At 46.1% G+C, this 144,179-nt stretch overlaps 1 protein-coding gene, 1 long non-coding RNA gene and 3 other non-coding genes across 5 annotated transcripts; 1 reads left to right on the plus strand and 4 right to left on the minus strand.

The window, feature by feature from the left end:
• Window positions 1–24,508: 24,508 nt before the first annotated feature.
• On the plus strand, window positions 24,509–82,168 carry LOC144163611 (uncharacterized). The gene is made up of 8 exons (XR_013320952.1): window positions 24,509–24,624; window positions 39,887–39,916; window positions 50,488–50,520; window positions 50,648–50,692; window positions 71,040–71,066; window positions 72,362–72,391; window positions 79,850–79,879; window positions 82,164–82,168. It is a non-coding gene; the product is annotated as an uncharacterized LOC144163611 (long non-coding RNA).
• A 23,436-nt stretch (window positions 82,169–105,604) lies between these two features.
• Window positions 105,605–107,074, minus strand: LOC144163610 (uncharacterized). The gene has a single exon (XM_077694418.1). The coding sequence runs from the start codon at window positions 107,058–107,060 to the stop codon at window positions 105,846–105,848; it is 1,215 nt and encodes a 404-aa protein (XP_077550544.1). The 5' UTR covers window positions 107,061–107,074; the 3' UTR covers window positions 105,605–105,845.
• Window positions 107,075–116,891: 9,817 nt separating this feature from the next.
• Trnar-ucu (transfer RNA arginine (anticodon UCU)) lies at window positions 116,892–116,963 on the minus strand. The gene has a single exon. It is a non-coding gene; the product is annotated as a tRNA-Arg (tRNA).
• Window positions 116,964–125,819: 8,856 nt separating this feature from the next.
• On the minus strand, window positions 125,820–125,891 carry Trnar-ucu (transfer RNA arginine (anticodon UCU)). Its single transcript has one exon. It is a non-coding gene; the product is annotated as a tRNA-Arg (tRNA).
• Window positions 125,892–128,761: 2,870 nt separating this feature from the next.
• Window positions 128,762–128,833, minus strand: Trnar-ucu (transfer RNA arginine (anticodon UCU)). Its single transcript has one exon. It is a non-coding gene; the product is annotated as a tRNA-Arg (tRNA).
• Window positions 128,834–144,179: the final 15,346 nt, after the last annotated feature.

Here is a 144,179-nt window from a genome sequence, read left to right on the forward strand (position 1 = left end):
TAAGGGTGAAATGTTTACGTGTGCACTGTCTAAACGTTAAAGCAAGATTTTATGCTGGCTGGAATTCGACCTTTTCATGTGACTTTTCAAAAAGTTCTTTCTGCAATAAAAACTTTTCAGAAACAAGCATGCTGTCGTGTCCACGACAAAGGTCAGAAGCAACGAACGTCTGGGTATAACGTACTTTAGGCCGCACGTGCCTTGTTTCAGTTCAGATATTCGAGCTTAGTGTTTTATGCGAATAGAGAGCCTCTTCTCAAATGCCGCATGGAACATTTTCGTTATTCGACATACACAATGTAAAGCAGCGACAGAATTTTAAAAAACAAAAACAAAATAGAAATTAGAAAGCCTTCGAATAACGTGGTGAATGCTCGTTTCTGCAGGACCACCTAGTTTATAATTTTAAGATAAAATGGAAGAACATCTTTGTCGCCTCGAGAATACAGAAAAAAAATTGCAAAAACATATCGCAGAGTAGCAACGGCACCTCAACCGTACAAATGCTGGCTTCTTCTCACACCATTAGAGATATCCACATACATGACGAAAATTGTAGCTACGACGTTTTAGTGCATAAAAAAGCGCTTAGGGTATATAATCTTTTATTTTAAAAATTTTGCGATACTGTGTAACCCTCTTGAGGAGTAATGGTATCACAGTGTTAATGAAAACGTTTCATAAGTCTTAAGTATAGCATATATGGTAATTTAGCAAGTAATATCAAAGCAAATGTTTAATTGAGTCGCCACAGTAATTATCAACCATTACTGTCCTTCGAAATACGGCGTATGAATCAGGGTTTATTGGACGCAAAAGCCTTCTATTGTAGATTCTTTTCGAGGCAGAGAGTTATACACAGGCCTCAAAACATTAAGCTAGTAGTTAACAAACTATATGTACGCTTAGGAGCGTTTCTATAATTTATAAAGGTATACAACGTCACGACATCTGTGTGGTTATTGAGGTGCTGCTTGCTTACAAGTGGTCGCGAGTGCAAACGAACAAGTTATGCAGGTAGGAAAACTAGAAAGTATATTTTTGTAATATACAAATGTTTCGCATTGCTATTCAACCAGTTATAAACCATGGTGTACCAAGAGAAAAAACGACATATGCAACAATAAAGAACCACAAACAACTGCTTGTTTGGGATCTTCTACTTTGTCCATTGTCTGCTTTTTGCTACCAGCAGTATGAATTACAAACTAGCCGGATGCCCAACTTTTTGTCCTAATATTCAAACATTTCAGACCCGTGAGTTTCTATAAAATTGGAGATATGATGCATATTTCCCGGTCACAAGCAGTCCTTCCAAACTGTAAAATGCATGCTGGAGACGAAGGAAACAGCTCTTCGTGCAAGTCAACTGGCCTGGAATTCAGAGGATACGGTGGTTTTAAACTTCGACGGTTGTTGCAGGAACAGCCTAATGTGGTGCTATAAGGCAGCAATGATGAAACTTTGGTAGAATAAAATTTCTAAAACTTCAGTGGTGCCTTTCTGCCATCTTCGTGCGACTTCTTCGTTCTCACACAATATATAAATTTAGCCAAGCAGGGCAGTTGGAAACTTTTTTTTTAATGGAACCACTGATAGTGACTATCCTATTCTTTTTTAGGTGCGTTCCCACCTTTGAGCTAAACCCTGTAAAATCTATTGAAATAGAGTGTGCTCTTGGATTTTATAATCCCCAAGTTTAGCCTATCAGTAAAAGGCGTGTGCCCCGAAATCTACGTTTAGAAATGTTGGCTACGAAACTTTGGCGAGGCAATCATATCAGGTAAAGACGCGTTTCTTAACAGTAACAGGAATGCTATTATTTTTAAAGCCACTTTAAGCGAAACAAGCTGATACACATAATTTGTTTGGTTCTGTATTATGAAGAGCTTATTTGGCTTTAATTTGGTTCCACATTGCACTGAAAATATAACAATAAACCGAGTTTACTTTCCGCTTCAAAATAAGAGCGATATCCAGAAGTAGAGTTTTCGGTAAGATCTTCATTCATATTTATGTGTATATGTACGCTGCTAGGAGCTACAACAGCAGAGGCTTCAACTTAAACTTTTACCGTTTTAAGAAAGGCAGCAAACAGCCAATGAGCTAACACTATGGTAGTATAACTGGAAGCCTAACAAGCCTGTATTTGTAAACAATTCCGTAGTTGTTATAAGGTCAGTTATTTGTACTTGCTGCACTAAGCAGTCCGCAGCACGCAATATTTCGTTTCCCACATTTTCAAGTAGTTAAGGCAAAGCGCGTGATTACTACTGAGGGATCTTTTAAAAAGTCATGTTCTAACAAGTAGTACCCAAAAAAGCTTGATAATGCTTGTTTTACACCTTTTAGTTGGCATAAAGGAGGAAGCCGAATAAGCTAGAAGTTTTCTGAATGTGGCAAGGCCAACGACAGGCAGAGGACCCAAAAATAACAAGTTATTAAGTTTGGTGAGAAGAGTAGAGAAAATAACATTGCCAGATTTACAAAGCAACATATTTCTTTATATGAGCGGTGTATACGCTGCATATACACAGCAGGCTTAGTGGAGGGCACCTTGCCCTAATCAAAATATTAAAAATGCTGTGCACTGGCGTAGATAGATAGGAAGGCTGTATATAGAAATGCTGGTTTCGAGGTTCTCGTTATAAGTTTTTGATGTCAGTAAGTGGTTCCATGTTGTTGTTTAGTGATCTCAATTTACTTGAATCTTCCGTGAATGTCGCTGTCAAAATATTCCTAACATCACTGTTTATCAAGTAAAAGCGTAATTTTGATTGTGCTTTTTTTCCAGAGTGCTTGTGCTGTTATAGTCTTTGTATCCTACAAACCAAGCCTTTAACCTACAAACCAAGTGATTGCTACCGATTTTATTTCACGTATTTTCCTATGTTTACCAGTTGCAAGAGTATATATTCTTCTTTCTGTACACAACTGTTCGTTTATTTCGTAATATGTAAAAAAATGCGTGTAAATGGGATTGTCGAGCGCTTTATGTTAATGCAAAGACTGCTGATTGTTTTTTTTCACCTTTTTTGTTTTCTCCTTTCTTTTGTCGGTGTGTTTATTGCACGCTGTTCACTGCTGGAAAATTGAGCATGTTATATTGTATTTTATGTTGGGGGGCGGGAGCAAGTCAAGCTGATTCGCGACCGGTCTGGAGCGGAGGCGTGCGCGCACACGTTGGTATCAAAACAGCGCGCGCGGCCGCTCTGGCGCGGCCGTGCATGATTGTACAGCTTTTTTTCTTGCCTCCCCCTTCTCCAAGGATGGAATATAAAGGAAATATTATTATTGATATCATCCTTTTTTATCGTTATTCTCTGAATGGGCATTTCTGGCAGAGCGAAAGTCGGGTTATGTTGCAGACGAAACACGTTTTTGAATGCGGGATGCACTGGGGCATTCGCCTTACCATCTATGGAATCCTGCCTGGATCTGTAGGGCAATGATCGGAGGTGAGAGTGCATCGTCGCCTTGTCTGTCCATCATCGCGGTCGACTGTGGGTGGCAGGAACAAGCCTCTTTCCACTACAACGCTTCGTCGTCTGCATAAATGCGTTCTCCCACAAAATGTCAATGTTTGGACAACTCCAAATGAAAGGAGGGCCTTCATTCCGCCTACATCGGCACGAAACTGTAAAATAAGAGGAAAGACCAAGAGCTGCGACATGTCGGTGTTACGGTGGTGGTGCTATTTAATGTATGGCGATGAAAAAAAAGACGAACCCGCTCATCTAGAGCTGCTCACGCCAATGCGGGCACCGACGGCGCAAGCTCATCGGTGCAGCGATGATGGTGATTTATAAAATTTCAAGTCCCTTATCGTAGTGATTCTTTTCTCAGCACATTGCATAAATAGATAAATGTTCAAACAGTTCAAGTTACAAAACCGTTAAAACTTTCGATGCAATTGGGAGATATTCGCAGAACTATCTCAAAAACAAGCACAGTCATAAGACACTTAGGCATTAAAATGGAACCCAAGCCGTCACTACGCACCCTCTCGACCCACCAAAAGTTCATTCCCAAGGTCTATGGGGAGACTCAATACCGAAGGACTCTCAGGCGGTACCTGGACGGCAGGCCATCGCTAACACCGGGAACAAGGCTCAGTGTATATTAGAAAAAACATCCCGCCAGAATACATTTTATTCATAGGAAAAGCAAATGCATATAAAACGCACACTTGCAATGAGAAAAAAAGAAAACGTTAATGCACTTTTACCACGAAGTACAGCCACATTTATGGAAAATAAATAAGTAAGCAACACAGCCTGACCATGGGTAGCCCAAGAGGAAAGACACTTGAATGCCATTTTCAAAAACTCGAAAAACACGTGTAACATGAGTTTTGTTCTTCGCACTGCATGAAACGTTTTGTAGAGCGCAAAATATTGGCCCAAAAGAAGTTTCTACGTAATACCAACAAGTCAGAGAACTTTCCACTGTCACTGTTCGCCTAAGAAGCTAAGGAAACATTTACCTCCAGCCGCACGCAATTTACAAACAATAAGCAATGGTACAATACTTACGCGAATACAATCATAAAATGTTCTCTCTGTTTTATAACACATCCTCGCTAGTGAGGCTGTCTCCAAGCAGTGCGGGGCGGCCGTAGTGATCGATTTTGTGAATGTGGAGAACCCATCTTCCCCTACGAGCTCTGGTTCTGTTGCACTAACTAGCCGCCTAAGCAATGGTCTCGCGAGGATTGTAACTGGTGGTCTCGTGTCGGTTCTAGAATGCAACGCCTTCACGAGATCTGTCGATTTATATGTTGTGAAATACACGATTTAATTGTTGTGTTTCAGTAACACTTCAACTTTTGATTCAGTAATAACCAGGATTAGACAGATGTAATTTGAATTCTAAAAAAGCTTGTCTCACCGCCTCAAGGTACAGTATTTTCGGCTACTTAGTATTCCACGGCTGTACACAACACAATGATTGTATGGGGACCTAGTTGTTAAAAAACAAAATTTGCACGAGATTTTGTTCAGCACAAATGATTGTTGACAAAAAATGGCGAACCGAACTACAGAGTTTTATGCTGCAAATTACTTGCACTGAAAAATGACCCTACTTATGAAGGCACAGAGATCAACATTTATTTATTGAATGCGTGTGAACGACGTTCAAACGTCTTGAAAGCCAGTCCTCTGTAAGTTGGCGAACAGGAAGTCTAAGAGTATAACAACATGTTAGCTGGCTGACAAGACTGGTTTTCAACTCAGTCTGTAAAAAGTACCCTCATTGTATTCGACACGTGCATTGTTGTACACGTTCTTCTGAAGCAGGAACGAAAGCTGGATTCCATTTACTTCGCACTGTGGAAACGAGTTCCCGTTACAAGATCCGTTGATGCGGAGTTAACGCCTTCAACATACACATCGTTCATTGGAATGCGTCGCTACATTACCATTACACTTGATTTTTACTTTTAAAATACAGTGTAGGAAAGTTTCTGGGGCGAAATAAAGTTACCAAATTTGAAATCACATCTAACTTCCTATTATATTGTCACGAAGACAAGGACGACGCAGTTGTCTTGAAGGAGAAACAAGTTTATTGGAGCGAACTTGTGCTCCCCTAACAAATCAAAAGAATACGGAGGCGGCGAAGCAACTGTCAACAAAGTGACTTGCGTCGGCGAGCGTCACAGAATCGAATGCCGCGGCGTCTGCTCTGCAGTCTTTTATCTTTCGGCGCGAGAAGTTGTGGAACCGTCGATTCACATCCAGAGCATTGTAGATCACAGAAGATTATTCTGGGCTAGCGGCGTTAGGGCGAAACACTCTGCTTATCTGAATGAGATAGCCCGTGCGGCATAAAAATAAAGAATAAACATGCGCTTCGCATGGAACACAGATAACAGATCCGGGCGCGGTCGGGCATTAAAAAGAAACAATAAACAAACAAACCCGTATATGGTTCACGCAATTACCCCCCCCCCTCTAAGAGTGCATCGACCCGATGCTAAAATAAAACGAGAGTCCGAACAAATAGCAACAACAAAACAACAACAAAAAAGTTCGTCATCTTGCGAAGTACGGTTTGAGGCGAACCACGTGGACGACTTCGGGTCGCGTGCGTCGTCGTGATGTGCCGGAGTCACCACTGGGGATCACTTCGTAGGTTAATTGGCCAACACGTCGTAGAATCTGGTAGGTTCTGAAATACCGTCGCAGAAGCTTTTCACGGAGTCCGCGTCGTCGAATAGGAGTGCAAACCCACACACCATCCCCTGGTTGGTACTCGGCGTCTCGGCGTCGGAGGTTGTAGTGGCCGGCATCCACCAGCTGCTGGTCCGTTCTACGAACTCGAGCGAACTGGCGGGCCTCCTCCACCCGTTGAAGGTATCCTTGGACGTCGGCGTTAAGGTCGTCGTCTTCTACATACGGAAGCATGGCGTCGAGCATCGTAGTCGGCCGTCTTCCGTAGACAAGCTCGAACGGTGTCATCTGCGTAGTTTCCCTCGTCGCTGTATTGTACGCAAACGTGACATACGGGAGGACTTCGTCCCAAGTCTTATCTTCAACGTCGACGTACATAGACCGCATATCCGCAATCGTCTTGTTCAGACGTTTCGTTCGTCCGTTCGTTTGGGGGTGGTACGCCGTCGTTTTCCGGTGATCCGTGTTGCTGTAGCGTAAGATTCTTTGCATCAGGTCCGGGGTAAAGGCCGTTCCGCGGTCCGTGATTAGGACTTCAGGGGCTCTATGTCGCAGCACAACTTGGTTTATAAAGAACTTGGCGACTTCTTGTGCAGTCCCCCTCGGAAGAGCGGTCGTATCTGCGTAGCGCGTCATGTCGTCTGTCGCTACGACAATCCACTTGTTCTCTGATTGTGACGTAGGGAACGGGCTTAGAAGGTCCATTCCAATCTGTTGAAAGCGCCTCGACGGGACGGCGATCGGTTGCAGAAATCCAGCGGGTCTTGTAAGCGGCGTTTCTCGTCGCTGGCAGTCACGGCAACTCCGAACATAGTGGGTGACGTCAGATGTAAGGCGGGGCCAGAAGTACTTCGCCTTAATTTTTGCAATAGTGCGAGCTGTGCCGAGATGTCCGCAAGACGGTTCGTCGTGGGAGGATTCCAAAATTTCGCCATGAAGGTCTGCGGGGATGACAAGTAGATAATTCGTTCCCGTTCCGGGGCTGAAATTCTCCTTCACGACGCCGGAGTTTTTGAGGGTGAATGCTGGTACGTTCCGCTTGAACACTCTAGGCACGGCGACGTTTCGTCCTTCGAGGTAGTCGATCATTATGCGCAAGTCGGGGCCGGCATGCTGCTGGGCGGCTAGGTCGCTCTCCATAACAACCCTGAAGAACGCGCTGTCTTCATCGGAGTCTTGTGGCGGTGGGTCGACAGGGGCGTGGGACAGGCAGTCGGCGTCGGAGTGTTTCCTGCCGGATTTGTAGACGATTGTAACGTCGAACTCATGCAGGCGCAACCTCCAGCGCCCAAGACGGCCAGAGGGGTCCTTCAAATTGGCGAGCCAACACAGCGCATGGTGGTCTGTCACAACCTTGAACGATCTAGCATACACGTATGGGCGAAATTTTGAAATGGCCCATATGATTGCCAGGAACCCTTTTTCGGAGGCAGAGTAGACCATCTCCTCCTTCGAGAGACCACGGCTTGCATAGGCGATTACCTTTTCGCACCCGCTTTGCTTCTGGACTAGGACGGCACCCAAACCTATGTCGCTGGCGTCCGTGTGCATTTCCGTTTCGGCGTTTTTGTCGAAATGAGCGAGCACGGGCGGGTTTTGTAGGCGTTATTTCAGCTCGCAGAATGCTTTTTCTTGAGCGTTTTCCCAGGCAAAAGGGAGGCTATCTTTTGTCAGGCGCGTGAGTGGCTCTGCGATGTGTGCGAAGCTTGCGATGAAGCGCCAGTAGTATGCACACAGTCCGAGAAATCTTCGCACGCTCTTTTTGTCTTGCGGTCTTGGGAAGTTCGCTATGGCTGATGTTTTCGCTGGGTCAGGCAGGACTCCCGCGGCGTTGACGACGTGTCCCAAAAACTTGAGTTCCTCGTAAGTGAAGCGGCACTTTTCTGGCTTCAGCGTTAACCCTGACGAGCGAATAACCTGGAGTACAGACTCCAACCTTGCAAGGTGTTCATCGAAAGTCCGGGCGAATACCTCGACATCGTAGAGGTAGACGAGGCAGGTGGGCCACTTCAGGCCAGCTAGCAGAGTGTCCACCACTGTTTGAAACGTTGCTGGGGCCGTGCACAGCCCAAACGGCCTCACCTTGAACTCGTACATACCGTCCGGGTTTAGAAATGCCGTATTCTCTCGGTCTCTCTCGTCCACTAAATTTGCCAGTAGCCGGTCTTCAGATCCATCGACGAGAAGTACTCCACGCGGCAGAGGTGGTCGAGGGCGTCGTCGATTCGTGGCAGGGGCTAAACGTCTTTTTTGGTGATTTTGTTCAGTCTCCGGTACTCAACTCAGAAGCTTAAAGTGCCGTCCTTTTTCTTCACGAGTACGACCGGCGCAGCCCACGGACTTTTCGATGGCTGTATTCTGTCGTCGGTGAGCATGTCGTCGACTTGAGTCCGGATGGCTTCCCGCTCGTGGGAAGAGACGCGGTACGGTGACTGTCGAGTAGGTCGCGCACCATCTTCGGTTATTATTCGGTGTTTCGCTAGAGGTGTTTTACGTAGTTTCGAGTTCGACAAAAAACACTCGCTGTAGCGACGCAGCAAAGCCAATAGTTTGTTCCATTGTTCTTGCAGTCGCGCTGGACTCGCGTCGAAGGAATGCGGAAACTTGATGGTATCTTCGGGTGCGCGTTCAAAGTCGGCGACTGCGATCACATCACTTGCTTGTTGCGTTTCTTCGAGGAATGCAATAGCAGCGCCTTTGTTTAAATGCTGGTACTCCTCGGTGAAATTGGTTACCAAAACGTGGGATTTGCGTTGCTTAAACCGCACAATACCTCTTGCAACAGACACACCGCGGTCGAGAAGCAACCTATGGTCACTCTCCACGATAGCGTCGGAATCAGGAGCAGCACCTTCACAGTAGACGGTGATCATCAAGCTTGCGCGGGGTGGCAGGGTGACATGATCATCGGCGATCCTTACAGCTGCACGGTGTTCGGGGTTCGGTTCCGGCGTCATAGAGTGATTGGAGGAAAACGTTATCGACTTTGTCTGCAGATCAAATATTGCGCCGTTGTTTGTCAAAAAGTCCATTCCGAGAATCACGTCGCGGGAGCAGTTGGGAAAAACGACGAACACTGCAGGGTACGTCATGCCGTCTATGGTGACGCGCGATGTGCACGTTCCACTTGGCGTCACGAGGTGGCCTCCTGCTGTGCGTATGTGCGGACCGTCCCATCTGGTCATAACTTTCTTCAGCTTAGACGCAAATGGTCCGCTCATTACGGAGTAGTCGGCTCCCGTGTCTACGATGGCGACTACATCAAAGCCGTCGATGGACACCTTGACGTCGGATGCCGCCTTTCTCGAGTTCCTGGTGCGTCGGGGCGTCGCATCTCGGCTTGTGCGTGTTGACGGTCGGGCACTGTGCGTCGTCGTTGTCGTCGTCTTCTCAGCGGACGTCTCGTTCAGGTCGGGCACGCGCCGCGGCGTATAGCTCTCGTCGTGTTCGGGAGTTTCGTCAGGGTTAGGTCGGCTCGTCGGGATGAGGGCATGTCGTGAATTACTATCTTCGGCGCGTCCTTGTGTGGATGGAGGGATTCCGGTTTTTCGCTGTAGAGCAACTTCACCTCCAGAAGTTTCTTCTTTTAGTTTCCCCCGCGTAGGCTGGGGACCCTTCCACGGACGAAGTCAGTGTTGCTACCCCGGTTCGGCAATTGGTATGGGTAGGGAGACGCCGATCGGTTGAAACGCGCTGGGCCACAGCTGGGTTCAGATAGATACTCGTCGATCTCACGTTGTCGTTGGCCAGGGGGAGGGCGAGGTGCGTCGACAGAGAAACCAGGCAGTCCGAGTCTCTTGTATGGGTAGCGACGGTAGATATGGTCGGCCTCTCCGCAGTGGTAGCACAGAGGACGATTTTCGGGAGTTCGCCATACGTCCGTCTTGCTCGGCGTGTGGTTTCGGGCTACCGGGGGTCTTGCGGGTGACAGTGGGCGTCGGTACGGCGGGGCCTCTTGACGGCGGGTTGGAGCAGGGCGGGGCCGACGAACAGCCGCGGAGTATGTCATAGCTTGTCGCTCTCGGGGTACTTCGGATGGCGTAGATGTTCCCAACGCTTGTTGAACTTATTCTCTAATCACGTCGGTAAGGGTAGCGACTTGGGGCTGTGGTGGCGTAAGGAGAAATTTCCGCAGCTCCTCTCTCACTACTGCGCGGATGGTCTAGCGTAGGCTTTCAGCCCGAATCCGCATGTTGTAGTTGTGGTTCGCATTAGCTGCGCCAACAAAGTTTCGCTCGTACTGCTTAGCACGCATTTCGAGGGTCTTCTCAATTGTAGTGGCTTCGGTCACGAATTCGGCGACAGTTTTGGACGGGTTTCGGACAAGTCCAGCAAACAGTTCCTCCTTTACACCGCGCATTAAGAAGTGTAGCTTCTTTTCTTCCGTCATAACTGGGCCCGCGCGGCGAAATAGTTGCTTCATCTCCTCAACGAAGATCACAACTCCTTCGTTGGGGTGTTGCGTGCGCGTTTCCAACAAGAGGGCGACTCGTTCTTTTCGCACGACGGTACCGAATGTTTGGAGGAATTCGTTCTTAAAGAGAGTGCAGTTGGTTAGGGAGCTTTCATGGTTCTCCAACCACGTTCGGGCCGTATCTTCTAGATCGAAGAAAACATGGCGGAAGGTTTCTTCGTCATCGCAACTGTTAAAAATGTGGACGCGCTCCACCTTCTCCAACCAGTCCTCAGGATCTTCTCCGGAGTTCCGCGGAACGATGGTGGTTCCCGGGGCTGCTGCAGGACGATTGGCGACGCTCGTTCTTGCACCATGGTGTTGGTTGCAGCGTTCCTTCTCATGGGTCCTTCTGGCAGAAGACCGAGCCCGGGTGGCAATCTTTGCAGTCGGAGGCTGGCTCTAGTTGGACTGGGCTGGCGGCTTTCAGAGGTCGTCATAAAGGGTGCGTACCCAGCACCTCCTGCAGATTTCACGAATCCAAGGACGACGCAGCTGTCTTGAAGGAGAAACAAGTTTATTGGAGGGAACTTGTGCTCCCCTAACAACTCAAAAGAATACAGAGGCGGCGAAGCCGCGGTCAACAAAGTGACTTGCGTCGGCGAGCGTCGCAGAATCGAATGCCGCGGCGCCTGCTGTAAAGGCTTTTATCCTTCGGCGCGAGAGTTTCTGGAACCGTCGATTCACATCCAGAACATTGTAGATCACAGAAGATTATTCTGGGCTAGCGGCGTTAGGGCGAAACACTCTGCTTATCTGAATAAGATAGCCCGTGCGGCATAAAAATAAAAAATGGAACACGCGCTTCGCATCGGACACAGATAACAGATCCGGGCGCGGCCGGGCATTAAAAACAAACAATAAATAAGCAAACCCGTACATGGTTCGCGGCAATATTAAGACCACTGGCAGCCGATTATCGGCCGATAAAGTGAATGAAAAAAAACGCTCGTAGGCGAACTTTTTCTGGAATCACAGAACATTATCCAGGCATTTGTAATTGTGGTGCTCGTACAAGAAAAGTTCCAAACGCCTTGCCTCTGTATTAACAGGTGCAAGTCATTTCGAACTTTTCTTGTAGGTTTTCAAATTCGCAGTAAGGATACTGGGCTGCAGACGTGCGAAAAGAAAGTTGCATATACAGTTCCATTGATGAAAGTTCATGAAAGTTCCATGCATATACAATAATAAATTTTTTAATTAAGGAAGGAAGAAGGCAATAAATTTTATTTCAATATTGCCGTAATAGTGCAAAAAATGCAAATGCACACCCTGAGACTTGCAAAGTTTTTTTTTGGAATCCGCCAGAATTGCATCTCGACGTTGGAGTGGGAGAGACCAATCCATTTTTGTCGTCAACCCTTCGTTGGCAATGTGCAAGACCAATTTCACCTATCGTAGCCTTGTTGTCGCAGCGTTCTCTCCTGTAAGTTTATTCTCTCAACTTAGCCATGCATTGCAAAGTTTTTTAAAGTTTGGCCACTCGTTTGTCGTCGTGGAAACGGGGCAAATCTACTCACGGCAGCAGCTACACCCACGCTACACTGCTCGAATCGCCATCCGCACCCGGCCGCACCACTTGTAGAAGCGAGTCTGAAATGATACACTAGCACTGTCTCGATGCGAAGAAAATCGGGCGTGATATATTCTTACAAAGTGCAAATACTATCGTCGCCTCGAATATGGCCAGCATCACAAAACCGTATGTCCGCTGGGTGCGTGAGGATGTTTACAGTGGCGCGTTCGAGCGCCATGTCCCCATCATAGGGCGATAGAAAGTAACAGTTTATATTCCGATGGCAGCTATCGAAGTTGCTTACTGTTCCGCATGAGATATAGCTGTCGCATTGCTTGAGGCGGCAGCAGCAATGTTTCAGGTATTCGAGTCTGGGAACTGGGTGCCTTCTTTTGCACGAGTTAGCGCAAACGCTGGCAACCCAGTTTGTTGACAGATTGAAGAGCACTGTTCGGCTAGCTGAGCTGAGGGATGATTGTGGTTCAGTGCTCCAGTGCGAGGTGTTCTTCCGAGCTGGCGTCCTTTTCAAGTGCTGATGGTGCATCGACGGTTGCTTCTCCTCGACGTTCGCGTTCCGGTCTTAAAGGCGAAGGTTAAGCGTCCTCAAAGTTTTTCTGTTCATGGTTGTACTAAAGATAAAGTAGAGGTGAAATACGACTCAAAGGGGGGACGAAGCACCTGTCTTATTGGAGTCTACCGCCGCCGCAGCGCCAAGGCTGTGCGCCCGGGACGCCGCATGCCCGAGACGCTGCGGCAATCGGCGGGGTTATTATTCGGCCTTTGACGTTGAAGGAGGCACGTTCGAAGGCATGGTGGCCAAATTGCGAAGTTTATAGAAAAGGAAATCAAGTAGCGGCCTCTGGCTTTTTGCACTAGCTCAACAGCCCTAAGTCCTTGGCATCGAAAACAGCCAACTCGTAGCGGTGGAAAATTTATAGGAGCGGTGTTCAATCTGCCCTTCATTGGCAAAACTAAAACGTTACTGTTACAGTACCACCGAACCCTGACCCACAAGGTGGTATTCCTCGGTTCCTCCCTAAGGGAACTAGTTCAAGCAACGCCGTTCTGATAACACCGGTGATTTGGCGATACATCCGGCTGTATGCTTGCATCAAAAGAAACAGCATCTTCATTGCTATAAAAAACTCAACTTTTTTAACGAGGTGTACAACGAAAACTCGCATTCACAGCACAAAATTACAACTAATCTTTAAATGCTTGCAAATAAAAATATTGAAGACTGCCACATTTCTTGCAGGATGCAGACAGACAATTTCTGCTGCGGGTCTATACTAGCTTGTAGTGTTCTCAGTTTTAGTGGAGGAGATAGAGGCGAAAAGCAAAAACGCCGATGTGTACGAGATTTCGGTACACGATAAAGATCCCCAGGTGATCAAAATTAATCCGGAGCCCTCCACTACGGCGCGCCTCATCGCCTGCGTTGCGTCGGCGCGTTAAACCCTACAATCAATCAATCAATCAATCAATCAATCAATCAATCAATCAATCAATCAATCAATCAATCAATCAATCAATCAATCAATCAATCAATCAATCAATCAATCAATCAATCAATCAATCAATCAATCAATCAATCAATCAATCAGTTTTAGTAGAGGAATGCTTTAATCGGCCAGCAACTAAAACAGCATTAATATTTCTTCACCTAGAAGTGAACCTGGGCCTTCGCATTTCAACTAGTGGTGTCCGTTCGGCCCAAAATTGCCAACGTGAGAAGTGTTGGGCGTAGCAACTGTCAATGTGCACCGCCTTGCTGTACGGCTTGCGGTATCGCCAAAGTCGAGCCATCGATTTCGATTAAGATTACACTAGTTTTCAGACTGCTAAAATTGTACCTCAATTTTTGTGCCTTTGTCTGCTAGGGACAAAGAGGGGACTCACGAAAATGATATTTTCCAAAACGACATATTGAGAACTGCTATTACGGACCCTGTCTCTTGTTATGTGTAATATTTTTTCCAGTAATTCTCAGAGGACATCCACAAAAAGAAGAAAGTATACAACTTTTGTAGTATTATCTATAAAATACGCTCACAAACGTTAACACGGCTAGTTTTCAGTCAGAATTCGCTGTCTCATGTGCTGCTCAAGGCCAATGTTTTCAAATCGAGGAAATAAACACAACGAATATATTTTGTCAGGTCAAGCAGTCACTTTTTACCACAAAATATATAACACGCCCACAACACAAATATTGCTTTTTATTTGCTGCCAAACTGTTGAAGTGTTGCGTGTTATCTTAACTCCGCGAAACCTACTAAAACACGGACACAAAAGGCCTTCCAAAGCTATTGTGCTAGATACAATGAATGATTTTACGATACCTGTGTAGTTTGTTCCTGTACCCAGCAGAATTTTGGATAATAAAATTGCACACCAGAGTTGTACTGTTGCCGTACTTCCGAGTGACTAAAATGGGAAACATGTCCCATAAGAGTAAATTTTACCATATTTACTACAAAAATTGGCCGACAAATCAAAAAAAGAAGGCGACATGCAGACAATGCATGCAATAAAATTCCTTCGGCCACCCAACTATGCTTACTTGTCACAATCTGGAAGCCTCCAAATCAATTCACTACTGTTTCTGCAACATCGCATTTGCATCGTTCTTGCAATTTTTTTCTGTGACTGTAGGCGAAAGTTATATCATCCGCCCTGTTTCATGACAAAGTGTACATGCGTTGACTTTATCGGTTTCGTTCCTTCATGTTACGACCTTAATTACCCCTGCGACTGGGCTGACACACGCCACAGCATTCCCGAAGCAGGGTTGTGAGAGACCGGTGTGCACCTCTCATACCTAAGGGCCATCACATTCCGATCATCTCACCATGAGGTGTTCTGCAACTTCTAAGTTTTTAAATCATACTTTTGAAAAATTTGAAAACAGTTTCTTTTTCTTTCAAACTCGCCCTTCCTCGCCGATCTGTAATTGTGTATTGCCGAAAAAAAAGAAAACAGCAACAAGGACATGTTATGTTCCGGGCTGTAGTTGTTGTTCTTAAATCATTTATTCAAAAAGGAAGGCCGGAGGCCTTGTGGGTGGTAGGGAGAGGAGGATTCATGGTTTAAGGGGGCTCGTATGAGTTGGTAGTCTAAGGGAGGCGGCATGAGTTTCTCACAGGGCAATCGTACAGCATTGAATGGTCCATTCACAGGTGTAGGCCATCGCTAAATAACTCGCGCTACACCGCTCTTAGTGGCGAACCGTATTATAAGGTTTATGGGGTGTTCATCTAATGTGAGGGGATCGATAGAGGTTGAGAGATCTGGGTTTGGTGAAGTGAAATTCCGGTATCGAGAGAATTAGCTGCATATCCAGACCAGGTGGTGCCAATCAGCCTTAACGGCTTGTGGACAGTGTGGACATTTCGGGTTGATGGGGGGGTAGTACCACTTGCGAATTGTTTCCGGTGAAAATGATGCTTCTGTATAAAATTTGTTAATAAATGTTTCTTGGGTTCTTGTAAAGGAAGGTCTGTTGAAAACGTGATGCCTCGGCATAAGTTACTTGAGTCGCAGTTAATTTTCGTGCCTGTACGGGTGTATGGTAGATGGCGGGGGTACTCTTGTGCTTTCGGTCGTGTCCAAGCATTCAGGAAGGTCTGGAGGCTAGGCGACGGCGGTGTCAGTGGAGGAGAGAAAAGAGCAAGCCTCCTGCACAGCTTCGTGGGCTGCCTAATTCCCCGATACCACCAAATCATTCCCAGGAGTCCAGCCAATGCGGACTTGAATGTCGTACAATTGTAGCGTCATTGTTTTCCTGATAATTTGGTTTACGGAAGGCTGCGTTGAAAATGCTTGTCGAAGTTTTTGAAATGATTCGTAGCAGTCGGGTAATATTCTGATCTTTTTGGGTATGGGTTGATGGTGGTCGTACATTAGGTAGTCAAGAGCATGGGTAATTGCCAGTAGTTCCACTTCCATTGGTGTGACAATAATTTCTGAGTGTTGGGTTCCTATAATGGCTAGGTCATCTGGGGAAACCCACGCAGTTCCAACAATTGGTGGTGTCAGGCTGGCATCAGTATAAATGTCGATTTGGTCGGGTTGGTTTGCGCTGAATAGCCTCTGACAACGTTTTTGTCTAGAAATGTTCGTTGGGCAGGTGATGGGATGAGTTGTTGTTGGTTCGGTCAGGAGAGGTCTTTGCACGGTGGAATAGGTATCGAGAAATCGGGTCAGGGGATGCGATCTTGCTTATCCCAGGCCGTTGGTATGGCTCTTTCGTGGGTAAGTTTCCAACACACGAAGGTAACACTCTTGGTTGGGCACTGGGCTACTACTCGAATGCCTTGGTTTGTAATTACATTGAATAAAACACGTGTATTCTCTTTGGTATTTTGTTTTATTTATTTATGTACATTCAATGCCTGAGCGGCCAGAGGACGTAGCTTAGACACACCAAAACAAAATTTCACGAAGATATTCGAAGAACAGCACACTTAGAAAACACAAGAACGATACAGGAATTACACAAACAATTGCAGAGTAGAGCCGTAAACAGTACACATTGTAAAAAATACCAGACTCAATACACTGACCAATAACGAGCATGGTAATATAGTAGAGGCAAGAAACAATATTGCAACAGCCTAAAAAAGACAGAAAAGGAAAAACTAATGCAAACAAAATCCGGTGCAGAGCAAATCGAAAATTGTTTTGAGTGGCTTGAAAGACAAGAAACGCTTTTTGAAAGGCCCAGGCATCTCTTGACGTCACAATGTTTTAATGCCAAATAATTCTAATCGTTTCATGCCAGTACATGACAGGGCATTCTTACTTTTGTTCGCGCGAAAATATAAGGAACATTGTAAGCATCGTCTACCCGTGAAGACAAATAGGTTCCGGAAAGACCAATTTGCGAGCGAAGGGCGATGGAATACTGTAAAGCGCCTGAAAGAAAGATAACCTCCAAATTTTGCTTCGCCAATGGAGAGGGGATGGATCTATTGATCCGTCAGGGAAGATACGCTTTGGTTTAGGGGGAATCAAGTCAGAATATACCCAGAGATTTTAGTTTGTACTAATTTATTCAATTATTGCAAGAAAATTCATCAGGATGTCATATTATGTGCCCATATCTAGAGAGTGGGGAAAGACAGTTTTGTACGAGTGAAGCGTTGTTCGGGAGTTAGTAAGATAAAGTTGACGATTGAGGGAAGCAAGAGAAGAGAGAATAAAAATTTTTTTGATGACAACTGGAGTTTTGAGGTGGCGGCCAGAATCCCGTGTGCTCTCACAGCGTTTTCGGCCAGTTCCACTATTGTAAAAACTTTCATAATCATTTTATCTGTATGTGTTTGCCAGTTGAACGCAGATAAAGGAGAAAAATCTACAAACTTCCGAAATAAATATAAAACTAGAGGTGTTCGAGCCCGCTAGCCCAAGAAACAGGTACATTCGATTGGTTACGTTTCTTTTCATTTCCCTCTTTTGCATCTTTCAGTTAACGCTGATAAATAGCGAAGTAGTGCAGTAACGTCATCTAGACGTTTTTAAATATTCTATGTAAATCACGGTGTCATCGACGAATAGCTGAATAGATGAGGAAGGATTCTTAAGGTATTTTTAGTACATCCGCTGTAAATAGTACGCTACATACATAGTTCCGAAGGGGGAGCGTCATAAAGGAGGGACTACAGAGAACACTTATGGTGGTGCGCGTGGAATTCGATTACATGCTTGCGCGGTGCTGTTTTCCATTATGCCTTCTGTAAAGACAACTTGCAAACATGTAGCATAAATAAACTGCTGTTAATACATTTCTATCCCGTACGAAATTACTTTTGTAGGGCGCCATCATGGCCTTCATCAGCCTCACTATTATCATTGTTAACGGTATTATGTAAATAGAACACCACCGTTACCCTGCGTGGGAGACACCCTGTTCTACGTTCACAGTATTCTTCAGGGCACAGCCGTTAAAATGCAGATAAACGTGGGCTGGGCCACCCTACATTGTCGGGGGTCTACAATTGGTACCCAGTTAATGGGCTTCGCTATGTTCTCACTCTATTGCGGACGACGGCACGCGACCAACCTCTCCTGCCCTCCCTGATCTACCTTTTGTCTCTATTGGTCGTCATGCCGGGTGGTTCGAGATCCGGGAGAGCAATTTTTCGTGACGTCAATTTTTGGGCGCAGTTCCAAAAAATTAGGCACATCGTCACCTTACAGAACCCACCTGCGGACCTGCCGGCACAGGGCGTACGGCGCACGATGATATGAAGGACGTTGTCCTAAACCAAGACGGTATAGGCATCAATGTGACGACAACGGCAGCTAAACCCACGCCATCGTCTACACCGCCGCGCCTTCCAATGGCGCCTGTAGAATGCACTTCGTCGGAACGTCCATTATCGCCTTTTCAGTAAACTCCTTCTCCTTCGTGGACTGGACATTACACCATGACACAGCTCCACAGGCTGTTGCTTTTTCTGCACACATCCACGCAAGCACCGACTCCCCTGCCACTCTAGCTGGGAAACTGCAACGCCTCCGCTACAAGGCATGGATGAGAAGGATCTTCGAGGTCTCTCTGCCCCCCGAATGAGCCATTCCTCCTCTCTAACTCGGATTCTGCCAATTTCAGCAGCCACAGACGACTCGGAAACTTCGGTAACCTAAAGCGTCCTCGAAGAAGATCGCGAACCTACCAGCAAGGGTCAACAACACTGGCATCATGTCACTGCATGCCATAAAGAAACGCCTCACAAACTGGCCTTCAGATCTCCACCAACGCCTTGTTCCTCGACAGTGGTTCTTGGCGCCGTCACAAGAGCTGAGGCGGTCTGCGAATAACAAAAGAAGACAAACGCAGATACACGACGAATATCAAAGGCGTCTGCTATTCTGTCAGAACACCTCCGTTTCCCTTTCTGTGATTCTATCTTTCATCGCGGCTTTCTTAGCTGCCCAGGTGGTGCCGCCGCCATATAGCTCCTGCCAACATGAGTCAAGAGTGCGCTTCGACCGTCATTGCACTGCGGCATGACGCACATTCTCCCAATTATTCACGTCATGCTGCTTTTCGCCCTATCGTTGAATGCAGCAGCCGCTCCGCACCTCGCAAAGCGTCCGCTGCCGCAGTCCCAGCCTTGACCACCGAGATATCCGCACATCCCAGACGCTACCTTGCTGTCGACCAGGACTGCCCCGTTGGAGCAACACCTGAAGACCACAAACCGCCACTGGACTATTCCTGACTACTGACAGGTACTGGGTATACGTGTATATATTTATAAATATTTCTTTGCAGTTCCTACCCCTCTCTGCATTCGCAACGCTCTATGTTTTCTGCGCTCCTGTAACCTGCCAATTCGCGTTTTGTTTAACCGCGCTATGTGACACGACCGTATTTACTTGCAACGCGCTCCGCTGTAGAAGCGAGCCCTGTGGTGACTAATCATCGTTGCCTTCAGTATTATCATCGTTAACTAGCTAGTGCATATTGATCATGCTCGGCAACCGTCCTGGAGAGGTACCCTTTCCTACGTTCGCAGTCCTCGCCATGGCACAGTAACCACAACAAAAATGAATCTGGGCACGACCATCCTTCTTCGTCGGCCGCCTAGACTATTTCAGTGGGAGACATTATAAATTAAGTGCCCTTACCCTCGGCGAAGGAGGATGAATACGTAGCTGGGCGCAGTCTAAAAGCTTCAAAAAGCAATACAGCTTTGCTTATTTATGATTAAGTTCACTTCCCAGCCAAATGCTGAATAAAACTTTGAAGGAATAAAGCTTCATTCTAGTGGTGAAACGTAAGGCTGTCGGTTATCGCTAGACGTTGTAGGCATCTTACTATCTGCGTAACACCACAAATTAAACTGCTTGCACCACGAAGAACAGCAATCTTTTGCTTTGGCCCGTGAGACATCCACACGAAGTCTCCCACCATCCCAACGCGTGCATTATTGGTTAGAGTATGAAGGCTGCACACGGCTACACTGCACTCCTTCCAGTCGTCTGCTCCCCCGCCCAGTTCGTGTATACACGGGAAGCCGGTGATATTAGCGTACAGAGACGTACATAAAACCCGCGAAAAGATTGCTCTGAAAGCCCTACAAGATTAATAGGGATTAAACTATTACGTTGGTGCCTCAAGCGGGCAAGTTTGTGTCCGCACGGGACACACACGGAGCTAATCGGCGAGGCGGATTATCAGGTGGCACTGCGGCGTCTGCACGTTCTGCGGCAGCGGGTGTCCGTAATTGTCGCACCAATTTATTCTTCTGCCGGCGACAACGCTCCTTCCATTCCCGCTCCCCTTTCTTTGGGCGAACCGCCTGTGCCTTTCACATACCGACCAAAATCTCAGAAGGTCAGAAGGACTCGAGTTCTTCTGGCAAACAAACTGCGGCTTATCGTTTACCTCCACCGTCCTAGGCATCTTATGGTCCATGTACGCACAAGCCCAAGCCGATAAAACACAGAGCAGCAGATAGGTCGAATTGGGCCGTGAGAAGCTCACGCTGATATGTACGGTCCGGCCGGCCCGAGTGGAGGTCGGGGGGACACCGCGCCTTGACGACAGGCCTAGAATAGTCGATTTCTCTCTCTCTCTCTCTCTCTCTCTCTCTCTCTCTCTCTCTCTCTCTCTCTCTCTCTCTCTCTCTCTCTCTCTCTCTCTCTCTCTCTCTCTCTCTCTCTCTCTCTCTCTCTCTCTCTCTCTCTCTCTCTCTCCCTCTCTCTCTCTCTCCAGCACGATTGGTTGTACACTGTGAGGACATTAACAGAAGCTACGCACGCACGTCCTCCCTTCCTCCAGCACCCATCCATGAACGCTTCTTTACATACGAAATATACTGGCAAAAATATCGTTCCCTAATCCGTTTTGGCTGATCGAGAATTATAAAATCACGTTGGCGTTCCAAGCGGGAAGTTGACCGTCATCCCAGACGCAATCGCAGCTACTCGACGAGTGGAACTTAAGGAGGCAACGGCGGCCGCACCATGTTCTGCTGCTGTGGCCGTCCATTTTGTTTGCACCCACACTTCCGCCCACCCTTGCACCCACTATTCGATTCCCGCTCTCGTTTCTCCAAGCGATAATTACGTGTTCATAAGATAGCTTGTTACACGTGGAATTGCTGATAAGGCAACCTGTGACAGAAGCATTAGTTGTGGCAAGGAGAAGCAGCGGTGGCGAGAAGAGCAGCTTCACAGGGAGGAAAACAAGGTTGGTTGGAAGTACACTTTTGCCGTAAAACGGAAGAGGACCGGGCACGACGCACCTGAGGGACTGCGCCCAATTTACTGCTTCTGCCACATTGTCGAAAGCAATACAACAACCAAAACGGCGCTTTTCCCGAGAATCGAAAACCTAATCCTGCCACACTAAAAACACGCAGATTGAAACACAAATGTTTTGCTTGCTATATACACGTAAGCTGCATTGTCCAGGTTCCGATGGGCCAGACACATGCAAGCCTCGCACCTGAACATGTCACTTTTACGACCCCTATTCAGTAGGTACACCCAGGGCAAATCCGAAACCATGTCATAAATAAACTCAATGTACGTGACACGACACTTCGTGGGTATTTTTCAGAAGGGTGCAGACAATATAGCCCAGTAAAGGCACCGTTCTCCTAAACTGAACATTCTACAATATATTAATCGCGATTTCATACCATGGCTTTGACGGTTTTTAAGTTGAAGTGAGGTATATAAAGGTCCTTTATCAACAGACATAACAGGGAACTGGCGTCACACACAGCCGGCGTCATTTCCGCTGGGTTACATCACAGTACTCCTGATATTTGTCATTTTCGTTGTACATATTTATTTATTCATTTTGTTTGTTTTGCCTATTAGATTTACAACTTACGCTACTGTCTTTAGTATTTGGGATTTTGGTGCTGTTTTCCCTCACTGTCCATGCAGTCAATAAAGTACATAATCATCAAACGAAAAATACTATTCATCAACGCTTAAAACTGTCCATTCGAGGGTGCGAAAAAGCAAACACACATGGAAAAGCTGTCGAATAGACTGGCTCAAATCCCGAAGAAACTCAACGTCAAATAGACTGCCACGAGCAGTAGAAACCCAGAAAATACTACTGATGTGAGCCCCTTCTTTGCATTTTTAATGGGAATAGTGAGCGAAGAAAGGACAGCGCAAGTGGTGGGAGGAGAAGTAGGGAGTGGCTGAGGCGTGGAAGGGGTGGCTCACGACCATTGGCTTCAGACGAAGGCTTCTGCAAAGTAAGTATATACGCCTCCTATTCTTGGTTCATGGAGGACGAGACCATGGCAGCTCAATTTTCAGCAGGCCTGTGATATCAATGACCTGAAATGGGGGAGGTGGTTTATTTGTTTTACCAAAATACCAGATTGTACCATTAGGCACGAATACAATCCAATTTAAGTAGTGACGTAACAACGTATGACTACGAGATAATTGGTAGTGCGTTTACATCACCGTTAAACGCACTAAAAAACGAGGGAGGTGCAAGACATCTAGTAGCACTGGATTTAGAATTGCACGTTCCTCATCTTTCCTCATACGGCTTAAGGTGATCAAAATACATAGGGCGACTTCCTCGAGAAATTAGAGAAATAAAACGCATAATGTCTTGATGCCCCTGGCCACGGCCAGGCTGGAGGAGCGGCGGGCGCGCACTGAGCGCGTTCGCCGCTCCTCCAGGCCGGCCGTGCCCTGGCGAACCCGCCACCCATCGTGCAACCAGTACTTCACGAAGGCATTGTTGAAGGAGAATGATGTCAGCAAAGAATTTATACGCGATAGACATTCTAAATTAAAGCCGATAAGAATCAGGTATACGGTATTTGTAAGTTAATGTTAGAGTATCCAGTGAAAACTAGTGACGCCATCTTATCCTGCATGTAGTCACAACCACAAATGCTATGGCTGGTGCGTGCTGAGTGAAGCGCACTGGAACAACAGGGGCTGGCGATCACGATACTCCCTAATGGGATATTTGGGAGCAGCAGCAGTGCGCTGAGGGAGCACTTACTCGTGGGTTCTCTCGGGGGCACGATGATGAGCCTCTTCGGCGGCAGCGTGAAGTGCCTCTCAGGAAGGGCCCGCGAACTGTGTCTTAAGCGAACGCACATCATAGTTCCGCGCCCGCCCCCCCGCGTTTTCGCCAAGCGTCAGACTGTCAGAGCTTCGTGCGGGCACAGCATGCTGCCCCCTGTCCTCCCTCACCGCACCCGTTCGGAGAGCGCTGTCTCGCGACGCCACAGCGAACCGCCCTACCATACCAATTTCGCGACACTCTCCTGCTTTGCTATCCTTCATCGTTCGCTTTCTCATTCTTGCCCTCGTCATGCCATCGTTCACTCGGTAACGACGGCAGCGCGGCTCAGCCCAGAGAAGACCGCTATAGGGCTGCGCCCTAAAAGTGTTTACCTTTGCGTGGCAGTCAGACTAGTAAAAGCGGACGAAAGCGATGTACACCTACTCAAACTTTACCTCGCACAACGCACGTGTCGTCAACACCGTCAATGAGGATAAGCTAAGCGTCTGTTTTATCTGGCAGCAAACACGCCAACTGGGAAATGCATCGTAGGCCCTCCTCTAAAAGACCTGTCCTTCTGACAGGGTATCGAGGAGCCGAGTTGCACGTACGCCCGTGCCATGTGGTGCTTAAGAATCCCACCGACGTGTCCGGGAAGGACACAGCCTCAACAGCAGCAGCTTGGGGAGGCCAATGAAGCTTCAGAACCAGACGAAAATGAAGCTTCGGTATGGAACATTATTTATACCTACTAAAATTTCTTTTCATAAAGTGCGGGTTCGATCGTACTCGTTTTTAACCACGGGTGCAGTTTGCAAGGCGCGATTACCTGACACTTTGCAGTTTCCGTCTCGGAGCGCAGGATTTCCCAATTGCTTGAAGGCGGTAACACGCCTTGCGCAATGCACTACACGGTGCTTTGTTTCATAACGTCCTTTGGCGTTTGCCATAACCGAGAAAATAAAAATCTGCTGAGGAGCGAAGAACAGGCATGTTTATTCAACTTTGTTAAAGTAGGCGCTGTGCATGGAGTCACACTTCAAAGTTTTTTCTGCAACAGGTAAAGGTTGTGCTGTGTTGTTTGGGTGCACGTGAACTGCCAGGAAACTTTTATTGTGATGGTTAGGGGGCTGAAAAGCTAGAGTCCGGTAGCTTGCTTTTATGTTCGTTCGAGCAAGAATCTAGGTGAATGCCCTTAAGTAACAAGTGCAAAAAACAGCTTGACCGTGTTTACCTCCTTCGCTTATAAATAATGCATCAAAACTCCATCTTCGTCGCTGATGTTTTACAAACTTTATTTTGTGGCTGCAGAAGCATATTGTTTGTTTTGTTTTTACACAACGTCTGTGAGTTTCCTCGATTTAAAAGGTTGCACACAGAGACAACGTCACATTCCGTCCAGGACAAAATCGGCAAAATATGCTCTTGGGAGTTTGGCTGGTTGCTGCGGTGTTGACAATAGGTGCGTTGTTACCCTTCTTATGTTTGAAATTTCTACATCTTCGGAGGTATACACTCAACTCAAGAAACTTCGAGTAATATTAGGGCATAAATGGAGAATGTCCTTACTTACGGCACACTCAAGACTGAAAATTAGGATTGCGCCAAACTTAGTCGGGACTCGACGTTTGACCAGTGGATGCACGTTTGGAAAAACATAACACTGCAAATTATCCAAGCGGTGTTAACATATCTAGCCGATTACTCAGGATGTGGCATATGTCATAATGATTTCTCGCGGTTAAGTTGCATGTCACTGTATATACTACCTGCTGTCATAACATTGGCTATCACAGGTGCTGGAAAGGCTCGTGCTTAAATTACTGGAACAAATATCAGTTTAAAATAATGGTGAAACAATTAGATCCAATCTGTGTGCTTGAACGGCTGAGTATGAATGAAAGATCTCTTTCAGTAGTGCCATAAATATTGGACAGGCGTATTGTTGTAACAAAAAACTTTGGCTGCTACAGAAGGCGCCTGGTTACAGAAAGCATCAAACGCTGCACAAACCAGAACGGTAAAATTTATCTCAAACAAGTATCTCTTTGGAATTCGACCGGATACCTTCGAGAGCTGTGGGGAGAGGTAGAAATTTTACTTAAATAAAAAAAAACACAAAAAGGTCGGCTCGATGGTATTAGTTCTAGCCAGCTGTTCGTGTGTGGGAAGTCGAATTGGAGTAAAGGGACTGGACAGAGAATGATGGAGATGAAGATGGCGCAGAAATTAGTAAATGGCGATATACAAAAGACGCCTATAATTATACAGTGCACGTATTAAAGTTCATTCAGACGGGCCTCAACTGCAATATCACTGCCAGGGCGCTGCTGCAAGTAAATATTGCCACTGCTTTGAATGCCTCGTGGGGACGTGACGGGTCTCTCCAAAGGCCGATCAGTACTTCCTCAGACAACACGGCACTCCAAACGAGCGAATGAGGGGCAGAGTTTAAGCAACGTGTGTGTAATAAACAGAGGTACTTAAATGCAATAAATAAACTACCCTTCAACAAAACCCCTGTGATTTATGTAATGACAGGAGGTCTGCAAAACGATTGAAATGAACAAAATGTCATTGTATTGATCGAGTGAGTTGCGATAGCGGAGGGAGATGACTGGATGTGTGTGAGAGAAAGAGAAGAGAGTTATTCAAATGAGATAAAATCTAATACCATGCGCAGAAAATGAGCGGTTACACAAAAAGCTCCAGATTGCATGTACGTTTGTATTTGAATATTTACACGGATGACGCTACTTTTACGTCCGCAGACAGTTTTGGAACACAGTTTCTTCAGTTACAATTCTCACTTGCACTGAAGCTCTACCAAGAGAGATAGACTAGCAGTAAGAGAATTTAGTCATTGTTGCACAGAAATGACGGACGGATTCGGTGCTCGTGTGGCCCAAAATGTGTGCGTGAAAGACTGGGCTGCATGGTGTGGTTTACTATGAGAGAGAACGCGACAGTGTAATGGTTCTAAGTGTAAGAAAGACAATAATATTAACGCAGAAATTTTGGGGTGTGTGGGCGTTTACCACTCGATTCAGCCATCCAGAGAATATTAAAAGTGTTGTTAAACGAGGCGATTTTATAGGCAAAACATTTCTAACCATCTAACCCTGGTCCCCGTGTTCATACGTTTGAACAATGCTCAGGAAAACGAAATAATTTTGAAAATTTGAGAAAAACATCAATAGCTAAGCAATAGTTACAGTTTTCATCTAATTAAAAATACAAAGCCGCTTCTTCGAATAAAAAAATGCACTTTGAAAAACACAAACACCGTGAAAAGCGGTGGCCCACGACTCTAGCTCTACTGGCGTGATATCAAGAAGTCAAACGGCCAGCGCTACGAAACGTTAATCTAGATCGTGCGTGTGACTCGCAAGGAGAAGTACAACGTTGGAAATTTGATTTTACTTTGGCGAACCTCTACTGTGTGTATTTTTGTGGGACGGATACAGGTTATGAAGAGCAGTACCCGTAAGTGTTAAGGAGAATAAAGACTTTTACTTGGCAGGGTGGCAGACGAATATCGTCTTTTGACGATATTTGCAGTGACGTAAGCACATACGTTGCTATTTTTTCTTAGTGTTTTGCTGGACTGAGCTTTTTCGATTGTGGCATAGCGAGAACGAGAGAGAGAAAGACAGAGTGAGAGAGCAATAATGTTTTAGGGGCGAAGCTCCTCTTGCTCGGGCCCTGTCCCGTCCCTCGTTGCTGCTGCGTACGGCACGGCACAGTAATGATGATTGTGGCAGGATTCCCCTAAGGATTGGCCAACTAAAGAATGGCCAAAGAGAACAAAACGTTCGACGCGTTTGTTGCTACCGAACAAGGAGAAGCGGAAGAAGAAGAGGTTGTCGTTCGTCGCCTGCGAGCTCAAGACACGTACCGGGGTTACAAAAGACGCTCTGCAGAAGGCGACGGCCATGGTGGGTAAAATGTCACTCACCGAATTTGCCAGCTTACCCATGGAGATTCTCATCTTCCAAAACAACCCCTACATAACCACCCCAAACATTGAAGTTGTCGACGGGCTGGTCAACGAAGCGGTGGAAAGCTTGCCATGTAGAGTCTTTATATGATGTGCGGGCGAATGTTTCACGGTTTTACCGATAAGCATTTTTGCTTCGCCCTTCTCATCATCATTCACTTCGCCGAGATGGCCGAATTTTTTTCGTTGAGAAAGAAGCAGTTAGAAATTAGAAAAAGTGGCTAACAAGAAGTGAAAGGAGCCTAAATGTGAAACCCGAAGTCATTGGCCGCAGATGCAGAGCTTCTCCCCCTGACTTCTCGATCAGCTGAAGCTGATACTTTCCAGCGCTAGTGCTCTGCCTTTCTTCCTTTTGCGTCCTTGGGCTAGCTGCTTTTTTTTACCGTGTTTCATCCCTTAGCACATACTGGACATGGCTAGGTTGCGGGACAGAGGCTGCACGTTTCTACGAATGTACACAGTATTGTGTTCATTTCTTGTGTTCCTACCAAACATTTTCATCCGCATGGCTTTGTGGATACTTTTGTTGGTTTACACTCCACGGAGCTTCCGCGGCATTTGAGCCACCTTTCTCCATTGGGAAGCATCTTGTTTCTATGCGTAAAGTGGAGAAGGTATTCTAAACGTTTTTCGGTACGCTTAGTGCTGTGGTCGTTGTCGCAAGTAGCCAAGAGATCCAGTAGACGTGGCTGGATGATTCGTTCACTTCCAGATACTTGTGAGCAATTGTATACGGGCCGTTATTGACATGCTCCACTGTTGTGAATAGCCTACCGTAGCGCTTACACTCGCAGTCAGAAGTCCATTGCACTTTGAGAGTCTGTAGTGATGTTAGATCTTGTTTGATGCGTCAGTTGGTGTTATTATAAGGAGGATGGCTCCCCGTTTTGCATCTTGGTTCCTGTTTCTGGAACACCATGCAGTCACGATGACTGCAAAATTAGTCAACTACGACAATTGCTGCCTGCTTCAATTTTGCTCCCCGAGGTCGGTGTACACCTCGATGTACACGTGCGTACCTCGTTTCCACCTGTGCACCACGGTGTACCCCTAGATATCGGTGTACACGAGGTCGCGACGATGTACATCCCGAGGTCGGTGTCTTCATACGATTTGTGAATTTCCTCCGCACGAAATTGATCATACCACATCACCATTGCTTGTGTATGATTTTACTCATGAGTAACACACAGCTTTCTTGGTCTTACTGATAGTGGTGTCGTAAACAGAAAGCACGGTAGAAAAAGGAGATTTACACAGTCGGAGCGCAATATTGCGATGATGGTAATGAAACAGAAAACGTTTCTAACGCGCCTGAGTAACCCCACCGTGGAGCAGTGGGCGGATCAGCTACCAGCTCACCCTCACGACCAGCACGACAGGTGGACCGGGACAACCCGGCAGCTTAGGACGAATGCTTCCTGGACTAAAGAGGCCCCCAGAACGGTACTCATAAATTTCAATAAATGTTCATTCCTCCTCCTCGTGGTAGGAATAGGACCTGGGTCCTTGGCGTTCTGAAGCCAATGTCTGTTGCATTCCGCCATGATACCATTTGGGTCGCTCATTGTTTTCTTTGGGTTTTGTTGCGGTCGTTGATTTTGGGGTGGCAGAGTTGACATGAACTTTGGAGTTTCACAAGACTGTGGTCTAACGACCGTGATGGGTAGGGGCGCTCAGCTTTGTCGTGAAAGATTAATTATCTTTCGTCCGGGTTTGGACTATTAAGCGCGGAAAATTTGAACCCTAAATGTTTACGCTCTGACTAATTGCACTGGCTTTGAATTTTCCACTTCACAATTTCTTTTGTGCACTCAAGAAAGCTCCCTATTCCAACTATCATCGTTTTTGCACAGAGGATTTGATTGTTTTGTATAGGAGACTTTATGTAGGCTCGGTTGATTTGTAACACGGTAGTCACGACGTCAGGTTACTTTTTCGGGAGCGTGGCTGTCTTTGATACAGTCGCCCATCGCGCTTATGAATTTTCGGCAGCTTTTTTGGGGGTAGGAGAGTATTTTAGATGCGAAGCAGCTTATGGTAGCGCCTGTTCTCTCCGCCGTTGAGCGGCCACCGTTCCGCGGCGTTCACACCCCCACTGTGCATGCGCATACTCCTGCCCCACCTTTCCTCACCTTGTCTCATCTCCTATCCTCTCCGGCATTCCTCCTCTCCTCTTCGAAGCTCCTCTCCTCTCCGGGATTGCGCAACACGTGGAAACACCTGCGGCTCCGCGCGCGATAATGCGAAGCAGCGTAGCGTGAGGTGCGACGGTGGCCGCTGCATACACCGCTGGGGGTGCGACGGTATCTCCGCGGTATAAATCACGCGCGCGCGCGTTCGGCTACTCTCATTCTCCGCCCGCAACGCCGCGATGAGTTCTACGGCCAACGCCGCCGTTAACGCCACGTGCAACGCCAGCGCAACGCCAGTGTCAGAGCCGCAGAAAAGAGGGCTCGAGCCGCGGCCACGAAATGGCAGCGGCGACAGGCCGATCCCAAACGTCGGGCTCACGAAGCCAAAATAAAACGTTGAAAACAAATGGGAACTTGTGTCGACCCCATGGCTGCTTCGCATACTACTCAGGGTTCCCCTAAGGGAAGATGGTGAATTTTTTTTTGTTTTCTAGAATGCCCTTATAAAGACCCAATTTAAGGACCTTTTCTTCGTCATGAAAAGCACCCTATTTGTTCCCAATGCAAGAAGAAACCTTTCCTATTACAAACGCTTACTTCCTCCAGTACCACAGTGGATTCTCTGGCTTGACCTTCCATTAATTTAATAGCCTTTTTCTTCTTCTCGACCCGTTGCTGGGTATTTCTTGCGTTACTGTGGTGGTCGTCCGGTTGTCCAAGGATGGCGTTCTTTTTATTTTCTTCCGTGTGGGTCAGCTTGGGATAGGGTATGTTCTGGTTTATCCAGTTCATGAGTACTTGCTAGTATCTGATCTTCTCTTAGGTGTTTTATATATTGGGCATTGTCTTAATCATTTTCTCTATTTTAGCGATTGTGACATCGGTTGTACCACTTGACTGCGGAACCAGGCCAAACATTCGCTCGTGGCTGTTTCCTGGGAGGACAGCAGTACCTATTTTATAGCGAAAGCTGTCTTAGTGAACCGATAGCGTTCTGTCAAACCACAAAGCATCTTCCCAAAGACTGGTTAGCCCACCGGAAAGCTCTGATAAGATGTCTCGACCCACGGTGCATGCACGTAATTAAGCATTCATTGTTATTTTACGCCAAAATAGTGATCTTACCCTACCTCAAACGCGTTCATTTCTTTTTTCGCTCAATGTGTTTTTTTTTCTTACCTGATATGTTCAGCTCCCTGCTATAAAAACCTTGCCAGTATCATTATAGTGCCCCCTCTTACGTTCGTCTCAGAATGTTTTTCGCTGGACCTAGTTTCTGTTAGTTCCGCATCTCTTTGGCTGCGGGAAATCGTGTGCTTGTTTAGAATATTCGGGAGATAAGTTTTGCTACTGGGTGTATTTGCAGTACAAATTTATTGTTTTGTTTAAAATGCCATAAATAAGAGTTCAAATTTTACCCACTGAAAGTGAAAATGACTCGAATACATTTACAGACAACTGGTCTTCCTGTTTTGTCGTTATCGAAACTGCGGAGACCAATTCCAGGCAAGAGATTGCTTTAGGTGGGTGACTTATGCAAAGCCGTGCGTTTTGACAACTGTGCTGTTCAGGTAGGTGTTGGGCCGCAGAACGCGCTCAGAAAAACCACCCGACGTCATCACACGCGCCAGTATCACTAGGTCTTCCAGAATATTCTGCCCAGACTTCGTGGCGTGATCTCTCGCATGCTCTTCTCCTCGCCAGTCCAGGGGCGTTCGCCATTTAATTGGGGCAGATAAAGCACTCGGTGCCCAGCTCGCGAAGCCGTTTGTCGCTTGTTCCATCATGTGCTACTGCGGCACAAATTGGGGAAGATCTGAAAGCCTGCTGACAAAATGATCAGGGCCTACCTGTCATGCAGACATTTCCCCGAAAGCTCCAATATCTATGCGACGTGCAACAGCCGGGCCTCGACGAAATGAGATATCGGCCGACCAAAGAGCATCATGTCCGAATCACAGGAATTGCGGCAGGAAAGAAGTCATTTCGCAACTTCACGTGGTGAAAATAGTATCGCCGATGCTACTTTGGCCCAATACCGAATATTGTGCCGGTGAAGCGGCGGCGAAACTTCAGCGAGTTGCAGAAGATGCGGAGTTACTAGCTAGCCTATACTGCAAATATTTTAATGACCGAGTGTTCATTGCTCTGTAGGGGCTATCGACGACACCAAGCAGATAATTTTACCACGTTTTGAAGCATAGCAATGCAGAAAACGTCGCTCAGGATTCATGCGTAACCACGCATAAAAGTAGTCGAGCCACGAATATGCTAGGCACTGCCGTTGGCTTGTTTGCTTCCGCACTCTTAGCTCCCCTAGCGAGAAACTCTCCAAATTGTTTTACGAGAAAATATCTCCATCAGCTCCAGCTATTGCGAACAGTACGCCTACACTTTATTTTGCACTTTTTATCAAGCCATATGTATGGATTATCAGGATTGTACTGCATGTATAAAGTTGGTTGAAGAAGCCGTAGATGTAGGAAGCCATGTAACAGACCTTACGCTCTACATTGAAGTGGTTGCGTTGGATCAATCTGATTCAAAATATTTACTTGAGCTTCTATGAGTCATGGCGGTAGTAACGTCAATATGTTAGGTGCAACAGATTGGTTCTGGTCCAGCGCACCACAAAAAAAAAAACGTTTATTAGGACGTGTGAAAAACGGGGAGTATGTCACGTTTCCCTGCTACACGGGACATCTAAACTAAAGATGCCTTTCTCTCAAGTTCATCTAAAGAGTCCCCAAAACGACCGAGAGTAACATCGTCTACTCATCAAGCCCGGAAGCATCTTCACAAGCCCCATATTGCATATGTACCGATTATACAAATACAGTTGATGGTCCTGCGGGAGTAGAACGTAGAGATTGGGCACTTGTTGTGGACTACCAAAGATTTTTCAAAGGTCCACAGACTGCCATTACCCATAATGGACATCGCAAGTTCTTTAAAATAGGTCACAACGGGTGTTCTTGGAAGGGTAGCAAGAATGAATCCCACATGTACATTTCAACCAACACCTCAACATAGACGCGGAAAGTGTTAAACAGCTTGTCTTATGCCACTGTGAATATATCTGAAAAATTCGCATTACAGTTCAAGACGTAGATTACGGGAGGCGAATCGCAAACTGGATAAGAGCTTCTGCAGAAGAACTTCCGTCGTGCGCCCGAAAGACGGGCTCTTGTGGCACTCTAATCATCCCACTGCTACAGTGGATGTGACAGGAACGGCTTCAATGTACGTGGCCCAGAGACTGCGTGGTCTATTATCTGACACATGGACACTCATATGTCCTTGGGGTTCGGATATTCAAAACTGACTGGTTAACTTCATTTATCTGTGGGGCGGGAAGAACGTTACATTGCGTTCATAGGATGAACCGAAATTGCGCACAGAAAGAGGATGCCGGACCAAGCGGGTCGACAGAACGGAAGGAAAGGAAGACCAGCAACGTTCGGTCGCCATGTTTGGAGGATAAGCAATTCACTGTGATGCAAATACAGATTTCCTTTCTTTTACGGCAGATTCGGACTGCTTTCTTCCACATGCTTAGCATAGGTCCTGTCGAAGTCGTTTTAGATTGATGAATTGCGATCTGTTTTGTTACTTATTCTAGTACATGTACGTATCGGTATGATTTTGGTAGTTAGGACTATTTTTTCTTATTTTAGCTTCCCTGTTAAATGACATTAATTTTTTCTGAACTCCTGGATGTTTCTTTTGTTTTCAACGATTGCTTTTATGTGTTACGACATACCACTGAGATGTTTGCGCATGATTTGTATCTTGGGATAAAAAGTCGCCTTTAATTAGGCCTGTATCTTTTGATTTTTGAGTTTCCCAAGGCTCATTTGGAATTTTGTTTACGTTACTAACGAACTAACAATTACGTACTAACAATCCTGTACTTTGTGAATTAAAAGTTTTCCTTAATCAATAAGCATGGTATTAGGAACAATTTGCAGAGTTGAATTCTTTTGTGTAGTAATAGAGCGACTACAATCTAATCTACTTTTAATCGAGTGGCATAACAAACGATGTCATGCTGTTTCCTTATAAGTTATTATATTTTCGATTTATTAGACGCTAGCAACGCTTGTTCGCGGAATGTTCCCCTAAATTCGGGGCGGCCCCCGGCCACGGCGCGTGAGTTTTAGGCGCGTGCTTTGCCTTCGATCGAAATTATATTGCCTGAGAAGACAATATTCAGACTCAGCAGAAGAATTCTTTTTGCCGTGACGTTGACGGCTTCTTGTATTTATTGATTTACTTACAGTACCCTCAGGGCCACAAGGCATTGGAGACGGGAGGTATTACACATCGTAAAATGATGATCAAACCAGTAAACTAAAACAATGGTTACAAAAATTGCTTGTAAACAACATTCGTACCCGGTGCTTAATAGGGCAAGTAGAAAGATAGCAAGTTAGCTTTTAATTATACAATACTAGCTACTGCATAACAAGACGACATGAAAGAAAGAAAATACCCAAGAATTGCACAACGTTAGCTATTGTATTCTAAATGACTTATCTTGAATATTCACAGTGGTTGATGCAGGAACGCGGTTACATTCGTTTTAAAGGAGCCATGAAGAGAAAATATAAGTTCGTTTAATTTGAAAGCACTAGGACTCAGCATCTCACTCAGCTTCATTAGAGCCACAAAAGGTGTTCTTTTAACGAAAAAAACAAGAAGTATTTAAAAACTTTCAAATTTTGCGCCAGAGTGACGTGTTATGAGCAAGAATGACGCCATGCGGGCCAACAATAAAATATAATTTTTAGTGCGTTAACTGCACGTTAGCATTCAAGTGATGCGGTCAAATGGAACTAGAGGCCCCATTACAGACGTCCAGTCATGTTTCGTCGCGACAGGTCAGTTAGGCGGCCGCCAATCGCACAAACAATGTTCCGTGACGTCATAGAAAAGTTGAGGGAAATTGCCTAGGGGGTCGCCACAGCTTCACACGTTTTCTTTAATATCTCCATTATTTGTTCAAAGATAGCGATGATATTGGTATCATTGATATCGGGACTAAGCAGTCTTTCTAATAAAGCCAACTTGTATTTTGTCTTCATGGCTCCTTTAAGTATTGGCTATAAAAGACTGGAAAATGTATATGTTCTAGACGATGGTATTCCACCTTTATAGCATGAACTAAGCGGGTCGAGATAAAGTAAGGAGGCAGAACGAGCTGATGTAGCGTTGGGTGATAAAATATTTTATGGAATAGACCGAGACGGAGAAGTTTGCGGCGACAAGATAATGAAGGCAGTTGAAGACTACCTTTCATAGAAGTTATGCTGGCACTGCGATTAAAGTTAGAAAACATCAATCGAACAGAGTTATTTTGTACCATTTCTAGTTAATGAGTTAGAGTATCGTAACATGGGTCCAACACTGATGCCACATTGTCGAGCTTCAACGAAATAATGTTTGTACATTTGTAATTTACTTGATGCAGGAGCAGTGTTGTACACGTTCTTCCAGAATAGGAACTAAAGCTCGTTCCTCTTTCCTTGCCAATTTTGAAACGAGTTCCGGTTACAAGTTCCTTTATTGCGAAAGGAACGCGTTCCAGTTCCACTTCGAAAAATTGAAACGTGTCGTTACATTAACGCTACGATTAGGTTTTTAAATAAACTATAATGTCGGATAATCCGGGGGCGAAATTAAGTGAGACATTTAAAACTCACTTCGAACTACGTATATTATACGAATATTAACACCACCGGCAGCACATTATTTGGAGATAAGGTGAATCAAAAGCAACGCTCCTAGGCGAATTTTTTCAGGGAACACCGAACAAACTCCAGACGGCTCTAGGACATTTCGGTACAGGATATTTCGGTGTGGAAATTTTAGTGTAGGGACATATCGGTGTACGGTGATATCGGTGTACGGGCGTTTCAGTGCACGGACATTTTGGTGTATGGACATTTCGGTGTAGGGACATTTCGGTGACCAAATTATCTGGTGCTTGCCTGTTTGCGACAGCCGTTATATTTTTATTTCCGCTTAACGTGGGTTATGGTAAACAATCTGGAGCAGTGGATTTATTTTTTGATTGATGCCATGTTCGATCTTTGCCAGGTATTTTTAGAAATTCTACATTTATATATTTTTGTTTAATACCTCTTCCTGGGGACACCTGTTATGCAGCCGATTGAATTCTTTAGCACAGGTTTTTAATTTATTAAAGACAGGTTGTTAATTTATAGTTGCTGTTTTTAGCTAAGACAATTAACCGCTGTTTACGATGGTGTACCGCCTCTTTTGTATATTTTTTTAAATTACACACCCTCAAATTACATAAAAAACATGCACACTCTCAATATTCAAAACGTAACAAACATTAGCTAGCCCCCCAGAATGAAGAAAACCTTATGAAGTGTATTACGTAAGCAGGGCTGCCTTGCTAAAATGAATTCCCGAGCACTGGTCTAGGATATTGTCGGGGAGGAAAAACGGGCCTTTTGGAAAACAGCCGCAGGTTCTAACGTCCTAAATGCTGATTAAGCGCGCACCGGTTGTGCATAACAATTCCACCCATTGTGTTCGGGACAACCAACCTTCGTTTAATATTTACAAGCCTACATTTACCACATTTTAATTCTTTGTTCTAGCACCCTTCCCTCCTCACACCTCCCGCCTGTACGCTCGAATCTCGACCAGATTTCTTTTTCAGCCATATTATTTTCGGTTTCCCCTCAAAATCCTACTGGCGTGGTGGAGTTCACGGTCTTAGAAGTGTCACCGCAGTGATTTTTTATTTTTTATTTAGAAGTGATTTTTTATTTTTTATTTAGAGCATACTGCAGGCCTCTTAGTGGAGGCTTTTGCAGGAATTAGGTAATACCTTCAGAACAATGACATAAAACACTTTGCGTTAAGACATAGAAAAAGCTTTACATTCACCATGAACGCACGAAACCTCTATAATGTGACACAAAAAGCCACCCAAAAATCCGCTGAGAACACAATGACCAGTATCGTTTGCTGGCTACGCCCTTCCGCGCGTCGCGGTCATACCGACGGCGCCCCAACTCCATGAATCGCTCTTTCTGCGCCTTCAGTCGCCCCCTTGGGAATTAACTCATCAAGTCGCGTATATCACGGACACCACAGGCATACATCGCTTCCTCCCATTATCAGGAGCAGAAAAAAAAATGAATAGGCTACTGTGACGAGAGCGGCAACAGTCGTCTTCGAGATTTCAAAGTCCAGTCGACGCAATGGTGAAGCACAAGTGACACCCCTCTCTCTCTACCTAGGGGGATGATTGCCGGCGCGTCTCAGCTTTCCCCTCCCCTAAGTAACGCCACCACAAGTGCGATCGTTGGTTTGTTCGTTTTAAGTAGAACGGACACCGAATACAACGAAGGCGAGATTGCTTGAGAGAATAATTAAAACGAAATTCACACGCGTTAAATCGACGTCGTTTTTCGGTTTTTTTTTTCGAGGAAGTTTTGTTGGGGGGGCAGAGGAATAGACTAAAAGCGGCAGCGTCTTGCACCATTGGGTGAAGTGAAAGGAAAGCTCCTTGGTAACACTTAAATTATTAGGGTTGTTCACATGAATGTTAAAATAACAAGAAATGGTTGAACGGATCCAAATAAACAACGTTGATTTTCACCATCTACTACAGAAATCGGGTTTCACGTGGCAATTCTCCGCCAGGGTTTAGCGTTCATTTCCACGAACGGCGGCGCAAGCACAAGTCTCGAACGTAAAATCATATCAAGTCGCGAAATTACCATATTAAAGCCAAAATGTTCAAAGAATGCCTGAGACATCCCCTCACTGAAAATGTCTGGGCGAAGACGTCGTGCACAGAAATGTCCACACCGAAACGTTCTTGACCTAAATGTCCGACACCGAAATGTCCAGATCCCGTTTAGCAGTCCGTCCGTTTCGTTGGCTACGTTGTTACCGGGTTGACCCGGACCGGTCTACTTGTGAGCGCGCGGAAGGGCGAGTAGGAAGGGTGTGGAGGCACGGACATGGCGAAGGCAGGCCCGCGGAACTAATCTCCCTACCGCGACGAATGCCCAATTGCGCAGCCGAGTCCCGGTCAACCCAGTAAGAACGCATACGACAGACCGGACGGACTGCTAAAACTCTCTATTCTTTCCCCGCCAGGGAACAATTCTATCGGCCAGACGCGCATTCTGGCCTCCCCAGACAAATGCTGAAGGGTGAAAAGCATTCTCGCGGCTACGCTATTCACCCGTCGAACGCCGCCTAAGCAACCAGCATGAAAGCAAGCACAAGCTCCGGCCTGCTTCGTGGTTATTCATCTGCCTTTGACCTTCGTGGAAGCACGTACGGCTGAAGGGTGGGCAAACTGACAATCTTATAGAAAGAGAAACGCAGTAGCGCTTTGTGGATTATTGTACTCGAGAGTTGGCATCACAAACAGCCAAATCCTAGTGATGTAACGGCAGGAACGCCGTTCCTGCCGTTCCTTCAAAAACCTAACGAGTTACCGTTACAGTTCCACCGACACTTAATGAAACGGTGGCGTTCCTCCGTTCCTCCAAAAAGGAACTAGTTCCAGGAACGCCGTTCCTTGTAACACCGTTCCGTACAACAGTGTGCAGGAGCTTTTAAAGGAGCCATGAAGAGAAAATACAACTTTGTTTAATTTGAAAGAACTAGGATTCAGTATCTCACTCAGCTCCATTACAGCCACAAAAGATGTTTTTTAACGAAAAAAAAGCAAGAAGTATTTAAAAACTTTCAAATTTTGCGCCACAGTGACGTGTTATGAGCAAGAATGACGTCATAGGGGCCAACAATAAAACATAATTTTCAGTGCGTTAACTGCACGTTAGCATTCAAGTGATGCGCTCAAATGGAACTAGAGGCCCCATTACAGACGTCCAGTCATCTGTCGTCGCGACAGGTCAGTTAGGCGGCCGCCAATCGCACGAACAAGTTTCCGTGACGTCATAGAAAAGTTGCGGGAAATTGGCTAGGGGGTCGCGATTGCTTCACACGTTTTCTTTAATATCTCCGTTATTTGTTCGAAGATTGCGATGATATTGGTATCATTGTTATCGGGAGTAAGCAGTATTTCTAATAAACCCAACTTGTATTTTGTCTTCATGGCTCTTTTAAAAACGGTATCCTTAGGTGCGGATAGCATTCACAATTACGTACTCTGTATGAGTTGTCTATGCGAGATCCGCTAAAATATGAACACCAAGGTATTTATAAGATGACACATTATATATACGGAGGTTGTCAGTTACGTAGGTAGGTAAATGGTGAGCTGTTCAGGTGGCATGGAAATGCCCGCAAATTGTAGCGTTCAGTTTCATTAGCCAAGATTCGCACAAGAAAATATAAACGTCAATATCGGATTGCAAGACGGTTATGCCATCGCAAAAAGGTATTTTTCCGTGCACAACACAGTGGTCGGTGAATAACTACATACAGAATTAACCAAAGAAGAGAAATCGTTAAGGTAAATAATGAAAAGAACAGGACACGCACTGAGCCTTGAGACCCAGCGAAGTGGAAACGTGTTAGCTCAGGGTTAAAATTATTCGCGGTCACGAACTGAAATCCGTTGGAATGGAAGAACGCAAGACAAAATAAATGTTGGAATCGAGGTTACGCTGGTGCAGTTTAAACAATAATAATTTGCCACACACCTTATCAAGTGCTTTGGAAAAGTCAAGGAAAATGCAATCAGTAGTAGAGGACTGGTCAAGAAAAGTGGACAGTTTATGAGTGAACAGAGCAACCGGAGTTTCACAAGAGTACGTTTTCCTAAGGCCGTGTTCAATGGGAGCAGGGATACCGTGGGGTGCTTTCACTGCAGGCCATGCCGACGATATGCGCCTGGCCTACCATGATGAGCCTGCGTTGAAATGTATCGCCGCTACGAGGGGTCTATTCAACCATTCAAGGTGATGATCCCAACGCACTTCTGGTGGCACTTTGCAGCTGCGATCGTGATGACCTGCTAGCAGGACACCCGAGCAGTTCGAAAACCTTTCCATGGAGACCTCGGTCTGTCACGTGGCCCGGTTTGAAGGAGAAAGGACGACTTTCAAGCGCTCAGCTTACGTCGTACCTGTTAGAGTGGTGAGCCCACCTGCACAACACCTGAGCAGGAAACGGCCTCGCGCTAGGGCATCAGTGGTCGCCCGAAGGTTCCGTGACATCCACGTGGCCACAGAGAGCTCCGCATTAGTCAGCTGAAATAACCCTTATGGAAATGATGTGTAAATGGTTGCTGTTGATTAGCTCCTGCGCTTTAGAGTGAAGCTGACAGTTTTGTTCGCTGGTGCAAAAGTGAAGAATTACCCTAATATCCCCTAAATTCCCCGTTGCACAACAGGAACTAAAATCACCACAAGGCACATAAACACTCAATCTCGGTAAATTGGTTAGGCTCTTAATGTTTCTAGATGTCCTAAGAAACCTCGATATATTGGTTTTGTGACATTACAGAATATACATTTCCCACAAAAGCCTACCTCTAACTAATACACTCTGCCTTCGTGCTCAGCTTTTTTCTAAACACTTCGTGTACCTAAACTGTTTTCTTCGTGGTCTTACTACAGATGCCGTCGTGTGTGCTGCTGACAATTTAGGTACGTAAAAAAGCATGTTACACTTCAAACGTTCGCTTCATTTCTTCTATAAAATTCTTCCGACGGGGTCCTAAAATGTCTTTAACCAGCTATGCTTTACCTTAACCTCAGGCTAGTTCAACACCGCCGAGTTCGTTGCAAGGGTTGAATACTAAGATCTTTCTCCTATAAAGTTGTTCATGTAAAAATGCCACTTTTATCCCACTTTGTTTTAATCTGTTTTATACCGCTCTAACCCAGCATATTGCAATCTCCTCCCCGTAAAGAGAGGTTCTGCGCGCGCTATGCGCCGGAGCATCCATCCTGTTGGTGTTGATTAGCACCTGCGCTTTACAGTGAAGCTAACAGTTTTCTTCGCTGGTGCAAAAAGTGAAGAGCTACCCTGATATGTCCCAAAATTCCCCTTTCCACAACATGACTTCAAATCTCTATGCTTGTGAAACATACATGCAAACATGGTGAAAATATGCATTTTTATTACTTTTCTCAAAGCTTGTAAGTTTATGTGGCTATGTATATTTTTAGAGAAATGCCAGATAACAAGAGAGGACGATATTCAGTTGTGTATGACAAATGTTACACTTCCTTAGCAATACCGATGAAATTGTCACGAGCCCTGACGGGCCATCCCACGGCGCCTAGGTCCGCCATATACAATGATGACGGCGAGGTAGAAGCGGTGTGCGGAGACACAGCAAGCTCAGGCCAAGTTTTGGTCGCTCAGGCTCACCTTGTGAACATATTTTTTGTATCATAAACCATAGTTCATGTGATCTACTCTGCCCCACGTAACATTTGGTGGAGTGTGCGGGTTCGTACCCATTTTGGGCCCCTGCTTTGCAATGCCCCCGCGTGGGCGCAGCAACCTAGGATAATGAAAGCACGCCGAGCGGTCCGAACCTTTCCGAAACCAGAACACGACGATGTTTTCCGCCCCATATCCTCAGCCCAGATCGACCTGAATGGAGACCAGCCGAGACAGCCATGCCGAGACATGTTGGAGGCGTGTTCCTCGCCCTTTTTTTCGACATGATTCCAGAACGTTGAAAACTGCATCGCAACTGAATACATTGTGGTTATGGGGTCAGGAATCGTCGACGTACCGGTGGTCATGCGTGGTGACTAGCAATTTGTCAGTGTATATTTTCATCGCATTGCTCATCCGCATCCAATCTTTAGCTTACTTAGTACTGTGCGGGGACTGTGGTTCTCGAGAACGGGGCGATGTCAGAGGCCATGGCGGATAATTCCCATCGGAACCATGGGTCACTATCGACGATGATGACGACAATGTAGAAGCACTGATCGGGGCCCTGCAGGGCGTGCCCCATTGTCGCCGCTTTGTAAATAGGTGCTTTCACCTTCGAATTCATTTCTTCATCATTAAACATAGCTTGTGCCATCTGCTTTTCCACCACGTAACAATACCTACCAAAGGCTGTCCCAGAGAAAAGTTCTAGTCCTTAGTCATACTAGGGGGAAACCGAAAGGGCATGCACTCGTGAGTGGAAACGGGCACTCAGCCCATGTTACACCTACGAGTACTACACGTCAGCATAGATGCCTCCCGCAAATATCGCCTGTCCTCAAGCATAACTATCCTTCATACAGGTATTCACACTGTAAGTGTTGCTCATACCACAAAATAACTACTTGTAAATGTGGTACTCGTATCACAAACACGTAAGCGCCGGGTTCTTTATCGTTATTTAGCACCGTAGCTAACGCAATATAATTGTCAAGTAACTCGGCAATCCGCCTGGCTTTTTTCAGCATACCCAATGGTTAGAGCGGCTTCTAAGGTGCACGTTATTCTCAAGCCGGTGCTGCAAGACTGGTGTTGTCAGACAGAACGCAATCATTCTTTGTTGGTACAAAATAAACCATGAATGTAAACAACACTTGAGATGCAGCGTACCGAGAACCTGCTGAGTCGAGCGCGCGTGTTGTGTACCATGTTCGTCGTTCTGATAGACAACTGAACGTAACGTTTGTAATCCATGTCTAGAGGTGGCTTACGAGCAGTGCTTCATGCCTGAGGGATTCGTTTTGAGTTGAAACTAGTTTTTGGCGGGGTCCCCGTTCGACATGACCCACATAAATGTGGGGAGAATACAGCTGGTTGCCATACGGCTTTAAATTTTTTCAGAAATTTTCTCAAAACCAGATAGAGATAAGAATTTTCCGAATGCATCTTTCAGAGATTGTGTGTTGAGAAGCTGAAAGGAATTAAAAAATAGTGCGTTTTAATTCTGCGAAAATGGATGTCGTGAAAAGCTGGACACTTTCAACGGAATGCACGAAAGAAACCAAGATTGTATGTAATTTCTGATTGAGCAAATTTTCAATTCATTTACCTGAATTAAATACAGAAGGCCTCCAGCCTTATTCTCGCGAACAAAGATGGGGCTGTCTGCTTACCTCTCGCGTTGTAGGCGTATTACCCTCTGTGTAACACAGAGCCCAATCCGCTCAACCTCACTCCAGATAGGGTGCAGTGGGTGTTGTACGTGCACGGGTAAGACTCGTGGCAGTGCAACAGGTCATGTCTTGACTGAGGGCACGAAAACTACAGCTTCCCGTTTACGCAGCCTCCTTCTTCTTCCAAGCCCCCACGTGCGCGAATCAACCAACAACCGCTTCAATGCGTGTACTTAGACTCAAAAGATAGCGGCAAATACCCGTTGTGAAAAAGAGGTCGCCTCCGGCGAAAACAAACACACCGTAGCGGCACCGAGTGAAGCGGCTTGATCGGGATGAAAACAGGGGAGTGGGGTTTGTTAGACAGATAATGCGCCGCAGGATAACTAAAAATAAAAGAAGCTCAGGCTAACCCGGAAGACTTGAAGGTATCAAAGCTGTACGCAAGCTTCACGACAAGCAGGACGGATGAGGTCCATGATTGCAGCCTATTTGCTTCTGCTTTGCTGCAGCAACAACCCATACTCCATCAGGGTTGCTATTTTAAACAAAATATTGACAAACATTTTGACGTCATTCTCTTGACGCAATGTCCGCGCACTGAATGTCTGTGCCTCAAGGTTACTCCTAGTATTCATGTTTTTATTTTGAATGCCGTTTATAATCCTCCTGACTCGAAACCTAATTTTGTTAGAAAAATTTGAAATCCAAATAAAGACTTCAACCACCACAAACTGATTATCGCGGATGATTTTAACCTGCCGGGCATTGACTGGAAAAGCCTCCGTTGACATGCTGATTCTTAAACCGACATGAGTTAACTTTTCGACATTATGCTCGATAACAACCTAGTTCAACTAGTGCAACAGCCTAGTCGGGCTACCACTAACGCATGTTCATTACTCGATCTTGTGTTGTTTCATCGTTCTATTTTGGATTATGACGTCACTTTGGAGCACAGAATGTTCGATCACGAAGTTGTAACGGTATCTTTTATTTCAGATGGAAATAGCTCTCGGGTTGTGCCTTCGCTAAAAAATGTTAAAGATTACTCGCATACAAATGACAGAGCTATAGTTGTATATCTAAAACAAAATCTTTTGGATTTTGCCCTCGATGATGTCAAAATAATATGGGAGACGTTTAACAATATCTCATTACACTGCATCGACCACTTCATTCTAGCAGAGTTAAGAAAACGGCTAAGTGTACACGATGGATAACCAGCTGGATTATACATTTGAAACGCCAAAGCAATTTGAAACGCCTACGTCGCAAATGCAAAACCTCGCCTACGCTTACCGACATTTGCGCAGCTCTTTCACATGCAATTAAGCATGCAAAATGGCCCTAATATAACACTAATTTGACTAGCCTAATAAAAGATAACCCACATAAATTCTGGAATTTTATTGGTGCGCCGAAAAAAAAGTTAGCCACATTTTGCATAATGTTCACCTCTTAGCCGATCCCAAAGTTATAGCAGACCACTTCAATATCTACTCTCACAGCGTTTTTCACACTCTTCCCTGCCAGTCGAAAATAATCAGGCTTTGTTTTCCTCCAGCGCCCAAGTTATCTCGTATTCTGGTGTCCTGAACATGCTTGTTAGTTTGAAAACAAAATCATTCCCTCGTCCCGATTGTATACCTAACGCCTTCCTTCAGCGTTATGCAGAAACCTTGGCTAGGTTCCTCGTTCCTATATTCCAGGCATCCCTTAGATCAGCTACTTTGCCTCCTGACTTCAAGGTAGCACGTGTTGTTGCTGTTCATAAGCGTGACCCTCTTATCATTCCAACCTATCGGCCTAATTCAAAAGTCTCTTGAGCCTGCAAACTTCTTGAACATATTGTTGCAACTTTTATTTCTGATTACCTGGACCAGCACACAATATTGACCCCTTTCCAGCACGGATTTCGAAAATGCCTGTTTACAGTTCCTGAACTATTTACAGTAGTTCACTCTCTTGCTTCCACTCTGGATAAAAGCGGCCAGGTTGTCATTTTTTTATTTCAGTAAGGCCTTCGACGGCATTCCACATGATAAACTAATTAATAAGCTACGTGTAATAGGGATTCCTCCATTCCTTGTAGCATGGATTTCTTTCTATCTCACTACCTGTAAGCAGTACGCCAACTTTAATAACCGCATTTCCTATGTCCTTTAGTTAATTCTATTGTTCCACAGGGTAGCGAACTGGGGTTAACACTTTTTCTTATCTATTGTAATGATATTTTCGATGTTCCTCAACCTGTAGAAATACGTCTGTTCGCCGATTATTGTATTCTGTTTAATAACATTCACTTTTTAGATGACCAGACAGGCCTAAATTCATCTCTTAACCGTATTCTGTCGTGGTGCGCGCAATGGGATATGAGAAATACGAAAAATCAGTTTATCTTAGAATTAGCAATAAATCTCGTCCCCTCAAGCTTTGCTACATGATTTCCAACAACCCCTTAGCTGAGGTTAAGGACTGTAAGTATCTCGCTGTTATAATTACTAACAACTTAGGCTGGAATACTCATATAAATGAACACTACCGCTTCAGTCTTCCGTAAGTTATGTTAAATGAGCCATAAACTTAAAGATGCTCCCTGTCCTGTTAAAAACCTGGCCTACACAACCCTCATAAGACCTAAATAAGAATATGCTTGCACAGTTTGTAATTCGTACACCAATGTTAACTACAATCTCGAGAAAATATAAAGAAGAGCGGTAGGTTTTATCTATTCCAAATATAACCGCCTTGATACCGTATCTCCAACTAATGAACACGAATAACAACCAAACTCTTGAAACAGGGCGCAAATATGTTCGCTTCGAATTTCTGCACCAGTTGGTAAATAAAAATCTGGGATTAGATATCAGTTTGTACGTAAATGTACTTTCAATCAAAACTCTTCACACCAATGACAAATACCTAACCCCATTTTTTGCTAAACCAACATTTTCAAGTGTTCTTGCTTTAGCCCAAATGCCACTGTGCTTAGCTGATGCCTCGCGCTTGTCAAATATGTTATTTTTTACATTTATACCTTGTAGTATTCCTCACACAGTTGTGACTTGCCTATTCTTGTATTTTGTGCGTTTCTTATGCGCTCCTGCTTGGGCTGTCAAACCGGCAGTATTTAAAAATAAAAGAAATAAATTAAAAAAATAAGTTCGAGCTTCCGTCGCTTTTTTTTGGAATGGAAAATCATTGGACATCACCCTAAAGGGACGTATGCTTGACGCGTCTTTCTCGTCCCGAGGAATTCTCGTCACGATTACGGTGAACGGTGCAGTTTTTCTCGTTGCGAGCAAATGTTATCACGATTACGGCGAACTCCGTAGTTTTTAGGCCATTCTCCTCATGTGGATATTTTGTGCTCCTCGACAAATCTTCTCCGGGGAAGCTGCGCGGTCGGCGTGAGCGACGCCCACACGAGCGCTCGACCTTTTCTTCGTTTTTTAGGTGTCGGGCTGTCGCCGCGGGGAACACGATCTCCTTCCCAAGCTCAAGTGGCAGGGCTAGATTTGGAATTTTAAACGGTCAAAACCATGCACGGAAGATTTGCTCGACAGCTTGCCTTTTAAACGGCAAACTAAAACCTCCGTAATTAAGTTGTGTGGACCTCAATATAATGTTTTTAAAGCCAGCGCCTCCTCGCTAAACAGATAACACGGTTCGACTGATGCATTTTGAGGACGTTGCTAAGTGCAGCAAATATCACTTTTTAGTGGGGGAGGTGTTGCTTTCAGAAAAGAGAAACGAGGAATATTAAAGACGATAGTCTTTCTTGGGCTACTTAAACCCAGAAATTTTGGTGTGTCTGTATGTCTGTCTGTCTGTCCGTCTGTCTGTCTGCGACTCGATTCAGCCACCCGGCTTAAGCAAAACAATGCCTCCGCAATAGCCTTATATAGTCACAGCTAAATCTACCCGTCTAGGTCCGGTGTTATGTTCATACCTGTCAACATTGTTGAAGAAGAACAAGACATTACGCAAATATGAGACAACAAATCAATACAGAAGTGATATTGGCAGTGTTCCTTTATAAAAAATCAAACATGCTTGACTTTTGCGAAATTAAATACTTCATCAACGGCAGAAAAAAATTCACTCCGCCGTCGCCTGGTGTCGCCCACGCCACTATAGCTCCTGGCCCCATTTTAACAAATCACCGGCAACAGTTACGCACGGTTCCACTAGATAGGTTCCACGTTCCGCTTGCAACGCACGTGGAGTAGGGAAACGCGGTTCTATAAACGTTAAAGTAGGGCGCCTGGATTAACGCGCGTCTTCGCCGTACGGCAGCATTCGCATCGAGACACCCGGTTTGGAGCAGTGGAATGCGGGAAATTTAAAATGATTTAAGCAAACCTTTGGCGTCTTTACCTTGGGAGGAGCACGTAGCAAAATGAACAACATGAGAGGTGAGCGGGAAAGCGAAGGGTGGCATTTACTTCGCAAAAGCAGATAAAGACTATCGTCTTTTGACGGCATTTTCAACAAAAGGAGCAGATACGCGGCCAATTTTTTGGGGAGCGGCAATGGCTGGTTTGCAAGATCATCCAGGCTTCGTTCGGTCAACGATGATGTGCCCGTTGCGTTGGGGGGATTTCAACGTAACCGACTTATGACCCGATGCGACAGGACGACTTTTCTGCTTCGTAGAGTGGTTGGGGTCGAATTGTTACACAGACACTGAGACAAGCTCTACGCGAGAGGAAAACGGTGAAGGATATATTTTTGCAGGAATAAAATTCTTGGCCTTGCAAGTTTCACGCAGCTAATTGACAAGAAAATCTTACCAATAACAACAAACACGCATGTCTTGATTCGTGCATTCCTTAAACTGCGCCTACCTCAGCTGGTTACACTTATTAAAAATAAATAACACTGCATTTCGTTACATTTTTGTTTTTGTTTTCGCCTTTCTGTCGTTTTCTGAATTGGACGGGAAGTACATGAGAAGCCAATTTTGCCTTTCTATTCATGCACGTTGGCTTTATCAAACCTTTTGTGTTGCTAAACATTAAGTGAAGTGTTTCGAACGTGACTGGCAACATCTACTTCAAGTCATGCTTGCATTTATTATATCCTAGAGAATTAGCTGCACGGGATCTATTAGGGTGGCGGTTGCTGCGCTAGGCTCCTTTACATCCCTGCGTTTATTTTAACCCTCGCATGAGTCGCTTTATAAACTACCAGTAGTACATCAATTATGTCAACATTCTTCCTACTTCCTATGTAAGCGCCGATAGCAATTAGGAGACTATTTGTGTATGCTACGACATCTGCCAGGTAATTTTGTTGTTTTTCTCGTTGCCGCATTATCCGAGATACGAATGCATTTCTCGTGCCTGGCTAGGCTGTTTTCAGTTTTCAATATGAACATTTTCGTCCTAAAGTTTGCTTAGCGGATATTTATTCGCACACGTTTTTGACACGTACGTTGTGTGTTAAAATGTTGTTTAAATAATTATGCTGTCGTTTGTTTTTGTTCCCCAAATGAAGTTTTTACTCTGGTGTTCCCTTCAGTACTATTGTGTGACCATTCCACCACTTCTTTCTTTGACATTTTTCGGTGTTTGTTTAATTAGATCTGCGTGTATAGCAATACTGCAATAGGTTGTGGTAAATGTGCCGATGTTTACATCTTGAGAGGCAATTCAAGAATGTAACTGCCCCGAACCCCTTTCCGAACTTGCCCTCCGGGGTTGAGGCATGCACTGTCGTGCCGAATAAAACGACAGATATTACAGGTATAGCAAAACGCAAAAAACATTTGTTGTCAAATTCTAGAAAGATACATAACTTTATACAGCCATAACATTACAACACCAATTTTTTTTTTCAATATTAGCGTTATTGGGTGTCTTGAATATTTCTTATGTCGTGCAACTTACTGTTTAGGAAGCAATGTAAACGATTTCAACTTTGTGGTAACCATACGTCTTAGCGCGTTTTTGGTTTTATATTGCACTCACTTCTAAGTCGTTATTTATGTTACTTGGACGCCTCGATTTTGGAGGAAAACGTATACAAATTAGTGATAACTTTCGGACTAATTTTCAACATATTTTAGGAGAAGGAGCAAGTCAAAATCAAAGAGAAAACGATTCTCAGAAAATGAGGGAACTATCATGAAACGTAAGAAGAAAAAAGCTGCTGAGTCAGGCGAATAAAAGTGGGTGCCGGAGTTGCTCAAATTGATACGGAAAATTAAAACGAATGACTTCTGTGCATGAAACGCGGGAGAAAACTTGTTATTGCTGGACAAAAGAGGAAGTTTAATAGCAATCAAGTAATAGTTACCCATTGCGAAGACAAAAATTGCCTACTAACACTTTGTGCAACACCGACCGCACAATAAAGGGAGTGGAAGGATGTTACGTCTATATATTTCCTAAAAGTACATTGAGCACGTTCTCAGTGCTAATCCTAACCACAAGAAAAAAAAGGTCGGTGCACTACAGAAATTACCGTCCGCCGACTCGGCAAGCATTTCTTCATAATGTTAAATAAGCTAGCATTATTCAAAACATCAAATATTTACCGACAATGTGTTTTGCACTGGCAATATACGAGGAGAAACTTCGGGCCTTACTAAAAAGCAGTCTTAGGTCAGCTGAACGCGAAATGGAGCAAAAAAATGACTGGTGTAACACTTAGGGGAAATAAATGAGCTTATTGGGTAACGAAACAATTTCGTGGAGAAGATATCACTTTTGAACTGAAGAGAAAAAAAATTGACTTGGGCTGCCCATGACGTGATTCAAACTGCCAACCTTCGGGCAACGAGGGTTGCGGAATGAATATCAAGAGGGGGGTGTAAAAAGAGGGGCAGGCGAACAAATTGATGAACAAAACATTAGAGGAACATCGGAGTCAGGAAATTGACTCGGAAGGCTCAGGGCAGAAGCGTTGTAAGGTAAACAGGGAAAGGCTATGTCGAGCAGCGCACGTAAACAGGCTATCTTTGCTGATAATAGTGATAATAAAAATGATGATGCAGAAAGACATTTATGTCCACAATTTCAAGTGTAAGTATTGAAATATAAGTGTGAGTAAAATATACAGATAATTTTCTGTTGCGAAACCTTTGTGTAGATTGTATAAGATTTCTCTTTTGTATTTTTTGTGTTGAGTCCTCAGATAGAATACAGTTCAATTAACTAGAGGAGGAACAAAGCCGTGTTACATAGAGGAGGAAGCATACATTTTGTCGCGCGAATAGTACGTGTTTTGAAAACGTACGTTATCGTGGCTTAACGTAAGTGGACCGAAAAACGTTTATTGAAAATCATACCATAATCTTTTCAAACAAGTTGGCTCTATAACATCCTGTAAGAAATTTATGAAAGGTGGTGACTTTGCGTAATTCATGTAAGCCAAGAAAGCATAAATGATTACTTTACCTCTCGTTTAAACAAATTTTAGGTGTAGTCAGCGAAACCGATTATGCATAAAGCTAATATTTCAATTCTTCGGTTCTTTGTATCAATATCCGAGTGAAGAATATATCCTTTGCGGTCTGCATATACTTCATTATATACTGTTAAATGTATTACTGACGACGGAAAACTTGGAATCATCACATATAATTAAAGCAAACCGCTACCTGTCGCGTACAATTTTTGGTATTAAAACTTAATATGCAAAAAAAAAACGTTTTATTTGATTAGACAGGTACTTGAAACACCACATCGGTAGTTTTATGCCTGATATTGCTTTTAATAGAGCCGACACTTCGCCGAAATACAAACAAAACCCGCCGCGATTTATTTTTTTCAGTAAATGATTTTAGCTTTTATATAAACTCGCACGTTCAGATGGCCTGGTTTCAAGATATGTGTTTTGTTCACCTATATATCGGCAGTGTCTGGAAAAGCTTAGTCTTAAAGTATTGATAAGCAAGTTTGAACCTTTAAAAACATTTCGCCAATGAGAAATTGACTGGTTTTGTTTGTGTCATCTGTTATCACAGGAGAAAAATGAATAAGCTCCTGTGTTTCAGCACGTTTTGGTGGCTTTTTTTCTAACTTGATATTTCCACTCCTTAAGATTTCTCACGTGTATTAAGTAAACTCGATACGTTGTTTTGTATAATTGAAGATGTGGTCTATGGTACGATGGTTCCTATTTTGGTTATTTTGCAGAAACGCCAGCAGCAGCAGTGCCAGATGATGCATGTACGTACTTTTTGAAACCCAAGCATTTTTGTGCAAATATTGTCTAATCGTACTGTCTAAAAAGTCATACATGGATAATGTTTTTTCTTTGAAAAGTTTTGTGACTTTGCTTTTCCTCCTTCCTTAGGCCGTACGGAAATGGAACCACCAGCTACAGGTTCCTCACCCGAAAGTAAGCCAGCAGTTTTGTTATCTGTTTGATAAAGTTTTGAATATAATGCGCACATAATGACATTTAAAGGACCTTGTGAGTACTTTCCAGAAAAAGCACTACCTTAGGGAGTGTTTTATATCAGAATAATCTCTGAGGCAGGCATACAATTAAGGTGTTGGTTAGCACCTTTGTATAACCGCGCTTTTGTTAGGAGAATAAACTATAATTGTTCTCTTCTCTACAAAAAAACCGTAACAACCAATTACACATCTTTCAGGACCAAAATGGCCAGCCCAAGGTCCACGCCTTGATTTAACGTTGAGTGTTATCCGCGCGGAAATTTTGAAGCACTAGTGTGGCAAAGTGGTAACTCTGCTAATGTTTAACGCGATCAGCATTCATATTCCCTTGTATAAAACAGCATTCGCTTGAAATATATCTTTTTACTGCTACCCAGTGTCGGCAAATTTTCCAGCCTTTACCATTTCTTCCTCTTTTGCCAAGAAATTGAACGAAGGAGTGCCAGGCAAACCAGCAATGCGACCACGGGCACACCGCAGAAAACGCCCTACTGTGTTGAGCTCGTGATCACGGTCCCACACCCCACAAACTCGCTTACCAATAAGTTTTTAGCCAAACGGCTCTTTCCCGCCCTGAAATAATACCACAAAACTGCAACACATTGATCTTCAATACACAGAGATTGCATACTTTGGTACACACGTGTATTCAAGTAGGTCTTGTGTGGGTGAAGCGGTTAGGCTAAAACAAAGAGCGTTATACTTTCAAATAAAACTCCGTGAACTAGGAACTACGTGAATTAGGAAGGCCCTTCATTAACCCTGCTTCTGGAATTAAAATTAGCGCAACTTTTCGTTGCTTGCAATACTAAATAGGCTGCTCTTCGCTTGCACGTTCTTGGTAGTGTTGCGGGCGTCTACTCCACAGCACTGCGAGCTTGCACAACTGCCATTATTAAGCCTTGGGAGAGGGCTCAGAAATATCTGAAGTTCCTACTGTAGGTGTTGTTATGTTGTTGTTTCTCTGGTTATTATCATGTCTTCCTTGTTAGTTTGCTTAGGGCTACCCTTCCGTCTGTTGACGATGAAGTCACGGTGACTTCCTTAATTCTTGTATGCTGCGCACCTAAACGGCGCGTGATGCCATCCTTCGGTACGGTTTGCATTAGAGTGTTCCTTGATATCTTCTCATCGTGGTGGCCGTGTTTTACTGAGCGACTATATTATTTTGGTAGTTCTGCTCTTCCCCAAATTGGACGTCATCTGCGGCGACACCTGTCTCTGAAAAATTGTCAGCGTCATGTGCCTCGGTATTCTTTACGACACTCTTCTCCCATTCGAAGCTTACTACTACATCGCTTGTTCATTATCTGCTTTACGGAGATTCCGCAAACGCTGGCGACAGTCTTCAGGATGTTAGGTCGGATTGTCTTGTTGTTTTTGACAGCCAACAGGACAAATTTCAGTGGTGGTTTGTGTCGCACGTCCCATTCGGGCAAATGTGACGTTCCGCCATCATACTAACTAACTGAAAAAGTACACCGATCGCAGAAGGGTTTCCTGGAGGCCCAGTTGGTACACTGTTCTACGAAGGAAGACAGCGGAAAAGGCAGAAAAGACTTTTCGATTCGTTGACTTCCTGGTGTTGTTTGAACTCGAAAATAAGACGTTCAACGAAGGAGCTGAGGAAATTTTTGGAACGTTCAAAACGCCCTTTGACACTTTCACATTGACCATGGAATTTCCCTCTAATGGCCAGCTAAGGTTCGTGGATTTTTATGGCTTTTGAGCAATCACCACACCTGCTGGAAATACGCGCTCCGGTCTCAAAGTGGTGTTTTACCCTTCGGTTCAGCGCACAGCTACCTTATGAAGAGGGGAGTTGCCATGGGAGTTATTAGGAGTGCTCTCCACAGGTCCTTTCCCCATCGAGTGCAACATAGTTTTAATGCCCAGCTCCATCATTTGAAGTTTGACGCATACCCAAGCAACCTCGTGTGCAAGTTGGCATTGATGTTGATGCGTAAACATTCCTCAAGACCACCGGAAACGTTCCTTCAGCAGGAGAGACAAAAAACAGCGGTCATTCCTTACGTCCACGGTGTTAGCCACTCCCTTCAGAAGATTGTAAGGCGCGTTTACGGCTCGTATTCTCTGACTTAAAAATCTGAGCCGATTGTGGAATCGTGCCAACGCTAGAGCTACGAAGGTGAGCCCATGCTTAAAAAAAAATTCCCCCGCACCTCCCCGAAGGGAGTCGTGCAGAAATGCGAATGCATTGGGTGCACCGATGAGTGTGTTGCGAGTAATGGCGTAATTAATGACGAGAGTGTGAACGTAATCATTTATTCATCATCACCTGTTTGTGTTATCGTTGTGCCTGACGGCCACAATCACTGCCTTGTGATCGCTAAAGTGCACGGTCAAAGGGTCTTTAAGAAGCATACGCGCGTCACAGTTTCGCGTAAAGACCAGATAAATGCAACTCCCGTGAATGGTAGTGGGGCACGTGTCGAAGCCGGCAGAGAGACAATGCATATACTCGACCAGCCACTCGCCACTCTTCTTGCGCACGTCAATGTTGAAGTCACCAACCAAGACTATGGGGTAAGAGGGTTTGGAGCGCACGCGCGCACTTTCCATAGCCGCGTCCAGCTGCGCGGCAACGGCGTCTCGAGCGAGGTTGGGCGCGAGGTACACGGTCACCACAAAGACTCCGTCTCCGGTGTAGGCAAGGGTGTACAAGTCCTTGTACGGAGACGTGTCTCGAACGGGAGACGTGGGAACGGCGTGCGATATCAAGTTCCCATACACGTTAGACACGAGACTAACACCGCAGTACTCGCCGTCCTTGCCGCTTCGAGCAAACTAGTACAGCTCGCTTCAAGCGCATGCGTTCGGCATTGAGCACGGAGAGATAACACCTGCGGGCGCACTCCGACGGAGCACGACAACCCCCGACTAAGAAATGCATTCGCATTTACGACGACGACGACGACGAAGGCAGAAATACGAGGCGCGCGCTCACGTGCGCTCGCGCTGGAGGAATGCAGGCGCACGCCGCTCGATGGACGCAAGACATCCCCCGACTAATAAATGCATTCGCATTTAAAAGCATCGGACACGCTATGTCGACAGTGTTGACAAAGTCGGTTACGAAATATTATTGTCGTCGAGTCGGCGTACGTACATCGGGAAGACAGGCCGCTACCTAAAAGATCGTCTGAGGGAGCACTCGTACAATGTAAGGTCGACAAGTAGCACCTTGGCTACACATTGCGCTTCCGGCGGCTGCGCTTCACCGTTAAATAACTGCACGATCCACGCACAGTACCCTGGACAGAGCGAGCGGGAAATCTTTGGAGCCCTTGAAAACAAACATTCACCACGTATCTGATCCTTTCGTTGCAAATGTCGTCCAATTGCGATAGTATTTGTACACATTTGCCAAGGAAATGCCCCCCTTTGCTTACCCGCTGAAATCTCATGCGGTTCCTGCACCATCGCGCTCATCCCAAGATAAACCCAGTAAGGGTTTGCTCAAGGCGATTTGAATTTACCGCGTTCCACAGCTAAAGGCCGGGTTCCTCAATACCAGCGCTGCAGTACAGCAAAGACGCACGGGAATAGAGGCGGCCGACAACAAGGTTTATAGACACGCGTGGCCTGGCTCTACGTGCGTTCCAAGTAGAACATGGAACCTAGCTAGTGGAACCTTCCGCTGCAGTTGCTGCATGATTTTTCATTTGCCGCCCGGATGTGGCGCAGGCAACAGCAGGCGGTGGTTTTCTGCAGTAGATGTAGAATATCATTTGGTATAGAAAAACCAACTATCCATGATTTTTCTAATAAAGGAAAACTATAAATAGGCCTTGTCTACTAATTTCATGTCTTATATTTGCGTAATGTATTGTTCTTGTTCAACAAAATGGCAAGTACGAACATATAAACCACGCTTGGACTTTTACGTCTGGCTGTGAGTATATCAGACTATTGCGCAATGTCTATCTTTGGCAATGGTGGCTGAATCGAGTCACAGACAGAAAGACAGACATACAGACAGACAGACAGACAGACAGACAGACAGACAGACAGACTGACAGAGAGACAGACAGAGAGACAGACAGACAGACAGACAGACAGACAGACAGACGGACAGACCGACCGACCGACAGACAGACAGACCGACACAGACAGACAGACAGACCATGATTCAATGAATCAATCAATCATACTTTATTCCAGTTTTATGCTACAGGGTAACAAAAAACTGAGGGCGGCAAGAAAAAAGCAGTCCTAAAGACCACTTGACAAGCCTCGCCACCCCTGGGTTAAAATTTCTGGGTTAAAATAGGCCAAGAAAGACCATCGTCTTTAAAAGAAAGGAAACGCGTGTGCAAGCGAGACGTCGGTTGCACTTCTGCAGAAGGAAATAGTATACTTGTCGTGAACGTCGAACGCCATAAATTCACGTAGGGGAATATGTTTTTGTCCGGGGGTATCGCATGTCATTGTGATATCCGGTTTTATTGTTTTTAGGTTTTGGTTCTTCTATCTTATCCTTTCTCTCTCTCTCTCTCTCTCTCTCTCTCTATATATATATATATATATATATATATATACAGAAAGAAAGGTCAGCAGTCTACAACGCCAAAGGAGGCATAGGTGTGTGCTTAGGCTCTTTTCTTTTTCACTACGGTTAATGAAGTAAACATTTTTTTTAATATACAAGAGAAAGAAAGAAAAACACGCGCCCAGAGTGGGGACCGAACCCACGCCTTTCGATTACATGTCGAATGCCTTACCAATTCGGCTATCTGGGCGACTGTGTTCTCCTTCACTTTCTGGGCTATTTATATTTACTAGAAGTGTATCTGACGCTTGAGGGTGGTAGCCAGCGCCACTCTGACTACACGGGGAGAAGGGGACCTTCTTTTCAACCCCCGCGGCGTGACTCAAACGTCTACAGCCTGTCATGAGCGGGTAACTGGCGGGAAGCCCTCTTATGCTACCTAAGCATCAAGGCTGCCAGAACCGAGACCCTCGCTACGCTTTCGCAGAATAATATAGTAAGGAAATGAGGGGCTCGTTGAGGAAATACAGAAAGAAAGGTCAGCAGTCTTGATGCTTAGGTAGCATAAGAGGGCTTCCCGCCAGTTACCCGCTCATGACAGGCTGTAGACGTTTGAGTCACGCCGCGGGGGTTGAAAAGAAGGTCCCCTTCTCCCCGTGTAGTCAGAGTGGCGCTGGCTACCACCCTCAAGCGTCAGATACACTTCTAGTAAATATAAATAGCCCAGAAAGTGAAGGAGAACACAGTCGCCCAGATAGCCGAATTGGTAAGGCATTCGACATGTAATCGAAAGGCGTGGGTTCGGTCCCCACTCTGGGCGCGTGTTTTTCTTTCTTTCTCTTGTATATTAAAAAAAATGTTTACTTCATTAACCGTAGTGAAAAAGAAAAGAGCCTAAGCACACACCTATGCCTCCTTTGGCGTTGTAGACTGCTGACCTTTCTTTCTGTATTTCCTCAACGAGCCCCTCATTTCCTTACTATATATATATATATATATATATATATATATGTTTCTGCTGCTATAAAGCGCTCAGCTGTTCGTCAGTGCCTGCGGTTTGGGGTCCTTTACTTTGTCTTGTCTTTACACCAATTGATTGTTAGACTTGATTCTATCGCGGGTATAGGTTGTGAATGTCGAGTTTAGGACGGAGATGTAGAATATCTCCCCGTTTTGTTTACTCCTATTTGTTACCCGCTTTCTTCTCCCCGTTTTGTTTAAGCATCCGCAAATCTCGAAGCTGCACAGGCGAATGAGTGTTCCGGGAAGTGAGATCGATCAATGGTTGCTATTGTCCCTCATTTGCAAAACAACGATAATGTTCTTACAGATATGTGGGGGCGTTTCAGGTGTGAAGTCATCGTAGACAGAGCTTTGGAAATTCAGATCTCATTTGTCTCTTTAAAGTTTCGCTTGCCTTTTAGCGGTCGGCTTTGAACGATAGTGAAATGAAGTAAAGAGCCGTGGTGGCGTGTTTCAGTTTAGACAGGGTTGTATGACGAGGAAGGTTAATACGAACATGTAAAAGCCAAGTTAAACAATCTGGTTCGGTGGGTATTTACCTGCAAGATGTCGCCGCGAGAAAACCAGCAAAATAGCCAAAGCATACTCGTTAAACTGCCGTGAGACAAGACGACGACGATAAGATCAAGGCTGGGTCAAGAAGCGGGACGGAATGGAATGAGCCGGGGTTCTGAAAAAGAGAGCGGAGTGGGTAAAGGAACAAAGGCGTGTTAACGACATATTAGTAGAAATTAAGAAAACGAAATTGGCACGGACAGGGCATGTAGTGCGATGGTAAGATAACCGCTGGCCATTAAGTGTAAAAGAGTGGATCCCTAGGGAAGGCAAGCGTGTCAGGGGGTGGCAAAAAGTTGAGTGAGCAGCTCGTCGAGCGCGCAATAAATTGCTGGCCTCGGCTGTGAGCGTTGTTCACTCCGTGTCCCTTAGACGAGGTCGCTGACAACCGGGAATGTACCAGCATCGAATTCATCGACGTCAACAGCCCACGTGTGATGTATCTTTAACGGACACATTTGTAAACTAACTGGGAACTCCGGGTAATTTTTCCCTCTTCAACAACCATGTGGGTCTTATCATAGAGTATTTTTGGAATACAATTTCTTTACTGTATTGTAGTTTCCGCTGTAACGTCTTTCCCATTCAATCGTTTGGTCTGGATAAACGCTCCCCGTCTTTATACGCCCGCCCCAAGCGCCTGTCTGATTTTCGCAGGGCGAATTCCGAGGACTAGCCACCAATACCAAAAAAACTAGCGTCCACGACATGACCTGTTCTTTACCTTTTATAACAGGAAGAAAGATAGAAGTCGGTATCAAAGGAGCAGATACAAGATCTGGAGCTTTGTAAGATAATGTCAGTCGGAACTCAGCTATTCATAAATGATGCCGAATAGCGAAATTCCTCAGTTCGGAAAAGAGTTGTTTCAAAGAGGAAAATGCTGCTGTGCGAGAAGAAATCAAAGTGGTTGAAGAACGCAAACAGACGAGTTTGGAAAGCCAACAAGCGAATCTTGTCTAAGGAAGAGGCCAGGAATAGTCCGCGAGTGGGAGGATCCGCCTCCAAATTACAAGCGGCTTTGGAGTGCCTGACACCGAAAAGCCCACACAGGCTTTTCCCTCCATTTGGTCATCACAGAGACGACCTGGATGCCTACGTACTGCCGTTTAAAATGCTTCAGGTTGTCCAAGTCTGGCCTCATGACAAATGGGCGGTTTGTCTGAGAATGTACTTGACTGGAGAAGCGCTACCTGCAATCGGTAGGATGACTCGTGAAGACTCCCTCGATTATCAGAAAGTAAAGCTAGCCCTTCTTTGGCTGTTCCGATTCACAGCCTAAGAATACAACGAGAAGTTTAGGAATGCTCATGCAGAAATTCCATAAACAGGAATGCAGTTCCTTTCCAGTCAGTCTGGTTATTTTGATCGGTGGATGAAAACAACATGGGCAAAGAAGACTCTTGGATCATTCCCGAAAAAGTTCCCTGAGAGAACCCGTGCTTTACTCGGCACACGTGTATAGCGCTGCTATCAACGCCTTTTGAAACAACCGCCCTGATTTTGCGAAACTTTTATTGGTTGCACACCTATATCGAGGTCAAGAGTTACGTCAAATCGTTTGGCACCTGCGAAGCAGACGCTATACTGGCCTTCCGGGCAAAAACACGACTGCAGCATATTGAAAGAGGGGGGACAGTCTAATCCGTCTTTACAAGTGCCAGACGTATGAAGGAACTTTGCCTTTCACACTGAACAATGCCGTCAGCTCCAACGAGAGTACCAATTCTCTGAACAGTGCATTATGAGCAGTGAAAGTTTTGCAACGAAATTTTTTACCAGAGTGTAGTTCTACTTGTGACAAGTGGTTTTAGTCCTTTATTATGAATCTTGGTGATTCGCGCTATAATTTGACACTTGGTCATTCACCCTAAATTTCGACGCTGTCAAGCGGAGAAAAGCCTGACTGTTGCCCTGCTGTCCTGCACATCATCGAGCTTCACAGTGCATACGCGGCTTCCAGAAGAAAAACTCGGACAGCTCGTCTCCGTGATCACATAACAAACGGCACTGGTGACGGCGTGTCAGCCAGTGAACTGATCGAGTATTTTACGGGTTAAGTGTTGGTGTGAATCCTAGTTCGTTCATCGTCAAACAGACCAAGTCGTATGCACTGAGGCTGCCACTGCTGTTTGCTCGTTGTTTGCTAGCTTGAGCCCCACCCTTCGTTTTACCGGTTTTGTTTGAGAGAATGTCAATGACTGATTTGGGTCCTCAATGTAAGGAGGCAGTAACTCCTGATACATGTAAAATCACCTGTTCTAAATACTCACTCTCGTACCACTTCGTAATATGCAGTGGCTTAATACCGGCATCCCACATTGCAATGACCGAACCTCGGATAAAAGCATGGAACTATGTGGCCTGTAAAATAGCGGAAACTAGCGCAGGGGCCATTATTGCTGATTGTCTTGCTGAACGACTAAAGCCCCACGACCGGCAACTCGTCAAAATACTAAGGAAGCTAGTCGACCTCTTGACCACAAAAAACTGTAGACAGCATCGAGAACTTCGCCGAAACCTTTTTTAAAAACATACCACGAAATTTTAGCCACCCAAAACAAGAACCCAGACGAAATAAACAGCCTGAAAAGCAGTTTGACCAAAATCGAGTCAGAGAACCACAGCAAAGCGATCGCTGATCTGCAACTCGATAATGACGACCTTCAGTGGTGAACCAGATAAAGGAACCTGGAGTTTCAAGACCTCTGTCCCGCACAACGAAAAGCTGCTAGAAAAAGTCAATGGTATAGCTGACATTCTTCAGACTAGCAACGTGATTGAGCATGACGTAGATGTATTCCACAGATTTTCCTCAAAACCTGACAAACGCCCAGGAATAATTGTGCGGTTCAAAAACCTAGCGAAACATGAGGCATGGTGCAGCGACCGATGAAAGTAGAAGGACGCTCGTTATGAGCGTTTTATCCCAGAAAAGCCAAAAGAAAAATACAGGGCCTTCCTGTCGGCAGCCCTAGAGTGGACCCGTACAACGGGTTATCTGGAGCATGGCACAGCAACGGAAAGATTCGAGTTCGCATGAGAGACGCCGCAAATGCGATAACTGTACGAACCTCAGACGACTATTGCCGCTTAAGACTTTTATTAGATGCGTTATGGCTTAAGTATTCTTTCCGCAATGGCAGCCGCTAACGGCAGCTGGAAACGATTGCCAGTAATGAAAAATACAGCCAAAAAGGATTAAAATGTTTTCACCGAACTTTAAAGTCTGGTACTAACAAATTTTATGATCTTGACCGTTTGTTTTCTCGTTTTGGATTCGAGTGTGACGTTAATATGCTGACGGAAACTTGGTATACAAATGATTCCCCTGTATTTGCATAGCCCTCCTATAACACGTTTTCTATGACCAGAACCTGTAGAATATCCACCCTGCTAAAGTCGAACCATTTATGAGACTTAATAGACGAACGTTTTTTAATAAAATTTGTCTATGAAATACTAACGATCAAAACTAACAACTCATTCTTCTCAATAGTTTACTGCCCGCAGACGGAAACCTTGCTCGAGTTGGGTCTCTACTAGAGAATATATTCAATATTTTTTTTACAAAGAACAATCGATGTGATTTGGTAAGAGGGAACTTTAATATGAACTTGCGTACGGATACTACCATTTCACGTTTTTAACGGCAAATATTTTGTGTTAAGGATATAAAAACGTTAACATCGAGCGTACTATAGTTACACGTCAACCCAGAAGCTTGATTGATGTTTTTGTCATCGATAATAGTAACTTACTAATGCTCTCAGGCACAATACTAACAGCAGCAAGTTACCACATTGCTACAATTGTTTTTTGGAGGCCCAGTCTCCACCACTCAGACAACGTAAAGTAGACCGTCCTTGCATTCATATTATAACGACGATAATGCTCGATTGATTTAGGCTAGGATTAGGAGTAGGAAACATTTTGTGCCTGCGAAACGACGAAGTGCCGCGACACGGGCCCGGCGTCCTCCTATGGTTTGCCGTTACTAGGAGCAGCGCCAGCACTTTCCTTTACCTGGATGCCTAGTCTGTGCTTTTCGAGCGCACCCCGCACTTGCTGGATGGCCCAGAGATGAGTGTCCTTGTAGTTACTTCGTGCATCGTCATTGAGCTACGGCAGATAAGTCCTTCATTCAGCTTTGTTTGGTAACGGGGCACAGTTCCAGAAAAGTTGTCACTGGTCTGCCAGACTTACACCACACGCTTGACACACACCCGTAGAAGAAATTTCTGAATAAAACATTTGCAGCGTTGCCGGAGTGATGATGGACCCGGTCTGGAGCTGCCCTAGTAGAGCTGCCTCCTCCCGGCTGATACCGTGGTGGATGGTGGCATGACCCGTCGAGCCAGGCGCTGGGCCTAGGTGATCTCGTTGTAGCTCACGTGGTGATCTTTGTTCGCGAACCACCACGGGCGGTCGGTATCGGAGGAGCGGATAAGTGCTCGCGCCGCCGAGTGTGCCGTCTCGTTGTGGTTGGGTGTAGTTGCGCATTCACCCATGGGCGCCGGAAACCACTTGATACGAAATTCTCTTCCCTGGAGCCTGGCCTTGCCGATGATGGCGGCCGCCTTGGCGCAAACGCTACCACTACATTAGTTGCGTGCGGCCATTCTTGAGTGAGAGAGCACTGTGCGGCACTCAAGCTCGGAGATAGCCAGGATGATGGTGGCCTCCTCGGCATTCGAGGCTTCGGTGCACCGTACAATCGCAGACGGGGTCTTAGTTCCCGTGGAGGCCTTAACGGCGACGTAGCCTTCATGCTGTTACTCTGCTGCGTCGATGTAACGCGCGTCCCCGTCTTGGGCGTGTATCTCGATGAGTGCTTTGGCCCGCGCTGCACGCCTCTCCTTATGCTCCGGGTGCACGTTCCTACGTATCGGGTCAACGCATATCTGCGGCCTCGCTTCCTGGTTTATGTCGCGCTGTGGCAGTTGCGGCGTGAGGGGGCTGTAGCCAAGGTTCTCGAGGATTTGGTGTTCTGTCTTTGCCGTGGAGAAACGTTGAAGCTGCACCCACAACTGGGAATCCACGATTTCTTCTTGGGTATTGTGCACTTCTAGCTTTAGTAAGAGCGCCGTGCTCGTGGTTTTCATGAGACACACTGCCGATTTGTAAGCGTTACGTATGACTGTATTGATCTTGGCCCGTTCCATGACTCTCCCATTATGGTACGCGTCTACGTACGTAATATGGCTGATGACGAGGGACTGGACGAGTCTCACGAGGTTGTCCTCCTTCATGGCCATTCTTCTCGAAGAAATTAGCTGAATGAGGCGAATTGCCTCGGGCGTCTTGTTGTTGAGCTTGGCAAGGGTTTCGACATTGCTGTTCTTCTTGCCAATGATCATGCCCAAAGCCTTGGGTCCTGTTACTTCGGAGATGCGTTACCCCGATGCGGTGAGTATTGTGATATGGTCGGCTTCGCTCGGTGGTGTATTGCCCCTGAATTTCAGTGTGAGCACGAGGAGTTCAGACCTGCTAGGCAAACAGACCAGGCTTCGTGCCAACGAGGTGCTGCTCGAAAGCAGTGACTGCCGGTTGCAGTTGATTCTCGATGTCTGCGACGCTGCCGCTGGTGACCCAGAGCGTGATGTCGTAGGCGTATACGGTAGGCTGTACGCCCATTCGCGCCAGCGCCTCCGCAACCCCGATTATGACGATGGTGAGAAACTGTAGATGACCGATCCTCGCGGCCAGCCCGTGCTGCCGAGCATCTTATCTCTGAGCTGTAGATTCCTCCGTGAAGTTCTACCCTCCAATCGGTAAGGAAGTCCTTGATGTAGCTATACCGGGTTTCACCCAGGTTCAACTTGCACACTTTTGCCAAGATCACCGAATTACCTTGTCGAAAGCACTCTGGAGATCCAGGCCGAGCATTACCCTGTTATCCCTCGTGCCTTCCTTGTCGGTTATTTCCCCCTCAAGCTTAATCATGCATCTTGTGCGCTCAGCTTGTGTCGAAACCCTATGTGGAAGTGTGGATAGAGGCCTCCTTTTTCTAGGTAGCCTTGCCTTCGGCGTGCGAGCACGCGCTCCAGCACATTTCCCACACAGAAATTCAGCGAGATGGGACGGAGGTTATTCGTGTCTCGCGGCTTGCCCGCTTTCGGAATCAGAATAGTCTTGGTGCATTTACGTTGGCACGGCAGCCTGCCTAATGGCCAGCACTCGTTGTAGTATTGGGTATGGGCATCTATCGATGGGTCGTTCTTAAAGGCGCGTCCACGGCAACTCCGGCTTTATTTGGCAGCAGCATTTGCGGCTACGAGACCACTCCTCTGAATCACGTATGTTCTGTTTGCAGCCTCTGTTGCTGACACGTCATCGTTGGATTCTGCTGCCTCGCCTGCCTCCGTGGTTTATTCCACGTGCGCCTGCGCCACTACCCGCTAGTGTGCGCTTGAGCGTTGGCCCAAAAGACCCCTTCTGAGCGTGCGCTGCCTGCAGCCTGCTTCGCCTGCGCGGTTCTTGTCACCAGCAAGAGGGTTCTTAAAGGCGCGTCCACGGCAACTCCGGCTTTATTTCGCAGCAGCATTTGCGGCTACGAGACCACTCCTCAGAATCACGTCTGTTCTGTTTGCAGCCTCTGTTGCTGACACGTCATCGTTGGATTCTGCTGCCTCGCCTGCCTCTGTGGTTTATTCCACGTGCGCCTGCGCGGTTCTTGTCACCAGCAAGAGGGTTCTTAAAGGCGCGTCCACGGCAACTCCGGCTTCATTTGGCAGGAGCATTTGCGGCTACGAGACCACTCCTATGAATCACGCTGCTCTGTTTGCAGGTTGGTTGTGTCAATATTCAATCTGTTTCTTCTTGTCTAGTCGCAACTGCTGCTGCCCAGAGTTTTTTGGCGTTCTTCTGTTTCATTTACTCTCTAGAAATGACTAAAACTGCTGAGCTAGCTAAGAAGATTGAAGCGCTGGAAGCGTTGCTCGAAGATAACCTAGAAGGGATGATTGATGCACTCGCCGAAAAGTTTAAAACTAAGTTGGAAAACTTGGGGCTTGGTGAACAAGCTGAGCTCGCTGAGAGTGCTAACTTCTTGAGCAAAGAGTACCACACAATGAAGGCCCAACTGGCTGAACTGATAGCGTCCAACAACGAGCTTTTGGCTCGCAACGCAGCCCTTGAGAAAAGGGTGACGAGCTAGAACAGTACTCCAGATTCAACAACATCGAGAATGAGGGAGTGCCTGTGACGGATGGCGAAGACTGCCATGATATCTTGCAGTGCATGGCGAAAGCTATCCAGTGCCCTGTTGAGGCTACTGACATCGACGTCATACATCGTGTTGCCACCATGTCAAGAAACCAGAATAAAAAAAACATCATTGTTTGCTTTTGCTCCCGTGAAAAGAAGACTGACTTCCTTCGCAAGGCACGGAAAGCAAAGCTGTGCACAAGCAACATCGGGTTCTCAGGGAAGACAGATGCACCTGTCTTCGTCAATGAGCATCTGACTTTCGAAAACAAGAAATTGTTTTCAAAGGCTCTAGTGCTCAATAAGGAACACCACTGGCAATTTCTGTGGACGGATAACTGTCGCATCAAGGCTCGCAAAACGGAGGACAGCAAAGTGTTTCACATAACGACTGAGCGTGACTTGAGGGTTTTCACATAACCCAGAGTCCTGTACCCTCTGAAAACTGCCCCCACATTAAAACCGATGGCTTTGCTGTCCCCCGAGGAAGTCAAATTCCGTCTTTGTGACAATAGGCACTCCCTAATTCACTTCAATGCACGAAGCCTTAAGAAAAACCTCGACACGATTGAAAGTTTTTAGATACGCTCAACCACTCCTTTTCCTTCATATGTATATCTGAAACTTGGCTATCTGAATCTGACAATAATATATACAGTTTTCCGCGCTATCAGAGTATTGTCATAAAATTCCGGATAGTCATGGGGGCACAGCAGTTTTCATTTCGCCCAATATATCGTATACACGCAGACATGATCTGTTGTTTGCCACAAACCTTTGTGAATCGGTGTGGATTGAAACAGATCGGTCATTTCTTCCACATGGTAAAAATTTTGTCATTGGCTGCATTTATCGTTCCCCGTCATCTTCTTTCACTGAATTCTTGCTAAACCTAGATACAATCCTATGCCAGCTATCACGTGAAAATAAAGACGTTCTGTTAGTAGGTGACATAAACATTAACTTACTGGACACCGAATATAACTGGTAGGCTGCCTACACTGACTGCTTTTCTGAATTTGGATTCGGATCTTTATTACATGCGCCTACAAGATGCGTGCGCAATGGTCCTCGCACGTTAATAGACCATGCACTATCTAACATATCACCCCAACCATTTTCAGCTGTTCTTGAAACAGATATCACGGATCATTTTCCTGTTTTACTTATTTTTGACGTTGACATAACAAGCATACGCAACTCCCGCGTTACTTCTGTGTTTGACGCAGTTAGAATTAAAGAAACTATCGTGGCAGCCGACTGGTCTGTCATTATTTCGATAGATGATGCAGAGGAAGCACTGCAACGCTTTTCTTGTGAATTCTTAAAAGGTGTTTCATTAACTACCACGACGGTTAAATGTAAAAAAAGATTCAGTTATCCACACAATCCATGGATGACTAAAGGGCTGTTAGTAAGCATATGAAAAAAAGATAATCTGTACAAGAAAACGAAGAGACAGGCCTCTATTCTGATCTAGCTAAGCGGTACAAGAAATACTGCGGCCTCTTGAACATTCTCTTAAAACGGGCAAAAAACGGCACAATGAAAATGAATTTTCTAAACACAAAAATGACCCCAAAAAACAATGGAATCTGCTGAATACCTTCCTTAACACAGCTACAGGTAATGCTTCAATACCAAAAATTACCCATAACGGAATAATCTTGACGGAACCCACTCACATTGCTAATGCCTTTTGCGACTGTTTTTCGTCTGTTTATAACAATACCCCCCAGTCCTTGAACGCACAACTTGGTTTGAGGCGTGCTAGCCAATCATTCTTTTTATTTCCAGTTACAGCAGAAGTGCTCTCTACGCTTGGTACGCTGAAAAACACTAGCCCAGGTCTAGATAATATTTCTATTCGTCATTTAAAGCTAGTTTCCGATGCCGTCGTAAATGCTCAGTCACATAATAAATCTTGTCTTTAAGTCTTGCACTTTTCCATCTTTTCTGAAGAAAGCAAAAGTCGTACCTGTTTTCAAAAAAGGTGACCTGTTATTAATATCCAATTACCGCCCAATTTACATTCTTTCTTGTCTAAGCAAACTAATCGAACAGATATTTGCCAAACGGCTGAACAGCTACCTCAATAAATATAAATCTACTGAGTCCATGTCAATTCGGTTTCCGGTCTGGACGTTCGACTAACCTAGCATTACTTTCCCTCACGAATTACATTAAAAAATCTATTGACTCTGAAAGTTTTGTGGGTTTAATTTTTTTGGACTTTACAAAAGCGTTTGACACGATTAATCACAATATCTTTTTTAAAAAATTGGAAGCTTTTGGCATAACAGGACCACCACTAATATTTTTGAAAAACTATTTACTTAACAGGCAATACTCTGTATATGTGGCTAACGCGTTGTCAGAAACTAGAGCATTTAACCAAGGTGTGGCCCAGGGGTCAATTTTAGGTCCTTTACTTTTTTTTTGTATATTAGTGACCTTCTGGATTGCATTAGTTCTTCCCATTGCGTCTTGTATGCTGATGATACAACCATTTCTTTATCTGATAAATCATTAATTTGTCTCATGACATACTTGAATGCAGTACTAATTAACGTTGTAAAGTGGTGCCGTGACAACTATTTAGTGATTAACCCTCCGAAAACTAAATTCATGGTCTTTAGGCCTTATCAGAAACCCATAAATTTTTTCAAGAATTAAACCTTGGACCTCATTTAATCACAACTTGCGACGATGTTACATTCCTTGGTATTCACCTCGACCCTCACCTTACATTTTCTACGCATTTTTCTAATCTCAAGCAGAAAACGGCGTTCGGCATACGAGCTTTAATTAAAGCTCGCCGCTTTTTTCCTCATACAGCTTTATTGTCTTTGTATTTTGCTTTCGTTCACAGCCATTTTCATTACGGCATTGTCTCATGGGGCAACACATACTCTTCTCACGTTACATCTGTGCAACATATTAAAAACCAATGTATTCGCATCATAACATTTAGCTCCTGTCACTCCTCTGCCTGAGGGCTTTAGCGTCAGAATAACATACTATCAATCAAAGCGCTGTTTCACTATAACTTAGGAATGCTTTTTTACAAATTGCTACATTGCAACCTTTCATATAACCTTATCGATGTCATTATTTTGCGCGGCAAAAGCGCCACTAGGTTTTCAAGAAATAACAATTTCTTACTACCGACTGTTCACACTAATTATGGGAAGAAAACCACTGTTTTGCCCCTGTCACATTTTCGAATAATTTGCCAATGGCCATTAAATCATGCGATGCGATGCGATGAGGCTTTGAAAGGGGGGGGGGGGGGTTGGAGGAAAGGGCCCGAAACCGTCTGGCGAAGGGTGCCGACACCTTATCAGGCCCCATTAAATCATGCCCGTCCCTAGCTTGCTTTAAACAAAATCTTAGAGATTTTCTTTTGCTGTAAATAACTGTTTTTGTTATTAACTATTGAGTACTTTCCTGGTGTTCTCATGTGACTTTGTTTCCTATTTTCTTGTTCACGAATTGATTGAACTGGTTGGTGTTTTGGTCCGGCTACCTTTCTGAGTGTATGTATTTTCCTTTGTATTTTCGTATGTATCATTCTACACCGCGTACTTAACCGATGGGCTCTTGTGCCCATTTGCTGCTTTCATGCAATTATCGTATATATTCAAAATCGAGGGTCCGCTTTCAGTCTTCTGACTCTGGGACCCTCGTCTGTATACCCATATGTTTGTATTGCTTTCATGAAATGAACTTTCACTTTCCAAAAAAAAAATGTCGGCCTAGCCTGCTTTGCGGATTTTAGCACACCGTTTGATTCCCTATCGCTATATAATTTGTTTAAAAAGCTAGAGTCATATCGGTTTCGTGGACACACGTACACTCCTGATAGTCATATTCGAGCCAACGTCGCCAATACGTTCAAATTAACTCCTCAACGTCTGCAATAAAAGTTATCATGTCCGGAGTACCGCAAGAAAGTATATTAGGACCGCTTTTGTTCACTATCTATAATCTGCTACCCCGCCGGCCAAGCCTATTATTTAGGCCGACGACACCACCCTTCTATTCTCTGGACCAAACTGTTCTAATTTAGTAACTATATCGAATCAAAAACTGCTGGCGTTGGTGAAATGGTCCAAAACAGTTAATACGTCTAAAACAAACACTATGTTTTCTCCCAAAAAATAAGCAACCGCGTGAAAGCTTTACTTTTACCTAATGGTCAAAATATTCAGATTATGAGCGGCTCTCTCTAATACATTTCTCTAATTCATTTAAATGATTAAAGTAAAATATATGATGAATAAGCTATCTTCTATTAGAAGGCATTACCAAAACTGAGATTTGAAATACCAACTGCAGCAAAATTACTAATGCACCACTCTATTTTCTTGTCAAATCAAAATAATGTTACGTTGTCTAGGGTTTGACAACGCAGGCAAATAAACAAAAATATTTATTTTTCAAAAAAGACCGTTTACAGCAATTTCTAAAATTCAAATAGACAAGCCATGGAAACCGCCTTGAATAGCTAAATTAAATTTGATATTCTAACTTCATAAGAAATTCGTTTATTGATGGCACAAGAAAATCTTCCCGTTCCAAACAACAAAACAGTTTTCTTCAATTATCAAACCGTACAGACCGAACTCTACTTTATCCCACACGACAACCAGACAAATGGATTACAGTCCACCCAAGAAGAAATTATGGCTCACAGATGTCTTTTATTCCACCCCGTTGCTCAAAGGGTTGTGTAAATCTAACGTGGATAATATAAATTCCAATCTACAAGATTTTATTAGTTTTCTTTGAAGTTCAGGAGAGACCTATTAAGAGTTCTTTTTGGTTTTGCAGTAATACGGCCCCTTTTTGTCTTTTTTTGATTTTTCTGTCTCGTTTTCTGTTGTGTGAAGTGCTGAACACCTTGTCTTTGCTTTGTGCGTGACGGGCCCAAGGGCTAGTCAAGCTGTCTAGTACAGCTTTTCTCCTTGGCCCCGCCACTTTCTACACAAATATCTGTATTTAGGATGTATATCAGTGGAAATAAAGAATACGTTCATTCATTCAACCACGGGGCCTTACCCTAATGGGGGGGCATTGGGCACCGGGCCGCCCACAGGACCACTGGCATCGCCGGGAGTCCCAAAGTCCGCACCTGTAGGTTATCCTCTGCAATACCATCAACAACACGGGTATAAACAGGAAGGCAGAAGTCCTCACGGTGTGACAACTCCGCGGAGACCCCAAACCGACTTACAAGGTTCACCCGTGAATTGAGGGGGGCAGCATTTTCAAGCTCTCGAGTGCGCAATGAAGGCGTCGGTGGTAACCCTTCCAACATACTAAGTATTAAATCCTCACTGTTACGTCGTGGCTCAGAGTACGTTACCAGATCATTCGTCACAACTGGTCACTTCGAACTCCCCAGGGCAAATTGCGCGGACCACCATTTTGAAATTTTGCGAGCCCTGGCCAGGCTTGGCTATAGAACTGACCACTTAAAGCCGGATGCGGGTGCAATTATTCGCCACTTGATGGCCATATGTTACTCTATGCTATCACAATAATCGCTGCGCTTACAACGGAAGTTTCACTTTGGAATGGCGGAAGTTCATATTTGACATAAAAGCACCACCGCATGAATGCCACGCGCTCTCGTCGTCATCGTACGCTTTAACCTTTGAGAACACCGTTGAACTTGCTTATGCGAACTTGGTCGTGCCTTGATGGCGTCGCAAAGACGGGAGGCAGTTTCTCTTGAGGAAAATATTGATGTAATAAACGCAGTAGAAACGCAGCCAGCGCGCAATAGAATCGACATCGCTAGGAACCTGTCGTTGCAATGTCTGGTGTGTAGAAGCTATCGCAACAAGCGGCAATCCTACCTTCTCGAGTTTTTTAATGTTTGCTGGACAAGGTTGCAGAAATACATGGTGGAGAGTCAAAGCTACACTGTTTTAATTAATTTTCCAAGGCTTCCTCACTGCTGCATTTTCCGGGTTGTTACGTTTTGCTTTCCCGGTTCCGTGAAAAACGCATGAACCGGGTTCCACTGCATATGGATAAGTAATATAGAAAATTGTTGGGTTTGTTAGGCAGTTGCTCTGTCAGCTGCAGTGAAGTACGAGGCGTATATTTCGAACAAATTACATTATAAATTTACTACATCTTACCTTCAAACGGGAAAATAGGAATAAAGGGTTTACTATTTGTGATGCAGGTTAGCGCAGAATGGTGTTATTAGAATGGCAAAGCAGAAAATAATAATTGGACCCAAAGTTATACCAAAGTTTCTTGGGAATGCCATATTCTGGTTTGCTGTACCCCAACGTCCTCAGAACAGCTATTTACCAGTATACGTGAAATTACATTTTCTGAATTATTTCAAACTTGCCTAAGAAAATCTGAGACTTCATTACGTTCAAAACAACATGGCATGTTCTTGTAAGATAAACATAAGTGCCCTTGATACTCAAAGCAGTGTTTTTGAACACATGGGCTTTTCATGCAAGTGGAGATGTTGTTTTAAAATTTAAAGCATAAAATCGTATAGCTGTAAAGATATACGCATACAACCGCCTATACGCGTGATGCAGTTGTAGATTTTGAAGTTTATGAGAGCAATCATGTCTTCACAATCTTTCAGTATGTGCGGTAGCAAAGCATTGACTGTGCAGTATTTGCCACCTACATCGTAAGATAGCGAGCAGATGTAACGTCCTCATGTGAACAAAGAATAGTGCGGTGGCACGGTAGGATATTTGGTAGTCTTCTTTTGTAGAGATATTAAAACATAAAAAATTTCAAGAGAAGAAAATGACTTTAGATGCATCTAACCACGTTGTCTTTTGAAGACTGGAAAGTAAACGCCCCGTGACCGTCTAAACAAACCGTACGGTCCGCATGTTGAAAATACAATTTTCTAGATGTTATTTTGGAAAATTCTTTTTGTTAAAAATAGTAGTACTGTCTCTAATCTGAAGTAACTAATTTTCGCTTTCAGCTACGGTAAACACCACTCCAACGGCAAGTAAGTCGGGAAGAAGTCTCAGAATTTTGATTTTTGAATCCTTCATCAACAGCAATTTCCGTACCAACGATTGAAAGAAAATAAAACTTCCGACAAAAAACACGGGTAAAATGAAACGAACACTGCTGAAAGGTGTGTTGACTTTAGAATGGGAAATTTTAACATTTGCGAAGTGTTTACGACGCCCATCATTTTGACATGTTTTTGCACCTATAATGCCAGTATTGTTAGAAGTCTTTTTCAGAAGTTTTGCCATGTTATTCTAATGAGAGGCTTAGTGTCGTGATCATGCGACATATCTCTGAGTAATGCACAATAATATTACAGCACCTGAGCAAAAAAATAACACAAACATCATGGACCATCTCCACTAACGTGAAAGCTGGGGAGGTGTGAAACCCGCAATGTATAAGTTTATAATTGGCACCTTGGCGTTTTGCCAACGGAGATGAAACTATTCGGAGGTAGAGGCATACAACTTTACTGTAAAAGTCTCATCTTCGAAGCACGAAGCTGTCCATCGCGAGGCGTAAACGAGTGTCTCGGTGTTTTTTAGTACACCGTAAGGAAGCGCTCCAGCGTGAGGCGTAAGCGAGTGTCCCGATGTTTTTTTAGTATCCGTTACGTTCTAGCGCGAAGCGGCGTAAACGAGTTTTCCTGTGTTTTAGTACCGTGAGTACATGAGACAACGATTTCGAAGACGGTAACGACTATGAAGACGACCGGAGACGACAGCAGCCCCAACCCCTAAGTGGCTTCGCGTCTAAGACGCACGAGAGACGAAAGACGAGACTAGTAAGCAGGCAGGATGGTTAGCCGAAAGAACTCAATAAAGAGTCGCCTCGGTTGCCCACTCCTTAATTCATACTTGTACTTTGCTGAGTGCTTTTGTGGCTATACGCATGCTTTTTATTCAGAAGCACATCATTTCTCTCTCTAGATAAATGTAAAGCCTTTATGCATGCCACTATTCAAATAGGGTTTTGGAATTACCTTCACACAGTTGTGTCAATTTAGGGATTGAGATTAAATATTTTTTATTTACAACTTGGTTGTGGCCTACAAGAGTTCTCACCACGGTCATAAGCGGTGTTGGTCCACACGCGTAAAATTTGGAACATATTTCGGAAGCAGGACTCGTCGTAGTTCCGAGATAAGAGAAAGTCCTTCATTTAATAAACACAAAAACAAAACATCCCTATGCGTGAGGAATACCATCTGATGTTTCTTGCTTTATGATTTTCCTCTCCCCACCCATGTCTGTATTGAATTGTTGTAATATTTTTCACTTTCAGCAACACAAACAGTTCCTACCACAAGCACAAGTAAGCTGAAACCTGTTTAACACATTTTTCAGCATTACGTTTCTCCTGAAAAGTGCGGGTATTAGCTGACTTTTACCGTCGGTGGTTGCGTATGCCCAAGCGCCTTATGGCAAGTCCAACTCTTCCCGCGTATTATCATAATTATGATAATGATGATGATGATGACGGAAGTACCCTTGAACTGGTTCGTGTGTACTTACTCGGAAGGAATGGACAGGCGTAAATTGTTGACTGAGACGCAGCTGTAGCCTGCAATTATAGATTAAAACCCCATGTGAAGTTTCTAATCACAGGCGGAGCTCTCCCTCACAGTTTCTAGTTGGCGGTTGCACGCGTGTACATGTGTCGTATTATATCATGCCCCAATTAGGGCAAGTTAGCGTCGTCGCTCGCATCAAGCCACATCGCTGATGAGGTTACGTGCTCTCTTTGGGCGATTTCATATTCTAGTGAGGCGTTGGTAGGCCAGGCGTGGTTCACTCCCGGGGAGAAGGGACCGGCATTGATGAACGTAAAGGTTCCAATTTTCCAAGAAGAGCCATCTACAATAACGCACACCAAATATTTGAGTTCGAGAAAAGATTAGGAAAATAAGAGTTTTGGTTTGGTATGATGGTGGTGATGTTTTTTCTATTTTTGCCTTTTAATTCTGGCAGAAGTGTTTTTTTCTTTCCTTTCAGCAGTCATTGGTTGTTGATTTTCGCCGTTTGCGTTTTCACTAGTGTAAAAAGTCCACTTTACATTGTTTCCTGTAGGAAAGACGTTATAATACTTAGTTTCACGTACTAGGGTTTCCTTCTACGAAAATAGATATTGGCTGGATGCTATTTTAGTGACGCTGAATTTACGTTAAAAATTTAAACAATGTTTTAGCGAAGTTTAAACTAGAATATTAAACTTGCGTTTTTTTTTCAAGACTGTAAATGTAGCACTTGTTTGCAGATTCGTGCTTCCTTCGATATTTTTGCTACATTGTGTTCTGATATGCTTGCAGGCAGCCTGCAACGTGCGTAGATATATTTAATGATAAAATCATTGCTTTAATAATACCTTCACAATATTCGGCAGCGTGTGAGGACGTATATTATATAATAAAAGTATGTAAAGTATGCATTTTATGTCGCTGTTAAATTTTACGTCTTCTGTAGCGACCGGTCGACATTCAACTTTGTTCAAAACTAGTAAACGTTTTCGAAACATGTATCAACTCCCTGCTCTCTATTCACCAGCATTGCAACATTGTTTATCCCCCTTTACCACGTTTGATTTACACTTGCTGAAAGTTATGGCATGCACTATGTGAGAGGAAGTGAGGAATTTATATTGTGAGGTTTTTCATAAATATAACCGCAATTACCGCAATTTCAACTATAGTATGCTTTTTTTCTGCAGAACACGGATGGTCGATCATTTTTGGTAGTCTTTCCATCAAACCACATTGTTTCCAACCAGCCTCCTCTACTATCAATGAAGCAAGACACTGCGTTTAGGTTCCCAAAGATTATCCTCCCTGATCTAACATTTCCCGGACTTGTATATACTCAAAGGTGTTTCTAAATCGTTTTCCTACTATTTACCTCTGCAACGATATTTTCTCTATTTAATGACTTTTCTTTACTGATTTTACAGTCCGCGTTCAGACTTTTTCGACAACAGAGTGTCCTCAAATTTACTCTAGTGCTACCCAAATATATTAGCGGCCCACCTCTGTTTTTTGACTGCCCTCAACCTCTTCTGAAACAAGATTTTGATCAAAGCTTCCTAAACAATGACCTCTTTCAAATACATTGCAGCACTGCCTCTCTAGTTTTTTTTAGTATTGAAAAAAGACGACTCAGATTCCTTTGTTAATTATCGCCTTTATTCCAATATAAATATAAAGCCACGTACTGTAATCTCAAACGTAACAGCTGGAACCAGTACTGCTTTACATGTTTAACGCACTAGTCCGTGTTTTTTCTAACCCAACCAATTTTCGCTTCTAACGATATATATGTTTCTATTCTATGTATATATATATATATATATATATATATATATATATATATATATATATATATATATATATATATATATATACATATATATATATATATTTATTTATTTTTTTTTCACGTTTCTTTTTTTGCGTATCGGGAGTTTCTGTGCCCTTTTTTTGGTTAATCACACGACAAAATATTTTATTCCCTGTCTCATCTTAACTGGTATAACTATAAACACACTGCACTCAATGGTAAAGCCATAAAAGCTTTTGCTCTTCCCTTTCCAGGAAAAACACTTTCCCATATTTGTGCCAACGGCTCGGAATATTTCTGACTCATTTTTTATCTCCCTGATTATGAACTAAAAGAGAACTGTCAATTGAGTAAACGGATCACTGTGAACGCCATTCTACCACTTCCTGTGGCCACGTAGACGATCAGTTTACCATACTGAAAAAAAGTGCGGAAGTACACATGATAGAAGACAACCGTACACCAAGTGACCGCTTGTCCCAGGTAGTGCGTTTGGGTCTCTTTGAAAGCAAAGCTTTCTACCTCTGCCAGCCAATAGTTTTCTGTGGCGTGCGGGACAACAAACTCCTAACCCGGCTGAGGAGGTGGAGGGCTCTTTTCACTCACGGAGCACACTGTAGACTGCACGGTGATAGGCCGCTATTACCCAGCATTCCCACGGCGGCCGGTTCGGCGGCACCTTTCCGTCGCCTTTGTCGTCTGCTTTAGCGACGGTGCTGGGCCTATTGGGCACAGCATCGCGCCCATTGCGTGCTTCCTTCGCAGAGCTTCATTAACGTGTTCGACAGCACCTCCTGGGTAATCCGGACCCGACGGAAGTACGTTGTCGTACGGCAAAGACATTTTAAGGATTGGTTTGAAGGGCGGGAAAACAAAATGTGGAGAAAATATACTGACATCTGGCCGCTAAAGGAAAACGCAACCTTATGCGCACTGCTTGTTGCGAATGGGACTGCGTTTCCTAAATTTCTGAATACCAATTCGGTTGTGTTTTAGCAGGTATTACAAAAGACGAATGAAACTACTGGTTGTGATAAAACGCGATTAGCAAAGTTCTGTCAGCTTTCTCGAAATTCTTAAACTTACGAAACTCTTTAGTTTCAATCTGTATAAATGGGAATCAGGAAGCACACATGCCGGATGGTTTCGGTATCTGCGCTTGGGTCACGCTGTGTTGTAGTCCGAGGTCGCACATCAAGATGACTAGGTTCCGCTGTCTCACCCGTCGAAACAGGCTCAACTCCGTTTTCTTTCTTCCTACACACGGCTTGGCTACAGGGGCGGCGTCCTCCGCTTGAGCCGGGCCGTGGCTGACACTTCTGCGTTCAGGACGGCCCCCCGCGAATTCCAGGAAACGGCTGGCAGAATCTCTGGTTTCACTCTTTCTAGAGCCACGTGTGTCAACTCAACTGACTCTCGCGTGTGTAATTGTTTTGGGCATGAGCAGCTTTCCCGCTCATGGCAGTCCTTTCAACAGCGAATACGTTGCAGTTATTTAGCGGAATTGAAAGTTATTTTGCGCTGCCAATACTGGGGGTGAAAACTTGCTTTGCGCACAGTTTCAAATCTTGCACGTTTTGCAGCTAGGGTCCTGAGCCATGGAAATGAACCCTTAGAAATGCATGGAGAGTAGGATTTGACAGCGAATTGCAATACAATATTAAGAATCATGGAAAATTCTCCTAGTGTTTTCATCTGCACGTTGACTGCTTGCTTTGTGCCAAATATCACTTTCCTGAAGTAGTTTCCCTAGGTTCCTAAGAGGTCTGAATTTTGAGCGAGACAGCTGGGTATGGGGTCGCTCACAGCTTTGCTTTCCAACCACCTTGAAAGCGTCGATTGGAGCTAATTTTTTTTATTATGCCCCTATATCAGTGCGCCTATTTTTCAGTCCTTTTGAATTGAACGTAACTGGCACTCTTCTGTTTTCCTCTTTGAGTGCCATATAAAGAAAATTCGGAATTTCCTAAAACACATATATTCGATGGATGTTGACCTTTGCTTCGAAATTGAGCTGTTTTAATGTGGGCTCAGTTGTTTTATCTTCACAGTGGGGCCAAAAAAGGCTGTTGTCTTCAGATCGTGGACGTCAAATTGCAGTGCACCCCGTAGCATTACGCTACCTTGTCTGGATGTCCGTATTGACTAAACCGCCGCTATAGAAACCGAGATTTATGCTTGTGGCAAAAGTGTATTCGAAGCACCATCTCTCTCCTAAGTCTTTTTTTTAGTTTCCAGAAAGTTTTTTTCGTAACAAGTATGCTGGCATTGCTCAATTCAGTGCCTGCTAAAAAATCTATACACCGCTGATGGTACTGTTTGTCTCCTGTAGAAACAGTAGCGGAACTGGTGAATTTTATTTCCTAACATGTTATTCCTATTCTATAGGTAACCATCCGGAATTTGTTTTTTTCATCTCATTACGAAGTGCCGTAATCCGACATGCGTAGTTTTTTACTGCGGCAAGACTTAGTAGCTGCATCGGCATTCCGTCCGACCGAACTTGTTTTTTAGAGAACCTTCGGCTTTGTATTTTTGAAGGCAGAATATTGAACTTTATTTTTCTTGCCCGTGCTTCTGTGGCACTGTAGCCATCAGTGGATATATGGCTCTGATCCTCATACGTATTTAGAACCTTATGAATGCGCGGGAGCACACTCTTACATTTTATGATGTGTCTCCTTTTGCTCCGCTAAGAAATATTTATGCCTAGGCTCTACTTGGCCCACTTCTTTACATTCCCAAAATCCTTTGTGGTTACACATTTGCCCCTTCCGTATTTCCTACACCCATTTGTCCCTGTCTTGATTTATTTATTCTTGCACCATGTCCGTCATTTTCAGTTTTTTTGTTCGAATTCGTTTTTCTCGGTTCATGTGATTTGTATCCTCATTTTTGCCTGGCTGTGTTTTTTTGATGCCTAGTTTTTCTGTGTCTTAGTTTCGTCTATCTATATATTCAACCAGTGTCTGGGCTTTCTTCAGTTTTTTGCAATGTCGTCATTGATCTTAGCTTCTATGGCGCTCATCATGTAGCCGTTATGGCAATATGTTCAGGTGTATTTTTTACTTCGCCGTTCTTATTTTGAGCCACTGTCTTTAACGGTTGATTGTTGAAAATTGTTCGTCCGGATCCACATGTTTCTTATTTTGCGTTGCTAGAACTTTGAAAGTGCAAGGGACCCCGCTTATTGTTGTTATAGATATTCTCGGTTTTGTTTTATTTACGTAGATGTCTTCAAGTCTGTCCCATATTGATTCGAATGCTAGGCTAATATGTATTCTTGCTTTCTCATTGCGCTTTAGTGCGCTGTTTGGCCACCAGGCAACCTTTATGTATTGAAAGCCAGTTATATTGGATGAAACTGTCAGGAGAGCCATATGTTTTTTTATTGCGTTAAAACTGTATATTCGGGCATTTTCGTGTCCAAATTTGCGAATTTACGTGTAGATCACGTTAGTTTTTTTATGAGACTGTTTACCCTACGCTAATTTTATTTAATCTTCTGCCAATGACCCAATGAGAAACTTATGACCAGCGGCTGCGCCCTGCTGCAGAGCTTTTGACTTTTAGCTGCTCTTAGCAGGGTTCTTGTACCCTCTGCCCTATGGGTCATAGTTTATTGGTCATGCCAACTGGTGCCTGTTTTCACTCCTGTTCACCCTGTCGCACCTTTACAAAACTAGTTGTCTATAGTTGGTGTTGATTATATGTCACAGTGGTAATTATGAGCTAAACCGTTCTCATGTTTCTTCCTGACTAAGTATTTCCATCAAACTACGGCTCTTTCATCTACCCATATCTTTTATGTGGCTAGTGATATATTTGTTAATTTGTGCTAGTGTCTTGCTTTTAACTTACGTGTGGTTAATTTTGCCTTCACTTTATGATCTGTGGCTAAGTGTTTCTTGTGCTGCTACTACCTCAAAGGACTTCCTCTGCGTTGTCAAATAATTTACAGGTCCGTCAATTACCACTATACCTGGCTTACTACCTGCCTTAACACTCGGTCAGGCTGACCCACTGACGCATCAATAGAAACTTCTTCATTACACTGTAACAAAACGAGCACTTGCGACACGACAGGCTCTGCTGCCACGTTATTCTGTGTATTTTGCTTCGGAGTCCGGACACTGTACACCCGTTGCAGTAGGTGGTCTACATAGTCTTTCAAGGAACCTAAAAAGTTGTTGTAAAAACTCTTTTTTTGTGTCAGCTGCATGTTCAGAAGTCAAAGTGTTTTGCCACAAATGAGCTACCCGAACCGATTTATCCAAGTGATTTAAGGGTTTTACTAGCAATAGCTAATAGTATTCGCTATGTTTCCTGGATTATTAGTAGGGAATACGCAATACGTATATCACTCCTTATTAATAAAATTCAACCAAACAACCGGGTATTGTGTGTAGGTATAAGTATAGAGAACGTCCTTTCCGACGCAATTATCCTGGGAAGGAACGGAAACTAGTAGGAAGGAGCCAGCAGGCCTGCACGCTAAAACGAACTTCCCTTTGAGCTGTTGAGAAGCCTAAAGGTTCTTAAGAACACCATGTATTACCTTCACCCTGAGAAAATATGAAAAGACACGCAGTTATCCGGTGGAATAAACTGCAACTTTACAAAGGCAACACATCCTCTCAATCAGAACACCAGACGCATTCCTTCTGCGCTGCTCGAAGATCCGAACTTCTAGCTCCTCGTAAATGAGGCAAAAAAACAAGATGCATGTTTGACTACCACTACATGATCCCATCGAGTGGATGCGAATATTTGCAGTAGAAAGTGTGGCGTAAACGCAAAAGCCGGTTTGAATAAAAAAGTAAAACATTTCACCAAAACAATTGACCGGATGGGGCATAGTGTAACTAATATTAAAAACAAAAAAGAAAGCGGCCGCTTCAATGGTTGAGTATTACTTTCTCTCTCAGTATTCTGTACGCGTCATCTGTAGTTCCGACCAACAAAGCGTAACGACAGCTGAAAGTCAACCAACGTAATGCCTAAAATTATGCACAGGTAATGCAAAGTTTTTATTAAGAATTTATGGCTGCAGTCACACCCATGGGCGAACAAAGAAAAGTTTTTCGTGGTTTGCGGTCCTCACATTGTGCAACCTAAAGTGCGATAAAAAATAAAAATACGCCTACTATTCGTTTTTTTTCTTGTCTAGCGTAGCCATAGTGCACATAAAAATATGCAAAGGAAGATTAGGCATGGCTTTCTTTAGTTTCCGAAATGAGTTCTATACTTTGTCAGGGCTGTGCGAGGCGGTTCCTTGGGATTTAATAAGAAAGATGGAATTCACGTGGGCAAAAATACCTCAGACCTGACCTTTCCACTACCACAAAGTAACATCATTCTGCATTCGCGACAACCATCACCTAGTTCTGCTTTGTCGGAGTATAATAAACTCATACTTTACCTACAAAATTCTTTCTTGCAGTTGCGGCAATCACTACCCTAATAACTAAACGTAAGTAACACCGATTCCCCATATACCTTAACACGCCGCTTCTGAGTGGCTATTGGAAAGCATGCAGTTCAATGAAGTAAAAATTCCAGTTTACCAGAGGTGCCGGGTATATAATAACAAAGTTGTGTGTAGAGTAAAAAAAGAGCCTGACGGGAAAAAAAGTGTTTATGGCAATGTTCTACGCCACAATGCCTTTATTATTTTCCACCTTTGGACATCTGTTATATCTAGGCGCTACGGCGACCAGCCTTTCTGACCAGTCTGTTCTACATTGACAACAGACAACACCACTCATATTGTGATCCGCAACATTACAGTTCGTTGTTTGGGGATTGTAAAGGGTCCACACTTCTCACCCTAAAATGGTAAGAGCGGTAAACAAGGCAGAACAGTTGATCAGTACGAACGTAGAGATGCATTTATTGGCGCACAACACCGAAGCACATGAATGCTTTACATGCGGGTAATATAACAAACATAGAGAATTGGGAACCCACCAGAAGGCAGGCTACACTTTCTTGCGGCAACTGTTGCCATAAATCCGCTCGCTACCTCCGGAAATCAAAAGGCAAAGCTCGCGGCACTATTTATGTATCTAGCGCCTCCTTGTCGAAACCTCACGACCAATGTGAGGCCGTTACCCTGTATTAATAATATTGAGAAAGGCCGGGCTCTCGAGGAAAATTTGCAGTAAATGTTGTGATGTTTTTCGCCTTGACAAGTTAGAGGCATTGTTAACCTATATCGAGAAACCTTTCTTTCTAAACTGTAAATATGTTATAGATGCAGTACACGACCGTTTTTTCGGCCACCACAATTCGGACTTGCTGGATATTCCGGGCTCTACCTCGGAACCACCAGTTGCCGCACATGTGTAATGTATATGAACCAAAAATGTTTCTTCGGACGTCCTTCTGTATTGCGGGGCCTCCTTCTGGTATATTGTTTGTACCCATTTTACTTCAACTTTAAAATAAAGCCTAAAATTCCAGTCTCTGGACAAAACGTTCCGGGGCCGAGGAATGCTGCGGCTCGGGGGGGACGCCATTTTTAATCCTAAGCCTTCCGGCTAAGTACGGGTTGGATAGAGATTGCCTTGAATTTCACCGGGGACAAAACGTTCGCCTTTGAGGCGACAATTTTACATGGTATCTGTGGTGGAAGCAATGTCCAAACCACGTAACGGGTGATATGTGGCCAGATTGTTTTTTTTTGTAGACACCACATTTTTAGGCAACAGGTGACTTTGACCTATAAGAAACACCATCATCAGAATTGTCCTGACCGATTCCCGACTTCAGCTTTTTTCAAGTGACATAGTTTGATTTTGCAACTCGCTGGTTTTCTTGCTATTTTTGTATCCCAACCTGGTCCTAAAAATTCGAACCCACGGTATTCTGGAGGTCGTGGGTTCGGATCCCACCCGGCGGGCATTTTTTCCCCACTTTCTTTTCGACTCAAAAAATTCTTCATCTCTTTCTGTGACCCACCACAACCTCCCCTTTGCTTTCCGAGGTTTTCTTGACTGCCAACCCTTAATTTCTGTCTTAATTTATGGAGCCCCTCATTTTCTATTTTCTGATTCGCTACATGCTTACCGAGGGCTTCTGTCCTGGCAGTCTTGGTGCCGAAGGGAGCTTAAGAGGGTTCAACGCTGGTTGACCACTCTCTACATGTCGTAGACACTCGAGTCACGGCCCGTGGGTTCAGAAGAAGGTCCCCTTCACCCCGAGTAGTCCGAGTGGCGCTGGCTACCACCCCCTAGTGCAGGAAACAAAAATACCTTAACATAAATACCCGAGAAAGTGCTGGGGAAAAAGCCCCGCCGGTAGCGTAGTGGTTATCGCACCAGACCGGTATTCTTGAGGTCGTGGGTTCGTATCCCACCCGGCGGGCATTTTTTCAACACTTTCTTTTCGGCTCGAAAAATTCTTCATCTCTTTGTATGACACACCACAACCTCCCCTTTGCTTTCCGAGGTTTTCTTGACTGCCAACCGTTATTTTCTGTCTGATTTCACGGATCCCCTGATTTCCCATTGTTTGATTCGGTACATATATATATATATATATATATATATATTGATAGATAGATAGACAGATACATGGATAGATAGATATATTGTGGGCACTCAGTTAGCGCTGCACTGTTATTAGGGCTTCATATGAGAATGAAAACCAACAGGCCAACCTCCCTGCGAAGTCAACCAACCTTAACTAGCGTCTTTGGATCATCATCATAATCTTTTTTGTGTTGCCTTTCATGCTGGGTCTGGCCCGTGCAGCCTAAGTGTAATGGTCTCCCTGCATCTCCGGTCGCCATCTCTCATCATATATAAATAAACACACATACACACACACATATATATATATATAAATAAATATATATATATATATATATATATATATATATATATATATATATATATATATATATATATATAGTAAGGAAATGAGGGGCTCGTTGAGGAAATACAGAAAGATAGGGCAGCAGTCTACAACGCCAAAGGAGGCATAGGGGTGTGGTTAGGCTCTTTTCTTTTTCACTACGGTTATTGAAGTAAACATTTTTTTAATATACAGAAGAAAGAAAGAAAGAAAAACACGCGCCCAGAGTGGGGACCGAACCCACGCCTTTCGATTACATGTCGAATGCCTTACCAATTCGGCTATCTGGGCAACTGTGTTCTCCTTCACTTTCTGGGCTATATATCTTTACTAGAAGTGTATCTGACGCTTGAGGGTGGTAGCCAGCGCCACACTGACTACACGGGGAGAAGGGGACCTTCTTTTCAACCCCCGGGGCGTGCGAAAGCCTAGCGAAAGCCTGCGAAAGCCTAGTGAGGGTCTCGACTACCTCTGCGAAACCTCTGCGAAAGCCTAGCGAGGGTCTCGACTCTGGCAGCCTTGATGCCTAGGTAGCATAAGAGGGCTTCCCGCCAGTTACCCGCTCATGACAGGCTGTAGACATTCGCGTCACGCCCCGGGGGTTGAAAAGAAGGTGCCCTTCTCCCCGTGTAGTCTGAGTGGCGCTGGCTACCACCCTCAAGCGTCAGATACAGTTGTAGTAAATATAAAATACCCCAGAAAGTGAAGCAGAACACAGTCGCCCAGATAGCCGAATTGGTAAGGCATTCGACATGTAATCGAAAGGTGTGGGTTCGGTCCCCACTCTGGGCGCGTGTTTTCTTTCTTTCTTTCTTCTGTATATTATAAAAATGTTTACTTCAATAACCGTAGTGAAAAAGAAAAGAGCCTAACCACACCCCTATGCCTCCTTTGGCGTTGTAGACTGCTGCCCTATCTTTCTGTATTTCCTCAACGAGCCCCTCATTTCCTTAATATATTATTCTGCGAAAGCCTAGCGAGGGTCTCGACTCTGGCAGCCTTGATGCCTAGGTAGCATAAGAGGGCTTCCCGCCAGTTACCCGCTCATGACAGGCTGTAGACGTTGGAGTCACGCCCCGGGGGTTGAAAAGAAGGTCCCCTTCTTCCCGTGTAGTCAGTGTGGCGCTGGCTACCACCCTCAAGCGTCAGATACACTTCTAGTAAAGATAAATAGCCCAGAAAGTGAAGGAGAACACAGTCGCCCAGATAGCCGAATTGGTAAGGCATTCGACATGTAATCGAAAGGCGTGGGTTCGGTCCCCACTCTGGGCGCGTGTTTTTCTTTCTTTCTTTCTTCTGTATTTTAAAAAAATGTTTACTTCAATAACCGTAGTGAAAAAGAAAAGAGCCTAACCACACCCCTATGCCTCCTTTGGCGTTGTAGACTGCTGCCCTATCTTTCTGTATTTCCTCAACGAGCCCCTCATTACCTTACTATATTATTTTGCGAAAGCCTAGCGAGGGTCTCGACTCTGGCAGCCTTGATGCCTAGGTAGCATAAGAGGGCTTCCCGCCAGTTACCCGCTCATGACAGGCTGTAGACGTTGGAGTCACGCCCCGGGGGTTGAAAAGAAGGTCCCCTTCTCCCCGTGTAGTCAGTGTGGCGCTGGCTACCACCCTCAAGCATCAGATACACTTCTAGTAAAGATAAATAGTCCAGAAAGTGAAGGAGAACACAGTCGCCCAGATAGCCGAATTGGTAAGGCATTCGACATGTAATCGAAAGGTGTGGGTTCGGTCCCCACTCTGGGCGCGTGTTTTTCTTTCTTTCTTCTGTATATTATAAAAATGTTTACTTCAATAACCGTAGTGAAAAAGAAAAGAGCCTAACCACACCCCTATGCCTCCTTTGGCGTTGTAGACTGCTGCCCTATCTTTCTGTATTTCCTCAACGAGCCCCTCATTTCCTTACTATATTATTCTGCGAAAGCCTAGTGAGGGTCTCGACTCTGGCAGCCTTGATGCCTAGGTAGCATAAGAGGGCTTCCCGCCAGTTACCCGCTCATGACAGGCTGTAGACGTTGGAGTCACGCCCCGGGGGTTGAAAAGAAGGTCCCCTTCTTCCCGTGTAGTCAGTGTGGCGCTGGCTACCACCCTCAAGCGTCAGATACACTTCTAGTAAAGATAAATAGCCCAGAAAGTGAAGGAGAACACAGTCGCCCAGATAGCCGAATTGGTAAGGCATTCGACATGTAATCGAAAGGCGTGGGTTCGGTCCCCACTCTGGGGGCGTGTTTTTCTTTCTTTCTTTCTTCTGTATATTAAAAAAATGTTTACTTCAATAACCGTAGTGAAAAAGAAAAGAGCCTAACCACACCCCTATGCCTCCTTTGGCGTTGTAGACTGCTGCCCTATCTTTCTGTATATATATATATATATATATATATATATATATATATATATATATATATATATATATATGCAACGCAGGACACATGGCGTCCGTCGAACCAACACCTTTATTAACAACTTCTTCATCATCCACCACTATCGCACCGCCCCGTCTCTTGGAGGCTAATCACCCATTCCGGCCAACTGCCTGCACCATCCATCTGCGGGACGTCACACGCTTCTGCCTCCCCCCGAGAGTGTGTTTGGTGTAGGGGCGGATAATATCGTCTTAGCCTCCCGACATGGACAATGTCAGTCTGACGACCGAGTGGAGCCACGCTGCGGTCGATCTCGTAGTTTACCGCAGAGATCTTGCGTAGTACTGTTGCAAATAGTACAGGAAGAAGATGAGGCTCATGGCTCTAGGGCACTACTATCATCATCATTGTAACTAAGTCATCGCCAGGAAACGAAGTGGTGGGACCACTGATCGAACGACCCTTTTAATGGCGATGACTTAGTTACAATGATGATGATGGTAGTGCCCTAAAGCCAGGAGCCTCATCTTCTTCCTCTACTATTTGCAACATACTCACGACCACAAAACAGATGTAAAAAACATTAAAATCTGGCACAGGGCTTCTGGCGAAAACATAGCACTGCAGTTCCTGGTGAAACGCCAACGTTCAGGCCAGTTAAATTTAGATAGCCTTTTTCTTCCTGCATTGCTTCCCGTTACTTCGTTTCTTATGGTACATCCAGGTTGTAAGCCGCGTTGCTTCCGACGTGTGCAGACGATTATCATGCGCACAGTGTCTGCTGTGGTGACGGTGCCTGTAGGCATTCAAGTATGTCCGTGCTGCTGTGTCATTTAGCGAATGAGCTCCCGTCCTGGGTAAATAATGCGGTCAATCTCTGGTCACGCAATCAGCAGTCGTAGGCTTCTGCACATAATATACGCCTGTAACCTGCGAAGCCCGGACTGTTGCCGGTGACCAAGTTGACTGTTTGAAATGCGGATCTTTCTTGAGTCCGTCTAGAGCCTTTGCTGCCGCAGTTTTTGCGGTGCACTTTGCGACGGATGCAACGTCATGCGTTAGGGTAGCAGTGCTGCTCTGTCGATCATGTGCCCAGTCTTGATCGATCGTTTAGTGATACCAGGGCACTCATCGCGCAAGTCACTCCCATCGTTCTCGTAAGCGCCGGACTCGGTTTGCTGACAGGGCCTTGTAGCGTCCATCCAAGCGAAGTGTTTATCGCGACTAGTCCTTCCTGCTGCTCGCTTCTAATAATTTCTCCTGCCACTGTTCTCCACAGTTAGTCGGCTCCTATGAGTAGGTCGATGTCTCCGTCCGCACTTCCTTGGGGATAAGTTTGTTCGTCCGCAAGTCGGTAGCCTAACTTTCCTAAATCCATAGCAAAAGCACCGCTCATATATGTATTTCGGACGTTGTGACAAATGGCTGGTACGGTATTTGCCTGTAATCTATGCTCTGCGTCGCCAAACTGGCTTCGCAGTCGAACCTCAACGATTCTTCTTCTTCCCACTTGAGAAGTGGCTGACGATGCAAAGGTTTTGACTGCGAGGTTTGTCTCTCCCACGACTTTTAGTTGCAATTTCTCCACGAGGTCTTCCTTAATGTAGGTTCTCTGGCTGCCACCGTCCAAAATGCCTCGTACGTAACTTGCTGCGTTGGGACCGATGATTCATGACCTGAATTTCTGGAGGTAAATGTCTTCGTCCAGCTGGCAGCCAGAGACCCTACATTAAGGAAGACCTCGTGGAGAAATTGCAACTAAAAGTCGTGGGAGAGACAAACCTCGCAGTCAAAACCTTTGCATCGTCAGTCACATCTCAAGTGGGAAGAAGAAGAATCGTTGAGGTTCGACTGCGTTGTGCATTTCTTTTGGTGCGTTACTTTCGCACATAGCATACGTCCTTCTGCGTTGTTACTCGTTGGAGCCTCTTCGTTCACGCTCACAGGAGAGACCGTGCGGATTAGCCTTTTTTGGCTGTCTCCGTCGTTTTCTGCCTCAGATTCCGGATGGCTGCATTTAAAAGTTTCTGTTGGGGCTGAAGGCAATGACATGCTGTTCGCAAAATAACCGATGTCGGAGTCTTGATTACTCTTCAGTTCTGGGTCGTTTCTCAAGTCGGTGATGCTCCGCTTGTTATATGGTTCATTCGTAATGCCCATCAGTGACGTAGCGGACATATCGGGAGAAGTGCCCTCCCCATTTGAACCGTAACTGGTGAATGATGTTACGTCTAGATGGTCCACGTTGCGTTTGATTCGTTGCAGCACTGAGCATTTTAAAGACTGCCGTAAATTGCTGATAACCCCTTGTACTTTCCACTTCATCGTTACGATGGTATTGGCTCATGTTTCAGCATTTTCGATCTCCTCGGCAATCTTGTCTTGCGCGAGCTTGTTGCAGGGTTTCGGCAGTGTTGGAGAAGAGGCAGGGGTATGATGGTGTGCCATACATAAGAAAACATGTTGGGTAGCCGGTGACTTCATGAGGTGTCCTGTTGTACTCATCGACAACCTCTGCAAGAAGGCGTGTCCATGGTTTTCGCGGTTGGTTGTTGATTTTGCAGTGGAGGCGAGTAACAATGGACTGATTAGTGCGCTTGTTTAGGCCATTACTATGCGGTCGTTGAGAAGTCGTTAAAAGCTGATGAATGTTGTTGTGTTTGAGGAACTGCTTGAATTTGCCTGCGGTGAATCCTGTTCCGCGATAGGAGAGGAACTTCCGAGGCTTTCCAGCAATGAAGATGCTCTTCAGGCAGGAAATGTACGCATCGCACGTCTCATTTCGGTGCGCAAAAGCCCAAACATAACGAGTTGCATGGTCAACGGCAAAGTGAATGAACCTTTTTTGGAGAACCGTAGTTCGCAAAACCTCCGATGGTATCCATGGCCAGAAGATCAAATGGTTGTTCAGCTGGTGGTAGTGACTCCAAAGATCCGAAACGCTTGGTCTTCGTCTTCTTGCAGCGCTGGCAAGTGTCACAGCGGCGAATGTATTTTGAGACGTCGGTGATGATGTCAGGCCAATAATATTGTGGAGACAAAAGTCACAATGTCTTCTTGACTCCAACGTGGCCAAAAGCGTCATGAGACTTCTAAAGAAGAGAAGATCGCAGAGAAGCAGGGGCGTAGACTCTTCGAATCCCTCTACGCGTCACTATGGCCATTCCGTTCTCAATGACGTGCTTGCAAGGCGGTTTGTCGTTGGGATTCTCTTGCAGTTGCTCAGCTGATAGAAGCTGAATATTCGGGTTTCGCGATAGTGCATCAGCTTCGATGTTGTCAGCGCCCTTTTGGTGCTTGATATTGACATCGTACATGGAGAGCTTGAAGGACCATCGAAACAGACGGCCTCGCGGATTCTTGATGTTTTTAAGCCACTGTAGCGCAGCGTGATCAGCGACTACCGTAAAAAGTTTTCCATGCAGATAGCAGTGCCATTTGTCGATAGCGTCAATAATTGCCAAGCATTCAAGTTCTGTGATGGCGTAATTGACTTCATGCTTGAGCAGCTTGCGTGAGTGGTATGCAACTGGGTGCTCCCGGCCTTCTTCATCAGCCTGCTTCAAAACGGCGCCGATACCTTTGCTGGACGCATCACAGTACAGCACACAAGGTTTCGAGGCATCGTAGATGGCAAGAACCGGCTCTTCCATGACACATTTCTTCAGCTTAGTGAAAGCCAGTTGGCAGTTTGAGTCCCAGTTTCACGTAGCGTCTTTGCTGAGGAGGCACGTCAGTGGATGGGCAATTTCACCGAAGTGAGCGATGTACCGACGGTAAACATTTACGGTACCGAGAAAACGCTGCAGCTCTTTCGGGCGCGATGGTGTGGGAAACCGCAAAATCGCCTCCACGTTGCTTCGTTTCGGAGTGACTGCACCATTTGAAACCCTGTGCCCCGGGTACTCAATGGATATTTGTGCGAATTGACATTTCTTCATTTTGAGCCTGACGCATTCGCTTTTAAAAGCGTTTAGAACGGCGTCGAGATGCTTCAGATGGTCGGAAAACGTGTCAGAATACCCGACGGGATGTCTCATGTTGAAAAGTACGTCGATTTCCGAGAGAGTCTAGAACGTCGTCAATGCGAGGGATGGGTTGGTAGTCAGGCACCGTCACTGCGTTCAGCTTGCTGTAATCTATGCAGAAACGTGTACGCCCTTCTCCCTTTTTCTCTGCCAGAAGTGCCGGGGCAGCGTACGGAGACGTAGACAGCCGTATTGCGCCTTGCGTGAGAAGTTCGCTGACTTGTCTGTCCATTTCGACACTATCAGCTTCTGAGCATCGATACGAAGCCCTGCGGATGGGGACGTCGTTGATGACGGGAATGCGATGCATCTCGCTGCTGATGCACCCAATGTCAGTTTGGGATTTGGAACAAATGTCCTCATACTTGTGGAGAAGTTGCTTAAGGGCTGACCTCTGATTTTCATTCAGGTGCCCCAATTCGCAAACTTTAAGCTCCTGCAAACAGGCGTTCTTGCCAGCCGTTTGACGGGCTTGTGTGCGAGGGTGGAGGACGTTATTTCCTTTGCGTAGCGTCAGTGTATCGATGTCTAGAGACAAGTTGAAGAGACAGGCACTGTCCAAGCCAAGGAGTAAATTGCTCTTCATGCCTTGCAGAACATGTGCTTCAATTTCCTTGGTAGTTTTTCCAAACTGTACCTTTAGATTAACGCGACCCAAAGTTTTGGTAGATGATGTTACTTGATCTACTGTGATGCATGAATCTCTCATTATTTGCAGGCGAAGGGTTGTCAGCACTGCTTCGCTGATACAGGTAATTGTGGCTCCGGTATCAAAAGTAGCGCTGACTGGGTGCCCGTTAATGAGTGCATCAAGGTGATTTAACATAGCCTTGGGTCGCCCTCCTCGTTTCCCTGGTTGGTAGCGAGGGCGGAAATGCTTGCGCGTCGTCGGCATTCATTGTGCCAGTGCATCTGTTGTGGCAAGCCGGCCATGACGCAATGCCTGCATTCGAACTTGGGTGCTCGGCCCAGCGTATTAGGCGGACGCTGATGGGAATTGCAGCTCGGTGCATTGATCTGTGCGTGTCGACCTGGTGGAACGCGGTGCGACGTAGCTCGTTTCATTTGCAGCCTCTACTCTAAGCGCAGCTGAAAGCTAAGCTGCTGGGGTGGATGGAGTAAGCCCGGCAAGAGCCATTTCCATTTCAGCAGGGAGGCCGTCGATGACCCCTGATATAAGGTGCGCGTCCTTTAGTTCAGCAAGGCGTCCCAGACACATTTTTTCATCGTAATATTTCTTGAGGCTCTGGCCCGATTTCAGGCGGCAATGAATGAACTGACGGAATGGATCCGCGATGGCGCTTGCGAACCGTTCGGTCATGCATGCAACGAGGTCCTCCGAAGCTGTGCCAGTGTCAAACACCTCGGTAAGGTACCAGCGGAAGCTTTCACCTTCAAGGTAATCGGAGAAATTGCACAACTTGTCTCGCTCGGTCCATGCAGTGGCCGCAGTCTTCACCTCGAAGAGTCGGAGCCACTTGTCAAAGGGAACATCGTCGCTTGCGCCCGCGTACTTGGGGATGGTGATGGCTTTCTTGGATGTTGCCATGATGCGGGGTTGCACGGTAAATCCTGTCGACGAGTGTAACGCAATAGACATGGCGTCCGTCGAACGAATACCTTTATTAACAACTTCTTCTACATCATCCACCACTATCGAACCGCAGCGTTTCTTGGTGGCTAATCTCCTATTCCGGCCAACTGCCCTGCACCATCCATCTGCGGGACGTCACACACACACACACACATATATATATATATATATATATATATATATATATATATATATATATATATATATATATATATATATATATATGGTTAGGAAATGAGGGGCTCGTTAGGCAATACAGAAAGAAATGCCGGCAGTCTACAACGCCAAAGAAGACATAGGGGAATGGTTGGACTATTTTTTACCGTTAATGAAATTATATTTTTTTTCTATTAATTGAAGCGAGAAAGAAAGAAAGAAAGAAAGAAAGAAAAACACGCGCCCAGAGTGGGGACCGAACCCACGCCTTTCGATTAGATCTCGTATGCCTTACCAATTCGGCTATCTGGGCGACTGTGTTCTGCTTCACTTTCTGGGGTATTTTATATTTACTACAAGTGTATCTGACGCTTGAGGGTGGTAGCCAGCGCCACTCAGACTACACGGGGAGAAGGGGACCTTCTTTTCAACCCCCGGGGCGTGACGCGAACGTTTACAGCCTGTCATAAGCGCGTAACTGGGGGGAAACTCTCTTATGCTACCTTGGCATCAAGGCTGCCAGAACCGAGGCCCTCGCTAAGCTTTCGCAGGATAATAATATGGTTAGGAAATGAGGGGCTCCTTAGGAAATACAGAAAGAAATGCCGGCAGTCTACAACGCCAAAGAAGACATAGGGGAATGGTTGGACTATTTTTTACCGTTAGTGAAATTATATTTTTTTTCTATTAATTGAAGCGAGAAAGAAAGAAAGAAAGAAAGAAAAAAATAAAAACACGCGCCCAGAGTGGGGACTGAACCCACGCCTTTCGATTACATCTCGAATGCCTTATCAATTCGGCTATCTGGGCGACTGTGTTCTGCTTCACTTTCTGGGGTATTTTATATTTACTACAACTGTATCTGACGCTTGAGGGTGGTAGCCAGCGCCACTCAGACTACACGGGGAGAAGGGGACCTTCTTTTCAACCCCCGGGGCGTGACGCGAACGTCTACAGCCTGTCATAAGCGCGTAACTGGCGGGAAACCCTCTTATGCTACCTTGGCATCAAGGCTGCCAGAACCGAGGCCCTCGCTAAGCTTTCGCAGGATAATAATATGGTTAGGAAATGAGGGGCTCGTTAGGAAATACAGAAAGAAATGCCGGCAGTCTACAACGCCAAAGAAGACATAGGGGAATGGTTGGACTATTTTTTACCGTTAGTGAAATTATATTTTTTTTCTATTAATTGAAGCGAGAAAGAAAGAACGAAAGAAAGAAAGAAAGAAAGAAAGAAAGAAAAACACGCGCCCAGAGTGGGGACCGAACCCACGCCTTTCGATTAGATCTCGAATGCCTTACCAATTCGGCTATCTGGGCGACTGTGTTCTGCTTCACTTTCTGGGGTATTTTATATTTACTACAACTGTATCTGATGCTTGAGGGTGGTAGTCAGCGCCACTCAGACAACACGGGGAGAAGGGGACCTTCTTTTCAACCCCCGGGGCGTGACGCGAACGTCTACCGCCTGTCATAAGCGCGTAACTGGCGGGAAACCCTCTTATGCTACCTTGGCATCAAGGCTGCCAGAACCGAGGCCCTCGCTAAGCTTTCGCAGGATAATAATATGGTTAGGAAATGAGGGGCTCGTTAGGAAATACAGAAAGAAATGCCGGCAGTCTACAACGCCAAAGAAGACATAGGTGAATGGTTGGACTATTTTTTACCGTTAGTGAAATTATATTTTTTTTTCTATTAATTGAAGCGAGAAAGAAAGAAAGAAAGAAAGAAAGAAAGAAAGAAAGAAAGAAAGAAAGAAAAACACGCGCCCAGAGTGGGGACCGAACCCACGATCTCGAATGCCTTACCAATTCGGCTATCTGGGCGACTGTGTTCTGCTTCACTTTCTGGGGTATTTTATATTTACTACAACTGTATCTGACGCTTGAGGGTGGTAGCCAGCGCCACTCAGACTACACGGGGAGAAGGGGACCTTCTTTTCAACCCCCGGGGCGTGACGCGAACGTCTACAGCCTGTCATAAGCGCGTAACTGGCGGGAAACCCTCTTATGCTACCTTGGCATCAAGGCTGCCAGAACCGAGGCCCTCGCTAAGCTTTCGCAGGATAATAATATGGTTAGGAAATGAGGGGCTCATTAGGAAATACAGAAAGAAATGCCGGCAGTCTACAACGCCAAAGAAGACATAGGGGAATGGTTGGACTATTTTTTACCGTTAGTGAAATTATATTTTTTTTCTATTAATTGAAGCGAGAAAGAAAGAAAGAAAGAAAGAAAGAAAAACACGCGCCCAGAGTGGGAACCGAACCCACGATCTCTTATGCCTTACCAATTCGGCTATCTGGGCGACTGTGTTCTGCTTCACATTCTGGGGTATTTTATATTTACTACAACTGTATCTGACGCTTGAGGGTGGTAGCCAGCGCCACTCAGATTACACGGGGAGAAGGGGACCTTCTTTTCAACCCCCGACGTGACGCGAACGTCTACAGCCTGTCATAAGCGCGTAACTGGCGGGAAACCCTCTTATGCTACCTTGGCATCAAGGCTGCCAGAACCGAGGCCATCGCTAAGCTTTCGCAGGATAATAATATGGTTAGGAAATGAGGGGCTCGTTAGGAAATACAGAAAGAAATGCCGGCAGTCTACAACGCCAAAGAAGACATAGGGGAATGGTTAGACTATTTTTTACCGTTAGTGAAATTATATTTTTTTTCTAATAATTGAAGCGAGAAAGAAAGAAAGAAAGAAAGAAAAACACGCGCCCAGAGTGGGGACCGAACCCACGCCTTTCGATTAGATCTCGAATGCCTTACCAATTCGGCTATCTGGGCGACTGTGTTCTGCTTCACTTTCTGGGGTATTTTATATTTACTACAACTGTATCTGACGCTTGAGGGTGGTAGCCAGCGCCACTCAGACTACACGGGGAGAAGGGGACCTTCTTTTCAACCCCCGGGGCGTGACGCGAACGTCTACAGCCTGTCATAAGCGCGTAACTGGCGGGAAACCCTCTTATGCTACCTTGGCATCAAGGCTGCCAGAACCGAGGCCCTCGCTAAGCTTTCGCAGGATAATAATATGGTTAGGAAATGAGGGGCTCCTTAGGAAATACAGAAAGAAATGCCGGCAGTCTACAACGCCAAAGAAGACATAGGGGAATGGTTGGACTATTTTTTACCGTTAGTGAAATTATATTTTTTTTCTATTAATTGAAGCGAGAAAGAAAGAAAGAAAGAAAGAAAGAAAGAAAAACACGCGCCCAGAGTGGGGACCGAACCCACGCCTTTCGATTAGATCTCGAATGCCTTACCAATTCGGCTATCTGGGCGACTGTGTTCTGCTTCACTTTCTGGGGTATTTTATATTTACTACAACTGTATCTGACGCTTGAGGGTGGTAGCCAGCGTCACTCAGACTACACGGGGAGAAGGGGACCTTCTTTTCAACCCCCGGGTACGTGACGCGAACGTCTACAGCCTGTCATAAGCGCGTAACTGGCGGGAAACCCTCTTATGCTACCTTGGCATCAAGGCTGCCAGAACCGAGGCCCTCGCTAAGCTTTCGCAGGATAATAATATGGTTAGGAAATGAGGGGCTCGTTAGGAAACACAGAAAGAAATGCCGGCAGTCTACAACGCCAAAGAAGACATAGGGGAATGGTTGGACTATTTTTTACCGTTAGTGAAATTATATTTTTTTTCTATTAATTGAAGCGAGAAAGAAAGAAAGAAAGAAAGAAAGAAAAACACGCGCCCAGAGTGAGACCGAACCCACGCCTTTCGATTAGATCTCGAATGCCTTACCAGTTCGGCTATCTGGGCGACTGTGTTCTGCTTCACTTTCTGGGGTATTTTATATTTACTACAACTGTATCTGATGCTTGAGGGTGGTAGCCAGCGCCACTCAGACTACACGGGGAGAAGGGGACCTTCTTTTCAACCCCCGGGGCGTGACGCGAACGTCTACCGCCTGTCATAAGCGCGTAACTGGCGGGAAACCCTCTTATGCTACCTTGGCATCAAGGCTGCCAGAACCGAGGCCCTCGCTAAGCTTTCGCAGGATAATAATATGGTTAGGAAATGAGGGGCTCTTTAGGAAATACAGAAAGATATGCCGGCAGTCTACAACTCCAAAGAAGACATAGGGGAATGGTTGGACTATTTTTTACCGTTAGTGAAATTATATTTTTTTTCTATTAATTGAAGCGAGAAAGAAAGAAAGAAAGAAAAAAAGAAAAACACGCGCCCAGAGTGGGGACCGAACCCACGCCTTTCGATTAGATCTCGAATGCCTTACCAATTCGGCTATCTGGGCGACTGTGTTCTGCTTCACTTTCTGGGGTATTTTATATTTACTACAAGTGTATCTGACGCTTGAGGGTGGTAGCCAGCGCCACTCAGACTACACGGGGAGAAGGGGACCTTCTTTTCAACCCCCGGGGCGTGACGCGAACGTTTACAGCCTGTCATAAGCGCGTAATTGGCGGGAAACCCTCTTATGCTACCTTGGCATCAAGGCTGCCAGAACCGAGGCCCTCGCTAAGCTTTCGCAGGATAATAATATGGTTAGGAAATGAGGGGCTCCTTAGGAAATACAGAAAGAAATGCCGGCAGTCTACAACGCCAAAGAAGACATAGGGAAATGGTTGGACTTTTTTTACCGTTAGTGAAATTATATTTTTTTTCTATTAATTGAAGCGAGAAAGAAAGAAAGAAAGAAAGAAAGAAAGAAATAAAAACACGCGCCCAGAGTGGGGACCGAACCCACGCCTTTCGATTAGATCTCGAATGCCTTACCAATTCGGCTATCTGGGCGACTGTGTTCTGCTTCACTTTCTGGGGTATTTTATATTTACTACAACTGTATCTGACGCTTGAGGGTGGTAGCCAGCGCCACTCAGACTACACGGGGAGAAGGGGACCTTCTTTTCAACCCCCGGGGCGTGACGCGAACGTCTACAGCCTGTCATAAGCGCGTAACTGGCGGGAAACCCTCTTATGCTACCTTGGCATCAAGGCTGCCAGAACCGAGGCCCTCGCTAAGCTTTCGCAGGATAATAATATGGTTAGGAAATGAGGGGCTCGTTAGGAAATACAGAAAGAAATGCCGGCAGTCTACAACGCCAAAGAAGACATAGGGGAATGGTTGGACTATTTTTTACCGTTAGTGAAATTATATTTTTTTTCTATTATTTGAAGCGAGAAAGAAAGAAAGAAAGAAAGAAAGAAAAGCACGCGCCCAGAGTGGGGACCGAACCCACGCCTTTCGATTAGATCTCGAATGCCTTACCAATTCGGCTATCTGGGCGACTGTGTTCTGCTTCACTTTCTGGGGTATTTTATATTTACTACAACTGTATCTGATGCTTGAGGGTGGTAGCCAGCGCCACTCAGACTACACGGGGAGAAGGGGACCTTCTTTTCAACCCCCGGGGCGTGACGCGAACGTCTACCGCCTGTCATAAGCGCGTAACTGGCGGGAAACCCTCTTATGCTACCTTGGCATCAAGGCTGCCAGAACCGAGGCCCTCGCTAAGCTTTCGCAGGATAATAATATGGTTAGGAAATGAGGGGCTCGTTAGGAAATACAGAAAGAAATGCCGGCAGTCTACAACGCCAAAGAAGACATAGGTGAATGGTTGGACTATTTTTTACCGTTAGTGAAATTATATTTTTTTCTATTAATTGAAGCGAGAAAGAAAGAAAGAAAGAAAGAAAGAAAGAAAAACACGCGCCCAGAGTGGGAACCGAACCCACGATCTCGAATGCCTTACCAATTCGGCTATCTGGGCGACTGTGTTCTGCTTCACTTTCTGGGGTATTTTATATTTACTACAACTGTATCTGACGCTTGAGGGTGGTAGCCAGCGCCACTCAGATTACACGGGGAGAAGGGGACCTTCTTTTCAACCCCCGGGGCGTGACGCGAACGTCTACAGCCTGTCATAAGCGCGTAACTGGCGGGAAACCCTCTTATGCTACCTTGGCATCAAGGCTGCCAGAACCGAGGCCATCGCTAAGCTTTCGCAGGATAATAATATGGTTAGGAAATGAGGGGCTCGTTAGGAAATACAGAAAGAAATGCCGGCAGTCTACAACGCCAAAGAAGACATAGGGGAATGGTTAGACTATTTTTTACCGTTAGTGAAATTATATTTTTTTTCTAATAATTGAAGCGAGAAAGAAAGAAAGAAAGAAAAACACGCGCCCAGAGTGGGGACCGAACCCACGCCTTTCGATTAGATCTCGAATGCCTTACCAATTCGGCTATCTGGGCGACTGTGTTCTGCTTCACTTTCTGGGGTATTTTATATTTACTACAACTGTATCTGACGCTTGAGGGTGGTAGCCAGCGCCACTCAGACTACACGGGGAGAAGGGGACCTTCTTTTCAACCCCCGGGGCGTGACGCGAACGTCTACAGCCTGTCATAAGCGCGTAACTGGCGGGAAACCCTCTTATGCTACCTTGGCATCAAGGCTGCCAGAACCGAGGCCCTCGCTAAGCTTTCGCAGGATAATAATATGGTTAGGAAATGAGGGGCTCCTTAGGAAATACAGAAAGAAATGCCAGCAGTCTACAACGCCAAAGAAGACATAGGGGAATGGTTGGACTATTTTTTACCGTTAGTGAAATTATATTTTTTTTCTATTAATTGAAGCGAGAAAGAAAGAAAGAAAGAAAGAAAGAAAGAAAGAAAGAAAAACACGCGCCCAGAGTGGGGACCGAACCCACGCCTTTCGATTAGATCTCGAATGCCTTAACAATTCGGCTATCTGGGCGACTGTGTTCTGCTTCACTTTCTGGGGTATTTTATATTTACTACAACTGTATCTGACGCTTGAGGGTGGTAGCCAGCGCCACTCAGACTACACGGGGAGAAGGGGACCTTCTTTTCAACCCCCGGGTACGTGACGCGAACGTCTACAGCCTGTCATAAGCGCGTAACTGGCGGGAAACCCTCTTATGCTACCTTGGCATCAAGGCTGCCAGAACCGAGGCCCTCGCTAAGCTTTCGCAGGATAATAATATGGTTAGGAAATGAGGGGCTCGTTAGGAAATACAGAAAGAAATGCCGGCAGTCTACAACGCCAAAGAAGACATAGGGGAATGGTTGGACTATTTTTTACCGTTAGTGAAATTATATTTTTTTTTCTATTAATTGAAGCGAGAAAGAAAGAAAGAAAGAAAGAAAAACACGCGCCCAGAGTGGGGACCGAACCCACGCCTTTCGATTAGATCTCGAATGCCTTACCAATTCGGCTATCTGGGCGACTGTGTTCTGCTTCACTTTCTGGGGTATTTTATATATATACTACAACTGTATCTGATGCTTGAGGGTGGTAGCCAGCGCCACTCAGACTACACGGGGAGAAGGGGACCTTCTTTTCAACCCCCGGGGCGTGACGCGAACGTCTACCGCCTGTCATAAGCGCGTAACTGGCGGGAAACCCTCTTATGCTACCTTGGCATCAAGGCTGCCAGAACCGAGGCCCTCGCTAAGCTTTCGCAGGATAATAATATGGTTAGGAAATGAGGGGCTCGTTAGGAAATACAGAAAGAAATGCCGGCAGTCTACAACGCCAAAGAAGACATAGGTGAATGGTTGGACTCTTTTTTACCGTTAGTGAAATTATATTTTTTTTCTATTAATTGAAGCGAGAAAGAAAGAAAGAAAGAAAGAAAGAAAGAAAAACACGCGCCCAGAGTGGTTACCGAACCCACGATCTCGAATGCCTTACCAATTCGGCTATCTGGGCGACTGTGTTCTGCTTCACTTTCTGGGGTATTTTATATTTACTACAACTGTATCTGACGCTTGAGGGTGGTAGCCAGCGCCACTCAGATTACACGGGGAGAAGGGGACCTTCTTTTCAACCCCCGGGGCGTGACGCGAACGTCTACAGCCTGTCATAAGCGCGTAACCGGCGGGAAACCCTCTTATGGTACCTTGGCATCAAGGCTGCCAGAACCGAGGCCATCGCTAAGCTTTCGCAGGATAATAATATGGTTAGGAAATGAGGGGCTCGTTAGGAAATACAGAAAGAAATGCCGGCAGTCTACAACGCCAAAGAAGACATAGGGGAATGGTTAGACTATTTTTTACCGTTAGTGAAATTATATTTTTTTTCTATTAATTGAAGCGAGAAAGAAAGAAAGAAAGAAAGAAAGAAAGAAAGAAAGAAAGAAAAACACGCGCCCAGAGTGGGGACCGAACCCACGCCTTTCGATTAGATCTCGAATGCCTTACCAATTCGGCTATCTGGGCGACTGTGTTCTGCTTCACTTTCTGGGGTATTTTATATTTACTACAACTGTATCTGACGCTTGAGGGTGGTAGCCAGCGCCACTCAGACTACACGGGGAGAAGGGGACCTTCTTTTCAACCCCCGGGGCGTGACGCGAACGTCTACAGCCTGTCATAAGCGCGTAACTGGCGGGAAACCCTCTTATGCTACCTTGGCATCAAGGCTGCCAGAACCGAGGCCCTCGCTAAGCTTTCGCAGGATAATAGTGTGGTTAGGAAATGAGGGGCTCGTTAGGAAATACAGAAAGAAATGCCGGCAGTCTACAACGCCAAAGAAGACATAGGGGAATGGTTGGACTATTTTTTACCGTTAGTGAACTTATATTTTTTTTCTATTAATTGAAGCGAGAAAGAAAGAAAGAAAGAAAGAAAGAAAGAAAAAAAGAAAGAAAGAAAAACACGCGCCCAGAGTGGGGACCGAACCCACGCCTTTCGATTAGATCTCGAATGCCTTACCAATTCGGCTATCTGGGCGACTGTGTTCTGCTTCACTTTCTAGGGTATTTTATATTTACTACAAGTGTATATGACGCTTGAGGGTGGTAGCCAGCGCCACTCAGACTACACGGGGAGAAGGGGACCTTCTTTTCTATCCCCGGGGCGTGACGCGAATGTCTACAGCCTGTCATAAGCGCGTAACTGGTGGGAAACCCTCTTATGCTACCTTGGCATCAAGGCTGCCAGAACCGAGGCCCTCGCTAAGCTTTCGCAGGATAATAATATGGTTAGGAAATGAGGGGCTCGTTAGGAAATACAGAAAGAAATGCCGGCAGTCTACAACGCCAAAGAAGACATAGGGGAATGGTTGGACTATTTTTTACCGTTAGTGAAATTATATTTTTTTTCTATTAATTGAAGCGAGAAAGAAAGAAAGAAAGAAAGAAAGAAAAACACGCGCCCAGAGTGAGACCGAACCCACGCCTTTCGATTAGATCTCGAATGCCTTACCAATTCGGCTATCTGGGCGACTGTGTTCTGCTTCACTTTCTGGGGTATTTTATATTTACTACAACTGTATCTGATGCTTGAGGGTGGTAGCCAGCGCCACTCAGACTACACGGGGAGAAGGGGACCTTCTTTTCAACCCCCGGGGCGTGACGCGAACGTCTACCGCCTGTCATAAGCGCGTAACTGGCTGGAAACCCTCTTATGCTACCTTGGCATCAAGGCTGCCAGAACCGAGGCCCTCGCTAAGCTTTCGCAGGATAATAATATGGTTAGGAAATGAGGGGCTCTTTAGGAAATACAGAAAGAAATGCCGGCAGTCTACAACGCCAAAGAAGACATAGGTGAATGGTTGGACTATTTTTTACCGTTAGTGAAATTATATTTTTTTTCTAATAATTGAAGCGAGAAAGAAAGAAAGAAAGAAAGAAAGAAAGAAAGAAAGAAAGAAAAACACGCGCCCAGAGTGGGGACCGAACCCACGATCTCGAATGCCTTACCAATTCGGCTATCTGGGCGACTGTGTTCTGCTTCACTTTCTGGGGTATTTTATATTTACTACAACTGTATCTGACGCTTGAGGGTGGTAGCCAGCGCCACTCAGATTACACGGGGAGAAGGGGACCTTCTTTTCAACCCCCAGGGCGTGACGCGAACGTCTACAGCCTGTCATAAGCGCGTAACTGGCGGGAAACCCTCTTATGCTACCTTGGTATCAAGGCTGCCAGAACCGAGGCCATCGCTAAGCTTTCGCAGGATAATAATATGGTTAGGAAATGAGGGGCTCGTTAGGAAATACAGAAAGAAATGCCGGCAGTCTACAACGCCAAAGAAGACATAGGGGAATGGTTGGACTATTTTTTACCATTAGTGAAATTATATTTTTTTCTATTAATTGAAGCGAGAAAGAAAGAAAGAAAGAAAGAAAGAAAAACACGCGCCCAGAGTGGGGACCGAACCCACGCCTTTCGATTAGATCTCGAATGCCTTACCAATTCGGCTATCTGGGCGACTGTGTTCTGCTTCACTTTCTGGGGTATTTTATATTTACTACAACTGTATCTGACGCTTGAGGGTGGTAGCCAGCGCCACTCAGACTACACGGGGAGAAGGGGACCTTCTTTTCAACCCCCGGGGCGTGACGCGAACGTCTACAGCCTGTCATAAGCGCGTAACTGGCGGGAAACCCTCTTATGCTACCTTGGCATCAAGGCTGCCAGAACCGAGGCCATCGCTAAGCTTTCGCAGGATAATAATATGGTTAGGAAATGAGGGGCTCGTTAGGAAATACAGAAAGAAATGCCGGCAGTCTACAACGCCAAATAAGACATAGGGGAATGGTTAGACTATTTTTTACCGTTAGTGAAATTATATTTTTTTTTCTATTAATTGAAGCGAGAAAGAAAGAAAGAAAGAAAGAAAAACACGCGCCCAGAGTGGGGACCGAACCCACGCCTTTCGATTAGATCTCGAATGCCTTACCAATTCGGCTATCTGGGCGACTGTGTTCTGCTTCACTTTCTGGGGTATTTTATATTTACTACAACTGTATCTGACGCTTGAGGGTGGTAGCCAGCGCCACTCAGACTACACGGGGAGAAGGGGACCTTCTTTTCAACCCCCGGGGCGTGACGCGAACGTCTACAGCCTGTCATAAGCGCGTAACTGGCGGGAAACCCTCTTATGCTACCTTGGCATCAAGGCTGCCAGAACCGAGGCCCTCGCTAAGCTTTCGCAGGATAATAATATGGTTAGGAAATGAGGGGCTCATTAGGAAATACAGAAAGAAATGCCGGCAGTCTACAACGCCAAAGAAGACATAGGGGAATGGTTGGACTATTTTTTACCGTTAGTGAAATTATATTTTTTTTCTATTAATTGAAGCGAGAAAGAAAGAAAGAAAGAAAAAAAGAAAAACACGCGCCCAGAGTGGGGACCGAACCCACGCCTTTCGATTAGATCTCGAATGCCTTACCAATTCGGCTATCTGGGCGACTGTGTTCTGCTTCACTTTCTGGGGTATTTTATATTTACTACAACTGTATCTGACGCTTGAGGGTGGTAGCCAGCGCCACTCAGACTACACGGGGAGAAGGGGACCTTCTTTTCAACCCCCGGGGCGTGACGCGAACGTTTACAGCCTGTCATAAGCGCGTAATTGGCGGGAAACCCTCTTATGCTACCTTGGCATCAAGGCTGCCAGAACCGAGGCCCTCGCTAAGCTTTCGCAGGATAATAATATGGTTAGGAAATGAGGGGCTCCTTAGGAAATACAGAAAGAAATGCCGGCAGTCTACAACGCCAAAGAAGACATAGGGAAATGGTTGGACTTTTTTTTACCGTTAGTGAAATTATATTTTTTTTCTATTAATTGAAGCGAGAAAGAAAGAAAGAAAGAAAGAAAGAAATAAAAACACGCGCCCAGAGTGGGGACCGAACCCACGCCTTTCGATTAGATCTCGAATGCCTTACCAATTCGGCTATCTGGGCTTTTTTTTTTTTTTTTTTTTTTTTTTTTATTGCCTGTTCCAAAGTACACATATTCAATACAAACACTTCAGCCTATCTTTGGCTGATCATTGACCTCAAAACTTTTTCAGACAAACAAGAGCATCAAGAATTTCCGTCCACTCAGGCGGCTCAGCCTGGGTCACAAAAATATCGCGAATATACGCAATGCTCTCAATGAAGTTTTCGCGCACAGGGCGAGCGTTCACATCTGCGTTGTTCACAGCTATCCTTGTCTTCCACAGGCTGTGCAGTCCCAGCAGCATAAACATGTCATAAGGTACGCCATTTTCATTTTCTATGGGAAGGTACCGTATACCATGTGGAGTTATAGGCAACTCCTTTTTAAGTGTCCTTTGTAAGATATCCCAGTGAAATATTGGATCCCAACATTCAATAAATGCATGCTCTATGGTTTCCGGTTTCCGGCACAGTCTACAATTTGTGGTCCACGGAACGAAGAACCCTTTTTCCTCCATCCATGTGCTTACTGTCAAAGTATTTGTGTGCAGTTTAAAGAAAAAGGACTTTACACAAGGCCTTACAGGCATCTTTTTAACTCTCTTAAGGACATCTTGGCCCGTATTGCCTTGGTATAACGACCTGTAAAGCGGCACAGGCATCAACGTATCTACAAGGTCTCTATACAACTTTTTCCGATTTACTGCACTCAGATACTCCATAGAAAAACGGACTGTTAGGAACCGGAAAGCCACGACAACCTCCCTGAGGTACCCTCTGACGGCCCGACCGCTCTCACCACCTGTCGATACTATAAATTCCGGGAGGTATCTTCGAAGACGCACCTGTATTATTGTGCGCAAAAAAAGGTCCGTCTGGTCTCGCAGAAACATAAAACGTGACACTAGTTGGCGAATGAACAAATGCGACAAGCCCAGGCCCCCACTCTTAACAGATCGAAACAAATTGGTTCGGCTGGTCCTCTCCCAGCTTGATGCCCATATAAACACTGCAAACGCCCTGTGCAGTTTTTGTACATTCACTCGTGTCATACACAGCACTTGAAGCACGTACCAGACTTTAGCGGTCAGAAAAAGGTTACATACTGTAGCCCGCGTGAACACTGATAAGCCTCGACCTTGCCAACCTTCCGTTTTTTCCTTTATCTTCTCTATTTCTTCCCCCCAGTATTGCGCAGTGTCTACGTAGTGTTCTAGGGGCACCCCTAAATACCGCCCAGGCAAGGCTGTCCACTGTGTATTAGCGAAAAGTTGCGGTGTGTAATCCCAGTTGCCGTGCCAAAACCCAGTACATTTTTCCCAGTTTATTTCACTTCCAGTTTGACGGCAAAAGGAGTCTGCAATACTGACCACTTCTACAACGCTCTCTTTGTCAGTGCAGAAAACTGCGATATCATCCGCGTAGGCCAGAACCTTAACTTGAGCCTGCTCTAGTCGAAACCCGCTTATATTCTCATTTCTTATCAGTCTCAACAGGAAAGGCTCTAAGTACAGGGCAAAAAGCAAGGGGCTCAACGGACACCCTTGCCTTACCGAGGAGCGGACGTTTATGCCTTCGGTAAGGTTTTTATTGACTATAATCCGTGTAACACAATCGGAATAAGCCATCTTAACACCCTGTATTATTGTGGTGCCTAAATTTACAAATTCCAACACAGAAAACAAGATTTCGTGGGAAACAAGATCGAAAGCCTTTGCTAAGTCTATTTGGAGCATGGCTACCCGGCTTTCGAAAGCGTCAACACATTCAAGGACACTCCGCGCTACGTGTATATTTGTAGCAATGGTACGCCCCTTGATTCCGCATGTCTGGTGCGGCCCCACTAAGTCCTTGATAACTGTTTGTATTCTTTTCGCTAAGACTTTGGTAAATATTTTGTAATCCACGTTGGTGAGGCTTATCGGGCGATATGACCCCACCCACAACAGCTTATCTGGGTCGTCGGTTTTTGGTATCAAGACCATGTGTGCTACTTGAAAAGACTTCGGTAGTCGCTTCTTTTCGTATGCTTCCCGGATCACGGCGTACACCATAAGTGCCAATTCTTTCTTAAAGGCTCGATAAAACGCTGCTCCCAGGCCGTCAGGGCCTGGTGACTTTCCCGCCGCTAATTCGTCAATTGCCGCTTCGATTTCCTGCAACGTGATTGGCTCCTCTAATCGTGTTCGTACGTCGTCTTCTAATCGCGGCATGTGCGCCAGGAAACAGTTCGCAAAAACAGGTTGTATTAGTCTCTCTCGCCCAAACAATTTACTGTAGTGCTCGACGAATGCACTTTCTATGCTTTCTTTGTCACCTGTAGCTTCGTTTCGGAAGTTTATCTGTTTTATTTCGTTTTTTGTTGCGTATCTCTTTTCATCGCCTAAAGCACGCTTGCTAGGTTTCTCCCCAGCCCACAGTTTTTCCGCTCGTGCTCTTATCATTGCCGCCCGGTACTTAACGTCGTCCATTATTTCCAGTTTATTTTTCACACCCCTTATTTCGTCTAACCATTTTCCTGGCTGCTCGTTCTCCAGGCTGATTAGTTCGTCAAGCTGGTTACGTAGTTCATTTTCGGCTTTCCGTTCACTGCGCCGGATACTGCCTCCTCTTTCGATTGCAATCATTTTGACGCGACTTTTAAATTCTTCCCATACGACGCAGTAGCTTTCTGGTACTGCTGACAACGTTCTCGCTATTTCACTTTGTACGCTTTTCACGAACTCGCCATCCTCGAGCAACCGTTCATTAAATTTCCATAGCTCCCAATTGAACTTTGCACTTTCTTTTTTCCTGCCTAACGTAAACAACACAAGGCTGTGGTCCGTAAAAGATACGTGTTTTACGTCATAGCTATTGCATGACGGCACCAGTTCAATGGACACGTATGCTCTATCTAGTCTAGCATTGCTCTCGCGTTGGAAGTGAGTGAATTTACACACAGTTCCGGGTGTAAAAACAGAACCCACGTCTTCGATTTGACACTCCTGGGTCAGTCGACTAAGCAGGTTGGCACTCCTATCCCGCACAGGCACGTTTGTAGAGCGATCGTGTGCAGAACATACACAGTTGAAATCCCCCAGTATCACAATCAATCGATCACACTTGAGATAACCTTCAAGCTGCTCAAAAAAGTTTGCACGCTCGTTCGAATTGTTTGGAGCATAGACACATATGAACCTCCAACTTAAGCCACTGAACAAAACATCAGCAACAACCAAACGACCACTTTCGCATGCCAACACGGCTTCGATTTGCATATCCAAGCTGTTCCTAAACAAAAGGGCGCACCCCCCCGATGTACCAGCCGCGTGACACACACAAACATTGTAACGTCCTGTAAACGGTTGCACCATTCGATCGGCCTGCTCTTGTGTTGCTACTTTAGTCTCTTGTAAAGCCAATACGTCTAGCCCTTCCTCAAGAGACAGGCGGCTCAACTGGTACTGTCGGCGCCTCGCTAATAGACCTCGCACATTCAATGTCGCGACCCGTAGGGCTTCCGTAATCGTCACTGGCATTACGAGTTACGAGCGAGCCAATTTGAACTGCGCATACCTTGCAGTTGATAGCGGTGCGTACATCCGTGCTCTGGCTTGGCGACACAAGGATTCACTATCACTGTTGTGAAGGGGCTTTCTTTTTTTTTTTTTTCCACGTTGGTCCACCATACTCGTGGGGTAGTACACTGCTGCACGTCCACACAACCAGCGTCGGGAGCTGCCCACTGTCAGGAGTCTGAGTTCCGCCTACTTCCCACGATTTTTGCACTGTGAATGCGGTGTTGCAGCGAGTTTCCTGTCGGCGTTGACGTTGGGCTTTACGTGAAGCGACGAACGCCTCACGTAAGGCTCCTTCGCAGTCGTCTGTTCGCTGACGTTGACGGCCCTTGTGCCCGCAGTGTCTTTTCTTTCTTTACGCGGCCGCTTTGAAGCTGCTTCGTCGTCGCCCTCCTCGTCACTCCTCTTGACCTTGACGTCACCTTTTCCCGGCTCTTCAGCCTGGATATGCATGCCATCTTCATTTTCAGGGGCATGCGCTGCTTCAGTAGCTGCCGCTTTTGATTGCCCTGGTTCGTCTTGTCCTTGCATTGCCTCGACGTCGCGCTCGATGTTGTCCGCCTCAGTGGGCGTCTCATCCCTCTTCGCATTGTCGCCATCCACCGTGGCGACGTCTTCCGCCTCCGCCTCATCCATTACGAACTCGGACATATCCTCGTGCCCCCCGGGTCCAGCTACGTTAGCGTAAGTGCGTACGCAGTTGGACTCGTCGTGGCCGAAGCGACGACAAAGTCCACAACGCGGTACGCGACACTCACGACGCACATGCCCGGTGGTGTGACAGCGAAGACACTTAGGCGCCCTTCCCGGCACCACGACGAGGGCCTGTTCTCCGGCTATTCGAAGCTGATGGGGAAGGTCCTCCACTGTATCACCAGCCTTCAGCTGCAACGTTACCAATCGAGTCGTCGATCCCTTGTCGACGACGCCGTGAACGCGCCAGCGCTCTCTTGTCACGTTAGTCACTTTGCCGTACGGGGCCAGGGCGACGCGCACTTCTTCGTCGGTCACGCCGTACAACACCCAGTGAATTTTGATCCTTACGTCCTGGTTCGTCGGGTCGATAATCAAGCAGCGCCGGCCTTTCACTTTCATTTCCGTGATAGCGAGGATTTTCTTCACCGCTTCAGCGTTCTTGAATGTGACAGCCCACACGTGATTCATTTGATACGCCCCCAGAGCGATAACGTCCGGGAGCAGTGCCAAATGACCGAGCGCGTCACGAAAATCCTCAACTCTGTAAGGCCTGGCATCAACGTCACCGTGCAAAAAAACTGTATTAACTACTGTACGACCTGTAGGAAGACTTGGCAGCATGACTCGATAACCTTCGTTGTCCGAAGCAGAAACCCTGGAACCGCGGCCCTCAAGGGCCGCAAAACTTGCTCCGGCGGAGCTTTCCATCGTGCGTCCGCTCTCGGCGGTGGCCGGAAGTGCACAGCATTCGGCTATCTGGGCGACTGTGTTCTGCTTCACTTTCTGGGGTATTTTATATTTACTACAACTGTATCTGACGCTTGAGGGTGGTAGCCAGCGCCACTCAGACTACACGGGGAGAAGGGGACCTTCTTTTCAACCACCGGGGCGTGACGCGAACGTCTACAGCCTGTCATAAGCGCGTAACTGGCGGGAAACCCTCTTATGCTACCTTGGCATCAAGGCTGCCAGAACCGAGGCCCTCGCTAAGCTTTCGCAGGATAATAATATGGTTAGGAAATGAGGGGCTCGTTAGGAAATACAGAAAGAAATGCCGGCAGTCTACAACGCCAAAGAAGACATAGGGGAATGGTTGGACTATTTTTTACCGTTAGTGAAATTATATTTTTTTTCTATTATTTGAAGCGAGAAAGAAAGAAAGAAAGAAAGAAAGAAAAGCACGCGCCCAGAGTGGGGACCGAACCCACGCCTTTCGATTAGATCTCGAATGCCTTACCAATTCGGCTATCTGGGCGACTGTGTTCTGCTTCACTTTCTGGGGTATTTTATATTTACTACAACTGTATCTGATGCTTGAGGGTGGTAGCCAGCGCCACTCAGACTACACGAGGAGAAGGGGACCTTCTTTTCAACCCCCGGGGCGTGACGCGAACGTCTACCGCCTGTCATAAGCGCGTAACTGGCGGGAAACCCTCTTATGCTACCTTGGCATCAAGGCTGCCAGAACCGAGGCCCTCGCTAAGCTTTCGCAGGATAATAATATGGTTAGGAAATGAGGGGCTCGTTAGGAAATACAGAAAGAAATGCCGGCAGTCTACAACGCCAAAGAAGACATAGGTGAATGGTTGGACTATTTTTTACCGTTAGTGAAATTATATTTTTTTCTATTAATTGAAGCGAGAAAGAAAGAAAGAAAGAAAGAAAGAAAAACACGCGCCCAGAGTGGGAACCGAACCCACGATCTCGAATGCCTTACCAATTCGGCTATCTGGGCGACTGTGTTCTGCTTCACTTTCTGGGGTATTTTATATTTACTACAACTGTATCTGACGCTTGAGGGTGGTAGCCAGCGCCACTCAGATTACACGGGGAGAAGGGGACCTTCTTTTCAACCCCCGGGGCGTGACGCGAACGTTTACAGCCTGTCATAAGCGCGTAACTGGCGGGAAACCCTCTTATGCTACCTTGGCATCAAGGCTGCCAGAACCGAGGCCATCGCTAAGCTTTCGCAGGATAATAATATGGTTAGGAAATGAGGGGCTCGTTAGGAAATACAGAAAGAAATGCCGGCAGTCTACAACGCCAAAGAAGACATAGGGGAATGGTTAGACTATTTTTTACCGTTAGTGAAATTATATTTTTTTTCTAATAATTGAAGCGAGAAAGAAAGAAAGAAAGAAAAACACGCGCCCAGAGTGGGGACCGAACCCACGCCTTTCGATTAGATCTCGAATGCCTTACCAATTCGGCTATCTGGGCGACTGTGTTCTGCTTCACTTTCTGGGGTATTTTATATTTACTACAACTGTATCTGACGCTTGAGGGTGGTAGCCAGCGCCACTCAGACTACACGGGGAGAAGGGGACCTTCTTTTCAACGCCCGGGGCGTAACGCGAACGTCTACAGCCTGTCATAAGCGCGTAACTGGCGGGAAACCCTCTTATGCTACCTTGGCATCAAGGCTGCCAGAACCGAGGCCCTCGCTAAGCTTTCGCAGGATAATAATATGGTTAGGAAATGAGGGGCTCCTTAGGAAATACAGAAAGAAATGCCAGCAGTCTACAACGCCAAAGAAGACATAGGGGAATGGTTGGACTATTTTTTACCGTTAGTGAAATTATATTTTTTTTCTATTAATTGAAGCGAGAAAGAAAGAAAGAAAGAAAGAAAGAAAGAAAGAAAGAAAGAAAGAAAGAAAAACACGCGCCCAGAGTGGGGACCGAACCCACGCCTTTCGATTAGATCTCGAATGCCTTAACAATTCGGCTATCTGGGCGACTGTGTTCTGCTTCACTTTCTGGGGTATTTTATATTTACTACAACTGTATCTGACGCTTGAGGGTGGTAGCCAGCGCCACTCAGACTACACGGGGAGAAGGGGACCTTCTTTTCAACCCCCGGGTACGTGACGCGAACGTCTACAGCCTGTCATAAGCGCGTAACTGGCGGGAAACCCTCTTATGCTACCTTGGCATCAAGGCTGCCAGAACCGAGGCCCTCGCTAAGCTTTCGCAGGATAATAATATGGTTAGGAAATGAGGGGCTCGTTAGGAAATACAGAAAGAAATGCCGGCAGTCTACAACGCCAAAGAAGACATAGGGGAATGGTTGGACTATTTTTTACCGTTAGTGAAATTATATTTTTTTTCTATTAATTGAAGCGAGAAAGAAAGAAAGAAAGAAAAACACGCGCCCAGAGTGGGGACCGAACCCACGCCTTTCGATTAGATCTCGAATGCCTTACCAATTCGGCTATCTGGGCGACTGTGTTCTGCTTCACTTTCTGGGGTATTTTATATATACACTACAACTGTATCTGATGCTTGAGGGTGGTAGCCAGCGCCACTCAGACTACACGGGGAGAAGGGGACCTTCTTTTCAACCCCCGGGGCGTGACGCGAACGTCTACCGCCTGTCATAAGCGCGTAACTGGCGGGAAACCCTCTTATGCTACCTTGGCATCAAGGCTGCCAGAACCGAGGCCCTCGCTAAGCTTTCGCAGGATAATAATATGGTTAGGAAATGAGGGGCTCGTTAGGAAATACAGAAAGAAATGCCGGCAGTCTACAACGCCAAAGAAGACATAGGTGAATGGTTGGACTATTTTTTACCGTTTGTGAAATTATATTTTTTTTCTATTAATTGAAGCGAGAAAGAAAGAAAGAAAGAAAGAAAGAAAGAAAAACACGCGCCCAGAGTGGGTACCGAACCCACGATCTCGAATGCCTTACCAATTCGGCTATCTGGGCGACTGTGTTCTGCTTCACTTTCTGGGGTATTTTATATTTACTACAACTGTATCTGACGCTTGAGGGTGGTAGCCAGCGCCACTCAGATTACACGGGGAGAAGGGGACCTTCTTTTCAACCCCCGGGGCGTGACGCGAACGTCTACAGCCTGTCATAAGCGCGTAACCGGCGGGAAACCCTCTTATGCTACCTTGGCATCAAGGCTGCCAGAACCGAGGCCATCGCTAAGCTTTCGCAGGATAATAATATGGTTAGGAAATGAGGGGCTCGTTAGGAAATACAGAAAGAAATGCCGGCAGTCTACAACGCCAAAGAAGACATAGGGGAATGGTTAGACTATTTTTTACCGTTAGTGAAATTATATTTTTTTTCTATTAATTGAAGCGAGAAAGAAAGAAAGAAAGAAAGAAAGAAAAACACGCGCCCAGAGTGGGGACCGAACCCACGCCTTTCGATTAGATCTCGAATGCCTTACCAATTCGGCTATCTGGGCGACTGTGTTCTGCTTCACTTTCTGGGGTATTTTATATTTACTACAACTGTATCTGACGCTTGAGGGTGGTAGCCAGCGCCACTCAGACTACACGGGGAGAAGGGGACCTTCTTTTCAACCCCCGGGGCGTGACGCGAACGTCTACAGCCTGTCATAAGCGCGTAACTGGCGGGAAACCCTCTTATGCTACCTTGGCATCAAGGCTGCCAGAACCGAGGCCCTCGCTAAGCTTTCGCAGGATAATAGTGTGGTTAGGAAATGAGGGGCTCGTTAGGAAATACAGAAAGAAATGCCGGCAGTCTACAACGCCAAAGAAGACATAGGGGAATGGTTGGACTATTTTTTACCGTTAGTGAACTTATATTTTTTTTCTATTAATTGAAGCGAGAAAGAAAGAAAGAAAGAAAGAAAGAAAAAAAGAAAGAAAGAAAAACACGCGCCCAGAGTGGGGACCGAACCCACGCCTTTCGATTAGATCTCGAATGCCTTACCAATTCGGCTATCTGGGCGACTGTGTTCTGCTTCACTTTCTAGGGTATTTTATATTTACTACAAGTGTATATGACGCTTGAGGGTGGTAGCCAGCGCCACTCAGACTACACGGGGAGAAGGGGACCTTCTTTTCAACCCCCGGGGCGTGACGCGAACGTCTACAGCCTGTCATAAGGGCGTAACTGGCGGGAAACCCTCTTATGCTACCTTGGCATCAAGGCTGCCAGAACCGAGGCCATCGCTAATTTCGCAGGATAATAATATGGTTAGGAAATGAGGGGCTAGTTAGGAAATACAGAAAGAAATGCCGGCTGGCTACAACGCCAAAGAAGACATAGGGGAATGGTTGGACTATTTTTTACCGTTAGTGAAATTATATTTTTTTTTCTATTAATTGAAGCGAGAAAGAAAGAAAGAAAGAAAGAAAGAAAAACACGCGCCCAGAGTGGGGACCGAAACCACGCCTTTCGATTAGATCTCGAATGCCTTACCAATTCGGCTATCTGGGCGACTGTGTTCTGCTTCACTTTCTGGGGTATTTTATATTTACTACAACTGTATCTGATGCTTGAGGGTGGTAGCCAGCGCCACTCAGACTACACGGGGAGAAGGGGACCTTCTTTTCAACCCCCGGGGCGTGACGCGAACGTCTACAGCCTGTCATAAGCGCGTAACTGGCGGGAAACCCTCTTATGCTACCTTGGCATCAAGGCTGCCAGAACCGAGGCCCTCGCTAAGCTTTCGCAGGATAATAATATGGTTAGGAAATGAGGGGCTCGTTAGGAAATATAGAAAGAAATGCCGGCAGTCTACAACGCCAAAGAAGACATAAGTGAATGGTTGGACTATTTTTTACCGTTAGTGAAATTATATTTTTTTTATATTAATTGAAGCGAGAAAGAAAGAAAGAAAGAAAGAAAGAAAGAAAGAAAGAAAGAAAGAAAAACACGCGCCCAGAGTGGGGACCGAACCCACGCCTTTCGATTAGATCTCGAATGCCTTACCAATTCGGCTATCTTGGCGACTGTGTTCTGCTTCACTTTCTGGGGTATTTTATACTCACTTCAACTGCATCTGACGCTTGAGGGTGGTAGCCAGCGCCACTCAGATTACACGGGGAGAAGGGGACCTTCTTTTCAACCCCCGGGGCGTGACGCGAACGTCTACAGCCTGTCATAAGCGCGTAACTGGTGGGAAACCCTCTTATGCTACCTTGGCATCAAGGCTGCCAGAACCGAGGCCATCGCTAAGCTTTCGCAGGATAATAATATGGTTAGGAAATGAGGGACTCGTTAGGAAATACAGAAAGAAATGCCTGCAGTCTACAACGCCAAAGAAGACATAGGGGAATGGTTAGACTATTTTTTACCGTTAGTGAAATTATATTTTTTTTCTATTAATTGAAGCGAGAAAGAAAGAAAGAAAGAAAGAAAAACACGCGCCCAGAGTGGGGACCGAACCCACGCCTTTCGATTAGATCTCGAATGCCTTACCAATTCGGCTATCTGGGCGACTGTGTTCTGCTTCACTTTCTGGGGTATTTTATATTTACTACAACTGTATCTGACGCTTGAGGGTGGTAGCCAGCGCCACTCAGACTACACGGGGAGAAGGGGACCTTCTTTTCAACCCCCGGGGCGTGACGCGAACGTCTACAGCCTGTCATAAGCGCGTAACTGGCGGGAAACCCTCTTATGCTACCTTGGCATCAAGGCTGCCATAACCGAGGCCCTCGCTAAGCTTTCGCAGGATAATAATATGGTTAGGAAATGAGGGGCTCGTTAGGAAATAGAGAAAGAAATGCCGGCAGTCTACAACGCCAAAGAAGACATAGGGGAATGGTTGGACTATTTTTTACCGTTAGTGAAATTATATTTTTTTTCTATTAATTGAAGCGAGAAAGAAAGAATGAAAGAAAGAAAAACACGCGCCCTGAGTGGGGACCGAACCCACGCCTTTCGATTAGATCTCGAATGCCTTACCAATTAGGCTATCTGGGTGACTGTGTTCTGCTTCACTTTCTGGGGTATTTTATATTTACTACAACTGTATCTGATGCTTGAGGGTGGTAGCCAGCGCCACTCAGACTACACGGGGAGAAGGGGACCTTCTTTTCAACCCCTGGGGCGTGACGCGAACGTCTACCGCCTGTCATAAGCGCGTAACTGGCGGGAAACCCTCTTAGGCTACCTTGGCATCAAGGCTGCCAGAACCGAGGCCCTCGCTAAGCTTTCGCAGGATAATAATATGGTTAGGAAATGAGGGGCTCCTTAGGAAATACAGAAAGAAATGCCGGCAGTCTACAACGCCAAAGAAGACATAGGGGAATGGTTGGACTATTTTTTACCGTTAGTGAAATTATATTTTTTTTCTATTAATTGAAGCGAGAAAGAAAGAAAGAAAGAAAGAAAAACACGCGCCCAGAGTGGGGACCGAACCCACGCCTTTCGATTAGATCTCGAAAGCCTTACCAATTCGGCTATCTGGGCGACTGTGTTCTGCTTCACTTTCTGGGGTATTTTATATTTACTACAACTGTATCTGACGCTTGAGGGTGGTAGCCAGCGCCACTCAGACTACACGGGGAGAAGGGGACCTTCTTTTCAACCCCCGGGGCGTGACGCGAACGTCTACAGCCTGTCATAAGCGCGTAACTGGCGGGAAACCCTCTTATGCTACCTTTGCATCAAGGCTGCCAGAACCGAGGCCCTCGCTAAGCTTTCGCAGGATAATAATATGGTTAGGAAATGAGGGGCTCGTTAGGAAATACAGAAAGAAATGCCGGCAGTCTACAATGCCAAAGAAGACATAGGTGAATGGTTGGAATATTTTTTACCGTTAGTGAAATTATATTTTTTTTCTATTAATTGAAGCGAGAAAGAAAGAAAGAAAGAAAGTAAGAAAGAAAAACACGCGCCCAGAGTGGGAACCGAACCCACGATCTCGAATGCCTTACCAATTCGGCTATCTGGGCGACTGTGTTCTGCTTCACTTTCTGGGGTATTTTATATATACTAAAACTGTATCTGACGCTTGAGGGTGGTAGCCAGCGCCACTCAGATTACACGGGGAGAAGGGGACCTTCTTTTCAACCCCCGGGGCGTGACGCGAACGTCTACAGCCTGTCATAAGCGCGTAACTGGCGGGAAACCCTCTTATGCTACCTTGGCATCAAGGCTGCCAGAACCGAGGCCATCGCTAAGCTTTCGCAGGATAATAATATGGTTAGGAAATGAGGGGCTCGTTAGGAAATACAGAAAGAAATGCCGGCAGTCTACAACGCCAAAGAAGACATAGGGGAATGGTTAGACTATTTTTTACCGTTAGTGAAATTATATTTTTTTTCTATTAATTGAAGCGAGAAAGAAAGAAAGAAAGAAAGAAAAACACGCGGCCAGAGTGGGGACCGAACCCACGCCTTTCGATTAGATCTCGAATGCCTTACCAATTCGGCTATCTGGGCCACTGTGTTCTGCTTCACTTTCTGGGGTATTTTATATTTACTACAACTGTATCTGACGCTTGAGGGTGGTAGCCAGCGCCACTCAGACTACACGGGGAGAAGGGGACCTTCTTTTCAACCCCCGGGGCGTGACGCGAACGTCTACAGCCTGTCATAAGCGCGTAACTGACGGGAAACCCTCTTATGCTACCTTGGCATCAAGGCTGCCAGAACCGAGGCCCTCGCTAAGCTTTCGCAGGATAATAATATGGTTAGGAAATGAGGGGCTCCTTAGGAAATACAGAAAGAAATGCCGGCAGTCTACAACGCCAAAGAAGACATAGGGGAATGGTTGGACTATTTTTTACCGTTAGTGAAATTATATTTTTTTTCTATTAATTGAAGCGAGAAAGAAAGAAAGAAAGAAAGTAAGAAAGAAAAACACGCGCCCAGAGTGGGAACCGAACCCACGATCTCGAATGCCTTACCAATTCGGCTATCTGGGCGACTGTGTTCTGCTTCACTTTCTGGGGTATTTTATATTTACTACAACTGTATCTGACGCTTGAGGGTGGTAGCCAGCGCCACTCAGATTACACGGGGAGAAGGGGACCTTCTTTTCAACCCCCGGGGCGTGACGCGAACGTCTACAGCCTGTCATAAGCGCGTAACTGGCGGGAAACCCTCTTATGCTACCTTGGCATCAAGGCTGCCAGAACCGAGGCCATCGCTAAGCTTTCGCAGGATAATAATATGGTTAGGAAATGAGGAGCTCGTTTGGAAATACAGAAAGAAATGCCGGCAGTCTACAACGCCAAAGAAGACATAGGGGAATGGTTAGACTATTTTTTACCGTTAGTGAAATTATATTTTTTTTCTATTAATTGAAGCGAGAAAGAAAGAAAGAAAGAAAGAAAAACACGCGGCCAGAGTGGGGACCGAACCCACGCCTTTCGATTAGATCTCGAATGCCTTACCAATTCGGCTATCTGGGCCACTGTGTTCTGCTTCACTTTCTGGGGTATTTTATATTTACTACAACTGTATCTGACGCTTGAGGGTGGTAGCCAGCGCCACTCAGACTACACGGGGAGAAGGGGACCTTCTTTTCAACCCCCGGGGCGTGACGCGAACGTCTACAGCCTGTCATAAGCGCGTAACTGGCGGGAAACCCTCTTATGCTACCTTGGCATCAAGGCTGCCAGAACCGAGGCTCTCGCTAAGCTTTCGCAGGATAATAATATGGTTAGGAAATGAGGGGCTCGTTAGGAAATACAGAAAGAAATGCCGGCAGTCTACAACGCCAAAGAAGACATAGGGGAATGGTTGGACTATTTTTTACCGTTAGTGAAATTATATTTTTTTTCTATTAATTGAAGCGAGAAAGAAAGAAAGAAAGAAAGAAAGAAAAACACTCGCCCAGAGTGGGGACCGAACCCACGCCTTTCGATTAGATCTCGAATGCCTTACCAATTCGGCTATCTGGGCGACTGTGTTCTGCTTCACTTTCTGGGGTATTTTTTATTTACTACAACTGTATCTGACGCTTGAGGGTGGTAGCCAGCGCCACTCAGACTACACGGGGAGAAGGGGACCTTCTTTTCAACCCCCGGGGCGTGACGCGAACGTCTACAGCCTGTCATAAGCGCGTAACTGGCGGGAAACCCTCTTATGCTACCTTTGCATCAAGGCTGCCAGAACCGAGGCCCTCGCTAAGCTTTCGCAGGATAATAATATGGTTAGGAAATGAGGGGCTCGTTAGGAAATACAGAAAGAAATGCCGGCAGTCTACAATGCCAAAGAAGACATAGGGGAATGGTTGGACTATTTTTTACCGTTAGTGAAATTATATTTTTTTTCTATTAATTGAAGCGAGAAAGAAAGAAAGAAAGAAAGAAAGAAAAACACGCGCCCAGAGTGGGGACCGAACCCACGCCTTTCGATTAGATCTCGAATGCCTTACCAATTCGGCTATCTGGGCGACTGTGTTCTGCTTCACTTTCTGGGGTATTTTATATTTACTACAACTGTATCTGATGCTTGAGGGTGGTAGCCAGCGCCACTCAGACTACACGGGGAGAAGGGGACCTTCTTTTCAACCCCCGGGGCGTGAGGCGAACGTCTACCGCCTGTCATAAGCGCGTAACTGGCGGGAAACCCTCTTATGCTACCTTGGCCTCAAGGCTGCCAGAACCGAGGCCCTCGCTAAGCTTTCGCAGGATAATAATATGGTTAGGAAATGAGGGGCTCGTTAGGAAATACAGAAAGAAATGCCGGCAGTCTACAACGCCAAAGAAGACATAGGGGAATGGTTGGAATATTTTTTACCGTTAGTGAAATTATATTTTTTTTCTATTAATTGAAGCGAGAAAGAAAGAAAGAAAGAAAGAAAGAAAAACACGCGCCCAGAGTGGGGACCGAACCCACGCCTTTCGATTAGATGTCGAATGCCTTACCAATTAGGCTATCTGGGCGACTGTGTTCTGCTTCACTTTCTGGGGTATTTTATATTTACTACAACTGTATCTGATGCTTGAGGGTGGTAGCCAGCGCCACTCAGACTACACGGGGAGAAGGGGACCTTCTTTTCAACCCCCGGGGCGTGACGCGAACGTCTACCGCCTGTCATAAGCGCGTAACTGGCGGGAAACCCTCTTATGCTACCTTGGCATCAAGGCTGCCAGAACCGAGGCCCTCGCTAAGCTTTCGCAGGATAATAATATGGTTAGGAAATGAGGGGCTCCTTAGGAAATACAGAAAGAAATGCCGGCAGTCTACAACGCCAAAGAAGACATAGGTGAATGGTTGGAATATTTTTTACCGTTAGTGAAATTATATTTTTTTTCTCTTAATTGAAGCGAGAAAGAAAGAAAGAAAGAAAGTAAGAAAGAAAAACACGCGCCCAGAGTGGGAACCGAACCCACGATCTCGAATGCCTTACCAATTCGGCTATCTGGGCGACTGTGTTCTGCTTCACTTTCTGGGGTATTTTATATTTACTACAACTGTATCTGACGCTTGAGGGTGGTAGCCAGCGCCACTCAGATTACACGGGGAGAAGGGGACCTTCTTTTCAACCCCCGGGGCGTGACGCGAACGTCTACAGCCTGTCATAAGCGCGTAACTGGCGGGAAACCCTCTTATGCTACCTTGGCATCAAGGCTGCCAGAACCGAGGCCATCGCTAAGCTTTCGCAGGATAATAATATGGTTAGGAAATGAGGGGCTCGTTAGGAAATACAGAAAGAAATGCCGGCAGTCTACAACGCCAAAGAAGACATAGGGGAATGGTTAGACTATTTTTTACCGTTAGTGAAATTATATTTTTTTCTATTAATTGAAGCGAGAAAGAAAGAAAGAAAGAAAGAAAAACACGCGGCCAGAGTGGGGACCGAACCCACGCCTTTCGATTAGATCTCGAATGCCTTACCAATTCGGCTATCTGGGCCACTGTGTTCTGCTTCACTTTCTGGGGTATTTTATATTTACTACAACTGTATCTGACGCTTGAGGGTGGTAGCCAGCGCCACTCAGACTACACGGGGAGAAGGGGACCTTCTTTTCAACCCCCGGGGCGTGACGCGAACGTCTACAGCCTGTCATAAGCGCGTAACTGGCGGGAAACCCTCTTATGCTACCTTGGCATCAAGGCTGCCAGAACCGAGGCCCTCGCTAAGCTTTCGCAGGATAATAATATGGTTAGGAAATGAGGGGCTCGTTAGGAAATACAGAAAGAAATGCCGGCAGTCTACAACGCCAAAGAAGACATAGGGGAATGGTTGGACTATTTTTTACCGTTAGTGAAATTATATTTTTTTTCTATTAATTGAAGCGAGAAAGAAAGAAAGAAAGAAAGAAAAACACGCGCCCAGAGTGGGGACCGAACCCGCGCCTTTCGATTAGATCTCGAATGCCTTACCAATTCGGCTATCTGGGCGAGTGTGTTCTGCTTCACTTTCTGGGGTATTTTATATTTACTACAACTGTATCTGACGCTTGAGGGTGGTAGCCAGCGCCACTCAGACTACACGGGGAGAAGGGGACCTTCTTTTCAACCCCCGGGGCGTGACGCGAACGTCTACAGCCTGTCATAAGCGCGTAACTGGCGGGAAACCCTCTTATGCTACCTTGGCATCAAGGCTGCCAGAACCGAGGCTCTCGCTAAGCTTTCGCAGGATAATAATATTGTCACGAAGACAAGGACGATGCAGTGGTGTTGAATGAGAAACACGTTTATTGGAGCGAACTTGTGCTCCCCTAACAACTCAAAAGAATACAGAGGCGGCGAAGCAGCGGTCAACAAAGTGACTTGCACAGGCGAGTGACGTCGAATCGAATGCCCCGGCGTCCGCACTGCAGGCTTTTTATCTTTTGGCGCGCGTGGTTCTCGAAACGTCGATTCGCATCGAGAACATAGTAGATCCAAGAAGATTATTCTGGGCTGTTCACGTTAGATCGGAATGCTCTCCCTATCACAACAGATAACACACGCGGCACAGAAAGAAAGAATGGAACACGCGCTTCCCTTGGCGCAGAGATAACACAGACCGGCGCAGCCGGGCGGTAAAAGCAAAACATAAATAAACAAACCCAATGTATGGTTCGCGGCATTACCCCCCCCCTCTAAGAGTGCATCGACCCGATGCTAACATAAGCGACAGTCCGAACAAATGAAAATAAAAGTTCGTCATCGTCCGTAGAAAGGTTTTAAGCGAACCACGTGGACGACTTCAGGCCGCGTGCGTCGTCGTGATGTGCCGGAGTCACCATCGGGGATCACTTCGTAGGTAAGTTGGCCAACACGTCGTAGAATCCGGTAGGGTCCGAAATACCTTCGCAGGAGCTTCTCACTGAGTCCGCGTCGTCGGATGGGAGTCCAAACCCACACACGATCCCCTGGTTGGTACTCGGCGTCTCGGCGTCGGAGGTTGTAGCGGCCCGCATCCACCAGCTGCTGGTCCGTTATACGAACTCGAGCGAGCTGGCGGGCCTCCTCCGCACGTTGAAGATATCCGTGGACGTCGGCGTTGAGGTCGTCGTCTTCTACGTGCGGAAGCATGGCGTCGAGCATCGTAGTCGGCCTTCTACCGTAGACAAGCTCGAACGGCGTCAGCTGTGTCGTCTCCTGGATAGCCGTGTTGTACGCAAACGTGACATACGGGAGCACTTCGTCCCAAGTCTTATGTTCAACGTCAACGTACATTGACAGCATATCTGCGATTGTCTTGTTCAGACGTTCTGTTAGTCCGTTCGTTTGGGGGTGGTACGCCGTCGTTCTTCGGTGATCCGTGTTGCTGTAGCGTAATACTCCTTGCATCAGCTCCGCAGTAAATGCCGTTCCGCGGTCTGTGATTAGGACTTCCGGGGCTCCATGTCGCAGCACAACCTGGCTTATAAAGAACTTCGCCACTTCTTGTGCAGTCCCCCTCGGAAGAGCGGCGGTCTCTGCGTAGCGCGTCATGTAGTCTGTCGCTACGACAATCCACTTGTTCTGTGATCGTGACGTAGGGAACGGGCCTAAAAGGTCCATTCCAATCTGTTGAAATGGTCTCGATGGGACGGCGATCGGTTGCAGAAGTCCGGCGGGTCTTGTCGGCGGCGTTTTTCGTCGCTGGCAGTCACGGCAGCTCCGGACGTAGTGGGTGACGTCAGAGGTAAGGCCGGGCCAGTAGTACCTCGCCTTGATTTTTCCGATAGTGCGGGCTGTGCCCAGATGTCCGGAAGACGGGTCGTCGTGGCACGCTTCCAAAATTTCGTCACGAAGGTCCGCGGGGATGACGAGAAGGTAATTCGCTCTTGTTCCGGGGCTGAAATTCTTCTTCACAAGGACGGAGTTTCTCAGGCTGAATGCTGGTAAGCTGCGTTTGAAGGTCCTAGGAACGGCAACGTCGCATCCCTCGAGGTACTCGATTATGACGCGTAAGTCGGGGTCGGCACGCTGCTGGGCGGCTAGGTCGCTCTCCGTCACGATCCCGAAGAACGCGCTGTCTTCATCAGAGTCTTGTGGTGGTGGGTCGACGGGGGCGCGGGACAGGCAGTCGGCGTCGGAGTGTTTCCTGCCGGATTTATAAACGACTGTAACGTCGAACTCCTGCAGGCGCAAGCTCCACCGCCCAAGACGGCCAGAGGGGTCCTTCAAATTGGCGAGCCAACACAGCGCATGGTGGTCTGTTACAACCTTGAATGGCCTTCCATACACGTATGGGCGAAATTTTGAAATCGCCCATATAATAGCCAGGCACTCTTTCTCCGAGGCAGAATAGTTTTTCTCCTCCTTCGACAGACCACGGCTAGCATAGGCGATTACCCTTTCGCAGCCGCTTTGCTTTTGGACAAGGACGGCACCCAAGCCTATATCACTGGCGTCCGTATGCATTTCCGTTTCGGCATTTCCGTCGAAATGAGCGAGCACGGGCGGGCTTTGCAGGCGTTTTTGCAGCTCGCCGAATGCTTTTTCTTGGTCGTTTTCCCAGCTGAAAGGGGTGCTATCTTTCGTCAAGCGCGTGAGTGGCTCTGCAATGCGTGCGAAGTTTGCGACGAAGCGCCGGTAGTATGCGCACAGCCCGAGAAATCTCCGCACGCCCTTCTTGTCTTTCGGCCTAGGGAAGTTCGCGATAGCTGAAGTTTTTGCCGGGTCAGGTAGGACTCCCGCGGCGTTGACGACGTGGCCCAAGAACTTGAGTTCCCCGTATGCGAAACGGCACTTTTCAGGCTTCAGCGTCAACCCCGACGTACGAATGGCCTCGAGTACAGACTCCAACCTTGCAAGGTGTTCGTCGAAAGTCCGGGCGAATACCACTACGTCGTCGAGGTATACGAGGCAGGTGTGCCACTTAAGGCCAGCTAGCACAGTGTCCATGACTCTTTGAAACGTCGCTGGTGCTGTGCACAGCCCAAACGGCATCACCTTGAACTCGTATAGGCCGTCTGGGGTTATAAATGCAGTCTTCTCTCGGTCTCTCTCGTCCACTTCAATTTGCCAGTAGCCGGTCTTCAGGTCCATCGATGAGAAGTACTTCGCGTGGCAGAGGTGGTCGAGGGCGTCGTCGATTCGGGGGAGGGGGTACACGTCCTTTTTCGTGATTTTGTTCAGTCGCCGGTAGTCAACGCAAAACCTTAATGTGCCGTCTTTTTTCTTTACGAGTACGACGGGCGCAGCCCAGGGGCTTTTCGATGGCTGTATAATGTCATCGCTCAGCATGTCGTCGACTTGAGTCCGGATGGCTTCCCGTTCGTGTGGAGAGACGCGGTACGGTGACTGTCGGGTAGGTCGGGCTCCATCTTCGGTTATTATTCGGTGCTTCGCTAGAGGGGTCTGACGTAGTTTTGCGCTCGACGAAAAACATTCGCTATAGCGACGCAGCAAAGCCAATAATTTTTTCCGTTGTTCTTGCGGTAGCGCCGGATTCACGTCGAATGGCTGCGGGAGCTTGAATGTTTCTACGGGTGTGCGTTCAAAGTCGGCGACTGCGATCACATCACTTGCTTCTTGCGTTTCTTCGAGGAACGCAATTGCAGCTCCCTTGTTTAAATGCTGGTACTCTTCGGTGAAATTAGTGACCAAAACGTGAGATTGGCGTTGCTTAAAGTGCGCAATGCCTCTTGCGACGGAGACACCGCGGTCGAGAAGCAACCTTCGATCACTCTCTACGATAGCGTCGATGTCAGAAGCAGCATCCTCACAGTAGACGGCTATCATCAAGCTTGCGCGGGGTGGCAGGGTGATGTGATCGTCGGCGATCCTGACAGCAGCACGGTGATCGGGGTTCGGCTGCGGCGTCGTGGAGTGATTGGAGGAAAATGTTATCGACTTGGTCTGCAGATCAATTATTGCGCCGTTGTCCGTCAAAAAGTCCATTCCGAGAATCACGTCGCGGGAGCAGTTAGGCAGAACGACGAACGCCGCAGGGTACGTTGTGCCGTCTATGGTGACGCGCGATGTGCACGTTCCACTTGGCGTCACGAGGTGGCCTCCTGCTGTGCGTATGTGCGGACCGTCCCATCTGGTCATAACTTTCTTCAGTTTAGACGCAAATGGTCCGCTCATTACCGAATAGTCAGCTCCCGTGTCTACGAGGGCGACTACGTCAAAGCCGTCGATGGACACCTTGACGTCAGATGCAGTCGTCCTCGAGTTGCGGGTTCGTCGGGGCGTCGTATCTCTGCTTGTACGTGTTGATGGTCGGGCACTGTGCATCGTCGTTGTCGTCGTCTTCTCAACGGACGTCTTGGTCAGGTCGGGTACGCGTCGCGCCGTGTAGCTGTCGTCGTGTTCAGGAGTCTCGTTAGGGCTAGGTCGGGTCGTCGGGATGAGGGCATGTCGTGAATGATGGTCTTCAGCTAGTCGCTGCGTCGTTGGAGGGTTTTCATTTTTCCGCCGTTGTGCAACTTTACCTCCCGAAGTTGCTGCTTTTAGTTTCCCCCGCGTGGGCTGGGGGACCTTCCACGTGAGAAGTCAGCAGTGCTGCGGCGGTTTGGTGACTGAGACGGGTAGGGCGACGGTGAACGGTTGAAGCGGGCTGGTCCTCGGTTGGTGTTGGAGAGGTATTCTTCGATCTCAGCAGGGCGCTGGCCGTATCGGGGGCGTGGGGCGTCGACGGAGAACCCTCGCAAACCGAGCCTCTTGTAGGGACAGCGACGGTAGATGTGGTCGGCCTCTCCGCAGTGGTAGCACAGCGGGCGATTATCGGGCGTTCGCCACACGTCGGTCTTCCTTGGCGTCTGGTATTGGTCTACAGGGCGTCGGGCGGGCGGCGTTGGACGGCGGTATGGCTCAGCCTCTTGACGACGGGTTGGAGCAGGGCGGGGTTGACGAACAGCCGAGGAGTAGGTCATGGCTTGTGGTTCGCGGGGTGCTTCCGACGGCGTAGAAGTTCCCAGTGCGTTTTTGACTTCTTCTCGGATTACGTCGGTCAGGGAAGCCACTTGAGGTTGCGGCGTCGTTGGAAAAAGCTTCCGAAGCTCCTCCCTGACCACTGCTCGGATGGTCTCTCGCAATGTATCGGAGCTTCCATTTGCAGCACCGATGGTCTCCGAGAACAGCGCGTTGACGGGGCGGTCGTACTGCCTGGTTCGAATTTCTAGCGTCTTCTCCATCGCGGCCGCCTCAGACGCGAATTCGGCCACTGTCTTCGGAGGGTTACGGACTAGACAAGCAAAAAGCTCTTGCTTCACTCCTCGCATTAGAAACCTGAGCTTCTTTTCTTCGGTCATTTCAGGGTCCGCACGACGAAAAAGTCGCTTCATCTCCTCAACGAAAATCACGACTCCTTCGTTGGGGTGCTGCGTTCGAGTTTCAAGCAAAAGCGCAGCTCGCTCTTTTCTCACCACGGTAGTGAAGGTCTTAAGGAACTCCCTCTTGAATTGAGTCCAGTCGGTCAAAGAGCTCTCATGGTTCTCGAACCAAGTTCGAGCAGCATCTTCTAAGTAAAAGAAGACATGCCGGAACGTTTCTTCATCGTCCCACCTGTTGAAGATGCGGACGCGCTCCAACTTCTCCAACCATTCTTCGGGGTCTTCAGCGGGGGCTCCCCGGAACGATGGCGGTTCTCGGGGCTGCTGCAGGATGATTGGCGACGTTGTTTCTTGCACCATGGTGTTGGTTGCAGCGTTCCTTCTCTTGGGCCCTTCTGGCAGAAGACCGAACTCGGGCGGTAAATCTTGCAGGCGGGGGCTGGCTCTTGTTGGACTGGCTTGGCGGCTTTTCGAGGTTGTAGTGGGCATGAAGGGTGCGTACCCAGCACCTCCACCAGATGTCACGAAGACAAGGACGATGCAGTGGTGTTGAATGAGAAACACGTTTATTGGAGCGAACTTGTGCTCCCCTAACAACTCAAAAGAATACAGAGGCGGCGAAGCAGCGGTCAACAAAGTGACTTGCACAGGCGAGTGACGTCGAATCGAATGCCCCGGCGTCCGCACTGCAGGCTTTTTATCTTTTGGCGCGCGTGGTTCTCGAAACGTCGATTCGCATCGAGAACATAGTAGATCCAAGAAGATTATTCTGGGCTGTTCACGTTAGATCGGAATGCTCTCCCTATCACAACAGATAACACACGCGGCACAGAAAGAAAGAATGGAACACGCGCTTCCCTTGGCGCAGAGATAACACAGACCGGCGCAGCCGGGCGGTAAAAGCAAAACATAAATAAACAAACCCAATGTATGGTTCGCGGCAATATGGTTAGGAAATGAGGGGCTCGTTAGGAAATACAGAAAGAAATGCCGGCAGTCTACAACGCCAAAGAAGACATAGGGGAATGGTTGGACTATTTTTTACCGTTAGTGAAATTATATTTTTTTTCTATTAATTGAAGCGAGAAAGAAAGAAAGAAAGAAAGAAAGAAAAACACGCGCCCAGAGTGGGGACCGAACCCACGCCTTTCGATTAGATCTCGAATGCCTTACCAATTCGGCTATCTGGGCGACTGTGTTCTGCTTCACTTTCTGGGGTATTTTATATTTACTACAACTGTATCTGACGCTTGAGGGTGGTAGCCAGCGCCACTCAGACTACACGGGGAGAAGGGGACCTTCTTTTCAACCCCCGGGGCGTGACGCGAACGTCTACAGCCTGTCATAAGCGCGTAACTGGCGGGAAACCCTCTTATGCTACCTTTGCATCAAGGCTGCCAGAACCGAGGCCCTCGCTAAGCTTTCGCAGGATAATAATATGGTTAGGAAATGAGGGGCTCGTTAGGAAATACAGAAAGAAATGCCGGCAGTCTACAATGCCAAAGAAGACATAGGGGAATGGTTGGACTATTTTTTACCGTTAGTGAAATTATATTTTTTTTCTATTAATTGAAGCGAGAAAGAAAGAAAGAAAGAAAAACACGCGCCCAGAGTGGGGACCGAACCCACGCCTTTCGATTAGATCTCGAATGCCTTACCAATTCGGCTATCTGGGCGACTGTGTTCTGCTTCACTTTCTGGGGTATTTTATATTTACTACAACTGTATCTGATGCTTGAGGGTGGTAGCCAGCGCCACTCAGACTACACGGGGAGAAGGGGACCTTCTTTTCAACCCCCGGGGCGTGAGGCGAACGTCTACCGCCTGTCATAAGCGCGTAACTGGCGGGAAACCCTCTTATGCTACCTTGGCCTCAAGGCTGCCAGAACCGAGGCCCTCGCTAAGCTTTCGCAGGATAATAATATGGTTAGGAAATGAGGGGCTCGTTAGGAAATACAGAAAGAAATGCCGGCAGTCTACAACGCCAAAGAAGACATAGGGGAATGGTTGGACTATTTTTTACCTTTAGTGAAATTATATTTTTTTTCTATTAATTGAAGCGAGAAAGAAAGAAAGAAAGAAAGAAAGAAAAACACGCGCCCAGAGTGGGGACCGAACCCACGCCTTTCGATTAGATGTCGAATGCCTTACCAATTAGGCTATCTGGGCGACTGTGTTCTGCTTCACTTTCTGGGGTATTTTATATTTACTACAACTGTATCTGATGCTTGAGGGTGGTAGCCAGCGCCACTCAGACTACACGGGGAGAAGGGGACCTTCTTTTCAACCCCCGGGGCGTGACGCGAACGTCTACCGCCTGTCATAAGCGCGTAACTGGCGGGAAACCCTCTTATGCTACCTTGGCATCAAGGCTGCCAGAACCGAGGCCCTCGCTAAGCTTTCGCAGGATAATATTATGGTTAGGAAATGAGGGGCTCCTTAGGAAATACAGAAAGAAATGCCGGCAGTCTACAACGCCAAAGAAGACATAGGTGAATGGTTGGAATATTTTTTACCGTTAGTGAAATTATATTTTTTTTCTATTAATTGAAGCGAGAAAGAAAGAAAGAAAGAAAGTAAGAAAGAAAAACACGCGCCCAGAGTGGGAACCGAACCCATGATCTCGAATGCCTTACCAATTCGGCTATCTGGGCGACTGTGTTCTGCTTCACTTTCTGGGGTATTTTATATTTACTACAACTGTATCTGACGCTTGAGGGTGGTAGCCAGCGCCACTCAGATTACACGGGGAGAAGGGGACCTTCTTTTCAACCCCCGGGGCGTGACGCGAACGTCTACAGCCTGTCATAAGCGCGTAACTGGCGGGAAACCCTCTTATGCTACCTTGGCATCAAGGCTGCCAGAACCGAGGCCATCGCTAAGCTTTCGCAGGATAATAATATGGTTAGGAAATGAGGGGCTCGTTAGGAAATACAGAAAGAAATGCCGGCAGTCTACAACGCCAAAGAAGACATAGGGGAATGGTTAGACTATTTTTTACCGTTAGTGAAATTATATTTTTTTTCTATTAATTGAAGCGAGAAAGAAAGAAAGAAAGAAAGAAAAACACGCGGCCAGAGTGGGGACCGAACCCACGCCTTTCGATTAGATCTCGAATGCCTTACCAATTCGGCTATCTGGGCCACTGTGTTCTGCTTCACTTTCTGGGGTATTTTATATTTACTACAACTGTATCTGACGCTTGAGGGTGGTAGCCAGCGCCACTCAGACTACACGGGGAGAAGGGGACCTTCTTTTCAACCCCCGGGGCGTGACGCGAACGTCTACAGCCTGTCATAAGCGCGTAACTGGCGGGAAACCCTCTTATGCTACCTTGGCATCAAGGCTGCCAGAACCGAGGCCCTCGCTAAGCTTTCGCAGGATAATAATATGGTTAGGAAATGAGGGACTCCTTAGGAAATACAGAAAGAAATGCCGGCAGTCTACAACGCCAAAGAAGACATAGGGGAATGGTTAGACTATTTTTTACCGTTAGTGAAATTATATTTTTTTTCTATTAATTGAAGCGAGAAAGAAAGAAAGAAAGAAAGAAAAACACGCGCCCAGAGTGGGGACCGAACCCGCGCCTTTCGATTAGATCTCGAATGCCTTACCAATTCGGCTATCTGGGCGACTGTGTTCTGCTTCACTTTCTGGGGTATTTTATATTTACTACAACTGTATCTGACGCTTGAGGGTGGTAGCCAGCGCCACTCAGACTACACGGGGAGAAGGGGACCTTCTTTTCAACCCCCGGGGCGTGACGCGAACGTCTACAGCCTGTCATAAGCGCGTAACTGGCGGGAAACCCTCTTATGCTACCTTGGCATCAAGGCTGCCAGAACCGAGGCTCTCGCTAAGCTTTCGCAGGATAATAATATGGTTAGGAAATGAGGGGCTCGTTAGGAAATACAGAAAGAAATGCCGGCAGTCTACAACGCCAAAGAAGACATAGGGGAATGGTTGGACTATTTTTTACCGTAAGTGAAATTATATTTTTTTTCTATTAATTGAAGCGAGAAAGAAAGAAAGAAAGAAAGAAAGAAAAACACGCGCCCAGAGTGGGGACCGAACCCACGCCTTTCGATTAGATCTCGAATGCCTTACCAATTCGGCTATCTGGGCGACTGTGTTCTGCTTCACTTTCTGGGGTATTTTATATTTACTACAACTGTATCTCACGCTTGAGGGTGGTAGCCAGCGCCACTCAGACTACACGGGGAGAAGGGGACCTTCTTTTCAACCCCCGGGGCGTGACGCGAACGTCTACAGCCTGTCATAAGCGCGTAACTGGCGGGAAACCCTCTTATGCTACCTTTGCATCAAGGCTGCCAGAACCGAGGCCCTCGCTAAGCTTTCGCAGGATAATAATATGGTTAGGAAATGAGGGGCTCGTTAGGAAATACAGAAAGAAATGCCGGCAGTCTACAATGCCAAAGAAGACATAGGGGAATGGTTGGACTATTTTTTACCGTTAGTGAAATTATATTTTTTTTCTATTAATTGAAGCGAGAAAGAAAGAAAGAAAGAAAGAAAGAAAAACACGCGCCCAGAGTGGGGACCGAACCCACGCCTTTCGATTAGATCTCGAATGCCTTACCAATTCGGCTATCTGGGCGACTGTGTTCTGCTTCACTTTCTGGGGTATTTTATATTTACTACAACTGTATCTGATGCTTGAGGGTGGTAGCCAGCGCCACTCAGACTACACGGGGAGAAGGGGACCTTCTTTTCAACCCCCGGGGCGTGAGGCGAACGTCAACCGCCTGTCATAAGCGCGTAACTGGCGGGAAACCCTCTTATGCTACCTTGACCTCAAGGCTGCCAGAATCGAGGCCCTCGCTAAGCTTTCGCAGGATAATAATATGGTTAGGAAATGAGGGGCTCGTTAGGAAATACAGAAAGAAATGCCGGCAGTCTACAACGCCAAAGAAGACATAGGGGAATGGTTGGACTATTTTTTACCGTTAGTGAAATTATATTTTTTTTCTATTAATTGAAGCGAGAAAGAAAGAAAGAAAGAAAGAAAGAAAAACACGCGCCCAGAGTGGGGACCGAACCCACGCCTTTCGATTAGATGTCGAATGCCTTACCAATTAGGCTATCTGGGCGACTGTGTTCTGCTTCACTTTCTGGGGTATTTTATATTTACTACAACTGTATCTGATGCTTGAGGGTGGTAGCCAGCGCCACTCAGACTACACGGGGAGAAGGGGACCTTCTTTTCAACCCCCGGGGCGTGACGCGAACGTCTACCGCCTGTCATAAGCGCGTAACTGGCGGGAAACCCTCTTATGCTACCTTGGCATCAAGGCTGCCAGAACCGAGGCCCTCGCTAAGCTTTCGCAGGATAATAATATGGTTAGGAAATGAGGGGCTCCTTAGGAAATACAGAAAGAAATGCCGGCAGTCTACAACGCCAAAGAAGACATAGGTGAATGGTTGGAATATTTTTTACCGTTAGTGAAATTATATTTTTTTTCTATTAATTGAAGCGAGAAAGAAAGAAAGAAAGAAAGTAAGAAAGAAAAACACGCGCCCAGAGTGGGAACCGAACCCACGATCTCGAATGCCTTACCAATTCGGCTATCTGGGCGACTGTGTTCTGCTTCACTTTCTGGGGTATTTTATATTTACTACAACTGTATCTGACGCTTGAGGGTGGTAGCCAGCGCCACTCAGATTACACGGGGAGAAGGGGACCTTCTTTTCAACCCCCGGGGCGTGACGCGAACGTCTACAGCCTGTCATAAGCGCGTAACTGGCGGGAAACCCTCTTATGCTACCTTGGCATCAAGGCTGCCAGAACCGAGGCCATCGCTAAGCTTTCGCAGGATAATAATATGGTTAGGAAATGAGGGGCTCGTTAGGAAATACAGAAAGAAATGCCGGCAGTCTACAACGCCAAAGAAGACATAGGGGAATGGTTAGACTATTTTTTACCGTTAGTGAAATTATATTTTTTTTCTATTAATTGAAGCGAGAAAGAAAGAAAGAAAGAAAGAAAAACACGCGGCCAGAGTGGGGACCGAACCCACGCCTTTCGATTAGATCTCGAATGCCTTACCAATTCGGCTATCTGGGCCACTGTGTTCTGCTTCACTTTCTGGGGTATTTTATATTTACTACAACTGTATCTGACGCTTGAGGGTGGTAGCCAGCGCCACTCAGACTACACGGGGAGAAGGGGACCTTCTTTTCAACCCCCGGGGCGTGACGCGAACGTCTACCACCTGTCATAAGCGCGTAACTGGCGGGAAACCCTCTTATGCTACCTTGGCATCAAGGCTGCCAGAACCGAGGCCCTCGCTAAGCTTTCGCAGGATAATAATTTGGTTAGGAAATGAGGGGCTCCTTAGGAAATACAGAAAGAAATGCCGGCAGTCTACAACGCCAAAGAAGACATAGGGGAATGGTTGGACTATTTTTTACCGTTAGTGAAATTATATTTTTTTTCTATTAATTGAAGCGAGAAAGAAAGAAAGAAAGAAAGAAAAACACGCGCCCAGAGTGGGGACCGAACCCACGCCTTTCGATTTGATCTCGAATGCCTTACCAATTCGGCTATCTGGGCGACTGTGTTCTGCTTCACTTTCTGGGGTATTTTATATTTACTACAACTGTATCTGACGCTTGAGGGTGGTAGCCAGCGCCACTCAGACTACACGGGGAGAAGGGGACCTTCTTTTCAACCCCCGGGGCGTGACGCGAACGTCTACAGCCTGTCATAAGCGCGTAACTGGCGGGAAACCCTCTTATGCTACCTTGGCATCAAGGCTGCCAGAACCGAGGCTCTCGCTAAGCTTTCGCAGGATAATAATATGGTTAGGAAATGAGGGGCTCGTTAGGAAATACAGAAAGAAATGCCGGCAGTCTACAACGCCAAAGAAGACATAGGGGAATGGTTGGACTATTTTTTACCGTTAGTGAAATTATATTTTTTTTCTATTAATTGAAGCGAGAAAGAAAGAAAGAAAGAAAGAAAAACACGCGCCCAGAGTGGGGACCGAACCCACGCCTTTCGATTAGATCTCGAATGCCTTACCAATTCGGCTATCTGGGCGACTGTGTTCTGCTTCACTTTCTGGGGTATTTTATATTTACTACAACTGTATCTGACGTTTGAGGGTGGTAGCCAGCGCCACTCAGACTACACGGGGAGAAGGGGACCTTCTTTTCAACCCCCGGGGCGTGACGCGAACGTCTACAGCCTGTCATAAGCGCGTAACTGGCGGGAAACCCTCTTATGCTACCTTTGCATCAAGGCTGCCAGAACCGAGGCCCTCGCTAAGCTTTCGCAGGATAATAATATGGTTAGGAAATGAGGGGCTCGTTAGGAAATACAGAAAGAAATGCCGGCAGTCTACAATGCCAAAGAAGACATAGGGGAATGGTTGGACTATTTTTTACCGTTAGTGAAATTATATTTTTTTTCTATTAATTGAAGCGAGAAAGAAAGAAAGAAAGAAAGAAAGAAAAACACGCGCCCAGAGTGGGGACCGAACCCACGCCTTTCGATTAGATCTCGAATGCCTTACCAATTCGGCTATCTGGGCGACTGTGTTCTGCTTCACTTTCTGGGGTATTTTATATTTACTACAACTGTATCTGATGCTTGAGGGTGGTAGCCAGCGCCACTCAGACTACACGGGGAGAAGGGGACCTTCTTTTCAACCCCCGGGGCGTGAGGCGAACGTCTACCGCCTGTCATAAGCGCGTAACTGGCGGGAAACCCTCTTATGCTACCTTGGCCTCAAGGCTGCCAGAACCGAGGCCCTCGCTAAGCTTTCGCAGGATAATAATATGGTTAGGAAATGAGGGGCTCGTTAGGAAATACAGAAAGAAATGCCGGCAATCTACAACGCCAAAGAAGACATAGGTGAATGGTTGGACTATTTTTTACCATTAGTGAAATTATATTTTTTTTCTATTAATTGAAGCGAGAAAGAAAGAAAGAAAGAAAGAAAGAAAGAAAGAAAAACACGCGCCCAGAGTGGGAACCGAACCCACGATCTCGAATGCCTTACCAATTCGGCTATCTGGGCGACTGTGTTCTGCTTCACTTTCTGGGGTATTTTATATTTACTACAACTGTATCTGACGCTTGAGGGTGGTAGCCAGCGCCACTCAGATTACACGGGGAGAAGGGGACCTTCTTTTCAACCCCCGGGGCGTGACCCGAACGTCTACAGCCTGTCATAAGCGCGTAACTGGCGGGAAACCCTCTTATGCTACCTTGGCATCAAGGCTGCCAGAACCGAGGCTCTCGCTAAGCTTTCGCAGGATAATAATATGGTTAGGAAATGAGGGGCTCGTTAGGAAATACAGAAAGAAATGCCGGCAGTCTACAACGCCAAAGAAGACATAGGGGAATGGTTGGACTATTTTTTACCGTTAGTGAAATTATATTTTTTTTCTATTAATTGAAGCGAGAAAGAAAGAAAGAAAGAAAGAAAAACACGCGCCCAGAGTGGGGACCGAACCCACGCCTTTCGATTAGATCTCGAATGCCTTACCAATTCGGCTATCTGGGCGACTGTGTTCTGCTTCACTTTCTGGGGTATTTTATATTTACTACAACTGTATCTGACGCTTGAGGGTGGTAGCCAGCGCCACTCAGACTACACGGGGAGAAGGGGACCTTCTTTTCAACCCCCGGGGCGTGACGCGAACGTCTACAGCCTGTCATAAGCGCGTAACTGGCGGGAAACCCTCTTATGCTACCTTTGCATCAAGGCTGCCAGAACCGAGGCCCTCGCTAAGCTTTCGCAGGATAATAATATGGTTAGGAAATGAGGGGCTCGTTAGGAAATACAGAAAGAAATGCCGGCAGTCTACAATGCCAAAGAAGACATAGGGGAATGGTTGGACTATTTTTTACCGTTAGTGAAATTATATTTTTTTTCTATTAATTGAAGCGAGAAAGAAAGAAAGAAAGAAAGAAAGAAAAACACGCGCCCAGAGTGGGGACCGAACCCACGCCTTTCGATTAGATCTCGAATGCCTTACCAATTCGGCTATCTGGGCGACTGTGTTCTGCTTCACTTTCTGGGGTATTTTATATTTACTACAACTGTATCTGATGCTTGAGGGTGGTAGCCAGCGCCACTCAGACTACACGGGGAGAAGGGGACCTTCTTTTCAACCCCCGGGGCGTGAGGCGAACGTCTACCGCCTGTCATAAGCGCGTAACTGGCGGGAAACCCTCTTATGCTACCTTGGCCTCAAGGCTGCCAGAACCGAGGCCCTCGCTAAGCTTTCGCAGGATAATAATATGGTTAGGAAATGAGGGGCTCGTTAGGAAATACAGAAAGAAATGCCGGCAATCTACAACGCCAAAGAAGACATAGGTGAATGGTTGGACTATTTTTTACCATTAGTGAAATTATATTTTTTTTCTATTAATTGAAGCGAGAAAGAAAGAAAGAAAGAAAGAAAGAAAGAAAGAAAGAAAGAAAAACACGCGCCCAGAGTGGGAACCGAACCCACGATCTCGAATGCCTTACCAATTCGGCTATCTGGGCGACTGTGTTCTGCTTCACTTTCTGGGGTATTTTATATTTACTACAACTGTATCTGACGCTTGAGGGTGGTAGCCAGCGCCACTCAGATTACACGGGGAGAAGGGGACCTTCTTTTCAAACCCCGGGGCGTGACCCGAACGTCTACAGCCTGTCATAAGCGCGTAACTGGCGGGAAACCCTCTTATGCTACCTTGGCATCAAGGCTGCCAGAACCGAGGCCATCGCTAAGCTTTCGCAGGATAATAATATGGTTAGGAAATGAGGGGCTCGTTAGGAAATACAGAAAGAAATGCCGGCAGTCTACAACGCCAAAGAAGACATAGGGGAATGGTTAGACTATTTTTTACCGTTAGTGAAATTATATTTTTTTTCTATTACTTGAAGCGAGAAAGAAAGAAAGAAAGAAAGAAAAACACGCGCCCAGAGTGGGGACCGAACCCACGCCTTTCGATTAGATCTCGAATGCCTTACCGATTCGGCTATCTGGGCGACTGTGTTCTGATTCACTTTCTGGGGTATTTTATATTTACTACAACTGTATCTGATGCTTGAGGGTGGTAGCCAGCGCCACTCAGACTACACGGGGAGAAGGGGACCTTCTTTTCAACCCCCGGGGCGTGAGGCGAACGTCTACCGCCTGTCATAAGCACGTAACTGGCGGGAAACCCTCTTATGCTACCTTGGCCTCAAGGCTGCCAGAACCGAGGCCCTCGCTAAGCTTTCGCAGGATAATAATATGGTTAGGAAATGAGGGGCTCGTTAGGAAATACAGAAAGAAATGCCGGCAATCTACAACGCCAAAGAAGACATAGGTGAATGGTTGGACTATTTTTTACCATTAGTGAAATTATATTTTTTTTCTATTAATTGAAGCGAGAAAGAAAGAAAGAAAGAAAGAAAGAAAGAAAGAAAGAAAGAAAGAAAAACACGCGCCCAGAGTGGGAACCGAACCCACGATCTCGAATGCCTTACCAATTCGGCTATCTGGGCGACTGTGTTCTGCTTCACTTTCTGGGGTATTTTATATTTACTACAACTGTATCTGACGCTTGAGGGTGGTAGCCAGCGCCACTCAGATTACACGGGGAGAAGGGGACCTTCTTTTCAACCCCCGGGGCGTGACCCGAACGTCTACAGCCTGTCATAAGCGCGTAACTGGCGGGAAACCCTCTTATGCTACCTTGGCATCAAGGCTGCCAGAACCGAGGCCATCGCTAAGCTTTCGCAGGATAATAATATGGTTAGGAAATGAGGGGCTCGTTAGGAAATACAGAAAGAAATGCCGGCAGTCTACAACGCCAAAGAAGACATAGGGGAATGGTTAGACTATTTTTTACCGTTAGTGAAATTATATTTTTTTTCTATTACTTGAAGCGAGAAAGAAAGAAAGAAAGAAAGAAAAACACGCGCCAAGAGTGGGGACCGAACCCACGCCTTTCGATTAGATCTCGAATGCCTTACCAATTCGGCTATCTGGGCGACTGTGTTCTGCTTCACTTTCTGGGGTATTTTATATTTACTACAACTGTATCTGATGCTTGAGGGTGGTAGCCAGCGCCACTCAGACTACACGGGGAGAAGGGGACCTTCTTTTCAACCCCCGGGGCGTGAGGCGAACGTCTACCGCCTGTCATAAGCGCGTAACTGGCGGGAAACCCTCTTATGCTACCTTGGCATCAAGGCTGCCAGAACCGAGGCCCTCGCTAAGCTTTCGCAGGATAATAATATGGTTAGGAAATGAGGGGCTCGTTAGGAAATACAGAAAGAAATGCCGGCAGTCTACAACGCCAAAGAAGACATAGGGGAATGGTTGGACTATTTTTTACCGTTAGTGAAATTATATTTTTTTTCTATTAATTGAAGCGAGAAAGAAAGAAAGAAAGAAAAACACGCGCCCAGAGTGGGGACCGAACCCACGCCTTTCGATTAGATCTCGAATGCCTTACCAATTCGGCTATCTGGGCGACTGTGTTCTGCTTCACTTTCTGGGGTATTTTATGTTTACTACAACTGTATCTGATGCTTGAGGGTGGTAGCCAGCGCCACTCAGACTACACGGGGAGAAGGGGACCTTCTTTTCAACCCCCGGGGCGTGACGCGAACGTCTACCGCCTGTCATAAGCGCGTAACTGGCGGGAAACCCTCTTATGCTACCTTGGCATCAAGGCTGCCAAAACCGATGCCCTCGCTAAGCTTTCGCAGGATAATAATATGGTTAGGAAATGAGGGGCTCGTTAGGAAATACAGAAAGAAATGCCGGCAGTCTACAACGCCAAAGAAGACATAGGTGAATGGTTGGACTATTTTTTACCGTTAGTGAAATTATATTTTTTTCTATTAATTGAAGCGAGAAAGAAAGAAAGAAAGAAAGAAAGAAAAACACGCGCCCAGAGTGGGAACCGAACCTACGATCTCGAATGCCTTACCAATTCGGCTATCTGGGCGACTGTGTTCTGCTTCACTTTCTGGGGTATTTTATATTTACTACAACTGTTTCTGACGCTTGAGGGTGGTAGCCAGCGCCACTCAGATTACACGGGGAGAAGGGGACCTTCTTTTTAACCCCCGGGGCGTGAAGCGAACGTCTACAGCCTGTCATAAGCGCGTAACTGGCGGGAAACCCTCTTATGCTACCTTGGCATCAAGGCTGCCAGAACCGAGGCCATCGCTAAGCTTTCGCAGGATAATAATTTGGTTAGGAAATGAGGGGCTCGTTAGGAAATACAGAAAGAAATGCCGGCAGTCTACAACGCCAAAGAAGACATAGGGGAATGGTTAGACTATTTTTTACCGTTAGTGAAATTATATTTTTTTTCTATTAATTGAAGCGAGAAAGAAAGAAAGAAAGAAAGAAAAACATGCGCCCAGAGTGGGGACCGAACCCAAGCCTTTCGATTAGATCTCGAATGCCTTACCAATTCGGCTATCTGGGCGACTGTGTTCTGCTTCACTTTCTGGGGTATTTTATATTTACTACAACTGTATCTGACGCTTGAGGGTGGTAGCCAGCGCCACTCAGACTACACGGGGAGAAGGGGACCTTCTTTTCAACCCCCGGGGCGTGACGCGAACGTCTACAGCCTGTCATAAGCGCGTAACTCGCGGGAAACCCTCTTATGCTACCTAGGCATCAAGGCTGCCAGAACCGAGGCCCTCGCTAAGCTTTCGCAGGATAATAATGTGGTTAGGAAATGAGGGGCTCGTTAGGAAATACAGAAAGAAATGCCGGCAGTCTACAACGCCAAAGAAGACATAGGGGAATGGTTGGACTATTTTTTACCGTTAGTGAACTTATATTTTTTTCTATTAATTGAAGCGAGAAAGAAAGAAAGAAAGAAAGAAAGAAAGAAAAACACGCGCCCAGAGTGGGGACCGAACCCACGCCTTTCGATTAGATCTCGAATGCCTTACCAATTCGGCTATCTGGGCGACTGTGTTCTGCTTCACTTTCTGGGGTATTTCATATTTACTACAAGTGTATCTGACGCTTGAGGGTGGTAGCCAGCGCCACTCAGACTACACGGGGAGAAGGGGACCTTCTTTTCAACCCCCGGGGCGTGACGCGAACGTCTACAGCCTGTCATAAGGGCGTAACTGGCGGGAAACCCTCTTATGCTACCTTGGCATCAAGGCTGCCAGAACCGAGGCCATCGCTAAGCTTTCGCAGGATAATAATATGGTTAGGAAATGAGGGGCTAGTTAGGAAATACAGAAAGAAATGCCGGCAGTCTACAACGCCAAAGAAGACATAGGGGAATGGTTGGACTATTTTTTACCGTTAGTGAAATTATATTTTTTTTATAATAATTGAAGCGAGAAAGAAAGAAAGAAAGAAAGAAAGAAAGAAAAACGCGCCCAGAGTGGGGACCGAACCCACGCCTTTCGATTAGATCTCGAATGCCGTACCAATTCGGCTATCTGGGCGACTGTGTTCTGCTTCACTTTCTGGGGTATTTTATATTTACTACAACTGTATCTGACGCTTGAGGGTGGTAGCCAGCGCCACTCAGACTACACGGGGAGAAGGGGACCTTCTTTTCAACCCCCGGGGCGTGACGCGAACGTCTACAGCCTGTCATAAGCGCGTAACTGGCGGGAAACCCTCTTATGCTACCTTGGCATCAAGGCTGCCAGAACCGAGGCCCTCGCTAAGCTTTCGCAGGATAATAATATGGTTAGGAAATGAGGGGCTCGTTAGGAAATACAGAAAGAAATGCTGGCAGTCTACAACGCCAAAGAAGACATAGGGGAATGGTTGGACTATTTTTTACCGTTAGTGAAATTATATTTTTTTTCTATTAATTGAAGCGAGAAAGAAAGAAAGAAAGAAAGAAAGAAAGAAAGAAAGTAAGAAAGAAAGAAAAACACGCGCCCAGAGTGGGGACCGAACCCACGCCTTTCGATTAGATCTCGAATGCCTTACCAATTCGGCTATCTGGGCTACTGTGTTCTGCTGCACTTTCTGGGGTATTTTATATTTACTACAACTGTATCTGACGCTTGAGGGTGGTAGCCAGCGCCACTCAGACTACACGGGGAGAAGGGGACCTTCTTTTCAACCCCCGGGGCGTGACGCGAACGTCTACAGCCTGTCATAAGCGCGTAACTGGCGGGAAACCCTCTTATTGTACCTTGGCATCAAGGCTGCCAGAACCGAGGCCCTCGCTAAGCTTTCGCAGTATAATAATATGGTTAGGAAATGAGGGGCTCGTTAGGAAATACAGAAAGAAATGCCGGCAGTCTACAACGCCAAAGAAGACGTAGGTGAATGGTTGGACTATTTTTTACCGTTAGTGAAATTATATATTTTTTTCTATTAATTGAAGCGAGAAAGAAAGAAAGAAAGAAAGAAAGAAAGAAAAACACGCGCCCAGAGTGGGGACCGAACCCACGCCTTTCGATTAGATCTCGAATGCCTTACCAATTCGGCTATCTGGGCGACTGTGTTCTGCTTCACTTTCTGGGGTATTTTATATTTACTACAACTGTATCTGACGCTTGAGGGTGGTAGCCACCGCCACTCAGACTACACGGGGAGAAGGGGACCTTCTTTTCAACCCCCGGGGCGTGACGCGAACGTCTACAGCCTGTCATAAGCGCGTAACTGGCGGGAAACCCTCTTATGCTACCTTGGCCTCAAGGCTGCCAGAACCGAGGCCCTCGCTAAGCTTTCGCAGGATAATAATATGGTTAGGAAATGAGGGGCTCGTTAGGAAATACAGAAAGAAATGCCGGCAGTCTACAACGCCAAAGAAGACATAGGGGAATGGTTGGACTATTTTTTACCGTTAGTGAAATTATATTTTTTTTCTATTAATTGAAGCGAGAAAGAAAGAAAGAAAGAAAAACACGCGCCCAGAGTGGGGACCGAACCCACGCCTTTCGATTAGATCTCGAATGCCTTACCAATTCGGCTATCTGGGCGACTGTGTTCTGCTTCACTTTCTGGGGTATTTTATGTTTACTACAACTGTATCTGATGCTTGAGGGTGGTGGCCAGCGCCACTCAGACTACACGGGGAGAAGGGGACCTTCTTTTCAACCCCCGGGGCGTGACGCGAACGTCTACCGCCTGTCATAAGCGCGTAACTGGCGGGAAACCCTCTTATGCTACCTTGGCATCAAGGCTGCCAGAACCGAGGCCCTCGCTAAGCTTTCGCAGGATAATAATATGGTTAGGAAATGAGGGGCTCGTTAGGAAATACAGAAAGAAATGCCGGCAGTCTACAACGCCAAAGAAGACATAGGTGAATGGTTGGACTATTTTTTACCGTTAGTGAAATTATATTTTTTTCTATTAATTGAAGCGAGAAAGAAAGAAAGAAAGAAAGAAAGAAAAACACGCGCCCAGAGTGGGAACCGAACCTACGATCTCGAATGCCTTACCAATTCGGCTATCTGGGCGACTGTGTTCTGCTTCACTTTCTGGGGTATTTTATATTTACTACAACTGTTTCTGACGCTTGAGGGTGGTAGCCAGCGCCACTCAGATTACACGGGGAGAAGGGGACCTTCTTTTCAACCCCCGGGGCGTGACGCGAACGTCTACAGCCTGTCATAAGCGCGTAACTGGCGGGAAACCCTCTTATGCTACCTTGGCATCAAGGCTGCCAGAACCGAGGCCATCGCTAAGCTTTCGCAGGATAATAATATGGTTAGGAAATGAGGGGCTCGCTAGGAAATACAGAAAGAAATGCCGGCAGTCTACAACGCCAAAGAAGACATAGAGGAATGGTTAGACTATTTTTTACCGTTAGTGAAATTATATTTTTTTTCTATTAATTGAAGCGAGAAAGAAAGAAAGAAAGAAAGAAAAACACGCGCCCAGAGTGGGGACCGAACCCAAGCCTTTCGATTAGATCTCGAATGCCTTACCAATTCGGCTATCTGGGCGACTGTGTTCTGCTTCACTTTCTGGGGTATTTTATATTTACTACAACTGTATCTGACGCTTGAGGGTGGTAGCCAGCGCCACTCAGACTACACGGGGAGAAGGGGACCTTCTTTTCAACCCCCGGGGCGTGACGCGAACGTCTACAGCCTGTCATAAGCGCGTAACTGGCGGGAAACCCTCTTATGCTACCTTGGCATCAAGGCTGCCAGAACCGAGGCCCTCGCTAAGCTTTCGCAGGATAATAATGTGGTTAGGAAATGAGGGGCTCGTTAGGAAATACAGAAAGAAATGCCGGCAGTCTACAACGCCAAAGAAGACATAGGGGAATGGTTGGACTATTTTTTACCGTTAGTGAACTTATATTTTTTTTCTATTAATTGAAGCGAGAAAGAAAGAAAGAAAGAAAGAAAGAAAAACACGCGCCCAGAGTGGGGACCGAACCCACGCCTTTCGATTAGATCTCGAATGCCTTACCAATTCGGCTATCTGGGCGACTGTGTTCTGCTTCACTTTCTGGGGTATTTTATATTTACTACAAGTGTATCTGACGCTTGAGGGTGGTAGCCAGCGCCACTCAGACTACACGGGGAGAAGGGGACCTTCTTTTCAACCCCCGGGGCGTGACGCGAACGTCTACAGCCTGTCATAAGGGCGTAACTGGCGGGAAACCCTCTTATGCTACCTTGGCATCAAGGCTGCCAGAACCGAGGCCATCGCTAAGCTTTCGCAGGATAATAATATGGTTAGGAAATGAGGGGCTAGTTAGGAAATACAGAAAGAAATGCCGGCAGTCTACAACGCCAAAGAAGACATAGGGGAATGGTTGGACTATTTTTTACCGTTAGTGAAATTATATTTTTTTTATAATAATTGAAGCGAGAAAGAAAGAAAGAAAGAAAGAAAGAAAAACGCGCCCAGAGTGGGGACCGAACCCACGCCTTTCGATTAGATCTCGAATGCCTTACCAATTCGGCTATCTGGGCGACTGTGTTCTGCTTCACTTTCTGGGGTATTTTATATTTACTACAACTGTATCTGACGCTTGAGGGTGGTAGCCAGCGCCACTCAGATTACACGGGGAGAAGAGGACTTTCTTTTCAACCCCCGGGGCGTGACGCGAACGTCTACAGCCTGTCATAAGCGCGTAACTGGCGGGAAACCCTCTTATGCTACCTTGGCATCAAGGCTGCCAGAACCGAGGCCATCGCTAAGCTTTCACAGGATAATAATATGGTTAGGAAATGAGGGGCTCGTTAGGAAATACAGAAAGAAATGCCGGCAGTCTACAACGCCAAAGAAGACATAGGGGAATGGTTAGACTATTTTTTACTGTTAGTGAAATTATATTTTTTTTCTATTAATTGAAGCGAGAAAGAAAGAAAGAAAGAAAGAAAAACACGCGCCCAGAGTGGGGACCGAACCCACGCCTTTCGATTAGATCTCGAATGCCTTACCAATTCGGCTATCTGAGCGACTGTGTTCTGCTTCACTTTCTGGGGTATTTTATATTTACTACAACTGTATCTGACGCTTGAGGGTGGTAGCCAGCGCCACTCAGACTACACGGGGAGAAGGGGACCTTCTTTTCAACCCCCGGGGCGTGACGCGCACGTCTATAGCCTGTCATAAGCGCGTAACTGGCGGGAAACCCTCTTATGCTACCTTGGCATCAAGGCTGCCAGAACCGAGGCCCTCGCTAAGCTTTCGCAGGATAATAATATGGTTAGGAAATGAGGGGCTCGTTAGGAAATACAGAAAGAAATGCCGGCAGTCTACAACGCCAAAGAAGACATAGGGGAATGGTTGGACTATTTTTTACCGTTAGTGAAATTATATTTTTTTTCTATTAATTGAAGCGAGAAAGAAAGAAAGAAAGAAAGAAAGAAAGAAAGAAAGAAAAACACGCGCCCAGAGTGGGGACCGAACCCACGCCTTTCGATTAGATCTCGAATGCCTTACCAATTCGGCTATCTGGGCGACTGTGTTCTGCTTCACTTTCTGGGGTATTTTATATTAACTACAACTGTATCTGACGCTTGAGGGTGGTAGCCAGCGCCACTCAGACTACACGGGGAGAAGGGGACCTTCTTTTCAACCCCCGGGGCGTGACGCGAACGTCTACAGCCTGTCATTAGCGCGTAACTGGCGGGAAACCCTCTTATGCTACCTTGGCATCAAGGCTGCCAGAACCGAGGCCATCGCTAAGCTTTCGCAGGATAATAATATGGTTAGGAAATGAGGGGCTCGTTAGGAAATACAGAAAGAAATGCCGGCAGTCTACAACGCCAAAGAAGACATAGGGGAATGGTTAGACTATTTTTTACCGTTAGTGAAATTATATTTTTTTTCTATTAATTGAAGCGAGAAAGAAAGAAAGAAAGAAAAACACGCGCCCAGAGTGGGTACCGAACCCACGCCTTTCGATTAGACCTCGAATGCCTTACCAATTCGGCTATCTGGGCGACTGTGTTCTGCTTCACTTTCTGGGGTATTTTATATTTACTACAACTGTATCTGACGCTTGAGGGTGGTAGCCAGCGCCACTAAGACTACACGGGGAGAAGGGGACCTTCTTTTCAACCCCCGGGGCGTGACGCGAACGTCTACCGCCTGTCATAAGCGCGTAACTGGCGGGAAACCCTCTTATGCTACCTTGGCATCAAGGCTGCCAGAACCGAGGCCCTCGCTAAGCTTTCGCAGGATAATAATATGGTTAGGAAATGAGGGGCTCGTTAGGAAATACAGAAAGAAATGCCGGCAGTCTACAACGCCAAAGAAGACATAGGTGAATGGTTGGACTATTTTTTACCGTTAGTGAAATTATATTTTTTTCTATTAATTGAAGCGAGAAAGAAAGAAAGAAAGAAAGAAAGAAAAACACGCGCCCAGAGTGGGAACCGAACCTACGATCTCGAATGCCTTACCAATTCGGCTATCTGGGCGACTGTGTTCTGCTTCACTTTCTGGGGTATTTTATATTTACTACAACTGTTTCTGACGCTTGAGGGTGGTAGCCAGCGCCACTCAGATTACACGGGGAGAAGGGGACCTTCTTTTCAACCCCCGGGGCGTGACGCGAACGTCTACAGCCTGTCATAAGCGCGTAACTGGCGGGAAACCCTCTTATGCTACCTTGGCATCAAGGCTGCCAGAACCGAGGCCATCGCTAAGCTTTCGCAGGATAATAATATGGTTAGGAAATGAGGGGCTCGCTAGGAAATACAGAAAGAAATGCCGGCAGTCTACAACGCCAAAGAAGACATAGAGGAATGGTTAGACTATTTTTTACCGTTAGTGAAATTATATTTTTTTTCTATTAATTGAAGCGAGAAAGAAAGAAAGAAAGAAAGAAAAACACGCGCCCAGAGTGGGGACCGAACCCAAGCCTTTCGATTAGATCTCGAATGCCTTACCAATTCGGCTATCTGGGCGACTGTGTTCTGCTTCACTTTCTGGGGTATTTTATATTTACTACAACTGTATCTGACGCTTGAGGGTGGTAGCCAGCGCCACTCAGACTACACGGGGAGAAGGGGACCTTCTTTTCAACCCCCGGGGCGTGACGCGAACGTCTACAGCCTGTCATAAGCGCGTAACTGGCGGGAAACCCTCTTATGCTACCTTGGCATCAAGGCTGCCAGAACCGAGGCCCTCGCTAAGCTTTCGCAGGATAATAATGTGGTTAGGAAATGAGGGGCTCGTTAGGAAATACAGAAAGAAATGCCGGCAGTCTACAACGCCAAAGAAGACATAGGGGAATGGTTGGACTATTTTTTACCGTTAGTGAACTTATATTTTTTTTCTATTAATTGAAGCGAGAAAGAAAGAAAGAAAGAAAGAAAGAAAAACACGCGCCCAGAGTGGGGACCGAACCCACGCCTTTCGATTAGATCTCGAATGCCTTACCAATTCGGCTATCTGGGCGACTGTGTTCTGCTTCACTTTCTGGGGTATTTTATATTTACTACAAGTGTATCTGACGCTTGAGGGTGGTAGCCAGCGCCACTCAGACTACACGGGGAGAAGGGGACCTTCTTTTCAACCCCCGGGGCGTGACGCGAACGTCTACAGCCTGTCATAAGGGCGTAACTGGCGGGAAACCCTCTTATGCTACCTTGGCATCAAGGCTGCCAGAACCGAGGCCATCGCTAAGCTTTCGCAGGATAATAATATGGTTAGGAAATGAGGGGCTAGTTAGGAAATACAGAAAGAAATGCCGGCAGTCTACAACGCCAAAGAAGACATAGGGGAATGGTTGGACTATTTTTTACCGTTAGTGAAATTATATTTTTTTTATAATAATTGAAGCGAGAAAGAAAGAAAGAAAGAAAGAAAGAAAAACGCGCCCAGAGTGGGGACCGAACCCACGCCTTTCGATTAGATCTCGAATGCCTTACCAATTCGGCTATCTGGGCGACTGTGTTCTGCTTCACTTTCTGGGGTATTTTATATTTACTACAACTGTATCTGACGCTTGAGGGTGGTAGCCAGCGCCACTCAGATTACACGGGGAGAAGAGGACTTTCTTTTCAACCCCCG

Source organism: Haemaphysalis longicornis, unplaced genomic scaffold (genome assembly GCF_048455015.1).
Source record: "Haemaphysalis longicornis isolate Haplotype H1 unplaced genomic scaffold, Haemaphysalis longicornis Haplotype H1 scaffold_125, whole genome shotgun sequence".
Classification (NCBI taxonomy): Eukaryota; Metazoa; Arthropoda; class Arachnida; order Ixodida; family Ixodidae; genus Haemaphysalis; species Haemaphysalis longicornis.

Bases quoted from the DNA above. Each gene is read 5' to 3' on its own strand.
- LOC144163610 (XM_077694418.1), bottom strand. From the start codon at position 107,060: ATGGAAAGCTCCGCCGGAGCAAGTTTTGCGGCCCTTGAGGGCCGCGGT.